Source organism: Hippocampus zosterae, chromosome 20 (assembly GCF_025434085.1).
Source record: "Hippocampus zosterae strain Florida chromosome 20, ASM2543408v3, whole genome shotgun sequence".
NCBI lineage: Eukaryota > Metazoa > Chordata > Actinopteri > Syngnathiformes > Syngnathidae > Hippocampus > Hippocampus zosterae.
The window spans coordinates 3,581,256-3,709,015 of NC_067470.1; the positions used below are offsets into that span (position 1 = coordinate 3,581,256).

The following is a 127,760-nucleotide window of genomic DNA, read 5'->3' on the forward strand; positions in this document are numbered from 1 at the left end:
TTTGGACTGTTTTATAAAATGTCAGTACTCAATATACGCTGTTTATCTAACCATCTAATTTCTGTTAGAAAGACGGCTGCAGTGAAAGGCTTCACATTACTAGACTCGCTGACTTTTTTTTCTTTATACGGAACATTATGATGGGAGAACGTTGGCCTTTCCGGAGGTTTGAACAATGTTCTGTGGGCACTTTGTCATTTTGCACTTTGCGACTTTTAGGAGCTCATGATGGACGGCTTGCCTCCTACCACCCTTTTCCACATTAAAGTGTGAATGGTATCACTCAAAGTGGCCCTGCATTGCACAAATTATCGGCAGGCATTGTACAATAAATGCATGGATGTGGCAGCGGGAATGCCAGACCTTTGGTTGAACTGCGAACAGAGTCTTCTGCTTCCCTTTTATCCAATGCGATCTGTCATATAAAAATACGGGGCCATCACAGCTAACACGTACAGATAATGGTGACTGTTTATGCAAATCACATATCGTCCCGTCAGTTCTTACCACCTTTCACTCAATGAGTTTTTTTTTCTCATTGCCTTTGAATACATCAGTGAAATAAGTAACTAAATTATCTCACATTATAATCAATAATATATCATTAACATACAGTGCATATGATTTCGGAAAATGGGCCAGCATATGGTATATTTCATGCGAATGACAAGGAGAAATTAAAAATACCTACACAGCATGAGTACATTACTACACTCATACAGTGAAACTCCTCTATCACGAAATCGTGTTTGCAGCAAGACATTTTTCACAACAGGGGGTTTTTCAGTGTAGCAAATTTGATCTCAGATGTAAACACACACACACACACACATATTAATGCATGAAGATTTTTTCACACTATGGGGGTATTTTCGCCCATGTAGGTTTCGTTGTAGAGGAGTTTCACTGTATCAATAAAGGCGATGAGAATTTGCAGAGGAATTTGATGGAAAGAAAACGAAAGCCATACCACATTGCATTTCCCATCTCAACGGCTGTCCAGTGTGCTTCCAGCAGTTGTCGGAAGGCCTGCTGTGTTCTAATGGTGAAGAACCCAGGAAACATGTCCTCACATCACTTCAACTTGCACATCTGGCGTGGTGTATCCCCATTTTATAGTCTACTCTTCATCTCAAGTCCCAAAAAGCCTCCAGATGACTCGGGCTCAAAAGGAGCGAGCCCCCTGGGGACATGCGAGATTAGCCCTCAATCGGTCACCTGCTGGAGGATGCGAGATTTGACAGTCAGCAATCGAATAGCTTCTTGTGCCGATCGCATTTGTTTGAAATAAACCTCTCTGTAAAAACAGATGGATCGGATTGATTGGCTTAGTTGGTGGTCTATATTGTGAGGAAAAAATACAAGCCAAAGGCAGAATTCACTATCATCGGTAAACCTCCTCTCGGCATTTCAAATACAAATGCAGCTGGAGAGAATTCGGACATGGAAGGTCAGGAAACTGGAATCCGTTGCCGGCAACCACCTGTAGCCAGCGGCCGTCACAATTTCTCACTGGCCACGTATTTCTGTCCTTTTCCAGCCGGCCTTTCGTAGATCAATGAGCACAAATTAGATGGACAAGCGCAATTTCCTCCCATGTAGCCCGAGCAACGTGTATCAATCACTGAGCAGAGAGCACAGGTACCCAGTTTGTCACATTGCATCCAAAGAGCAGCCCGTTGGCCAATAATAACCTGCAGCAATAATGGCCACTTTCGAACCTTCCAATGGAGACGGATTGAGCGCTTGCGCTGGATTTATGTCGGCTACTTTCAAATTATAAAATGTCCTTCAAGAGCAATGCAGTGGACTGAAATAAATTGTCAAATGCCTTGACATAAGTATCCTGTAAACAAACACAGTGTGGCTCAGTCTCAGGTTTGAGTAGCATGGACAAAACACACCGAGTTCTGGGAATGCGGACTCTGTAGTGTGTAAATATTCCAACACAGAGCTGCTTGAAGTCTACCTCCCATATTATGTAAAAGTGCAATTTTTTTTCATTTCTGACAGGCTAGTTGCTAAATGCAAATGCTCAAATTGCTTTCCAAAGGGGCCTTTCACATCCCATGCAAAATTCAAAGTGGATATTTTGTTCATCCGCTGTGCTCAACATCTATCCAACCGAAAACCCTGACCAGGTCTGCATTCATCGGGAATCATGTGCTTGCCCAGACTTCAAACCCCGTAAGAAACCAAGATGAAGACAAATGCAGACACGTCACGGTGAGTGGGTATTTTGTCTGTCTTTGTCGGTGTCAGCTTCCGATTCGCCGACTGCATTTCAATGCCCCCCCCCCCACCTTGCACGGAGTAAAATGATGCGTCAAATTTGGCGCCGTATCCTGCATAATTGAAAAGAATCCATGGCCTTCTCTCTCACAGAAGATAAATGAGAGCATCGTCAGCGAAGCGCATGGGACAAGCGTCCCAAAACAAATTGTGACAGCGGGGTGGAGGGTGGGGGGGTGTATCGTCCCTTTTGAGAAGACCTTACATGGGATCTTAAGCTCTTACTCAGCCTCGTCGGTCCAGGAGGGTAGTGTGAGTCACATCTGGAAAACGGCAGGCAAACCTTTCTATCACTTTCCTCGCCCCACCTCATCTTTTTTCCACCCACACAATCTCCCTAAAGCTCCCCTGTAGAACAGAGGGAGCAATATTTTGTGACAGCATCTTTCAGACTATTAAGAATCCAGAGGCACCTCTGGGAGTCATTTGTTCCCCCAACTCTCTTCCCCTTCCTATCTTGTTCTCAGTGTCTCTCTCCTGACATCGCAGCTGTTACCTCTTGGAAATGAGCTCTGGCTCGCTCGCTCATATGCACACAAACTCCACACAAAGCCAACGAGAGCTCATGATGGAGAGAAAAAAAAAACAAAACACAGGCAACGGTGTGCAGATTTCTCATTACGGATGCGGGTCATCTTTAAAGCTACGCACTTTCGGCAAATTGACTATGAATGAAAAAAAAATTTAAACAAATTCAGCCGTAGCTGTTGTGTAAAAAATAAAAATGACCCAAAAATTCATTCCTTTTTTTTTTTTTTTAATGTTGCACTGGGATCAAAATGATCTCCTTGGATACTTTGAAGATAAATGTTTTTTGTTGTTGTTTTTTTACCTCCTGTAATCCTGTGAGAAGACTGAGCCCCACTGTTTGATAGAAATGGCAGCAGAGGAAAATAGCATCAGGAATAATGTGATTTCTGTGTGAAATCCCATTACCTTGCACCTGGGTGACTGGAGAAATACAAAGTGTTGCTTCGTTGCCAAAGGTTGACACTTGAACTGGAAAAGCCACGTGATGAGAGTGAAGCATTACGCTGATTTGGCGGCCATGTTGGAATCGGATGAATCAAATTCAGGGCATAAAAAGTTGTCAATCAACTCACCATAGACGGTTGAAGAAATTAGTATACAGTACATGTTCAGTGGCTATTACAATATTTTTACCAATTTTTTTAATTTAATTTTTTTAATGTATGGTTGAATTTAGCTGTTGCAGATTTTAAATCAGGCAGCGCATTGCAGTCTGAAAATTGTATTCATAATAAAGAAATAATAATCATAGTAATAATTAATAATGAGTGAATTATAAGAAAGGACGTTGTTATTTTTCTTTTCCTTGAGACGGAATCATCATAATCTAAGCGATGTTTCAGACAATAGCATGAAAGTTCACTTTCGTTAAAATTGCATACGGGGGTGAATCCATTTGGAGTGAAAAATCGCATCTTGGTTCAAGATATGACGAGAAGCTACGAGATACCGGCACTCATTTCGGAACAAGAGTGGCCGCAAAAGCATGTATGAAGCCGACAGAATAAATCAGTGTCACTGACCTCCAATCAAGTCATCACACCTTCAGGGAAAGGAACGTCACACTCCGGTAATTAAGAATGTCCTTTCCTTATTTATTTATTTTCCCTTGACAAGTCCCTCTCCGGCTCACCTTTTTATGATTAAATTACGCAGACATGCCAGACGGACTCTTCTCTTCGTGGCTTTTGTGCAAAAGATTGTTAATTTATTCAAGCGACACAACGTTGAACTTCAATGCTCCGTCTTTCTTTCGGTTCTGCGAACTCGGCGTTGCGTCTTTCTTTTGTTCAGCCCTTCAGATTGTATTTTCACTTAAACTCATTGAGAGAGAGAAAAAAAAAGAACTGCGGGGCTTGCCATAAATACAATCAAGTACCATTCAGAGGCAATTGCCGATGTTGAATCATTTGCAATTACGATTTCCTCATTTGAATCCCGTCTGCTGATCATGTCAGTGATTCTTGCTCTCAGCCACGGTTTTAATTTCGGGCCCAAATGCTGCTTGTTATTCAATACACAGAGGTGGCTTGATAACACAGTGTCAAAAGCTCCTCTGGGTTTGAACTCATTTTTGCCTGTTTTATTCACCAATTGCGCCCCTTCCCCAGCGGCAGCCAATAAACAGTTTTATTTTGATTTTTAACATGTTTTTAATGTACTTGACATGAATTGGGCGGGAGTCTTATTCTTCCTTCTTTTGAAATCACTATTGCTTAGAAATATATCAGAGCAATGAAATATGATCAACGCATCAACATTCAACGACACCCAGCTCAACTTTGGTATCCATTCATTCTTAAGATATCTTTATTTTTTTTTGTCAAGGGTGAGTTGAGTTGGCCATATTGTTAGCGAGAGACATAAAATATGTAACAAATGGACGATAGGTGATTAAGACGACTCAACGTGACATTCCATAGAAACTCCGGAAACTCCATAAGAGGGTTGCTCATCCGTTACGTGACTGATATTGAAAAAAAAAAAGTCAGAGAGAAATTGAACATTAACCACGGTACTGTTCTGCTAAAATCGCATCTCATACCTGATATGAGACTGTTGCTAAATGGGTACACCGACAGAGTAGCGTCTTGCTCCCCTGCAGGCTGCTAAGATTGATCCAACCTGCTGCTCAATTTCAGCCTCCTCGCCTTTAATATGACACTTCACTTGTGACCTATCCGCTTTAAAAAAAAATTGTTATCACTCCGGCGGCTCTTGTCAAATCTCTTACCCCAAGGATGTCAAACTCGGGTCCTTGACGGCAGCTGTGCTGCATGTTTTCCCCAAGTCTCCCTGTTGCAACACACCTAATTCAAATGAACAGGTTCAATGTCAGGCTTCTGCAGAGCTTGCTGATGATCTGATCAGCAGATCAGGACGGCGGCCCTCCAGGACCGGAGTTCGACACCTGTGCCTTACCCCAAACTGACTGGAAAAACTGATCATGAAGCACTTGGCACAGATTGAGCTAATGTTCAATTATTTTAACGTTCATACTTTGCATGTCCGTGTCCAGCATTAGTTCACCCATCCACCTAAGAACTTCATTTGCATTATCCAGCGCAACCGTGACGCTCGTGTCCCTACTTTAAAGCGCCTCGATGTTGCCCACGAGTGCTCGCGGGTCACGATGCGAAAGGTGGGGGGTCGCATTGTTTCGCTTGTATTTGTGGTTGTGGTTCATCAATCTGTCTCTTTGGTATTTGTGATACATTGCTCGCGCGGTTAACTGAGCACGTGAACGTTTGTGCAACGTGCCTCTCATTGAGGAAAGATCCGCCAGCTCCCTCTCACCATCTGCTCTGCCTTTGTAGAACAACAGATCTTTTCACGGTTTAATCTCGATTACACACAACCACATCATGATAATAAAGGAGCCAAAAAAAAAAAAGAAAAAAAGAAAATCCAAAGCGCGGCTCCGATGCGAGCTGTTTTATACGCAACAGTTCTTTCCTCAATGAGCTTCAGAACTGGCAGTCATGGTCACTGGTGATCGGCTTTAAAGACGCCTTGTTGTCACGGTGAGGTTGCCCCGGCAACCAGCAGATGCAGCAGGTAATAACCGTTCCCGGTGCTGTTTACTTGTTCTTCAATAACCAGATGTTTGCGTTATCGGGAGGGAAAGAAAAAGTCGATTCCCAAAGTGAAATCGTTGATCGATAGATTAGTGCACAGTTGGCACGGATTGTAATCTTTGCGTACAGAACTGTGGAAACGTTGACATGAGATGCCACATTCAAGGCAGCTCCACATCTGGCACCATTATTATTTACTTGATAAAAGCTGTGCGCGTGGCAGTGCGCATTACGGTTAATGAGTGTCGACATTTCCCAAACGGACGTGTGTTTATTTGCAGAGGCATTAACGTGCGCATCTGCAAATGGCTGACGGATTCCTATATTGTTAACCTTTATATATTCATGTACATTACTTAACACATTTATTAGACCGGAGATCGACAACCACTGATCCGCGGCCCGGTACCGGACCGTGCGCCATTCGGTACTGGGCCACGCATGTATAAGTTATTAGCTGCACATTCAAAATGTATTGAGAGCTGCATACTCCTGCTTGGACACACACTCCCATTGCAAAAGCAAATATACCCCCGGGAGTGTAAATGTATTCAATGTGTGCATTTTACGATTTTAATTTTTTTTTCCTTTTTGCTTTGCTCTGATCCTCTTCTCCTCCACACTTCTTTTGAGTGGCCCCCGCCCTTCCTCCCCCCGGTGGACATCTGTCTGCAACTTGTTATCCGTTAGCGTGAGGCGGAGTGTGACAGTGTGATAATCCATGCCGATGTGTGCCACTGACCCTGTGATATGCTGGAAGACCTTAGCTGCCAGTGCATGAGCGCGCGTGTGTGTGTGTGTGGCTAGGAATTTTTCCACGTATTTAATATCTTTTCCTATACACGTTTCCTTTGTGTTTGTATAGATGCACGGATAGTAACACACTAGTGTGCATTGTTATTGACAGCCTTGTCTACCCCCCCCCCCCCCCCCCCCCGACGCCCCACACTCACCACTTACACATTCTAAAGTATTCCTGTTTGCATGTTCCTCCACTGTCAAACAAAAAATAAGAGAATGTCATCTCGCATTACGGTCAGGAAACAAAAAGACTCACTCACACCGTTCTGCAAATAAGAGGTCAAGTGTGCTTGCTTCAAGCTGATTGTTTGACACTCGCGGCTCAAGTTTACTCGAAAAACTGACGCAACAAACTAAATTGAATTAAACATTGGATAGTTGAACACCAAACAAAGCGTACTACAGTATAACAAAAGGATGATACAAAAAAAAAAATCTGGAATACTTTGGAATGACAATAGTTTTAAAACAGACCACATGACTAGCACCCAAGCGTGTTTGGGGATCAGAATCAGAACAACATACTATTGCAAGTTTTTCGTAAATATCAATTGGAAATGTGAATACGTCATGTGTTGAATGTCACTATCCCATTTAAAAAACAAAAACAAAAAAAAAACAGGAAACAAAAGCCCCACACAATGTCTTATTTTATATTGTGGTTGATATGTGAGGGGGGAAAAACATCCCCAAGATATGTTAAGCCTTTAGCAAGTGTCAGTGGATTCCAACTTGATGCAGTTTGATGATTTCCAACACTGGGTTCAAACACAGAAGGTCTCTCTTTTGCACACAATACAACATCCACTCCCCTGCCTGCATCACACAGTGGAGCGAGCAGAAAATTGCACTTTAATGCCCAACTTTATTTGCGCTAATGGGCATAACCTGTAGGAATATACGAACACACGCGGAGAGATCTAAGCGCAATCATGATGGTTATTATCGTCATGGAAACTGGCCAGTATAAAGCAAGCTCTCTCTCACTATACACACACACACACACACACACACACATATTTTTCCACGTCGACATTTCCATACAGTCATGCACGCATGAGCATGCACACACGCATGCTGAAGTAGGCACGGTCGTAGGTTCAGACAATTACATTTGCAGAAACGCACGGCTGGCGCGCCAGCTGTTGCCACAGCCACAGCTCCCTCTGCTGCAGTCGGGTGTAAGTGCTGCAAGAAGATCAAAGAAAAAAAAGAAAATGGAGAATCCCCAGAAATTCGAAACAAATATAAGATGGAAGGTTCTAATGAATCCTGCTCCTGACACGGATTATGGGGTATCAATGCTTGACGTTGGGACTGAAGGTTTGGAGACTTATTGTGCAATAATGACGTGCAGTTTGAAATCTATTGCAGTTATACTGGACCCCCCCGCCCCCCAAAAAAAACTTACAAACAAACAGTTCGTAGAGGTTAAACGCAAACACACTAAACTTAAGTTAAACACGGCGCAAATGCATACCACTAGAGGGAGCACATCTCACCAGCGGTACGTATGCGTAGCATACTGGGAGAATCACGGCTTTCAAAATATTGATTCACAAAAGAAATGTGTATTTATTTCCTCCATCTGGCCCCTAGATTACAAATTTAAACAGCCATTTCCCCACCATAGATTGTCAAACACGGAAAGCGCGAAAGGAAATGGATTTTCAAATCGACGAGTCCGCATGTGTTCCGTCTGACACTGAAGCGATATTGAACATGGGGAAGATTGCGTTGATGTGCATTTTCAGTGTGACGTCAAGTGATCGATTGGAATAGTTTGATTGTCTTTTAATGCATATTCGAGAGTAAAAGTGGCGAATGCAGAAAGGGGGAGGATCACCTGTGACATTCGACGGCGAGAGGTAAAGAACAAGGGAGAGGAGGCAACCGAAAGATCAGTCAGATTAATAGCCGAGAGAAGGTGGGCTTGATAGCTTTTTGACCCGGTGGGCTGCTGAAATCCGCCGAGGAGCCCTTTATGCTCTACGAGAGAAAATGAGACGACTCTCCCGCACCTATCCATCAAAGCCATTTAGTGGTTCATTGTGGCCAGTAATTTGTCCCGTGTGCGTGCGCGCTCTCAGGTGAACATTAGACAATTACAGCCCCCCTGTCTTAATGGGTGCCAATGAGCTTTATCAGGGTGGGTGTCAGGATGTGAGGTGAAAGGTGATGACTCACTGTCAAGGCCGAGCGGGGCGGCCGGTTCCAAGCAGTTCCGCTCAATTAGGATAGTTACGTCGCTGTTAGCGTTTGTGAACCACCGTGTTCGCTGAAAGTATGTGCGGGAGTTGTTTACGGAAAGGCAAAGATAATTATGGGATGGATGTGAGTGAAAAATGTCTTGATGTGTCCTGTAATGGACTGACGACCAGTCCAGGGTGTAGTCTGCATTTCACCCAAAGAGGCTCCAGCACCTGATGACCGTCAATGAGTTAAAAAAAAAAAAAAGTCAACCATGAGGCACGCAAATGGATCCGCCCAAGTGAAATATTTGAGACATTTTTTTTTTGGATTAGGTACCGTATACTGCATGTTACATCTGTTAATTGGTCGTTATGAGAGAAATGGTACGTTCAAGCCTCTTTTCGTGATGACAAGATGAGTAGCGCCACCCCGCCAATTTTCTGGCACGCCATTGTCCTGTCCTTCTAAAGCTAATAATGCAATCAGACTAATCTATCCTTAATGCAATCAAATCTATTAAAATCTAATCCGATCCCATTCTCTTAATTGGATTTGATGGATCGGGTTACACTTTCTAGCAGTTGCCATGACGATGGGCGCAGGATTCTTCCAGGGTTGCCGAAGCTGAGGGACAACCGTATTGATATCGTTGCCGATGAAGACAACATGCCCTACAAGTGTTTTCTAATCAGCCTGAAGACGCGTCTGCTGTGAAATGCAGGACGCTCCTTAGCGGGCTGTCGTTGTTCTCACAGGTCAAAACCCATCAAAATTATTCAACACAACAATGGACCCAAATAGTCTTCACAGTTGAAAATAGACAATCACACAAATGACACTAGGCAACTGATCCTTGCACACCAGCCATCAACAGTATCCGATGTCGTTTCAGAGGCCGGTGTTAAATCGATGCAGATGAACTAACACGGGACATCGTGACCCAGTCAGTCATTTCATACAAATTGGCAGTATGGAAATCATGTCACACTTCTGTAATTAGTGTAAAATTGTGTTTTCTTCATTCTGGATATTCGTGGATTGCTGTCATTTAAATAGGTCCTCCCAGTGCTTGAATAAGGAGAAGAATGTGTTTAAAAAGGGTGGGAGATTCGTTTCAGATATCAAATAAACGACATGGAAAAAAATGAATTTCAAGTGTGGCGCCGGTTATTTGCTCTTTGGCTTCTCGCTGCAGTTTTTGGAACAGACAATGGATTCCTGGTCCAGTGTCCCTAATGATGACTCGCAATATTATAAAAATGAATTTTTCAACATGCAAGTCCACAGTGGTGTACATGCAATGCAATGTGGGTCCCTTAATGACCTGTACAGTTTGGTTAAGATTAAATGTGCCGTAGTTCACCCGACACCCTTGCATTTCTCTCAGTGCATCTCTTTTGGCCCCGATTGTGAAACGACATCCCAAGCCTTGTAAATAATTCAAGTTTCAATATGATGTATTTAATTTTACCCAGTAAGGGATATAAAAATGTAATAACATTTGCATAATTGAGCATTAATTATACATTCAATGTTTTTTAATGAGTTAAGCAGACTTTTGGAGGCACCACATCCTGTCTTCATTGTAAGGTGAGGTCAAGCTAATAGATCAGCTCAAACTGGTGGATGGGTCCTATATGAATCTAAACTGCCAGAGTAGTGCGGGCTAATGAGTCCGCGAGAACCATAAAGTCAGCAACTAGTTCTTTCTGCTGTAATATATTTTCATTAGCGTTAAAAATATTATTCAAAAAAGGGAAGCATTATGGAAAAGTGACTTCTTAATTGCTTGTATAGTGCCTCCCCCATCTATGAAGTGTGGAACACATAACTTGTTTTGTTAGCTGCCTGAGTACGGTCCACATGATAAACAGCTTTTACACATTTTATCGAAAATATGAACGGGCCCACAATTGATCCTTGGGGCATCCCACAAACAAGTTGGACACAGGTTCAGGTGGCATCGCAAATCACAACAGAAAATTGACATTTTCTAAGTATAAGGGAAACCATACTCTGATGCCAACACTGTTCTGTTAGATTTTACTCCATCTCTCATGATTAAGACGTATAAATAGGAAGTGCAATTTGTGTTTGGCACTGACAGCTCACCGGGGAAAGCGGGAATATTAGAGCACGATGTGTATCCTGCGGAAAATGTGAATAAAAGGAAATCCACAGCAGTGAAAGGTAGGGTCTTGATATATGTTGAGTGCTTTGTGTACCTGTGAGCATTGAGCGCAAAGATGTACTGGAGTCAACTTGCCCTCTCTCGTGGGTTGGATAAGTGGCTTCTAGGCACGGTAAACTCATATCAATTTTGTTGTCAAATAATACTGTCATAAATCACAGTAGAGCAAATAACTTTCCTCAGGTTCACACGTTGCCTCGCCATCACAAGGAGGTGAGGAGAAGAGAGAGGCTTTTAAAAAAAATCCACAAGGGTTCGGTAATACCGTCAGGGTGAAGCGAAGGCCATGATAAGACGTATGAACCAATATGTCCTCAAGCACAATTGCGCTTCAATTATTCAGCAACACATTAGCTACATTTCCCTGGGTCTGCATTGTAAAACAGAGTTGGCGGCATAAGAATCACAATTACAATGACATCGTTGCTTCCTCTCCTTTGTTTTGTTTCTTTCAACATTTTTACGCATCTCGCACGCACAGTTTAGTAGGTCACCCACGCTTCGCGGATCTCGGCGATAGTAAACTCATTTACTGCAAGCCAGCCTTTCAAGATCCGCAAAATACATATCTTAGCTGAGCAAAACGATTTCTTTCCAACATGATTTTATAGCATTGTTGATTCGCGGCTGCATGGAGCACAACTCGAAAGGCTTTGGCGTAGGGGCAGATCACGCCAAAGTTTAAATTTATTTGGAAGGAAGACAACGCTAAAAAAACCTTTCTCCCAAGTTGATCGAGGCATTTTTTTCGTTTTCAGGGAACTTGCCGGTTGAAGGTCAAGAGAGGGCGGGTGATGCAACAGGACAGAAGTAAAATCAACAACAGAATGGCTTCAACAGAAGAAAAACAAACCAACTTCAACCCGATGGAGATTCTGTTGCCTCAAGACCTCAAGAGGATGATTCACACCACACGGCCAAAGAATTACGCGCAAGTGATACATCTTTGAAAAGAGGAATGCTCCGAAAATTCCACCGGACCAACGGCCAGGCAAATCCAGGCAACGTTTTGTTGAGGTCATTGCTGCCACAGCGAGTTCAACCAGACATTCAAATCAAAAGGATCACGCAGTCTTTCTACCCGGCACTGTTTACACGCTTTGCGTTCAGTATAAAGAACGCCAACGCCAAGGTCCGTGTGCTCTTACTGTACGAAAACGGTTTTGTCTGTTGATGTCAGAAGATGTCTTCAGAAATCCATGTCATTTCAAAGGTTTGCGTACTGCGCTTGCAACCGTATGAAAAATCTGCATTGCAAACTGGCCGAAGGCTTTTTTGACTGTTCCCAAAACGCCCTCAAATGATAGGATTTGAATTTATTGCTTAAAGCTTAAAGGATAGAAGCTTAAAATCAGCATAGGAGGTCCACACTGTTCCCGCTCACAATCACATCTGATGTAAATGAAATATCTTCAGTTATAGTGCAAAGCAAGCAACAAAAACAACAACAAAAAAACAATTATAAGCGCATAAGTGGTTTGAGTGCTATGTGGTAATTCGAGCATTTTGAAGCGTCAGTTTACAACTACTTTGCCCGGGATTGCGTTCGCATCAATGCTCATCTTTAATTCTTGTACTCAATTTAATGGGTTGCTAAAGCTAACGTGGTTGTCCCCATTATTGTATTTCTACGTTTTTAAACAGCATTTATCTGTATAATAAATGTCGGTCAAAGGGGGCATCGCCCGAAAAACGGGCAACCCCACCCCCACAATAAATCTTCATGAAGAAGCCCCACCGATGTTTGTAGCTAGCCGCTATATCACGGATGTCACAAATGAAAAATATCGTAATTAACATTTCGTTAGCGGCACATCACTTCTTCACTGGGGCACCCAACATTTGGTTTTGGCCCTGCAAAAAGCCTTAATATTCCAAATCCACCACCGTCCTTTAAAAAAAATTAGAATTTCCTTTTCATGAACAATTTACGGGTTGTGTTTTTTTTTTGTTTTTTTGTTCATGGCCTCCATAATTACGGACGGTGTAAGTGTAATGAAACAGCAGGGCCGAGTTACTCTAACTGTGATTGAGTGCAGAGTACTTAAAGGCCACAGGCTAGCAGGTAAGACGTGGCCTTTGCGAAGATTTACACATCTAATCAGCTGTTAATCAGAGTCATCGATCAGAATGACTGTCCTGTTCCATCGGATTCCTCCTTTGCTTTTGCCCGGCCGCACGCACGCGGCGTGACGTTTCCGACAAAAAAAAAATCATCCCAGATCCTCCGCAAAACTCAACGGGAATTTGCTCGAACCGGAATGGCTTGGCACAGCGGCGACACTTTTATCACGCATTTGTCAATTTGTCAAAGCAAATCCATTTGCTGTGTTCTTAGTCCTCCATGTCAAGAGGAGGTGAAACCTTTTACAAATAGAAATGATAGATGCTGTGACCCCAGACCGCCTTTTTCTATTTGGTCAGAGGTGACCGGAAAGCCAACCCCCCCCACCCCCACAGTCAACAGCCTTTGATGGATTTGGCTGGCAAATAGAGTCGAGGGGAATAGTATTTCTCTCCCAATACATATCCTAATGGCGTACTGTACTCGTCATATTTTATTGAAGCCATCGCTGAGGTTGAGTCAACATATTAGAGTCAGTCTACATTATTAATTCCAATTTCTCTTTTCAGTTTGATCACTCCGGGTTCCGGATAACTGGAGGTCGGGGTAAACACCACCGTCTTGTCCTTCATTTCACTTTTGGATAGATGTGTGGTCAGAGAGACAAAGTAGGCCAAGGGTGCGAGAAGGTCAAATTGTCATTTTGAAAAGAATATTCGTGTCCAAAACAGAAAGAAATCTGAAGGGCCACAAGCAGCGTTGTTTGGGACCACATTCCCGGATGTCACTTCCACATATGGACAATTTCGCTTTCCAATGAACCAAACTTGTATTTTTGGAAGGTCACAATCCATGTTTTGGTTTCGCTCTGGAACATACATTTAATTTTTATCTTTAGGTTGATCTGAAAGTAGTTTTCGTTGCCTAGGTGTGCCTCGTTGTCTCCGTTTGTTTGCATTTTGAGTCCTGCTTGCTTCCCATCGCGCGTCCTTGTCGCTAGTCCTGATCCAGCTGCTCAAGTACGTCGTGTTTTGCCTTGTTAATAAATCCCCTTCGGAGGATGCCTGCTTTCATAGTGCCTGCTCGGCTACTCCCCCCCTTGTTTCCGGTATTCGTCATTCTCGAAAGCAGGAACAGTACTATCGCCTCAATAACTCTACATACAACCACGCAACAAAAGTGAGCACACCCCTCAGTGAAAATGCCCTCCATTTATATTTTCAGAGCCTCAGACTGTTCTTTGCCGTAGCTCGTGTCCCAACACTCGCAAGCAGATGCGCCGTAGTTTGCGGCTACCTCCTTCCCCCTCACTGACAATCACACGCCACCCCCACATTCTTTTTATGATGTTAAAGTGTATTTTAAAAAAAAATACGGTCTCTCTCGTACTGATTTTCACCTCTTGCGGTGGAGTCTGGGCCCAATACCTCCTGCAATGAGCAAGGGTTCATTTTACTCCAAAAAGGCTTTCACACCTCGTGAAGTGTCCTGCGCTTGGGAAATTGGCTCGACTGTGTGATGGCTTTCTGTTCACATGTTTTCTCTTTCTTTCTTTCTTTCTTTTTTTCTGTATGCCAACTCTCTGCGGTGAGTCCCAATTGAATCCCTAATAGGTAATTAAGTCCTCCTGCCACCAACCGGGGGTCCGTGTCGAACTGCAGTAGGTCTCGCGTCTTGCGGCAAAGCCGGATCCACTATGTCCTGCTTCGAGGGGGGTGGTGTTTGTTCCTTTTAACCGAGATAACACCCCCCACTCCCACCTAAGCCCAGTCGTTGTACCGCTGTTATGACAAGATAACAGATGATAACATGGCTGATGCACCGGCTAACACCTGCTGGGAATACCTGCTGTTTGACGGACAGATACCAGAGGCATTGAAAAGCCTCCGCGTGTTCCTCTTTTTTCATTTTTTAAATTAGGGTTGGTCTTTGCAACAAATTCCAAAAAAAGAAACAATATGCCTTTTTTTTTAATTATGAGGTTTTGTCGGAAACACTACGTACGAATCCAACACATGAATGTTTTGTCTACTTTAACATACATCAGGAGTGTTGTAAATTTTCACTTTGCTTGTGACGCTTCCTGAGCACAAAAAGGTTCTCCCCAACAGCAACGTTATTGTTATAATGGCGGCGCGCTCATACTTGTCCCGCAATTATGTTGTGTTGCGTTTTTTGGGGGGCGGTGGGGGTTTGATTCCAATTTGTACTTTTGTTCGCTTCCGTTTGTTGCCGTTCAGAGATGACACAAAGCCCCTCAGATTGAGCGAAACGGAGGCATCGTTTGCAGTCGAATACACAGCAAAATTGCCGGGTAATTATTCCGGTGGATGAGCAACAATTTCCCTTCAGTTTAGTCGTACGTTATCAATTTCACATTAAACAGGCTTGTTGTGTGTTCACCTATCTTGGAAAGTAATCACATTTGAAGTTATTGTACACAAGTGAGGTGTTTTTGTTTTTCTTCAGCACATTCCAAATAGTTATTCGGTCGTACGTACTTTGTAACACGAATTCAACAGCTCCACAAAGACGTATTCCAGACACAATAGACGTCGCACCGTGCAAAGCGCTGATAGATGACTCAAGACCGTTCATCAATATAACTCACTGTAGCTTGAGATGACTCTGCGGAGACCGTCGGCTACTTTACTTTCAGAGGTTTGTATTCTTTGTTTTATATACGTCAAGGTGATTTCATGATTGAGGAAAATGGGAAATATCGAGATCAAAATACAGAGGGGCTAGTTATTCCAAAAGGCATTTGCGATTGTGATGCAAGTTAAATTGGCTTCAGCAGCATAATTAAAACAATTCCATCCATTTATTTGAGTAGGACTCAAAGTCATTTGATGAGCAAATTTAGATTTGAATGTGTGCGGTATTCTTGTTCAAGAATGGCTTGACGATTTTAAATCGCAGTCGTCGGCCTCTGACTTGGGTTAGCTTCAACGTGTTAATTAGTATCACAGTGGAGATGTGCCGCATCCTCCCAAACAAATAAGATTCCCATTAAGACTTACTTTAGTGTTTCTGTCTCCCTCTTTGTCTCATCAGTACGTCCCTTCCACCTCCGCAACTGATAATTCTGCCTGCAACTCAAAACACACAAAGGTTATTTATTGCTTGTCGGCGAGTCATTACTTGCTGACGCACTTTGAATGCTTTGCGTGGGTTTAATAAATTCAAGCTCTTTTCTGCCGCCTACTCGAACGTGGCTTCTCACCTCAATGACAAAAAGTGTGCGTGTTCGGAAAAAAGTCTGAATCGAAGCCGTAAAACACAAATCCAGAGGTGCCCCCACCACCACCACCACCACCACCACAATGCCAACACATACATGAGTTCCTGTCTTATGACAAAATCATAAGGACACAAATTTAATTTAAAGGAAAACAAATATCACGAGGATGTATTTCGAAAAATGTACCTTTGTATCACCGTCTATCTGACTAGGATGTTTATTTTCACATGTTTCAGAGAATCATTCCCAACCAAAACTGAGCTGAGTGTTATTCGTCTTCCTATGCCCAGTGCTTGCTAGCTATGTAGCAAAAGGTTTGTACTTGTGTGTATGCATTAAAACCGTGCCTTAACCTACTTCATATGTAAAATACGTTAACATCACCAGCCACCGTTTATCACTAAGGATACATTGATGCATCCTCGTTCACCGAGCAAACGTCTGCTAGCTTAATGCTAATGTACCGTTTCGATATAATCCGAAAAAGACAAATAGACCGCTCATGAATTTTAGTCTTGATGTTACGGGGAACTATAAACCGTCAAACACCAAAGGTGATTACTGAAGTTTGGAGACCACCTCTGCTTTTATTTCTTGCTCATAATAACGCTGCGTCTTTAAAATTCCGCACTATAACGCAAGGCACGAACGATGAAGTACCAAAAATGTGATACATATCAGGCTCATGTGCAATGTATTAGGTTGCGCCGGCGCGATTCAAAAATGGTTTTGTGTTCCCGATGGAGACGCCGTGGAGGAAAATTAGTCATCTTGGGATGTAGCCGCCTTTATATTTGCTCAAATAAGATTGTGGCTGGTCAAATAATGAAGAGACTAACCATGTCAACGAAGTAAGACTTAATTCTGGAGCTCCCCCTCCCCCCGAAGAGATTAGTGTGGGTTTAGCAAATGCAGCACTTTTATTCGAGGTAGACAAAACTTCTTGATTAAAAGAGGAACAGAAATCGGCTGGAAGCTTTTCTAGATGAAATGATGTTTGCACACTTCCACCATTGGACAACACACATTGACATTGGCAAGCGAGTCGTATGTGCTTTACTTAGTCGCTTTCCTATTGATGTGTTTGACTGCTTTGTAATGAGGTGAAAAGGAGGAAAAAAAACCTTCCAAGGTGCAAACTCTCATCTCGCCACATGCATCAGTATGTTCATATTTGGACTCGCTCATGTAATTGTGCTAACCCCAACTACTCGACCTTTTATATTATGATACGTTCAAAGTTGTGACGCTGTTGAACACTCATTCATTTTAGTGAATATATTTTGTGATGGTGCGCGTGGGTGTGAAAGAGGGCGGGATTCGAGTCAGATGGTGTACAGACGGTCAATGGTGGAAGATTATGAATAAAAATTCATCCGCGCTGTTTGAAGCCAGTTAAAGAGACGGATGAGAGGTGGATTAGGTCGTAGTCTGCGAGTATGAGTTGTCTGGATGTATATATGTCTGGATCGGGCTGTTTCCTGCCACTTCGTTTTTCAGGGACTGTGTATTATATCAAAATGACTGATAGCTCACGCGCTAAACCGCTTGTGTATTCACTCAAGAGGTTGGATTAGACAGGCTTTCAATTTCCTTAAGTGAGGCATTACAAACGCTGTCTCAAATTGATTTGGAGTGCTGCGCATTGCCCCCGCACGCTTTTGTTGATGTTTTTTTTGTTTTTGAAAACGGTTCTGCTCGACTCTGTTGACAAGCAGCTTGGATTATTTTGTTATTCGCTCTCTCAGAACCCCCGCGCGTATGCACACGCCTGCAGTTCTTCTGCCCATGCCAAAATGCGCCGCACTGACCTCGTCCGTATTTTACGAAGTCTTCCTTTTCTTGGCAGAGGATTAGCAGTGATAAATGCAAATAAAAAGTCCCTAGCCTGATTTGTGTCTGATATTATTTTAAAGTGCCCCCCACCCCCTGACCCTCCAACACATCTGATTCAAATGATCGTCTCAACAGGTTTGGTGAAAGATTAGATCTTCACAGACTCGGATTACATATTATAAGAATTATGGTGGATTACAGGTATAAACAGCAATATCACAAATTTTTACTGACCAACACTAACCGACTATCTGAGCCTGGAATGAGTGCCTAAACGGTTATTAACTTGAAATATCTTAAAATGAGGGTTGCGCATTAAAAAGGAAGGTTATGCTTTCGGATTCTTTTTGACAATGTTTTTCCTCAAATAAGAATGAGAAAGTGACCACAAAAAAAAACAACCACTGTTCGTGGTTGACTACATTGCAAATGTGATTGAAAAACAGGCAGCTGTCAGCATATTTACCATTCAAGAAGAAGCACGAGGTAAAACATGCAGCGGCAATCAGGACTGCGATACAATGGAGGAAAATGTCAGTGATGTCAAAACTCCCTGAGGGAAATTCAACAAATTAAAAATACAAGTATTTCAACTTTGCAATTAAAACCCTTCTGAATGTGTGCTTTTTTCACCTTTGGCAAAAGTAAGCCTGCCGCAAAAGCTTCGAGAGTGTCAGAAATGTACGAACAGAAACATTTATTTCTTTTTCAGCCCCTAACATCCCAATTAAAGATCAACCTTGATGAAACCTTCCATTTCAGTCACGTTTGGCGTTGAAAAGGAAAAAAAAAAGAAGTCCTTCCACTCAAAGGCAGGTGGTGAATTTGAAATGATGTTGAAGAATGAAGAAGGTGCCATGTCTGCACCTTTGCACAATGATTGAAGAAAATGAAAATGAAGAGAGATGAGGTTCAAGGAGAGGAAGAGCAAAGCGTCACAGGAATGGGGAGACGCCACATATAAGCACTTTCGGGATGCTTGATAAAGATTTCCGAATTGAATGATGTCGTTACCTCGTGTTGATACACGTTGGACGATAATTAAAATAAGAACAGGTTTTTTTTCTGATTTTACACGAGATCACTTAAACCGCTGCTAGGAAAAAGATGAAAACAAGTCTTTTGGGGTTCATTGAGGGAAGGACTACGTAACCAAACGCAGACACGCTCAAATAAAATTATCCAAGATGAAAATTAAATTTGTGTTTCTCTCTAACATCTGTTTTTGGGTTGTTGTTGTTTTTTTTTTTTAAAAAACAGCCTTGGCATAAACCATACACAAACACGTAGACCAAAAAGAAAAACATATATTTTTAATGGAAGAATGCAAATTCATTTGTTTGCACCATCTGCAATGCCTGAATCTCTTCCCTCTCTGCACAAAAACCGAGGGGGTGGAGAAGGGCTACCGACGAGCAGATGGCTCTCATACTTCACATGTTCCAGTTAATCTCTGGATCTCACTGCAACTTTTTGTAACCTGCACTTGCTGGCCCGATCATCAAGCTACACCAGAAGCCATATGGCCGGGACACGCACACAGGTGGCCGCTTTGGCTTACTTCCTCATCGACATGCTTTTGCACAAATCACACACACAAAGACACTCAGGCATGGGATGCTGGTTTTTCTTTTGTTGACATCTTCACTAAACACAAAATATGAGCCCTCTCAATGACAGTTTTAAGTCTCCTCATCTGTCACTGACTGACAATCAGAATGAAAAATACACAGACGACTTGTCCAGCAGCTAATGAGAGACAGGAGTTCGCCAACCTGGATTTCAATCCAAGTGACGGGATTGGAGTGAAAAAGACACACACCTGTTTTGAGTCTGCCTGATGCGAACCGCCAGATGAAGACCCATAATTGAGAATTACGTGAATCTTAGCCTAGATGTTTGTCTGTCCATTGTAAAAGAGGCATTGTCTATAAATGGAGAAAATTCTGCAGGGTTGAACACCTGGCTCTTTAGTGGCTGCACTAAATCTCTGCAGGATAGTTTGGGGCTGCTTTACAACCTCAGGGCCTGGATGGACAAGTGTTATGGACGGCTAAATATATTTCCAAACTTATAAAGCCGTTTTTTTTTTTTTGAGAGAACCAGCTATTTAAGATCAAAGAGGATAGGTGATTCGACAAGACAATAACCCGACGGGAAGTAAATCGAAAATAGACTGGCTTTAACAGAACTTAACTAAAAAAGAAAATACCCTTCCAATAGTAACCGGTTGGAGTCTTGACTTCAACTTGAATACTATGTTCTGGCATGACCCTAAAAAGCGGCATTTCCAACAGACATCCCAAGATTATTTTTGAACAGATAAAGCTGTAAAGATGAATGCTCCAAAATTCTATTTACTCTGATCTGCAGCAACATCTGGTTGAGGTGATTGCGATGTGAACTCTTATCAGACTTCGACTTCCAAAGCAATTAACAAGAGATTTATCCTTTTCCTGATGCCATCAACCTTCATTTGTGAACTATTTTTGGACTTGAATAGTCAACAGACTAACACGCGCACACATAAAAAAAATGGTCTATTGATCATAAAGCATACTTTTGCTCGACTTCAAAAGAAAAAAAATCCAGCTGCGGTACTGACCCAAGGTGTGATTGAGCTCCGTGTTGTTCTGCTGCCCCCACAATTTTTTTTTTACTTTGTTGAGAGTAAATTAATGGCTTTGGCTCCAGCAGGAGTTACAGACAAGGGAAGACAAAGCATCTTGTATTGATTCAACTGCAACATGTCTCTCTTTCGTGAACAAAATCAGTAAACTTGGTGGCGGTCAGGATCTCGGTTGCAAGCTGCCGTTCAAATTCTGGTTCAGTCTTTCAATAAAAATCAAACTTCAAATGTGAACATGAAATCAAAGTGTTTTGGATTCTTTTTATCTTTACCTCAAATTTGCCAACATTGTCCCAAATGACTATTTGCATGAACATTAATTAGAGCGCTCCAAGTATTTCACTTTCCGCAACAAATTTAATGGCCAATAAAATCAGAAAAGGAAACCAAACCACGGGGTTGATTCAACAATCTCGTAGCTAATTCTGAACGGTTTTACCCCCCAAAATAATTGATTTTCTCAACTCGATTCCTCCCCTACTGCGCCACATTCTCATTACCCTTCTGGACAAATGAAGGCTCGTCCATTACGATGTCTTCGGGGATACGGCTCTGTTGAATCCATCCAATGCTCGGTGGGGACATTTATGTAAGGTAACACATCATTACACGAGCGTTTATACATACGGTAATCACCCCACTTAAAAAGACCCCATAGGACAGAACCGCAGCGTATGGGCCATTTACACACCCCATGAGTGTATGCACGTGTCTGTTCTGATGCGAGCGTTTGGGCTCGAGTGTAACCGGCCATCTGTCACGTGCCTTATGGTGATGTTTAGAAATAACGATCAGAAGGAGCTTCTTTTACATGCTACTCGAGTTCTTCCGTCCAGCTACCCGGAAAGCACGCGTGGCCTTCTGGTTTCAGAAAACAATGTCCTATTATAATATCAGGATTAGGTTTCACGATGCCGACAAAATACTATTTTTGAGTGTTGAGAGAGAAAACAGTGTGTCCCCTAGCGGATACTCCAAGAATTGCACCTTATTCAAAATATTAATTCCGTGTCGTTTATGCATTTTTTTCACTTTTAAATGATCCTGCGAGCCCGATTGAACCTCCTTGGGGGCTGGTTCCGGCCCGCGGGCCGTTTGTTTGACACCACTGCTCTCGAGGGAATACATTTGTTGAATGGGTTGCCAAATTTGAATGCTTTGACGACACCTGTCAAGTACACTCAAAGATCTGGTTTTGAAATGCACATGTTGAAAGACCGTAGGACCCATGACCGGAATCCTTGGCTGTTGTTTCGCAATTTGAAAAAAAAAAAAACGCTTCCGGAAACGCATACATCCGTGTGAGACCGACAATATTTTTGAAGCAAAACCAAACTGTCAGAGTGTGATTGATGATGCCTATTTTCAGGCATATTGGTTGCTAGCCCAGGCACAGGCACGGTGAATTTGTTAGCAATAGGTTTGCCGCTAGCCATTAGCTGGCTGCCAGCGCGACTGTGGGAAATACGACGACAGAGTCAGGGAAGCATAAAGCAAAGCACAAATGTGAAGAGAAGCACACGACTTATTATTATTGAATGTCTTGTGCTCACGGAATTTTTTTTCTTTTTGTAATTCAGAGTGATATTGAAATCTGTTCACCTGCCAGCCCCATGCCGTGACTTTTCAAAAGTTTAATCACAACATTATAAATAAATAAATAAATAAAATTCCTTTTTGTATCTGTCGAGGACATGGAATAAAACAACAGTGAGAGCTGAATGAGGACGGTCATCGTCTTTATGGACTGCATCCATTAAAAACACATCAGTCAAGTCCGACGGATAACCTTTTGACACGTAGAGTGATGAGTACATTGCTTGGCAATAAGGTTGTCAGTCAACATGATTGCAGAGACCTTCGTAATGTAGCAAAGGGCCATCGGGCCGCGACGGCGCGCTTTTGTGTGTGTTATGAAGACAGCAGATATTCAAGGTGATAGTGAGTGATGCCCTTATAATATTTCCGTGTTATTCTCTGCTATTATTGGTGTTGGCTACAGAGCCACCCTGCTTTATTACTGTCGGAACACTCGCAGCGCTTCCTCCCTCACTCGCCGATGCCGTTTCCATTGCTCCCTGTCCTCCACTCTGCCAACATTCTCTTGTATATTTTGGTCCCGATGCCAACAAACGTCCTGGAGTACCCTGAGACCTGTTGTTGATTTTATTTATTTATTTATTTTTCTTCTTTATTTGACCATAATCCATTAGCGTCCCAGTGTGGTATGATTGTAATTTATTTGGGGGGGGGGGGGGGAATGCGGGGCTGTTTGTTGGATGGAAGTTGGAATGATTGATGGAAAAAGCATACGAGTGTTTGGCCAGAAAATTCGATGGAGCCCATTGAAGGATGCTTGTAAACAGGGACACTGTTTGGGGGTTTTTTTTGTGTCTCTAATTACAGGTCATGTGTGGTCAGATAATCAAAGCGAGTTGCTGACTGACAATCGCTTTTCCATTCAAACATTTTTAGTCCGTCTTTGGCACCGAAATAGCTTGTGGAATGACGATGTCGTATGGAAATTGTCATGTGACAAAAAAGATCTGGGTGGCAACAAGAAGAAATATTGCGTTGCTCCATTAGTGATTTATGTGTGTGTGTGTGTGTTTTTAAGACAAATATAGATTTTACAAGCGAGTCGTTGAAACTTATTACAGTGTTATTTTTACTTGAATTGTATTCCCAAGTCTATTACCGCAGTGTTCTTTCCAGTTATGAAATAAAGAATGCAAAGTGTACACAAATGACATTCTCATAGTTGGTAGAAGTCAGGCAAACTGCTGGTTATAATACACATTTTTATTATGTTCTACTTTTTTGGACAGGCTGGATGTATATCTTTCTTTTTTTTATTGATAGAAAGGCAGAAAGGACATCAAGAAATGAATAATCATCATTGCAGTTTTGTCTTCCTTTGGATGCAAAGATGTTTTTTTTCCTGTGCCTTTTTTGATGGCAATTAAACTTTGACTGTACAACAAGGTGACACATTTTGGAGCATGGCCTTCTCTGCAGCTAATTTCATGGTGGAACAAATTTGGACAGGTAGTTATTGCAGCAGGAAATTACAAGCTAGCAAAACACTGTCAAAGAAACTATTTTACGACTAGTCACAGAGACCATTAAGTGCCTTGGAAAGACTTTGACAAAATATTTTTTTTTCAAAGACCTTTGTGCGCTCTTCTTGTGCTATTCCAGTGTTGAAAGCAACATTTTCTTTCTGTAAACTTTTGCTTGAACTCCAACTTTGGATCCACCACTACATGAGATATTAAGAATTGCATTGTACATGTACAATAGATTAAATAATAAATTATGGTAATATACAGTAAGGCCCATCACATACGGCCTAACATGATAGAACTGGACACTCACAAAAGACAAAAAAAATTTAGTTGGCAACTCAGACCGGCGCACAGTTTTGTTGTTTTTTTAAATAGTTTTTAATGGAACCATAAACGACATGGCAAGATTGGAAATGATAGCCCGGTCCTTCGACTGCACTTGTGTATTTCGGTAACAGAGACTCTCCACGCTTTGCTTTTTAACCGCAAAATCACCTTTGCAGCAGCCAACTGGAACTCACTTCATACCAAGAAACAATTGTTTTTGTCTTGGAAGCTGATATCATACGACGATGTGACGTTCTTGTTTGGCCTTTATAGGTACAATGTTGTGACACCGATCGCCTGAGATAAAAGTTTCGATTCACAGCTACACCAACATACATTCAGCCAGTAAACTAGGTGAAGAACATCGCACACGGCAAACAGTTCGGTCGCATCACTTAGTGTGAAGTGGGCCTCAGAGTGTGTGTGTGTGTGTGTGTGTTCAAAGTGTTTGGACAGTATAATTAGGATGGGCAAAGGCAAAGTAACCCTACTTACAATGCCTCCCATATGGGCCACTGGGTATTTTGTGCTGTCCGTGTTTGTTTGATTTTCATCTTTGTAGGCTGATATTTTAATGAGTGTTGAAACCCCTATTTGAGCCTTGTCATTCACCTTTATAAAACCTCACCTTTAGTCAACCTAAATAGCTCAATCACATACCTGGTTTGAATTATTCATGTAATTCATTAAAAAAAAAAATGTAACTCATAGCACAAGAACACACATACATTCAAAGGGGGTGGGTGGCATCACAAAACCCAAACACAACAGTCCAAATGAGACTGTAAGTACATCCCGTCTGACAGGAGATTGTGTTTTGGTCGAGGTTCCACTGACTGAGGCAACCACGACTCCCATTCCTCAGATGGATAATTGGAACACAATATGCGACGGATTGAAGCGGTGCACATAAATGCTTACAGAACGGCTCTTTGTCTTAGGTTGTGGCAGACTGCGTGAAAGTTTGTCTTTGCAAAGAGGTCAGTTACAGTACGGTGGACACAAAAGGCAGGGGAGGTTTTATTCCCCCCCATCACTGAATTAGACTTTTTTTTTCAATTAGGTTTACACAATAGAATCTGCTAATGACTTCTGTTGGCTATGCTAGCTAAAGAACAGCGTTGTGAACTATGATTGCAACCCAGAAAGGGTTTGAGGATTCAAATCCTCTTGTGGCACCTTTGATGTGGACGTGCTTGTCGCCCGCTGTGTCCAACCAGACTATGTATTCCTTTAATCGTGGTGCTGTTGCAGATAGTGTGAACCCCCCTGGGGAGTCTGTGGGTTGGCGAGTCGTGTCATCGACCAGGTCATGTCCTCGGTGTTCTAATGAAACGGGTACGAAAATATATTTCTACATGAAGTCCAGTGAAGCAGATATGTTAGAGTGCATACCATCTGGGAAGCAGGATATGGCCACACTGTCTCCTTTTGAAACGTCAGGAAAAAAAAGAGATCAGAACATCTGATCTAAGGGATAAACCCAAAGATCTGTTTGGTTAGCTTTCCGGTGCTGCTCCATATACAGTGCGTAAGAGTAGCCGGATTTTAATTGCCATCAAGTCAATTGCTAATTTCCGTTCCACCATCTTTCCGCATTATCTGTTAGCATTGAGCTATTCTGTTCCGTTAGCATTAGCTTGACCAAGATGAATAATTCTATCAAATAACGCTTCCGAATATTGACATCGCTTGAAAAAAAGTATGGCACCAATAATGTTCCATTCCGGCTTGGTTGTGTTCTGGTGAGTCCACGCCATCCAGTCGCTCTGCGGGAACACACAATTATTGCTGCCACTCCTAACTGCCATGATCCTTCATCTTCTAGCTGCCAGTTTGTCATCGCTTACGCGACGAAACGGAGCGCAGTGTTCGGTACATGGACTCAGATGTCTTGGGATCATCATATTCTTTTTGTATGCCATTGATTGTGGAAGTGGGGGGTAGGGGGGGGGCATATTGAAGCTCTCATTCAGCTCCTGGAGGTTTGTCAATGTTTTCATTTTCCCATCTATCTTTCCATGGAATTCAATTTGGAGCTCAAGCTTGGTGGGTGCAGCATCTTCCACTCGAGGGTAGCGGCTATTGATGCAAGCCACGGCATCCTCTGGCCTCGAGCGAGGAGCCCAATTTTCCGTCTATTTGCGCCACAGTTATGACCCCATTGATTTCAAATAGCTCTGTTGCTATGGTGGCTCTTCTCCAATGTACCCACTGACCACCACTGATCAACGGCACAGGGGCAACACAAAGCCCCGGTGGGCCGGTTAAAAATGGGCAAAACAACGCTGGGGAGCCTCGTCAATTATCGAAAGGGGCATTTATTACCCTGAACGGAAATGTTTATTTTTAGTGTTTGAATGCTAATTCCTGACATCTGAGAGAAGCCAAAAATGAGATCCTTGTGGTGATAGGTTGTATTTGTTTTTCTGATACATATAATCAGGTCCCTCATGTGTCCCCTAGAATATAGCTGGTCAATTATTAAAATGCAGAAAAAAGACAGACACTCGTCACTAAAACACTCCCCTACAAAATACATTTTAGCATGAAATCAGTCTGGAGCATCAAATAATCCTCCTGGTACACTGTGACTCAGAGGCTTTTCCGCCAATCTAAAATGTGGAGAGGTTCAAACCGGGAAGGTCAGCGTTAATGACCGTAAAGCACTCGGAAACATGCTCTCGCCGAATTTAACGAAGGCAAGAAAATGTGAGGCGTCCCTCAATCGGGAACTTGTTTCGCTGCAAACCACTGCAGAGCTCCGTCCAATCAGGCGGAACCGTTTACTGCTCCGTCGTCTTATTGTATCATGCCGCAGTGTTTGTCCACCTTGATTGAGGTCTCGTCTCACTTTACCCACCAATTGACTTCCTTTGCGACTTCGAAATACAACGGGCCACATTTCACATCCCTTATTAGTATTAATTAAATCGAAATCATCCCATCAATTCTTTATTCTTTTGGGTCTCATTCCGTAGAAACGTACACAAGCGCACATTCCGTGAGCTTGAATAATCGCAAGTGTGCTTCATTTTGTCGGCCCAGCTCGAAATCTGCAAGTCAAAAGCCGCTCGGTCGACATCAAACCATCAAAAGGTGCGTCCAACGTAGAAACTGAACAACGCTTGAAAGTTATACTACACCGGTGTAGTATAAAATACGGTGTCGATCCTGAACAGCAGTCAGGTTACTTCATTCCACCTTCTGGGGGGGAGGACAAAAAAAAAAAAGACAGCCCATTTTGAATGTTTTGTCGTCTCGAGGCGTGTTGTTTCCAGTGAAATGGAATGCGTGGCTATTAACGAACCATTCGGCGCCTCGGCTTTTGTGATGTATATGAGCCCCATTATGTATGGGGAAGTAAATGTATCGAGTGGAGGAGGAATAAGGGGTCAGTATGAATAGGGGGTGGGTTTTTAATAATCTTCTTGTGGGTTTGCCAGGGGTTGGGGGTGGGCTATTTCCCCGGAGGATGCTCTTCAGGGACATCATGCACCTCCTCCTTCTCCGGTGTTGCTCTATTATTTCCTGCTTTCTCCACTTGATATTGAGACAACGGGGAGGATTAAGCCCCGTCGTGACAGGAAAACAGCCCAAAAAAAAGCAACGTACCCTTATGGATTTGGCGTGAAGGTGGGGGGGGATTCCAGTTGACATTTTTAAGCTCGTCTCGCCCCGTGTTCGCACTTTTCTACAAACGTGTGTGTGACCTGTAGTAAAACGGACGATAAGAATGCACTTCCTGGTCGTATGTTTATTTTTTTCCACCTTTATAAAAGCCTTGCATACAGTAGGGTGAATGAGATTCATAAATGCCACCCCCCCCCCCCCCCCCGCTATGATCACTCCTTTTTTCCCCAGAATGGCGGCCTAAACAAACCGAGTGGTGGATCAACTTTGAGAATGCACGGGAGCGGCTTGCTCGTTAGTGAGGCTGTGAAAATGTGATGAAGCAGGGGGGGACACGGGGACGGTTATTCCAAAGGGCTTTGATCTCATTAAGAGTCCGTCTTTATTGGCTGGCTTCTGTCCATTCCTGTCAGGTCGATGCCATCAATCAATCCATCCATTTCCGATACGGCTTCCCAAGCGGGTTTGGGAAGGGATCTGAAGCCTAATTCATCTTGACGTCATGGACAGACTGCTAATCAATTTCAGGTGAAGATAAAAAAAAAACCCCACAAAAAACCCGCATGTTCTCTCACTTAAATACAGCAAAGAAAAAAAAGGTACAGAAATATATATATACCTATTTTTCACATTCTGCTGTTGATAACGTTCTCAATCCCAACATTTTCCTGGTACTTGACTGGGGGCCCGAAAATTCCGTTCCAAACGAGCCAACTTGGGCAAGATTCAGACAAATAGCCTCCCCCTAATAAACCAACTTGAAGAACAGCGAATAGGCTGACAGAGAGCCATCGCGTTTGATTGACTGAATGTTGGACTTGATGCCTTCGACCACATCCTTGCCATTTGTCCGTGGTGTCATCTAATGAAAATTCAGCGCCCCAGCCCATTTTCTCCGAGAACGCTAGCCGACAAATGCTGTGAAGCTGATCAATAACCAATGGAAAAGCGGTGGACTCTCTGGGCTTAATGGGAGGTAAATGGGAGTGCAAGTCCAAAGAGCAGAGCTGTCTTTTTTTTTTTTTTTTCCAGGCTCAGACGGTAACACAGCCATGAAAGAACACCTCAGGACGACAAGAAGAGCGTGGGCGGTTGGTGGCGAGAATTGCTCAAATGAAACGAAATGGTGGATAATGTGGCCTCACTGTACCGCAAACGATTTCAGACTGACAGTTTGTCTTGGTCACCACTTAGGTTTTCATTTCTGACATCGCCTGAGAAGTCTTGTCAAGCTCAATTTCCAATGACCTACAATTTTTTTTTTTAATTCCTTATACCACAGGTGTCAAAGTCAAGGCCCGGGGACCAGATCTGGCCCGCCACATCACTTTATGTGGCCCGCGAAAGCAAATCAAGCATGTCAAGTTCCATGATGCTTGCTAAAATCTGAAGCAGAATTTCAAGTTGTCATATGTAATCCACAATATTATCATTATTTTCGACTTCTGATTTCAAAACTAGTTATCCATCAATTTGTTGTGCGCTGTGTATGTAATCTGTGGAGGTGATTAAACATTGATATGGTTTCCCAAAATTCATAACGGCCCTCCAAGGGAAACCTTAACGACAATGTGGCCCGCGACAAAGTTTGACCTCCCTGCCTTATAGACTTGTCCATTACTCCGCCTGAAGATGTTTGGATTTTTGTTACTTTTCAAACCCCCTTCCCGCAAGTCGTGTTTTTAGTTTGCGCCATATGTCAAAATTATTCATCAAAGTCAGCGCCTAATATTTGTATTCTTATCCCTGCGCATGCATTCACAGAATCTTCGTGTTCAGTCACATTTCTCTTTGTTTTCCTGCCGCAATTCGACTCACTTCATTTTTATTCTCATGCTCCCCTGCCGCAACATTTGTGCTACCAATAAATATTTAATTAACGATGAAGCATGTTCCGAGAAACCCCGCGCCGGCACAGTGAGAACATACAAAACTTAAAAATTGAACCCGTATCTCTTTTTACGGCGAAGCGGTCTCACTCGGCAACTATCCGCTTTGCTGCTACGACCATCTGAAGAGTTCATTTGAATGATCGACGCCGGGAAGGCTCCTAAGACGGGAAACATTACCTGTCGTGACCAAAAAAAACATCTTCATAACATAAAGTCGCTGGCGCATTGGGATCATCTTCCCCGTAATACGAGAGTGCCATATAGGAAGAAAATATTAACACCTATGCGGCCCGGGGAAAAGCCATCGGGTGTTTTTGCTTCCATTAACTGGATGTTAGGCACTTGACACCAACAAAATGCCCCTCAGAGTGTAAGGAGCCCTCAAGGAAATAGATTCAGACGACATTAAATCCTTTTCTCCTGCTACTCGGAAAGCCTGAAGCGGGATTAAGAGAAGTCTATCAGTCCTTTTCCATCACAGGTGATAAGTAAGGTGTTGAGTGGGGAGGGGGGGGAAAAAAAGGGTTTTAAACCCAGGAACATGCCACACATCATTCTTTTAATACTGCCGGTATTAAAAAAGAAGGGAGCTAGCTTAGCAGGCAGGAATTGTTTATTTTTTTCTGGAGGATAAATTTAGTATATACACATCTATGTACACAGCTATACTGGATAGATACTCTACATCACAGGTGTCAAAGTCAAGGCCCGGGGGCCAGATTGGGCCCACCATATCATTTTATGTGGCCCGTGAAAGAAAATCCTGCGTGTCAACTTGCATTATCCTTGCTAAAAAATCTGTCCTGAAATGTCAAATTGTCATGTGTAATAAATGACGTTGCCATTTTGCAATAATGTTGTTATCCTGTTGACACTACGGCTCCGATGAAGGCTAAAGTGACAGCCGAAACTGTCAGCCAGGTAAGATTTGAAAAGAAATGTGACCGGAAAAAAAAAGAAACTTTAAAACAAATTGAGTGAAAACTAGAAATAAATTGGTTATGAACAAGTCATGCGAAGAGCTGATTAAACATTTATTCTCGGGGCCGCAGGAAAATTAGCCAATGTACAGTGCAGAGTAACAAAAACGGAACTGTCATCGCGTGACAAAGAATAACAGTCACACTGTCAAGGGTCCGAATAAAATGCACCGCTTGCTTTTAGCGTGTGCGCATTATAAACGCATGCTTATGATTTGAACATGGAAATTGTTTGCTTGGCTGGACGTGCGGCGCTTCAGATTTCCGTATCTCAAACTCGTATCCAAGCAACGCCAGGAGTGTCTTGTTTACATCCCAAAACAAGAGCCTTCAGGGTCTCTCGCCTTTGTCGTTTGCAGGGGGTGGGGTGTTCCCTCGCTTCCTGAGGGGGGGTTGAGACTTTTGCCAAGAAAAATAAATTGCGGCCATCGCATTTGACTTGAGGCTTCTTTTTAACGCAATACACCTGTTAGCTCTCTTTTGTTTTTCCTGCAGCTGGGATCGATGAAACGTGTCCAATGCGAGTCGTTTATGTCCATAAGAAATCTCAAACGGTCCGTTTTCAAACATGCACATTTTTTATTTTGGTGTAACAGAAATGTGGGTTTGCATTGTACAATTGATCGCAAAAGTGGTGCACCCAAATGCAGGAAAAGCGGGGCAACAAGTCATCAATCACCAAATAACATTTTTTTCCATTAAAAAAAAAGAACAACAACGTGGATAAATCAAAACATTAAATTGACAACCAAAAAAAACAATTAAGTAACAAAGAAACAAAACATCAGGCACCGCAAACAACAGGAATATGTTGACACAAGACGACAATGAACCAAAAGAGGCGTGTGAGAAACCTGGGAACTAAATACAAGCAAACTGATGAGACAATGTGCTACACCTGGACACGGCGCGAGCTGATTGGTTGACTCCAGTGCTGACGAGACCTGGTGTGCACATTTTTTAAAAAGTGAAACCTAACTAAAATCAAACCGAGTGAATGGGCAAAAATCAAAATCGATACTGTCATGGCACCGCTTATAGATGCCATAATATGGTGGACATGCAAGCTCCTCAATTAACTTCAGCCCCAAGATGCCACCGGCATTAGCAAGTACGGAAATAAAAGCGGATAGGATCCAAAACACAGTTTGCAGAGTTCATCGTACTACAACGCACACATTCCCATTTTCACTTTCAGAGCGACAACTACTTTAGACCTGATCAAGAATCAAAGGAAAAAAAGATTTCATCTTGAAAAGTGTTGTTCTTAAATTAGCTACGTCACTCCAGCATACACACACAAAAAAAAAAACATTTCCATGCTAAATGAACCACAACAATCGCCATTATCAAGTGCATATGTTGTAAATCGCGTCTACCCACGTGCGCAGCCTCAAAATGTACACGAAGGAACAAATGGCTCGCAACCGGAATGTGCGGAAACATTAAAACGTCCACCCGGTCGGTGCAAAGGGGGCCTCTTTGCAGCTGCAATTAAGGCGACGCCTTTTGTCTGATTAGAGGAAAAGGAAGAGACAGAATTGATCGACCTTAAGCCACCGGTCGTTGCTTCCTAAATGGCAGAAACTGAACACAATATACTTCCAGTCACGCGCGCACGCACACACACACACACACACACAGATGGCCCTGGAGCGAGTCGCCTTTCAAACGTAGCAAATAACACAAGCGGCCTTCTGCGCAAATGATGTGTGGCAAATGCGTAGATATGCCAAAGCAGCAATGCTTGCTTTTGTACCGACTAGAAATCAGAGACGAGCACAAGGTCACATTTATTGTACGTATGAACATTGCCCGTTTTTCAAGCGGATGCGGAAGTTTTTTTACAATTATTTTTTAAAGAGCTCATCTGGAGGCATTGTGATGACAATTAATGTTCCTAATGGCGATTTTTGTTCCGAATTATCGAATGACAAATGTGTGACTGACTGTCGGCGAATCTCAGATTTGACTTGCACGATCCGCCGCTGATCATGTGATTAGCGTTTGAGACTCGATTTGCTAGGCGGATAGCGGCGCCCTTCTCGGTGTGTTCGACGTTATATCCTCGAGGCGCAACGATCGATCGATGATCCAAATTCATCGAGGCATCATTTATGACCTCTTTTAGTTCAAATTTGGAATGTATGCTTCTCGGCTGTAAATATTAGTAAGCGGCACTTAGGAAAAACATCAAGAGTTTAACCCCCCACCCCCACCCCCCACTACTTTTTATATTTCGTCCGTGATATTACAGTATGGTCCTACAACACGTGAGCTCAACAACAAAAAAATGTCAAAGATGATTGCTTATCCCCAAGTTTGATTGAGGGTTTGAGTGAGCGGAGCCCACCGACTGAAAGCTATGCACAAAGCACATCTGTGTGTTTTCCGGTGCTATTTAAAGAAGTCCAATTAAATCCAATGTTCACATAATCTCTCTCGCTCTCTCACTTTCCACTTTCATTAACTTGCGTTTCTATAGAATGTCAGACACACACCGCCCACGCTTGTCACCCTCAGCGGCCAATTACAGCTGCAGAACGGCGCGGCGGCGACCTCTAGTGGTAGGGTTGTATTGTATCGTTGATTTATTTTGTCTCTGAGGTTGCAAGTCACTTTAATTGGCCTGGATTTGGCCTGAGTCGAGGGTCAAACATGTTGGCACCGTGTCAAAAGGCATTTTGAGCTCTGGCCAGAGTGACTCGATCGGACGCTGCGGTGTCAATGAGGGAGGATTTACGCCACAAATAACTTAGGAGTGTCCGAATGTTTATGGAGTGTATCGTGTGCCAGACACGCAGGCGATAGGCGATATCTTGTGAGAGCGTAGCAAAAAGCATTTTCTATGCAGTTTTACTCATCCCATACAATTTAAGCACATTCAACTCATTAAAACGTGCTTTCAAAAGTATTTCACAACCACTGCAAGGCTCGCGATTGCCATCTAACAGCTCATATTCGTTTCCCACCCCTGCTTTCGTGTGCCTTTCATCCAAAATGGATCATTCCTTGTCATGAAATATCTTCAAGCACTAAGGTATGCCTCATTGAAATGTGAAGCGCGCAAGAGAGCAGCAATAAGCCAGCGACACGGCTCGGCAGCAAAATAATATTAATGAAAGCCTGGGAGAGCCGTGTGCGAGCGTGACCCTGCGTCGGTCCACTCTGATTGACCCCACTGGAAGTTGGCTGCGGACCACAAATGCATCCGATTCACAGCATCCTCCACAACAAAGAAGGCAGAGGGATGTGCTTGTCGGCGCATTCAAATGAACTTGCGCTCTTTTGTCTTGTTCACGGCAATTTTAAATCTGTGTGGTGGATGTGCGACGAAAAAAAACGAAGGGAATGGCCTCGAAATTGTATTTCTAGCATCATTCAATTTAGATTCAATGGGTTGAACACAAAATGAAACAAACGCCACAAAGTGTAGTACCGCCTTTCGCCACAACCTGTGTGGCGGCACTGAGTTCTACTGGAAAAGAAGCGGCATAATAAAGAGCAAGAAAAAGAGGCAGCAGGCTCTGTTTGTACGCGTTGCTGTTTTGTGTGTGCTGAAGTCGTTTTAAAGTTTTTATAATGACCATAATATCCGTGCTAATTTTGACGAATTGTATTAAAATTCTAAGGAAACGAAATGCAGAACACACAAAGTTTGGAAAACAAAACAAATCCAAAGTAGCAAACAAAACCATGGCATAAGCAAAAAACAAAGTGATAAACACAAACCAACAGAAACTGTGACAGCAACTAACATGACAGAAACAAGCAAACAATGACCGGCAATCGGGGGGAGTCCTTTTATATTACTAATTACATAACGACCAGCAGGGGGGGGCCTACAGTGCCACCTGTTGGTCACAAACAGAATCATGAAAAGATGATTGACTTTTCTTATGTATAAAAAAAAATGTATTACAAAAAAACTTTTTTTCTTCAGTATTTCAGTGTAATTGCTAGCTGCTGCATGCTTTATGCTCTGCCTTAGGTTCAGATTCAAGAGTCGTTCCAGGATGAAACCGTATGCCTGTTTGCGTCACATACATATTGTGCTATTTCCCTTTCCTGTCACACATTTCCCCCTTTTTTAATAGCCATGTTGTCTTTTCACCCCAAAACAAACAAACAGAACCAAGCAAGAAATCTAATTCCAAATCTAATATTCTACCTTGGTATTTCGCATTTGTGAATTGACTACTTGGAGCATGGTAAAATGGAGATGACATGAGGCAAGGTACCATTTGGAGTTCAAAGTTTTCCAGGGGATTAAAATCGGGGGCCCAATCAGAGTTTCTTTGTGTTATTGTGAACTTAAGAGGGGTTGGGGGGGGGGGGTATAGTGAGCTCCTGGAGAGAATACTAAATAGATCCACTTTGATTAGCATACAGGGCAAGTGCTTTTGCCATTTCCTCTCATGTCCTGAAGCACTTTGGAGGATGTGCTCAGCGGTGAGTCTGTCTTTGTTGGTGTGGGGACTCATCGAATATTTGCAGCATGTAAAATTGAGGTGAATGTTGCTATTGTTGCCAGTCCTTTCTAGACACTTTCAAAAGGTAATGCGGCTTGATTGTGCAGTAGTCTGGTCTGACAAGATAAAAGCCAAGCGGGCTGCATCTAAATAATGGAATGCTACAGTAGATGGACGTATGCCGTGTTTGTGTTGAAAATCTAATTTTGTGCTCAATATTACAGCAATGTTGGTAGGTGCTTTGAAAGATAAAAAAACATTCAAAGATTATGTCTAAAGAATAATTCACATTGTAACATCTGCGCATATAAAATTATATTTATAGACAAAAAAAAAGAAAAGACAAAGCCAACGCCGCGTGAAATATAAAATTAGCGTCTTGCCGCCATCTTGTGGGACCTACGATTCCTCAAGGAACACGTTGGGATTTTGACCTGTTTTAGTGCCCTTTCCCTACCCCCCGCCCACACCTTCCTGCTCAGAAAGGTGCCAAAAATGCAAATGACACTGTTGATTTTGGAAAGAATAACTCTTTGCTATTGAGGATGATGATGAAAACAGAATTTATATTGCATGAGTGGGATGACTTTTGTCAGCGATTCTCAAAAGTTTTCACAGCACGTATCACCTCATTAAATTCTTGCCTCTCCAAGTGCCACCATAATGACCAGCAAGGCGTTAACAATAGCGACTTGCTCATCAAAAACGACACCTGCTTGTAATTCCTTAAAATGATATTCAATATTATTGGAAGCCATTGTAATATTATACGCGAATACTGCACTTCCTATCGTAAAATGACATTTTAAAAAAAACCTACATACATATTCAACTCTTAATAATGATACAAATGCGTCCGATGAATCAAACGTTTATGTATTTTGAGTTGCACTGCATTATATCTTAACAAAACAAGGAGGCCGGAAGCAGTGAAGCTATAACTCTATTTTCATCCGCGTGTTTCCACAACCCATTGTTCTCGCCAATAAAGACCTCCAACCTCATTGAAGACGGTATCAACTGAGATTATGTGACTTTGTAAGTCATCAAGGCACCGTCTTGCGATATTGATCCCTTATACCAGGTGAAATGGGATGATCACTGCAGAAGTAATTATAAAGGGCCTCAACCCTTGATAGTTTATCAACCCCATCGTGAAAAGACGCTAGTAGGTAGATGGGGAATATCTCTCCGTTTGTCAGTGGCCCACACCATAAAAGTCGTCGGTCATTGCTCCCGGTAGAACGATAAGCAGCTTATGCCAAATTGGAGAAGGACTGATTACATCCCCGAGGAGATGTGTGATGAAGCGCCGTGCTCTGATTGAGATGTCTACTTTGTTGTCAAAGCCATTCTCGATCACTGCCAAGAGATGGAGGAGATGCTTTGTAGGGAGCGCCACCGGAAAAAAAAAAAAAAGAATGTTGTTACCGTCTGAAGAAAACCTTTTCGCGCTGCTTTATGAGTGCTTATGTTCTGTATTAGTCAAGGTGTGAACAAAAGACACTTTTGATGCCGTTTTTATAACGAGCCACAAGTTATTTGTTATAATAATAAGAATAAAATTGTTCCATTTGCGGGAATCCTTTGACAGAGCCTTCAAAGTGCCCCTAACGATCCCGGAAATGTAGGAAACCATCTTGACCAACGGTGAATTGGTCATCCTAAAACCTTCTTAATATTCTATCGGCACCATGTTGAAGCAGCAGGTGCAACGTTATGTGATCTTTCTCCTCGGGCAGGAAGTAAAAACAAATTGCCTCCGGGCACTTGAAAAGAAGGCATCAATTAAACAAGAACATATTCTCTTGGCATTTATAGCCATGCTTCAATACGACAGATTAGCCTCACAGCAAAATATGACCACAGGGTGTGAAGTGAAACGCATCTCAGGAGATGGCGCAAATGAAACAGTCTATTGAAATTGTTTTTTTCATTCTGCTTTTCGACTCTTCTCTGTAAACGGTGACCAATCTGTCAGTCTCTACTACATTATCAAGTTTTGGCGATTAAAATACATTTTCGTTTTGTAAAATAACCCCATTAGCACCAAGATGCCACCAGGTGGCGATAGAGCAATTCGTTACGGTACACCCGAGCACAAAAAATATCTTAATGAGTGAATTTTTAATGGCCTGCTGGCGGGTTTGGACATCTCGTGTGTTTTGCAGCTCGATGAACACGGGGGTGGGGGCTCACGCTTCGACTCAAGTGTTGAAACACGGTCGGTTCGTGGGAGGTGAAAGATTGTCGTCGACTGTAGTTTTAGCATCGACATTTGTATTATTATTCAATACGAGGTCTTTTAGATTTCGAAAATAATCATGACCCACCACACCAACAGGACTGCAAACACAGATGCAGTGAAATACGATTCTCCATTGACATAATGCAATGCAAAAGCCCGAAGACATGTTTCGCCTGCTGCCTTAACTGCGGAGCAGATTTTCTCTCTGCCCACCTACGTAAAGAACCCCGAGCTGATCATCAATTCACCATGGCCATATGTGCCTTTTGGCATTCCTTCCACAAAAGCCACTTGAGGATAGCAAAAACATCATGCAGACATAATCAGAGCTTCCGAATGTTTGGGAAATGTGCATCGAGCGGCCTCTCGGCTCAGCGAACAGGCGAGACACGTTGGGTTGGGTGTTTCATTGTATTTGCATCCTGTGCAGTCGTCAACGCTCTGAAAACTAAGTAGGAAGGAATACATCAGTTCCAAGATCGGGACCATGTACAGTGAAGCGTACCCTCTCTTTTTATGACCACAAAGAAAATAACCTTGTTGTTTCGCTTTCGAAAGGAGCTTTTGAAGGACCTTTTTTTTTCCCTGCCTTGTGTCCTGAACAAGTTTCTCCTAAAAGGCGGATTCTATATGTGACGGTGGGTTTGGAAATAAAAAAATTTAGTGATATGTTTGTTGATTGCCTAGTTATTTACTTTTTTTTAAAAATACTGTATGCGTTTATCAACATAACTTGACGCCCATTGGCTGGTTATGCAAAAACTCTCATTTGGGATAACGTTCACAATCGGTAAATGGAGTGTATAACATTTGTTCAGTAACCGCAGCTTGCTTGCTTGGTTCGAGACGTGAAACGTGCCTGCCAGCACCACTGAGGCTCACGAATGAGCACATTACATCGTATTTTGTTGTGGTGTGCACAAAAAAGAAGAAAAAAAAGCGAGTATAACTCAATAGTCACCGCCGCAGGCATCCACGAGCAGGCTTCCCGTGGCCTTGTAAGCAGCTCTGCTGTGAAGGACGCAAAAGCTATAGAAGTACACAACTGCCTGTGGACAAAGGTGATTTGACAGTCAACAACACCAGCAGGGAGCAAAACAGCTTCACTGCAGTTGCGGGCTAAGTTGGTCCAACGTCCTCTTTACACCGTTTGTGTTTTTGGAAGCTTCAAAATGTGTCTTTTACTGTCAAGCAGGAATTACCTTTTTTTCATCTCCAAAGAACATGAATGGATCCGGTTACCTAAATTCATTTGAATATTCTGATTATCATTTGTAATCTGGTTTTGGTATTGTCTTGCGAAAGTCCATTCTCTGCCTGTTGCTCAGATTGGCTCTTCGACAGTGATTTTTTTTTAATTCATTTTTTTAACCTGTGCTACGTTGTGTGCGTGTAGTCATAATGCTTGTCACCAGCCAAGGGCAACTGTTTACGAGCTATGCGCAACTCGTTTGCCATGACTGCAAATCAAGAAATAAACCTTGATGAAACACCTCCCTCTTGTGTTCATATTTGAAACTGCATCCTTAAGGCTGGAGCGTCGCCGTTTCTGAATCACTTGGCGCCGGGCGCTTTCCTAAAACTCTTTAGCATTGACTTCACAATTCAGTATCGAAGATTATTGAGGAAGATATAATTTTTTAAAATACGCTGATCAGTCTCAGTCATTGTTTGGAGATATGAAAACAAGACCTTTCCAAACACGAATGTGAACTCAAGACGTTAAGTCCCGCCAAGGAAAACTTATTAACATAACTTGAGTCATTAACATTGTGTCCAATAGGTTTGTGGATATTTGTATTCAGTTACAGTATAACAGTACATTCATTCATGTAAAACAATGGTCTCCAAACACTGAGAGGTACATTGACATGAATCAATCCATAACTATTTATTACAGAGTATTTGCTGTGGTGTAGTTTATGTGAGCGTTTGAGGTCATTTGTCCACAAATAATATAATTTAAGACACATATCCTGTTGAAAAAAAAACAAAAAACGTTACATAATTAGCTACAGTTGAGTTTCTTACAAGTCATGATTATTTCCAAAAAGCAGATTCTCTTCACACAGCACTACGAAACTTGCAAAGAGCAGAAATGAGCAATGTGTGCGTGTGTGTGTGTTTCAAGTTCATGCAAGAGTTCTTCAGGAGGTCCATCGCCACCAGGCCACTTTCATACGATCCCAGACGGCACCTAAGGAGTCGAAGGCCGGGCGGACATCCAGGATGGAGAACTGGTACGTTTCTTTGTCGATTTCTCCGTCATAATAGTCGATGACGTAGCGCACCTCTTTTCCGCAGCGGTCGACGATCCAGTCATGACGGTCAAAGGGCAGCTCGTAGCTGTGGGAGAGAGAGAGATGAGGCAAATGAGGAATTCCTTTTTTTTTTTTTGGATTGTTTTTGGTAGCGCTCAAGTGTTGTTTCTGATCAAAGGAATCCATCGTTTGTATGATTATTCCAGAAGAAGAGAGCAGAAAAAAAAGTAAATGCTGCTTTTATGTTTGATCGCAATAGACGCTGCTACTCTACTTTGGATCGAAGAAACAAAATACGGTAAAACACAAATATCCGGTAGGCATCCATATTCACATCATGGTAAAGCTCAGCTTACCCCATCCAATGGCGGAAGCGAGCCCTCGGCGAGTACTCTTTGGCTTTACCGCCGAACCGCTTCAGCATTGGACCACATGGGCATTCGCTGCAGGAAGATGTTGCCGTCAACTGATGTAGCTAAAATGTGGCCGGGGGGGGGGTTAATGGACTGTTGCCCATCGACTCACCCTGCATGCAGCGCCTCCCACTTCAGGATCTCCTGCCAGGCTTGTTCATTGTTCTTGTTGTGGATTTTGATGATGTTGCCCATGTCGGCGGCAGCGAGGTCATCTTCGCGCCAGCGCCACCTGGGTGCAACAATAACACAAAACTGTCTGCTGCCCGACGATGCTGCTCTAATCCAGTGGTTTCATTTAGTGCAAAGCTAAAAATGTAAGAAGCTGATGTTCATAGAGGAGGAACATCTTCACTTCACTGACCCCTTCCTCAGCATGGCGTTCCAGAACATCTGTTCGGATGGGTACACCCAGTGCTTTTCGGTGCCATGGCGGGGAATCGTCGATTCTTCTCTGGAGAGGGATAACTCGAAGGGTTGGTCTGGGGCCGGCGTTTGGTTTGGAGGAGGCATCTAAGAACATGGGTGGCGACAGAAATGTTACGAAACAATATACCATTGAGGCTTATAATTGCGATTAACCCTTCCCTTTCATGCACCCTGTAACCTGATCACGTCCTAAACTGTCCACTGTAGTGACCGCTGTTCATCGTTTTGAATATATAACATTTCATTGCTACTTCAACAAACAGAAACAGCATAGAGTATTTCTTGTACCATATTTGCTGGGTCGATGTCATTATTGCCAGCTGCAGCTTTCATGGGACACTCCACAAATTCATAGGCCCGATCCTGGTGAACTGGGCCGGCTTCGGCCTTGTGCATCGGACACTCCGAAGGCGGAGACACTGCAATAAGAGCAGAACACCAGAGCAGAAGGAATGAGCGATTTGACTTCACAAAACAATGTAGACAGTAAGGAAGTTACTGCATATGGGACGAGACCTATCAACCTGTCCCTACCTGTAACTGGCTTAGCTTGATGCATGGGACACTCTGACGGTGGGGAGTCTACTTTTAAGACACATAAGAGATACACAAATTAGATAATGCCACAGTTTCCATGCTATTACATTTATGCATCATCACCTTTAACAGACTGAATTTCTTTGTGCATAGGACAGCCTTGAGGAGGGGAGGCAATCACTGCCTCTGCTTGAACTGTGGGAGCAGCAGGTGTTGAAGTCGAGGCCCCCATCCCGCCTGATCTGATGTGGCAACAAACACACACACAAAGATGAGACTACACTGTACTATAATGCGGAATGTTAACACTATGTTTCACATTTCGGACACAGCACGACTTCCGCATTAGTTTAAAAAAAATACCGCAAGCTTAAAATCAACCCTCATACAAAGACCTGCAAAGTATTCCCCAGTGTAAATTTCCCCCGTGTGGGACGAATAAAGGATATCTTATCTTATTCATACTTCATCACTCACACTGACCGGTCTAAGTTTACGTCACAACCAAAATATGACGGCAAATAAAACACATTGTCTAGCCTCAAGAGTATTAATTACCACGCAAGCATGTGCATCATAATTATCCTCCTATGACATAAAAACATAATGATAATTATGTGATATGATGCATGGACGTAATATTTTTTGGGGGGAAAACCGCACAATAACGTCACTGATTGTTAGCACTTTAGGAGCGCCACTTGAAATTCTAAACAAACATATTTGCGTTGTATTGGCAAATTCAATACAATGTCAAATCAATCAAAGAGCTTATTTAGATGCTTTCAAGTACAGACAAGCTAGCAGCACTGCTAATGTGAACAGAAGTTCCGAACAAAAATCGGTACACCCAGTGAAAGATACACAGTGGACAAAAGATGTCTCTTGGGGTTACTTACATATAACGTGGAGCGTGATAACAAAATATTAAAACAGGCACCAATTGCAGTACTTCTGTCCACGTTCTATTCCAATGTCAACGAGTCAAGTGGCTCGCGACTGGGTTATGGAACGACTGTGAGTACGTATTGAATGACGTCATGACGCAGAAAGACGTACCCATCCTCTTCTTCATTTTACGCGACTCTCATACAGCGTTTAGGTACATTACCGCCACCCTCTGTTGGAGAATAAAACTTGCATTTTTGATTGGAGTTACATCGACAGATATATTTATTTTAATTTTTGAAATCACTTTCCTGATCCGTTTAGTAAGTTATTTTTTTGCTTTTATATTTTTTGAACTTATTTTCATGTAAAACGTTTAATGAAAATTATCACTTTTTAAAATGTTGAATTGTAAATTCATTTGAACAGAAGCAATTTGTTTTTTTTAATTTAAAATGTCTGAACGTATTCAAAAATGTAAAAAAATAAAGAAGACGTAAAACTACATAAAATATATGTTTCGAGGAGTGTCGTTTCAATGTCTGGCTGTCATGACAACAGATCGCATCCAACCCAAGAGAAAAGCACATGGAGCAGAGCAAAGCAAAACAAGGTGGTTGTCCACATGTCGCACACTGCCTCATTTAAAATGCGTCCCAGCTGTTTTGTCCAGTATGGCCGTTCAGTATTTGGTTCAACGTATTAACAAGTCACAGAGCTGCTAACCATGGTCTCAAAAGCCTTTTTTTCCCGCCATGCCTATTTTTCACAGATAATGCAGCACATTATTTAGCTACAACTTACAGGCTGCTTGCTACTTTTGTTTTTAATTTCAACTGAGTTGCCTGATGATACCATATTAGCAAAGTTGCGCTGCAGCATAACTGCCTCAATGACAAACTCTACACAAGCATTCAGGGGGAAAAAAATAAAAAATAACAGCGCGTTTGTATTTTGTATTGATATTGTGACAGTAATTTCAAAATATACAATACATATACAGGAATACAAAATAAGATCATTCACAAGCAGCTGCAGGAAGCCGAAATCACGTGCAGACGGTTATCAACCTCATTACTAACATCACTCAAGTCACAAGTCACAAGTATTTTTAATTCTTAGAAACAAAATAAATAAAATGATGCTCCCGATACATTGCGCATCCAAGATAAGAGCCAATTATACAATTCAGACTCAATAATTTGCATGTTTTCACCAAAAGCGACACAAGGTTCTATTACGTTTAACATACAGGCTATATCAATGTGCCCATGAGAACGTACTTTTATGTCGTTTGTGGTTTGGTCCACATATGGCCTCAAGGTGCACTTCACCCCAACAGCCAAACTCCCCACACAAGAAATAACCCCCAACCATTAAAAGTACCCAGGCATACAAATAAAATTCTATTCACAGCCTAAACATCATCAGAAGCACTGACTTACATTTAGAACGCTATTCCTAATCTTGCAGTATTTCTGTTGGCTGAAGATTTTTTTTTGTGTATGTCCAATCAGATTTCAGGCTTTGTGTGCATCACTTGTCTTTTGTGCTCTGCTCGTAATACAAATAAAGTGCTATATGTTAACTAGTACATTTTTATAATGTCACAGAGGTAGATGGTTATTTATCATCAAGTGCACAATTTAGCCTCCCTCCGACATGCCAAAGTCGCCCTCCTCGTGAGGACAACAGAGGATGCAGATGGAATAAATGCACACACACGCCTTTCCACAGCCGTCTGCATTGTTATAAAAGCAGCACGTTACGTCGGCGAGCCCTGCTCAAGTCTGTGGCTCGTGTCATTTGTTTTTATTCTCCATTCACTAACTTGTGGCGTCCCGTTCTGACCCAATCGTGTCAACCCAATCTCAAGCCAAACACTTGGAAATGAAGCTAACAGCCCCATGCTAAAAGCAAACCATATGTTCCTTTTTGTCATCGATCTTACTCGTCACCGCGGCACTGACAGAGGCCCCTCTTTGTCAGTCTTGCCGCCTCTCTTGTTGTGCGGCAACAAAAAGTAAGACAGCTATGCGAAGTGATTGTGTGAGTGTGTGTAAACCGTGCAGCTCCAAGACATATCAACACGACTGTATAGCTAGTGCGAACATGACGGATGTTTGCTTTGGTTAATGCAGCTTTTCCATTTACCTGCCTTGGCATTCGGACTTGAGTGTGTGTGAGTCCCTCCAACACACACATTCTGACAGATTTTGAAAGGCCATTAATTGCTGCCTGCGGAACATAAACAGAAAGTTGCTGCAATGTCAGAATGGCAACTCGGCGCGCTGACATGTCAGATGCAGCGTCTGTCATGAAAAGCTTGTGAGGAAGGTTTTAAGCAAGCCTTTACTAGCCACCACGAGAGAAGATGCCACTAAGATGTTTTAAAAAAAAAACAAGGACTTTGAGCTGATTAACCCTCGTGAAAATTTTCAATTCCGAAATAAAACAGGGCCGAGTATGTAGTTATTTTTTTACTAATAACTCATGAGTGGATTCAGCAACAGGCCTGATGGGGAAACAAGAAAAAAAAAAACAACAACAACACTGAATCGTTGATGTTGTCGAACGACATCTGCCAGGACAATGAACCTTTATGTTCAATCTGCGGGCCAGAAAAGGAGTAATGCTGCAACTAGCTTCTGGGTTTGCATTGTACATTCAAGTGGAAACAAGAGAGTCTCTCTTCAACAGTTTTTTTTTTTGTTCGACCCTTGATTGTAGTTGGCGGGATGGTGATGTGTTTATTGAAGCTATATTTAATCATTTGGAGGGAAAAAATGGCGACGGACAAAAGTCTTGTTATATACGCGTGAACGTCTTTTTTTTAATATTCTTTTCTTGACATGTTGTCGTCTCCTCACATGGAGCCAATGTCCTGATTCCAGCCCTTGACATCCTCCCCGGGCTGACCTTTGACCCATTACAAAAGGGGGCATCTCATTGGACACAGATTTCCCTGCTGCTAAATTCTATGTGGCACAAAAAAGCCCCCCGGCTCAGCCGACACGGGTATTAACGGGGACAATGAGGCGACACACTTGGAAACTCATGACCCCACCCCACCCTTGTGACCCCCCCCCCCCCCCCCCCTCACTCTCCCTGTCAAATGTTGTGTTCCGTTCATTCCGCTCTCATGATATTGGGATTATTTGAATTTTTGAAATTTTATTTCAGAAAGCACACAAAGGGTGCTCAAAATCACAGGTATAAAATTCACATGCATCACTGGAAGGGCGGGGGGGGGGGGGTGTTCACTGCAAAACATCATCTTGCCCTTTAATGCAAATAAAGTCCCTCTATCTTTCTTGGTTTTAGTTTTGGAAGATAATGTGTACCCTAATTGCAATTTTCCTTCAGTTAAAAAACTTTACGTGCATCTCAGATTGGGAGGGACCCCCCCCCCCCCCCCACCAAAAAATAAAAAAATAAAACATGTTGACCGCTGCTACATCGATTCATTTGATAGGTCAAGCAGCTGATTCATTTATTAATCACTGCACCACTACAGTGCATGTTTGGTTTTCAGTCATTTTCAGGAAGTGTTGGAATGTCTCGGTGATATGAAGTGCTGTCTCCATAAGTGAAAATACAAATGGTACACATGCTGATGCAAATTAACGGCGGCTTGTAGCTACCTATGTACTGATGTGTGCTTACTCCAAGCACATACTGTATCAAAGTCTGTACTTTTTTTAAATGGAAGTAAAGGAGTTGAATTAATACTTGGAACTTCTTCCAGTCTTGTCTTTTTACATACAGTTAGTTATCGGCACCTCTACTTGAGCCCAACTGACGAGTAAGAACTGAAAGTGGAAGACTAGAAAAGGTTTGAGGAGAAGTTTCAGGTTTTCAAGGATGAATTATAATTATTATTTCCTCGTGTGTGTGTGTGTGAAATGGGGTGGGCTAAACCGATTCACCCTTCGATCTGCGCATGTTCCATTCAGGGAGAGAGAAGGAGGGGAGTGGAGGGGGGCAGTTTGGTGGTGGAGGTGGGGGTGCGGGAGGGGGAAGAAAGGCTGTCTAAGAGGGAGAGCGAGAGAAACGGAGGTTCATGGACCATGTCACAGCGTCAGGCTTCCCCGTGTCTTCTCGTCCACGATGCACTTTAGGATTTCAATAAGATGCGTGTGTGTTTGCAGATAATCGGCTTCCTCTTCGCCGCAAACTTTTACCTCCCGCCGCTCCAAGCTCAGGGTGAGTGTTGTTTCAAAATGTTCTCTCGGACTTCTGCTCAGCACGACCGAAGTCATTTGTCAAGTTATTCCCATTCTCCGCCTATTTCCTGACATTCACTAGAAGGGGGGGGGGGGGGGGGGGGGGTTGCAGTTTGAGTGTTCACCCCCCCCCCCCCATTTGTTGTTGTAATTTTTTTGGCAGCTGACATCCTGTTGTCCTGTTCTGTATGTCCCCCGTTTTCAATATTTATCATACAATTTCATCTCCGAGTGTGGTTGGCATATTTAGTAGAATAGAATGGAACATTTGCGGCTATAAAGTTGGAAGAAGACTTCTCGGGAGACTTGAGTTTGAATAACGGAACCGATTCAAGAGCGACATTCGAAGGATTCGTCATATCGTGACGTCATCATTTTAGTCGTTTTTAGCTCCAAAACTGGGCGTTCAATGTTATGCGAATAATGCATTTATTAGCGAATGTAAACTCACGAAAGTACTCGTCTCTCCACCATAATGACTCAAATAAAATGCAGTAGCGTCGTCAAAAAGTGTTCATCAAAAACTCGGCAAGTTTTAGTCCTCAGGAGTATTTTTTTTATTTAAAAAAAAAGTAAGCATTACATGCCAAGTAAAATAAAATGACGTAACGACCCAATGAAAAGGTGTCGTACGTCAGTCAAATTGTCAAAATAAGTGCCCAAAAACAAACAGTTAGAATTAAATACAACTAAACTGTAACCAAGAAAAAAAAACGTTTGAGACATAACACTGCTCAGTTTTGAACATTTAATGTGTGATTTTCATGTGGTAATATCACATTATGAGATTCGCATAAGTGATCGATTGCATGATGTTGAAAAGTGCATTTTTAATCATTATTCATAGCATTCAGTTATGGGACTGCTTTCTGGTTTGGGAAGAATGTGAAAGACGCTTTGATAACTACTTGGCGATTAAAAAAAAAAGAAGATTAGAATTCAATTCATTCACCCCACAAAAATGTGTCGTATCATCACACTCCTCAAACACTGGACTAAGTCTTTTTTTCTTTTTTTTTCTAGAAAATGCCAAAAACGTAACCGAACTCTTATTATATTTCTTAATAATCTAATTTCAGGGTGAGGAATAAATGATGTCTTTCACGAAGGATGCAGCTGATTTTCATGAGATGTCAAAGCCACAAAAATACTTCATTATATGATTTCGGCCTTTATTTTAAGAGGCTGACGGTATGCTAATTTCCATACAAACATTATGAATATCTAATTCCATTGAATTGGTGCTTATACGGCACTTTTAACTTCAGTATGTTAATTTTCTGGTACTTTTCAGGACAGACAAACACTGAGATGTATATTGGGGCTCTGGCTTTAAATTTAATTACATTTATTCCTGTGGGGGGGGGGGGCGTCAGCCATGGCCTCACATTGCCTTTTGAGAAAGGTGTGCTCCTCAACACCTTTTTGCGTCGCCAAATTGCCTGCTAAGGTGCCATCGACATGATTAGTAGACGTACGTCTTTTGGAGTGCAAGTGCACATGGGGTAAGTATGCGGATTTGCTCGATCACTCTGAATCTGTTTTCTTTTCATTCACACATCTGCCCGAAACATGAAAGTAATGCAGCTCTTAGATCCTCATTTGGGGTGCACATTGTCTACTACATAGCGAGGCCCAGGAAGAGTCAATAGAAGGCTCAGAAGCTCTCGGCAAGGCTTTAAAAGGCACAATGAACATCACCATACGGTTAAGTGATCAGCAAGCTTTGCTCCAGGCGAGCCCGTATTGCCGCTCTTCCACATTTTTTACGGCAGAATTCCTCACGTTTTTTGTTTTGTTTTGTTTTTTTGCCTCGCTCGAGTTTGGCCAAACGTTTTCCTCCGTCGTGTCTTTCATGTTGTGATTTTGTTGTGGAGGCAAGCCGTGAGAGAATGCATCTGGAACCAATTTGACTCCTCAAAGCAGAAGGGGTGGAGGAGGAGGTGGAAAAGGAGGGGTGGAAGGAGGGGCGGGGGTGGTGGGGGAGTCGTGAACGGCTGCCCTTTTTCTTTCCGTGTCCACTGTAATCAGGAATGGGCTGCCATCCCGCAAACCAAATTATAGTTTTCACAACATTAGATTGAAGCGGCGTTCTGGTGGGGGAGTTTCTTGGCCGTCTTTCACCGGAGTGACTTGTCGAATTGAGTCTGAAATGTTGTTTTTGCGCCATAGGATGACCTCGCGGTTTGCACGTCTGTCTCCCCGGGCGGGAAGTTCCAATCTCTGCTCAAGCCCCTCCTGTGAGGAGTTTGCACGTTTCTCCCTGTGCTACGTTTTGACCCAATAACAAAGCGGTATAGGAAACGGTTTTTGTTCAGATATTGCTCAACAATAGCGGAAGCTAAATATATGGTGCCGTCGACAACAGCGAGATGCAGCCCGAGAGACGAGAAAAAAAAAAAAATCAACATTACGCTTTCCAAAATGACCTTTCCGCTTCATCTGATGTCATCTGATCGTATGCGACTCTGGGATCAGCGGCAGTTAACGCGGCCTGCCCCTGTCTGCGTTGTTTCTCAAAAAGCGTTTCGATGACGCCATTTTTTTTTCTGTAGTCGATTCTGCCGTTTCTTCATGTCTGTCAAAGTCATTCGGGTCACACAGTACTTCTGGTTTCCCTCGGAATGGGGACGTGGCGTGTGAACCAAGTATCAGATTGACACCACATCATATGGTTGTTATGTACATAACTGCCCATACGATGGATTGTGCATTATTGAGAAGAAATTTGAAATCGGAAGCGGAGGAAAATGGTGGCACTCAAATATTTAAGCTTATTATCGGTCATGCTCAGGAGAGATTGTGGTGTTAAGGGGGTGGGGGGGGGGGGGGCCCAAATGTAATATCTAACTAATTCGAGGGAATTGTTTTCAAAACGTCAACATTTGTGGCGCTTGCGTGTGTTCTGTTGTCTTCACACGTCGACACGAGGCCATTTTTAACCCAGAACAGATTTCGTCGTTCCATGAAAATGGAAAATTGTTTTCGGATTGCCACTGTTGTCTTTCCATTTAAACGACTAATTATTCAACAAAAGAAATTGCTCGTGTGTCGTGCCTTCAAAATGCATGCAGCCAGTCGCAGATGGCGGCGCCGTTGCAACATCGTCTGCCCACAAGCCTTTCGCAAAACTCCAAGAATGTTGGCTCGATTTTTGTGTCGACGAGTATTGCGTGTCAAGCCAGTCATATTTGTCTATTTCATCATTTCAGAGCCATCCTCTGTGCCTGAACGAGAATTTTTCGACGTGGAAGAAGGAACTTTTTTTTAACTTACTTGCCTCACAAGTGTAAAAAGAAGCGAGCCCCTGCATAATATGAAACAGTAAATCAACCACGTGAACTCATCTTCAATTGTTCCTCTGGTTACCCAAATGAAAAGTTGACCTATCAATAGTCAATATTTAAGTGAGTGCCGAGACCTCCCCTAAGACGTACAATCATGTAGGTTTTTATTCAAACTTTATTCAGTTGAGTAACAGCGAACAACAATTTGGAGGTCTTCATTCAACGACTGCAACCGCAATAAGGAGATGGCGGCACTGGCCGTAATTGCATCTTCTGCTCATTTCGAGTAAGCCGCCTGTTGTGATGTTATCAAATATTATCTCAGCATCTTCAAGCAGCTGTTCCGATCGAAAACATGCAGTTGGGTTGTTATTGTGAACAAGTCTCTTCTTCTTTTTTTTTTTTTCTATTGATCTTTAACTATCCACAGCTGGTTGGCTGTTGTGGACTCGACTAGTTGTTACTCATGAAGTCCGGATCTAAACAGAACCGCCGAGAATATAATCCGTATTGAAGTTTTTGTGACGGAAGAGATACTGGAAGTACAATTTAGCCACAATAAAACAAACAAAAAAATATCAACAACACTGACAGTTCAGCTGCTTTGAATTTTTCGAATAATATTTTGGATGTGCGGGGTTTAAAGTTCTTGCTCCATGTCGTCGCCGCTGGCTTCGGTGCCAACGCCGTGGCATGAATGGGCTGTGGTCAGAGGATGACTTTTATTCATGGTGGTGTGATATGTGGCACATCAATCGTGACATTGGGTGCCTGTTGTTACAGTAAACAGAAAACTTGATTCCATGCCGAGTGACTGCTCTCCTCGGCGCTCCTTTCCCGTTTTACCAACGACTTCCCCACCATTTAAAAAAAAATTTTTTTAACAACATCACTATACAACCTCCGTCAAGGCACTTGGACACTGCATTTGTGATTAATGGCGCCATTTTGTCCTCTATAATGATTTTTTTTTAAGACCACAAAACTGCCTTGCTTTTGACACTCTGAAATCACTCTGCCACCTCCCTCCAAACCCCCCCGAGATGACGCAACAATTTGCCGGCCGACTCACATGCAACGTGAGAGGCCCTTTATCGTGTGTTCTTTTCTAACGCGGATGCGACCGCTCTGCTTTTGTCTCATTTGTGTTATTCTTGATCAACAAACGCCATAACGTACCGCTACGATTGACACCTCAACAAAAGCTTGCTAGAGAGTCAAGTAAGAAATCCGCAGAAGGAATTATTTCCCCACTTCCACCAATGGAGTACTTAAGATGGACTTAAGGAGATTTCGCTGATGCGATACAACCAATGCACCAAGATTAGTGATACGAGTGGGAATGAGGCAGCCAAGGCAGGTGTGCATAAGTCTCAAAGTATTAAAAAACGGAAAAAAAAGTCAAATAACTTATGGAATACAATCAAAATCAAATACATAAACCCCCTCTTGGAAAAAACAAAAACAAGCAAGAAACACATCACAAAAGGAGGCGCAACACAAGAAGCTTAACAGTGACTAACAACAACAATGAACTGCCAGGGGACTAACCAAAACCAGGGAACTAAATACAAGCCAACTGACGAGACAACGAGGCACACCTGGGCAAGCTGCGAGTGGCTGGTGGCAGCTGATTGGTCGACACAAGAAACAGAGTTACCGAGAGCAGGTGGGGACAAAAAAAACAAAAAACAAACAGAACACAAACATGGGAACAGGAAAAAACATGTCAAAATGAAATAAAACGGAAACTAATCAAAATGGAGTCAACCAAAACACAGATCATGACAGCAACTTTTAATTGGCTTAATTTGCCACTGCTGCTCCCGTTTTTTAAATTTTATTTGTTTCCAAGAAAACCTGATATCTAAATCAGCATATGTATTAGAAGCACTGCCTGAATTTTGTTAGGTTCTCATATTTTAATGCACACAAGATCTGGTTTGCCCCCCCCCCCCCCTCCCTGGCTCATTCATACTCCACAAAACACATCTGCCATGTATTTTGAATCTGTCGCTGATTCTGGCAAATTCTGTTGACCAGATAATACATGGCCATTCATAATTAATCAATTCACAGGAAGTGACCTTGGACCCCCATCCATTAAAATCCCCCCCACCCACCTCCCTCGAGAGTCTGCTGCGGATCTGAGGAATGCAGGAAGCGGAATGTTAGGAGAGCCTCTCGGGTACTGCTGGCAGTATTGTGTGAACGTGGATGTTTTGGGAGAATCGGTGAAGCCGTTTCGGAACGACACAGAGAACAGCCAGAGCTACCCAAAAACATTCAGTTTAGTTTTTTTTTTGTTTTGTTTTTTTGGTGCTTTCTACATTCGGAAGGAAATTGAAGCTTCGAACGGTCTTTTTGATGCTTTATCAATCCACATTTACATGGGGCATCCCATTTTTGTACAAAAACAAACGTGTCATCAAATGCTACGGTCCCGCCGGATATGTCCTAATTTTCTTTCGCTTGTCACATACGGTCCAAATTTGATGTTTTGTTTTCTTGCGGGGGTCGGGGGGGGGGGGGGGTCGAGAGAACATGGCGTGTAGACGATGCTTCTGCTTGTCCTCAAGTCAACTCAATTGGGGCAGCGATTGCTGTTTGATGAATATCGTCGATGCGACTACCGTGTTGACATTTCAACAAAGACGTTGATTTACAGCGACGGAGGCTTTTGAAATCTTCCGCCATTGTTGTTGCAGCCCCGCCCCGCCCCCTCCCTCCAACTTTGGGAGGGAGGGGGCGGATCCCCAGGGATCCCCAGGGATCCGCCGATTTAAATAAACCCCACGGTCGGACCACATGTTTCACCTTTCCGGAGATGTCAAAGGTCATCCTGATATGACCTTTTCATCTGGGTTGTGAATTACGCGGATATTCATACGGTGAACTCGGCAGCGGCCTGGCCAAGAGCAAAAACCCCGCACGTAATTGACAGCGTTGAGCAAATATTGTGCAAATTCCTCTTTGGCCATAAATTTGTTTCCAACTTGGAAGTTTTGCAACCCTGGACGGCGGCACTAAAAGTTACTGTTTAATAGTTTGTCAAGAAAGTGTTACTTGTCTTTTTTTTTTTTGGGACGGGAGAATGTTGGCACCGACATTCATCGCACTGAGCACCAATGTGACAGCGTTGCTGAAGGGGGGTTCTTGTTCTCACGTATGCTGAATCCAAATGGGGCCGGCGCTCATTAGCAGCAAGCAAGAGATTTTTTTTTTTTTTTTTTTACATGACTGAATGGCCTACATCGTCCCTTCCCCGCCCTCCGATAGTTGTCGCTTGCCATTGTTTGAACAAGCAGTTATGCACACGCTCAGCTGCCGTCTCCGAAATGAATTTTGGTTCACAAACGGCACTGACAGAGTAACAACGTCGAGGTTACCGAAAAAGCAGAAGTTGCTCAACTCCCAAAATGTCCTGGAAAAAAAAAAAGTAATAAAATACGATGCAGTGAAAAAAAGATGTTGGACCAACCTAAAAAAAATGTAGTTGTTCATACCTTGAATTATGGTTTAATTGCAATCAAACGTGTGACTTTTTCCTTTCGTAAGAATTTACAAAGTAAAATGACCAATTTGCTTCTTGTGTTCTTTTGACTTCACTATGAATTTCTTTCTTCAATTCCTTGATTCTTTCCTTCCCTTCTGACCTCCCTTCTCGTCCTTTTCTTTCCTTCCTCTCATACTCCTTTCTTTCATTTCTTTACCGCTTCTGTTCCCTTCCAACAAAAGTTGTTTTCCATCTAACCAGTAACTACAAACCATTTTCACTTTCCTCGTGCAATGGGCATCTTGACCGGCGACGGGAAAGGCTCCGCAATCGACATCGCATGCTCACGTGACATGAAAAAGCTTCTTTAGCTCGAAGCAAAAAATGCCAGCGAATCACCACGACCGCTTTCGATTCTCTTTCAGAGGACTGTAGTTCACGTTTCCAAAGCGAACAGGGTTTGAACCGGTGACCGCTGTTTACCCCCTTGAGTTATCCGATTTATTATGAATCCCCCCGGCTCCGTATCGACAACTCCTCCGACCACATTTTTTTTTTTTTAATCGTACCGCCGTTATCTTGGGAGCAGCTGGGAGCATCTTTGGTGCCAATTCTTCAAGAGGCCTGTTTAGAACGGGGCACCGCGCTCCTCGGTTCGAAATCTCGCACTGTATACACAAATCACATACGGTGGACGGCTGCTCCTCCTTAAAGCATCAAAGACAACTGGACCTGCTGATGGAATCCAGAATTCCCCCCCCCCCCCTCCTCCCCCGTGTCAAGCAGCTGAGGACACACTAACAGTGCCCCCACCCACCCCTTTCTCCAACACACATAAATGGCGCCACAAGTGTCCTTATCCAAGTCCACGCAGACACACTGATAAGTGGGTGTGATGGTTTCTGTCAATGTCTTTACCTGTCAAGTGCACTCGCTTTCTTTTATGTCTTTTAAATGCCTGCCGCAATTGGTCACTTGAAGTGAGAGCGGAACAAAAGAGTTGGGGGGGGGCAGATGATGGTGACCGGAATAAAATAAAGCGCCTTATATGGAAAAGCATGTGTTCGCGTTATAGCCCCTTCGTACGCTCGTGCTCACTTTGTAAACTCTCGGGGATTGGTCGGAAAATACTTTGTCGCAAAGTATTATACAGTGGACATAAAAAGTTGACACAGCCTGGTCAAATGCTTTTTCATTTTTTTTTGTAACAGAAAAATGAGACCAACTGGATAAATCATGGCGGCCCGGTAGTCCAGTGGTTAGCACGTCGGCTTCACAGTGTAGAGGTACCGGGTTCGATTCCAGCTCCGGCCTCCCTGTGTGGAGTTTGCATGTTCTCCCCGGGCCTGCGTGGGTTTTCTCCGGGTGCTCCGGTTTCCTCCCACATTCCAAAAATGTGCATGGCAGGCTGATTGAACACTCTAAAATTGTCCCTAGGTGTGAGTGTCAGTGTGTATGGTTGTTCGTCTCTGTGTGCCCTGCGATTGGCTGGCAACCAATTCAGGGTGTCCCCCGCCTACTGCCCGGAGACAGCTGGGATAGCCTCCAGCACCCCCCCCCCCCCCCCCCGCGACCCTAGTGAGGATCAAGCGGCTCGGAAGATGAATGAATGAATGAATGGATAAATCATTTTTAAAAAAGGCAGCTTTGACCAACGAAAGTTCTGTTGTTCAAGTAGGCTTTTCTTGACATTTTCTTTTGATTTTCTGAAGTTTTTGGGCAAACACTGACTGACACTTGGTACTGTTTGTAATTTGCCTCCGCCAAGACTTAAATCCAAGTTCCAGCTGATACAAAACAGACTCAAAACTTTTTGGTAAGCAGCCTTGCGTTTTTGCGCCAAATGTAGCTTTTTTGGGGGGGGGTTAACCCTGGTTTCACTGGCTTAGAACAAAATTTTCCATGCACATGTGCGAAAATTGCTTCTGGTCCGATCCGTCAAACCTGTGGGATACGATAAAAGTCTCACTTTAAAGAATTTCACACATGGTCATTTATTTGATTCATTGTATGTTTTATACTTCTGGCTTGTTGTGTCATTTTTAAAAATTTCATTTCTAAATACGACGTCCAGCTTCAGGGAACACGCCGTCGTTGTCCGCAATCATTTTGTTCGTTATGAAGGTTGGGTTGTTGGTGGAGCTCCACTTGTCAACATGAGTAACTGCTCAAGAGCGACTAAATGCCCAAGTCTCGTCCAAGATATCACGACTGCGTTCAAAGTGTTTGGCCACATTGAGCAAGCGGGAGAAGTTTGTTGACAGCGAATGGAGCCAAGACATTTACTGGAACCCTGGGCCGTGCTGTGGTTTTTGGACCTCTCTCTCTGCCACAAAACACACCCTATTTTGCTCCCGCTTGTTTGTTTCTCGTCTCTATTTTTTACTTTTTTTTTTTTTATAGACGACGACAACGGCTGCAAGGGGTTATAGGTTCAGCCATTAAACTGAATATTGTTTCGATACATATGGTATAGTGGTTACCTGTATGCTGATAAACTGCTACATCAGCGCTATCTGCATTTTTTTAATCGCGCCAGAGATTAAAAAGATGGATTTCAATTTGACCCCCCCCCCAAAAAATATATATATATATATTATATATATCAAGCGGTACGGAAGATGAATGAATGAATGAATATAATATATATACTGGTACCCAATTATTTCACATTTCCAAAGGGCTAACTGAAAACAACGCAGTATGCACTGAAAAGCTTTTCGATTCACCGTTTTGTGTTTTTTTTTCCCGACAAAGCCTCTTTAAAAATAAATAAAAATCTTTATCCTTCAATCAGTCAAATTGTTTTCCATGTCTTTTTTTCTTTTCAACCCTTTGACGGACAGCTGTTACTACAGTGGACGGCTTACCATGTTATGAGATTACAGGCTGCATAAAAGGCTTAATACTTAATCTATTTGAATAAGATAACATTCCCGAGAGACACTTTTCCGGTGTGGATCTTGAGCTGAGAAAAATCCAAGCAAAAACAAATGACCGTCGGTAAACATCACACAAAGCTGTCAGTAAGTCTGCGTTGTCTGCTTGCAGATCCCTCCTGTTGCCACCATGCTGCCGAGTTCTCCCCTTGCAAAGAAGCTTGTGATCAGGTATGAACTCAAACTCAACACACACACACACACACACACACACACACACACACGAATCCATTCCTCAGCCCGTTTGTTTGGTCATGAATAGATGCTTTTGAAGGTAGGGGGGTGGTGTAAAGTTGTTTTTTTTGTGGGGGGGGGTGTATTTTTTTTTTTACACTTTGAAGTGCAGAGTAAAAAAAAAATCTCTCGCCCTGCTTCAATTAGGTGCAGGTGACACAGTGTCCCACTCTGAAGCCGTCACTTTGCCCTCCTTAACAAAACAGGACATGATGAAATGAAGCACAAAGAAAGCCCCGCCCCCCAAACCAGCAAACGGGCTTAGTTTAATTCATGCTCTTGAAGTGGAAGTGTTGAGGAGGTGGTTTCTTGCATGTTTCTCTTGCACCACAAAAGAGGGAGAAAAAAAAGGAGAAACAAATAGACGAGGATCAAAAAGATGGAGAATGAAGGATGTTGGCCTTTTACAAGCGCAGTTACCACAAAATGTTAGGGAGGTGTGGGCTACTATATGTGTGTTCCCTCCGGGGTGGGGCGAAGTGCCCCGGCACACACATTCTAATCAGCGTTTCTATTTTCCATCGCATGAAAGCTCCCTTTTGTGTTGGTGACACCCATTTTGCTATATTTAGAACAGAATGGCACCAATGAATAAATCAAAGGGTCTGATCCGAGTTTGGTTCCTGTTTTTAATTCGGTAATAGAAGGACTGGACCTGAGGCGGCTTGTTCGGTGTTGCGCTGCTGCAACAGGAGCTGTTCTTGACAAGCCGCTCAGCCAAAGGCCTGCCGCGACCACCGCATATGAAAAGAAAAATAATTCATCAGGCTTTCTATGTTTCACTCATACCGTGTTTGACTCCAAGTGAAACAAAAAGGCGACACTCTATGCATTCTGTCTTTAAACAATGGACATGATGTCCACTACTTCCATTTCTTCAATTTATACAAAACATTCTGCTGAGCAATTCCTGAGGCGCCTGGTGCTGATCCGCACTGCTGTCGGCTTTTTTTTTTTCCGTCCGAGTGTTTTAGAACCCTGAAGAGATTCATCATGACAGTCCATGCTGTGGGTCTCAAGTATGCTTTTGTTTCAGAAGATTGCACATTTGTGTGTGTGTGTGTATGTGTGTGTGCTGAAACGTTAAAAGCCATCCTGGATCGGAATCTCTGAAGTCTTTTTTTTTTTTGCCTAAGATGATATTTTCACAACTCTTTTCTTTTCCCGCAGCTCGCCACAATAAAGAGTGAGTCGCGTTTGAAGCATCTCCTGCAGAGGTTGCCAAGTTACTGTCCAGAGTCAATGGTGAGTCCTCTCACTCACTGTACGCAAACAAAACCCACCAATTGGTCGTGTAATGAACACATCATTGGAAAAAAAAAAAAACTTTTCAAAGCCCATATGGTAAGCAAAGCTGCAGCGTTAGCACCGATTAGTTTACGTTTAGCCTTTAACCAGAACGTGATTGATGACGATGACGGCACGTGTGGCGATGTAGGTCATGACTCAAGAAGAAAGAATGAGTTTGTTTCTACAAGCTGCGATGGCCCCGTTGCACGACGACATGCCGGAACACATCAGATGTCCTTCGACAACCTTGAGCGATATATCAGAATGGACACATTCCGTGCAAAGCTCAGGGTGTGATACTCTTCATCACCTGACGTTACAACGCTAATTATCGCTTTTATTTTTCCCCATTTGTGTTTCCTGTAGAATGAGCTGTGGGTTTGCATCAACTCGACACTTCCAGGTGAGATCAACGTTGCATTCAAAAGACAAATTGTCAATCAAAAATTTGGAAAAATTAAATACTTTCGACACTGAAGTCATTCTGTGGTTTTGATTTGTAGGAGTATCAAGAAAGTCAGACAGCTGGGTAGGGCTCGGTTGCTGCGAGCTCGCTATCTCATCTGAGTGCCGCAGGGAATGCAGACAGGTATTTCAGAATTGTAAATAAATCATGTCGAAAGGTTGTTGTCGTGATATAACGTGACCCCGTGTTGTTGCTTTCTGTCTCGGGATTCTTTTTTTTTTTTTACAGGCGTCATCCAAAAACGACCTAACAAAAGTATGCAAAAAAGTCACTGAGGTAAGTCGAGCGAAATGTATGACGGGGTCGTCGGCATGAAAATGAAAAGTCACGGAATGGAGTCGTGAAGTCTTGCTTGACACATTCGGATGTTTGAAACATTCGGGAGTCGTCATCCATCGTTTTCAAAAAGCATTTTTCTTGTCGCAGAATCCTCTACACAGCTGTATCACCAAAAATGAAAGTAAGTTCCAAATGGCGTCGGTGTTATTTTATTTTTATTGACTTCAATATGTGACCGCTACACGACGTGTGCCCGTGGTTCTCCAGTGGGCTCCACGTGTTGCAGCTATGCGGGGCGTCACACCACCTGTCGGGAGTACTGTCAGGCCATCTTCAGGACAGACTCCACCCCGACCGTGTCTCAAATCAACGCCGTCAAAGAGTACTGTCAGAGCCACAGCGCTCAGCTGCTCAGCTGTGTCAGCAATTTCACCAAGTCCTACCCGATACGCAGCCCTATAGACAGTAAGTCCCGCCCGTTCGTCCCGGAACTTCCTTACACGCCGACAAATTCACTGAAGGTTACGTTGTTCGGATATACTTTGTGGTCCAGGATCCTGGCATGACAATTTCAGCGTCTTGCGATTTATACTTTACTGTCCGTTTTAGTTTTGCAGAGTATATTAGACCATGTGTCCAGATTATTTGATGGCTACTCTCCAGCTAATCAGCCCCCCACCCGCCCCAGGTCTGTACTGCTGTGACCGAGCCGAGGCTACCCACTGTCAAGTGGCTTGCCGGCGAATCCTCCGTACCTTGAGCACGGAGCACGAGATCATGGAGGGCTTGATTGACGAGTGCGGCTCCCAGCCTCTGCCCCAAGACCCCATGTGGCAGTGCTTTCTGGGGAGCGCCCATCCCCCTTCCCCGACCGAAAAAGAAGTCCCGCATCCTGCCAAAATGGACTGTGCCAAACTGCATTGCTGCTCCAAGGCTAACACCTCACTTTGCAGGTACTGCTCAGCACCCGTACGGGCCTTACGTGCTGGGGTGGCCACGTCCTGCTTCAGAAAATTCAATACACCCCCCCCCCCCCCCCCCATTTGGTTCTCGGCTCTTCCTCGCATTGTGCTTTGCTTAATTCTTACCAGACTCTGTCGCATGATTCCAACAGTAGTAATGGCAGGCAGTTAATGGCTGACAAACAGACAAGCCATCTGCGCTTGGGTGGGCAGGCTCTTGCCTAACGCTTTCAGAATCGTTTTTTTGGGGGTCTGAAAATAGGGACAAACCGTATCTCGATATGGTTACGCAATCATCCAAGTCCCTCGTCTCTGCAAGCACGGATCGAACATGGAACCCAACGTTAACCGTGAGCGGCAGTGTAGCGCCACGGGGCATTCGGACTAATTGAAATGACAAAATAGTAAACAGAAGTAAGCTAGGCTAAATTTTAGCTTATCCAGTAACTACATTGCCTATTCGAATGACTTGGTTAACACGTTCTACAAACACGCAGATCAGCCATATTTCTGTTCCACCTGCAAGAGACAAGCCGTTTTCTCAGCTCCCTAACTGCATCGGTCGATCAGGACAGGCAGGTAGTAGCAAAAGTGAGCAATCGATTGACAGAATCGAATTGATTGCTCAATATTTTGTCATATGGACAAGGATGAAAACATGTGTCACTCCCCCGTGTTTTATATTCACATCTCTTCGCTCTCTGACAGGGACATGTGTCAAGAGATCAGCACAAACTGGGGCAGCCAGACGTGGCAAGACTTTGACCAGCTGTGTGAGTACAACCCGGTGGAGACGGAGCTGATCAACTGCCTGGCTGATGTCAGGGAGCCCTGCCAGTTGGGCTGCAAGGAGCTTTCCTATTGCACCAACTTCAACAATAGGTCAGGACTTGCTTCTTTTTGTGCTAGCCAAGTACTCTAACAACTAATCGGCATACAATTGTCACATTTTAATACTTGCCAAATACTGTTGCTGGACCTTGAAAAAAAACAGCAACAACAAACAGCCTTTTCCTGTAAGTCAAACATGCAATTAACTCATTCATTCCCAAAGACGTTTTTAAACGTCTTTTCAGACCTGGTCCAGAATTGGCTGGTACTGAATGAGTTAAGATCACCTTCCGTCGCAAATTTCAAATTGCTGCACCGCTGGTTAAAAGGGAAATGTGGACTATATTTATTTTCAATCGAGCTACGTGTCAACACGCAAACGTACAGGCACGCGCAAACAGTCGCTCAAGATAAACAAAGCCCGATGGAACACACCCAAAAAAGCCAGTTCAGCTTTGAAGCCCCAATTAGCTCACTCTGTGGAGACCGACGGACGCCTCCTATTATCTCCGTCCGCAGGCCGACGGAGCTGTTTCGCAGCTGTAACATGCAGTCGGACCAGGGAGCTATGAACGACATCAAGCTGTGGTCCAACGGAACCATCAAGATGCCTTTTATGAACATTCCTGTGCTCGACATCAGGAAGTGTCTGCCGGATATGTGGAAGGCGGTTGCTTGCTCCCTGCAGATCAAACCCTGTCACAGCAAGTCCAGAGGGAGCGTCATATGCAAGTGAGTCGAATCCAGGATGTTTCGAATTTGGCTCGTTGCTTCCGACGCGTAACACGTAGCACGCCGCTTGTCACTGTGCTTTTTGTTTGAGAAAATGATCATTGCCGTAAAGTGGAGAAGAGATTTTTTTAATCACGGCAATAATACATTAATATACATATATATTACATGCTCAAGCTTTTTTTCGTTTGTTTGTTTAGGTCAGATTGTGTGGAAATCCTGACCCAGTGTGGGGACAGAAAACGTTTCCACGACGGACAAACACCTGAGAGGATATGCGAGCTTCTGTCGCCCATCGATGACCCCGAACGCTGCATTCCACTGCACAGATACCTCAGTGAGTGAAAATTTTATTATCAAATCCGTATTATTATTGTGATTTTTTTTTTTTTTTTGTCTCTTCCATCAGCCCCAAGTTCCCTCGGAAACAGCGTTGTTGAAGAGGTCATCCATCCATGCAACCCGAACCCTTGCCCCAGCAACCACTTATGCCAGGTCAACAGGAAGGGTTGCCTCGATGAGCTCAACTGCCAGCCGTTTCTCTGCGCGCCAGGTCGGACCTCCTCCGCGTCAACGCTGGGCACCGTTCTGCAGAACGGCGCTCTTTTACGAGTTTCTTCTTTCAGGATGTAAACTCGGCGAGGCTTCAGACTTTCTGGTGCAGCAGGACGCTCGCTTACAAGTGCCGACTCGCACCGGCCCGGCCGGGTGCTACGAGGTCTGCACTTGCGGTGCCAGCGGGCGCCTGGAGAATTGCGTGGAGATGCCGTGCGTGGATACCAACAAGGCTTGCGTCGTGGGAGGACAGAAGATGAGTAAGTACTGATGAATCCTTTTTGTCTTTGCAGGGGGTTCTTTTATTTTTTTTTGGAAAGGACTCACTGGCCTAGTGATTGGGGAGTGCTGCTAAAAGCCACAAACGGACCTCCCTCGGTAATTCTAGACGTATTTTTAAGCAAGAATAACTGTTTCGAATGGGCGTCTGTTTTTGAGGCAATTGAGAGAGATTACTGGTAGCTGTTTTATTACGCCGTATATATCACGGTGAAACCCGGTTTTGTTTTGTTTTAAGAGCAGCATGTCTGCGGGACATTTGTGGTTTGCGTTTTTTGGTGTGTGCCAGCCATTGTTTTACGTTTGGTTTAAATTAACGTTGTTTTGCTTTCCTGCACGCCTTGGCTCTTGGGTCTGGGTTGCCTGGTTTTCAAATGTCACACCCTCACGACTTGAGCCGGCATGTACAACAAGCATCTTCTCCCCCCGAGCATCCTCATTGTGCGCGTGTGTTATAAACTTTAACATTGATGCCTTTCCGCTAATACACTGTGTTAAACATACGGCCCGCGGGCCGGAGCCGGCCCCCGAAGAGTTTCGATCTGGCCCGCAGGATAATTTAAAAAAAAATGCTTTAAAGACACACAATGAATATTTTAAATAAAATACAATTCGATTATCCGCTAGGGGCCACACTGTTTTGATCAGAGAAGAAAACAGCAGTCGCAGTTTGTCACTGTGAGCTTCTTCTCTCAATGCACCTCCATCAACTCATATTTATCGTTATTCTTCCATTGTGTTTACCATTGTGGCAATGCCCTGTGCTCTTCAATTTCAAAGTTGTCAGTGTGTGACGTGTGTGTGTGTGTGTGTGTCTTCACCAGATCACGGGGTGTCTTATCGACTAGACTGTGACACCTGCTTCTGCTTTGCTGGCCACCCCATCTGCTCCGACAGAGAATGTCTCAACATTGAGAGCTCAGACGAAGACCGCCTACATTTTACTGGTCCGTCTCCTTGCGCGAGAGGGCGTCTGGATGTTTAAATTTAATCCGACATTGACGTTCCACATCTGTCTGTCATCGTCCTTCTCAATATCATCTATTTGTATGTCACAAATATGATGTGAAATATAGACAAAAGGTATCGGATACCAGGACGAAGATTCGTCGCAAGGCAGGAGACAAAGCGAAGAAGGGAATGAGTTTGAAATCTGTGCGGAGGTTGTTTGTTTCGCAGGTTTACATCGGGTCGTAAAACACGCAGACTATGTTTGGTGTATGTCTCGCCAGTACTCCCCAGAGCACTGACTCAAGATCTGTATCAGGTCTTCCTCATGTTTCTCAATTCACCGGAGACGACATCACGTCGTTATCATTACAAATTTTCACTCACGACAGACGTCGTATCGTAATGTTGAGATCTTTGTCCGTGCCCTGCCAACAATACAAAGCCAAACTGTTCTCATCTATAAAAATATCTTTGCCTTCCGTCCATTATCCTGTCGTGGTCAATGGTATCCCCATCATTCTGTGAATACGCTTTAATCTGGGAAAACAAACCAAGCTTGGCTTGAAATGATCTATTCAGACAGCCTATGAGAACATTCGGTCCATGCATAAATTTAGAATACGAAAAACTTGAACATGCTTTTGCTGTGTGAGGTAGCATGAATCCTTGCAGTTCGAGCCAAGATAGGTCATCCGGTAATAGCATATACCCAGTCTTCAGTTTCTAGTCTTGGCTAACTCACTACTTGCCACCTTACCGCCCTTACCGTCTTTCCTCAGGTCTTCCATGTAACTGTCCAGACCACTTCATCCCAGTGTGCGCTTCCAACGGCCGCACGTACCCAAGTGCCTGTGTGGCTCGCTGTATGGGTTTCATGGACCATCAGTTTGTGTTTGGCCAGTGCCGTTTCACTAATCCCTGCGCCAGTAAACCCTGCCAGAGAAACCAGAGGTTGGTAACAGCTGCCGTCTATTTTTCGAGCTGAAAAAGCACCAACTCGTGACAGTGACAAATAGAATCAACCTGACAGTTCAAGACAAACCTATTATTAAGACATCTATGGCACGGATTCAAGTCATTCCTTTGTAAAGTTCACTTTGGGGTTTACTTTGTTTCTAAATTCTGGCCGCTTTCGAAATTGCCGTATTTAACATCAGTGTGGCAATACGCTTTCCCAACCATAAAATAGCACGTATTTGTTATTCCTTACGAAACCATTTGCGAGGAAACCGTTGATGTCATGAGACTTCTTTGTTGAAAAACTCACATAGGGGTTTTCCAAAAGTTTTCAGACCCAAATTAGAAACGTCAAACTTCACTTTAAAAAAAAATGCATGTATGAGCAAACATAAAGAGGAGTGACATTATCAAGTACAAACCATTTAGTTAACGCAGATTAATAACTACTCCGGTAGTTCCTTGTAGCATTGGAGAGGAATCGGCAAGGGGACCTAAACTCATCCTCATATATACTGTATCTAGATAAGAAAAGAAATGATCTGGAAAGTTAATCAGAAGATTTTCAGTTGAACCATCCATGTGGTCCGGAATACATTCTTCATACAAATTCACACACCCTCATGCAGGTTTACCACTTTTATTCACACCCCATGATTTCTGTGATCCCCAGGGGGGGAAAAAAAAATCCCTAAAGTCTTTTTCCTGGCACACCGATCAAAGGAACATGCACGCAGTCATCACTGCATGATTGGATGGATTTGATTGAAGAAACTCACAAACATACACATTCGCTAGCATGCGCTATTCTTAGCAGTTTGTGGAAACACTACACACACAAAAACGTTATTTACAAATGATCCCAGCATGCAACATTTCTTAAAACCACATAGTTAGTGATTTTATACAATTCAACTTTGTGTTTCAAGGTGCATTCCAAAATATCAAGTTTGCCTGAGCGACTTGTCGGACTGCCCGCAGTACGAATGCGTCGGCCGGCAGTCGGCCTGTGACAAGAACAGCGTGGAGCCAGTCTGCGATACCGACGGTCACATTCACACCAGTCTGTGCCAGCTCCAGCAAGCTGGCAAAACCCTTGCCTACATGGGCCACTGTCAGGTGAGGGAAGGACCAAAGACTTTTCCCCTGTTGTGTTCAAGATGACCAAAAAGAAGTGAAGATTCTGCGTTATCGTTTAACCTTGGGAATTATTTTCTGCAGGGATTCATGCACTGCACCTGCTCCATGGTTTTCTGTTAGACAGCAGATTTCATTATTCCATAAATCACAACAAGTCGTCGAGGTCTTGAAGGAGCAAAGCAGCCCCAGGGCATCACACTGCCACGACCACGAGCGTTGCCTTGATGTACAATGATTTAGAAATAACATGGGTTTACTCTGAAAACACACACATGATTAATTTGTAGTAATTAAACGTTTTAATTGAACAAAACTTTATTTTAATGGCTGTTGTTGACAGTGTAGTGTAATAGAACTGTACTGCTACTGTAATATGAAGTGAAAACTTAAACTGACGATGGGTATTATTAATCAAGCAAAGCCTGAACACTAAATACCCTAAATCTTTTTTTCTCTCGCGCTATGTGATATAATTAGATTAGGTTATACGTAATGTTATGGTCAGTGAGTTAATTTCGAGGTATGTGTTTTTAGGAAGACTGCAAGAGCCGACAGCAAGTTTGTGGCCACAATGGCGAAACCTATAATACGGTGTGTGAGGCCTACTCAGACCGAGTGGCTCCCGACTATGACGGACACTGTCAGGCTGTCGGGGCCATTTCCGGCACGGCAGCGGACACTGCCTGCAGTCTCATTTCCTGTCCACGTCTGTCACCTCCAGGCTGCCAGCCTGTCACGCCCCCAGGTGAGTCATTCAGCTCTTTCGCAAAGTTATAAAAGGCGATAAAGGGAGATTTTTCATCACATCACATCGTTCAGGTATTTAATTGCATCTAAAGACAGTCCACTTGCTTCATGCTAGCATATCAATGCGAAACAACAAACTAACGCTAAATTAATTAGCATATGTCAACATTACAGTAGTTTCAAAACTTTGCACAACAGCTAGAAATGACAAATTAGCGCAAGCTAATTGACCTGGGTTTTTTATTAAAACTGTTGAAGAAGATGCAGATGATTGCATATAGTAACAGTGTGGAGGATGCATCATAAGCCTTAACCTGGCATTTTTCAGGAGCCTGCTGCCCAATCTGTGCCAGTATGCTGCAGGTCCTCTGGAACAAAGAACAAATGAATACGTTCTCAAAGGTTTGGATGCACCTCAGTTTTCGTCATTTTGTGTATTTTTTTTTTGTCCTCCATGTAACACGAGAACATGATCGTGTGCATGCTAGAAGCATGATTTTGTTGCTTTATCATCCTCTGTGTGGGAAGTACTTGGCCCCCATCTTGTGGCATCTACCGGTATGTGAAATTTCAAAACTCCATTGGGGAGTGGGAGTCAATTTTTTAGATTTTTGTTGTTTGCGGCACCTTCGCTGTATAGATTTACACTCACTGGCCTTTCAAAATACACGTGAAGACGTTATTTTCTTTTGGGTGGTTTTGTCTCATTATTCCTGAGTTTGTTCAAATCTTTCTCGATATATTCGCTTAATTTCTGTGTTTTCAGAGAGTGGTTTGAACTCATACTTGTTCCTACAGTTAAATAAGAACCAGCCAGTGTCAGTCCACGATGTCCTGCGAATGCTGCGACTTCACGTGTCCGTCCCACAGTGCGATGTTTTTGGCTACCTCAGTATTGATCACGAGCTGGTGATCCTCATTGCGCCTGTGGATCAGCATCCAACACCTCTGCAGGTAACACACATGCACCCACTCACTCCTGGATTAATAGGGCTGTGCTTGGAAATTAAAACAAAAACAAACAAACACGCGCTATGATTCTCGCCCTGCTGATGTCTGCATGCTGAACGCGAATTTTCCAGATTGAAGCCTGCAGCAAAGAAGCCGAAAAGATCGATTCCCTCATCAACTACGCCAGTCCAACACTCGTTTCCCACATTCCCCTCTCTGCTCTCGTTGCCTCTGAGACCCAGACGTCTTCCGTCAACTCTTCCGGTGGGGTTCGACGATCGCCTCCGCACCCCACGCTGTGCCTTCTCCTGGGTCTCTTCCTGGCTGCAGCCTTGAGTCCCCAACTGCTGTAAATACCCATTATTGCCCTCTCTTTTCCCCTGTTATCATTTCTATGGCCATCTTGCAGAAGGAAACCATGGCGGCACCTTCGGACAATCATAATTAATTGACTTGCCAGCGTGTAAAACAATCAAGGTGGAAAATCTACGAATATGAAAAGCTTTGTACATACAGTATTATGAGTGGATGAGTTCCTCACTTTATGGTATGCACAGGTGGGCCTGTGAGTACAGTGTTACGCTGTGAAAACCTCTTGTGGCATCTTGGTGCCAAAGAACTATGTTGAGGTGCGAGGAGGAGATTCATTTAGATAGGCGATCGCGCTTTCTATTTAAAAAAAAAATAGTGCTTGGCGACTATCGTGTGGCATCTATAGGCAAATGATAAACCTAACGAGGGGGCCGAATGTTTGGTTTATATGTCAGGGGTCAATCCTAATCCCCCACAAATTGTGGTGGAACACTGTATGTTTGAGTGTGTGTGACTATGTGGTTTGTTTGAGAAGCATCCGGCTTCAAATGAACAGTGTTAAATCCCAGCATGAAGCTCTTCTCTGACATTCGTTTGCTCAGAATTGTATTAGCCATTACGGTCAATATAAGACTTTTTTGTATGCGTTTACTCTTAAATTCTCATACACACGTCAGCCTGGTTGTTGTTGAAGAGTCCGTATTTTGCCATACGGCAGTACCAGCGATCGATCCAAACGTGCGGTATACCTCTATTAGCGTTTGAATCACAACGCTCAACAGTGTTTGAGGAGTATCTTACGTTTATGCAGCTGGTGTGGGAATAAATGTGCATTTTCCTTGCAACTAACTGGTGACCCCGTTCTGGCTAAAGTCCAGCTTCCTGGTGACCCAAACGAAAAGGAAACGATCGTATTCATTGTAGTGCTGACATGCTTCACACATTAGTTCACTTTCTTGACCAAAGATAATCTCAGACTTGTATGGATTACAGATCCCTAAATCTGTGAGGAGGGGCTCTAAATGAATATGTCGGATGCATCATCAAGGTGAAGGACAATATGTATTTTGTATGTTGGTTTATAACTATTGCCTATATGTGAAAATCTCCAAATTGCCTTAATCTTTTGGGGGGAGCGGTCCACCATAGTTTCACAGAATATTTACTAAAACGTGTTCTCGTAATTGGAGTTCATTCCAATATGATATATTTCCATGGAAACTGTCCAACATTGAAATGTGGGTGCAATTATACAGCCGTAGTTTTAAGTGTCGCCATTACAGCGTTAAACGTGCCTCGGGTGACTTTTCAGGTGTTTCTAGAATTATTATTTTTTTCGGGCCTTTGTGATGTAAACTCTTTGCGTCATCCAGTTTACAGGGCTGGGTTGAATTTGGCACACTCAAAATGAATGGGAATTCCAAAGAGCACACTTTTTCTTTGTGTACACAGTATTACGTACGTTCAGGTTCAGAACCAACTGAAGAGAGGAACATTAATGTTTCGCGCAACCCGGTTTATCGTTGTGTTCAACCACAGCGTAAAAATAAAATAAATAGTGCATTACACATATATAAATATTTCTCTCTGTCTTCACTGTCTTTAGTATTCTGAACTATTGTTTTCATGGCTGTCTTTTCTTTCTTTTGGGTAGTGGGGCGGGGGGATGTTACCGACTCAGGATATGCACTAAATGTTGCTTTAATACAAGAAAATCGTATTGATTGATTATTATTAGTATTATGGTCCCGGTTGACGCAGACCCAAACCCACAGAACCTGAAACATAAGGACTTGAGGCATGGGATGAGGATACGATGGCTTGAGCCATTTTGTTTGGGTATATGAAGGTTTGCAACATGAACAAGATGCTGGTGGGTTATGGGTTGAGAAATAAAAAACAAAAAGGTGGATGATGTCCTTCTCATGTGCCAGGCAAAGCTGCTCTCAAACCACAGATGATATGATTTAATATAATCGTGGATATACTGGCTAAGGTGTGCTCCTTCCTGATAAAAACCCGGGCATCGCCCCCCCCCCCCCCCCCACCCCTACTCCACTTTTTTTGTGTGTGAGGCCAGTAGCTCTTAAGTTTAAAATATTAAAAGGGATTTCATCCATTTACAGTACAAACTAAAAGCCATCTGATAACAAGACAATCAGCTTCTCACTACCTACACTCCGCCTGGGGTAGAGATTTCCACTGTATGCCTTGCATCATAGTGTCTTACGAAGTATTATTACGAATGCAATATCTTCTCGTTAAGAAATTTCTCTGTATTTGTATAAGTATGAAAATGTTTAAGATATCATGTGTGCCATGTTTTTTTTAATAAATAGATGTTATTTTTTGTGCATGATGATCGTAATGACGTGATTTTAATCCATTTGCGTTGTGTTATTAGCATTATCTAAAGGTGCCCGTGCAGCACTCATGTCCCAGTATTGACCAGTATTACTGTGCTAGGCAGATGAATTCAGGGTACAAAGGAGTATTCGGGCCACAGTGGGAAGAATAAAGTCAAATTTGAGAACAAATGATTTGTATTTGTGAAGATAAAGTTGCATTTTTAGGAGAATTCAGCCAATAGTAATATTTTAGAATAAAGTTGTGTATTTATGGGAATAAAATCTGAATTTTATAGCGTGAATGTAAACATTTCCCATCTTACGACTTTAGTCTTGTAATATTAGGACTTGCTTCTCACACAATTTCGACTTTATTGTTCTAATATTTCAAAATGATTCCAGTTATATTCATTTTGTTCACTCCTTCATAACAAGGAAACCTCACCTGGCTCATATTATTGTATGTATCTATTATTATTCATGTCCAGTTTGTCATAACTGAATGTTTTTGTTTGTTCATGCCAACATTGGTTATGCTGTCTTTAAAAAAAATGTGTATACCATGTTTCCCTTTCAACAGAGGGATGGATCTAAAAGTCTTTCCATACATACTTGGCCGACTTTTCAGGACTGAAATACAAAAAATGTTGCAATTAAGATGTGAAGATTGAAATGAATATAATGTGTCAGAACAGCATGGCAATGGCTAAAGTTTAAAAAAAATTAAAATAAAAAGATGAGAAAAAGTGGTGGTTCATTTACTTGGTGTCTTTTTTTCGCTTTGTTTGCATGCACTACTATTAAAAGCATATTTATGCAGTGGCCATCTTTCTGGCAATATGGGTCATCAACAATACAATTGATATGCGATATATTTGAGGTATATATATACTTCACTGTACGTTGGAAATGCTTTAAAAATGATTTAAAAAATGAAATGAGTACATAATATTGATACGGCCTCCTTTGTTTAATCTGATTGGTGAGTTGACCTGTCACTCCAGTCGTTTCCATAGTTACTGCAAACTCCCAGCCGGAGTCGGGGAACGAACCGCTGACAAATGGAAAGCCAAACACAACGGACTGATAACTTGCGCACGATGAGCTGCGTAGATGCCTATTTTTTTTAACTAAACGTGACGATTTATTTTCATTTCTAACCAACGATGAACCTTTAGGCGAATGTTTCGGTGCCTTTGGTCGTGTATTTTGTTGATTCAACTTCTGGCTGTGCAGTGACTTCACAGCGGTTTCAACGGAACTTCTTTTGAAATATTCAACGTTTTCATTTTCCAAAAGACGCCATGATCCCCGAAAGTCCAAGTGTTGTGGAGACGATCGATAGGACCAAATACCAGAACAGTCCGCCTGCCGAACCGAATCAGATGAGTACCGCCATCGGAGGCTTGTTGAGGCATATTACAACCGTCATCAAAAATGAACCTTTCATCGACCATTACACCATCATACCCGGAAAAGAGCTTGGAAGGTAAGACTGCTTCAACGGATGTCCCGTTGGGCAACAACAACAACGATAAGAAGAATAATAACAATATTTGACTGTGTTAATGCAAACGCAATAACATCTTTCAACCAACACAACATTCCGGCTCTAATTTGTTTTACGATAGTGACAGTTTTGACTCTGGAAGTGACTAATATAATTATTTTGGAATACAAAACAAATCAGTATGTATTTTGTTGAATTTAAGCATTGCATCATTAAAAGAAAAAACTACATCTGTATTATTTGCGGAATCAGTAGTTCATTTTTTGCCACATCACTGCAAGATTTGAATCAGTGTCAACACGTTTGGGTGTTTTTTTTCTTTCAATATTTGCTAGAAATGTATTTTTTTTTTCAGAGCCAGCCTCATTTGGTGATGTGTGCATGCGTATCTTCTTCCCACTAGCGCAACAGCTGCACACGCACTGGAAAACAACGCTCACGCCAAACCTAACCGCATTTCAGCCTTCACTGAAAGCAACATATTTATCTGATCTTTATGCATCTTGCATGTATTTATTTTTCCACCCGCTTTTTCCGCCCCCTCCTGAAATCACATGATGATCCGTTGCCATGCAATGGCTTGAGTGAGAATGTAAAAGAATGAATGTGTTGAAGCACACGTGACCCTTTGGAGGCCCAGTGGCATCTCCAAGGCTTGCAACAGGTTGGCATCAGTCATGACTTCACCCCCACCCCCTGCCCCCGCCCCCTTCTGCCCTTGAACTGCGCGCTTTGGTCAGCGAATGTGCTCAAAGCACTTCAAAACAGGTTAAATCCTGGAAGTATTGACTTCGGAATGTTTCCATTGTTCACTCTGGGTGGTCTGTCCTGATCTCAATTGTTGTATTACAGTTTAGTGAGGCTGCTGAGAAGCGAAAAGAATTTCTGTACATGTTTCAGTTCCTCTGGGTGATGATCATTCATAAAGTCACGAGGCCTCTCCAGTTTTTGCACTGAATATCCTTTGAGAAGGAATGATCAGCCACACTGGCTGATGTTAATCGACTCTTATGCCAGCAGTGTCTGTTAACCTCAATGTAACCCCCTCAAATAAGATTTGTTGGCTGAATCCAAGTTAATTCGGTCTCCTCCTTGAAGAGCTGCATGACTTGAGTGCATGCGCGTGTCCGGCTTTGTATGGCCTGACATTGTGACTCAGCTTAGCGACCAGATCAACATCAAAATGGCTCCCTTGATCTGCAGTGGCCATACCACTCTGCATACTACAGCATTGTCGCCCCCAAGTCATCTGACACAATTTCCCTTGAGCCCTCGAAGACCGCTCGATCAACAAATTGCACTGGAAATTTATTATGATTTTTTGCATGCGTTCTAAATGAAAAAAAAAATAAGAAATGAAATTAATTCAACAAATCAGGGTCCAGTTGCCTTGATTTGACCTTTGCAGATTGTTTTGAGACTCTACATACAGATAAAAAAAACACACACAAGCACATTAGATTTGTTCTTATTAGCATGGTGACAGTGAGTTAAACATTCATGAAAGGAAATGATTAGCCCTTTTTTCTGTTTCGAAACCTGATTTGCATTGCATGCCGCGACCCCAGGGAGGATAAGTGGATCAGAAAAAAAAAGAGACAAAAGAACATTTGGTCTCTTTTAACGTTTGAGTGAGAAAAGCAATCAACGTGTTTGGTGAATAGCTTCCTGAATGGACATCCCTCAGCTCACGGCATTGCCGTTTTGTTGGAAACCGGCTGTGCTTATGGACTGAACTGGAACTTTTTTTTTGCACATTCGGTCTCATAGCTGTACTGATTTAAAAAAAAAAAAAATCAGTATTTATCTCCTTGGCTTGTATGTTGTAAAGTGAATTTTGGACTCCGAAGTTAACAAAGTGGAGTTGTTGGAGCGAGTTGTCAAATGTGTAACACCTCCTGCCCGGATAAATCTTTAACTTTGTGGATTGAAGCTAAATTCAAGCTTGAGCACTGAATTGACGGACACCAGGCTCATTTTCAATACCGTAAATTCAGATACGTTCCGATAGAGTCATTAACGGGCTCCTGCGCAGCTAACGAAGTCAATCATTTGCTCACATTTTCATTAGAGCACAGCCATATGAAAATAATGACAACGCCTATTTATGATACTTCCCTGTATTGACTCTCCCTGAATGCTTCCGCCAATAGAACTCACTAGTTTGCATGCATCAGTCAACCTTCCGTATGACCCCCTCACCAGATGGCTACCGAGCTGGGCTTGAGGATGTAGTTTAAGATAATACTCTCAATATGCCCCCGCCGCGGAGTCCCAGATGGCCCCGTGGCCAAGCTCATTCCGTAGAGTCTGCAAATGTGAGCCTACAATGGAATTCCATATGGTTAAGACACAAAAGCTGCGTGACAGGAGGGCTACGCTCGTATTAGCTCATGCGGTACTCGACTAAGCTTTTGAGTGATTGCGCCCGCCACTTGCCCGCAGCAAGCAGAGCGCATTTCCTCGCAAGGGGAAAAACTTATCAAAGTTGCCGTTTCCTCTTCATCAGCGCCGACTGAAACTTATTTCATATCGCACAAAAGGCATCAGGGTGTAGCCCGTTAAGCGAGGCTGCCGGCTTTTGAAATGTGCTGACACGGCTTGGGAACAGGCTGCGGTCATTCAGTATGGTTTCTAAAGAGTTGGCCTGGTCTCCCAAACCACTCAGCAAACAGCGCGACGGCCGTTTCCAGTTATCGCCACACCAAAAACATACCCGCTGCCCACCGTTTTTAGCAGGAGTTGACTTTAATTGCGTGCGTGTCACAGTCCAGTGCCGCGACCACATGCGGAACCAAACAACATGCATAAAAAGCACATTTTGATTTTATTTTTTTTAATGTGGGGGGGGGGAGGGTCAAAGCTATGGTCCTCGGAAAACCCAACTTTTAACTCGGAGGCAAGCAAACAAAACTGACCTGGATCTTCAGTTTAACTGAAAGCGAAACGGGCGACATGAATTCAAATTGAAAGGCTTGCATTAAGATACAGATTGAACTTGAAACGCCAAACAGAGCCGAGCCTGAAGAATTCGAAGGCTCATGTGATCGTCACGGGGGCTATTTGGGGTTATCCTCCTACAAGTCACATTTGATTTAAAAATAAGAGATGCAACTGGAAACACAATTTCACATTGAAGTAGATTTACACCGCTTTATTTATAGACACTCAAGAAACGTGACCCTTCCCAAATGACACCAGAGGGGCGGGGGGGGGGGGGGGGGCAGCTAGAAGTCACCATCTCTCCGCATGACCAAAGTTTAACATTTAAATAGATTAGAATTAGAAAAGCGAGACTACAAAATTCAAGGGATAGAGCTTCTACTGGGGGGTGAGAATGGCAGGATGGCAATATTTTGTCACGACAACACTGTAACGGCATCGTATTAAAAGAGAGAAAAAAACAAGCACATCTTGACAGTGAAAAGAATGCAATGTTGATTCACATCATATGAGAGAGGGAAAAAAAATATTCACCAAAATATTGACACATTTGTCTTTTTGTCGACAGGGGCAAATTTGCTGTGGTCCGAAAGTGTGTGAAGAAATGTACAGGTCAAGAATACGCCGCAAAGTTCATGAAGAAGAGGCGAAAAGGGCGAGACTGCCGCATGGAGATCATCCACGAGATTGCCGTGCTCGAGCTGGCGACAGACAGTCAGCGGGTGGTCAGTCTTCACCAGGTCTATGAAATGGCCTCTGAGATGGTGCTCGTTCTGGAGTTGTAAGTATCTCGTTTTCTCGGATTGGAAACTCCTACAACGCGTGTATCGTTTGAGGTTTGCGTAGTTGAGTGAAGATGACCCAAGGGGAGCAAAGGAAAGGAGGCGGGAGTGCAAGGCATTCGCTCAAAATCGTATTTATTTAAAATACGCACACAAAAAATGTTAAATCAACAGAACTTCAAAAAAACACAAGATAAAATACAACAAACCGAAATCAACTCATCACGGTAAGGAACAAGACAGAAGTGACAACATCGACAATGAAACAGACTCTGACTGAACTAAATACAAGCAAACTGACGAGACAACAAGTTCCACCTGGAAGAGACAGCTGGCTGAGAACAGGTGCAAACGAAAACCTAACGAGCAGGTTAACGACCAAAAATAAAAATAAAAAAGGACACACAACGCAGAACATTTATTTTGAAAGCGTGAATTTGTTCCTCACCAGGATTATTTTCACCCCAACAGCCGGACGACGGCACAACACACGTCACGCGATACTCAAAGACTGAAGAAATAATCCATCTTCAAAAATGTAGCATTCAAACAGGAACTACTCATTTATGTCCAGCACTTTCGCTTGAGTGTTTTGCTCTTTTTTTTTTTCAATTTAAACACAACGAACTGGGCTCGATTTGAATGGTCCAGCTAACACGAACTATTTGAACAATGTGGCTAGCCTGCATCCAGCCAACAGCTCACACACACGCGCACACACACACACACACACACACACACACACACACACAGGGCATCTTTCTGAGTGTAGTTGTCAATGATCTCATCCCCACTGGTCACGTCGGGGCCATGCTTGACCTGGTTCCCACAGAAGAAGGTCTCTCCGTCTCAACTTTTGTTTTAACTCTCCGTTTTCATGTTGTCACTTACTAGCGTGACTCTTCCCAATACACACACACACACATACACGAATTGGGGTCAAAGTTGCGTTCGGCTACTAAATTAGACGGTATTGACCGGCAATGGATCTTTCTTTTCTGACCTCTACGTATGCATGACACCACCCCACCGGCATTCGCAGGCGTGCACTTGGATGTAGCTTCAAGATTACTTGCCTGTTTGTCAATGCCATCGCCCTACTATTCGCCATTAACTCATTCACTCCCAAAGACGTGTTTAAACGTCTTTTCAGACTTGGTCCAGAATTGGCTGGTACTGAATGAGTTAAATGAACATCAATCAATATCGGCATTATTCTCCCCACGAAAGGGACCCAAAGGAGAGTGTCGGCCCGAGCATTTAATTGTTACGCCGGTCACTATACGTCTGCTAGCGTAGATAGATGAACGGGTACGGTGGACGGAATCGCCGGTGTAAAAAAAAAAATTTTAATCCGGGGGTAGACTTGCATGTCGAAAAGATTGAAATTGAGATCCATGCTGGCTGAACTCCAGTTCTCGTTCTAACAGTTGAGGCGGACAAGCGCACGTGACATGCCAAAGCGTGGCCCCTCGCCCAGAGAAAGAGAGAGGTCACGTGAGGCCAAAAAAAAAAAAAAACAGTGGGCTGACAGTTCGAATGAACTTGTCAATATTCTCCACAGCAGAGTTTCCAGGCTGACTAATGTTCAGCGATATCTTTCTCACGTCTGCATTGACCTACAAAAACAGATCGGGATCACCCGTCTGTCCGCTGACCACCAATCCCAAAATATCAGAAGAAAAAAAAATCTCACCGAAATTATGGTTGACCTTCACTCACCCTCAAATGTGCTAGTGCGACATTTACACATACTTTATAGCACATTTACTGGAATTATAGTTATTTTTAAGGCCGGGTTTTATGATTTAAAAAAAAAAAGAAAAAATTCTGGGGTACAAAATAATATCAGGATAAGCCTACTAGACCAAAGTGATCAAAGTCCAATCGATCCATTTCCACCACGTTGTAATGCCGCATCATTTCATTTCCATCGATTTAGCAACTCCCCAATCCAACTTAGCGGGGGCTCGTGAGTTGATGAACGTGACCTGGCACGAGGTTTCGAAGCCTCATTTGAAGCATCGGCGCAGTGGGCCAGTCGGCTTTTTGTTCCTGTCGGCTAACCGCAAAAAAAAAAAAAAACTCAACGATTGTTCATTCAACGTATAATCATTTTAATTGAGTAATTCATAGTTGGGCGTTTTGCTTCTGGTGAAAAAGTGAGCACGTTTGGAGTAATTGGAACGCTTTGATTCTGCTTGATTGGAAAAATTCCTTCCAGTTGAGGAATTAATGAGGTCTGCGTCCTATTTAAAAGTGCGGCGGCGAGGTGGCGGGGTTGATGAGAGAGGAGTCCCACATTGCACGGTTACTCTCGGGCTGCCCCGGCGTCGGGTTTTTCCATTCCAGAAACGTGCCCGCTAGTAGCAACCGGGGACAAGTATTTTCCAGTTTTCGGAGTCGATATTTGAAACATCACAGTCATTTGTGACCCACTGATGTATCGGATTTTAGGCCGGTAACTCATACTTGTCAACCGCCCCACCCCCCACCCCCAACACAACTCAATTACACGCGTGAGCGGACAGTGAGTACAACGGGATATTCCGATCTCAGCAGGCGACGTACAAATCACGTATTTCAACAGCCGCCGAAGGCGATGCTACACTCTAATCCTGACCCCCCCCCCCTTGCTGGACATTACTATGTCTAATATGATACGTGTATTTTTGCACGTTTCCACGGCCAGCGCTGCGGGGGGAGAAATCTTCAACCAATGCGTGTCGGATCAGGAGGACGAGGCCTTCAGCGAGAATGATGTCAAGAGGCTCATGAGGCAGATCCTGCAAGGAGTCGCCTTCTTACATCAGAGGAACGTCGTCCATCTGGACCTGAAGGTCTGCGGAATCGAGTCGTACGCAATTCACTTGTGCCGACCAAATGTATTGAGAACTCTTGCGCAAGACAAGCGTTCGATATGCGACTCTTTAGAACCAACGGGCTCTAACATTCAATCTTGTCCGGGTGTTCCGTCAGCCTCAGAACATCCTTCTGACCAGCAACTCTCCTCTGGGCGACATTAAGATTGTGGACTTTGGTCTGTCCCGTATCGTCAGCAGCCAGCAGGAGCTTCGAGAGATTATGGGAACTCCCGAGTACGTTGGTGAGTGGACGTTCCTCCCTTCTACTGCCTCGATCTGTTTATTCATGGTCATTATATCACTGTCGTTATTGGATTGTCCACGTCATGTAGTTTTTCTTTTCCTCCTCTTACAGCTCCGGAGATTCTAAATTATGAGCCCATAAGCACGGCAACAGATATGTGGTAAGAAGGGGAAAAAAAATGAAATGAAAACATCCTCGCTTATGAAATCGCAATTGCAATATTGAGAAGAAGGGAAAAAAAGTCTCCTCTTTGAATGAACGGTGTCCCTCATTCTTCTTGTCACGCTTTTAGGAGCATCGGTGTTTTGACCTACGTGATGCTAACAGGCCTGTCGCCCTTCCTGGGCAAAGACAAGCAGGAGACCTTTCTCAACATTTCCCAGATGAACGTCAGCTACGACGAGGAGGAACTGCAGGAGCTGGACCAGGCCGTGTCCTTCATCCAGACTCTGCTTTGTAAACAGCCACAGTCAGTCCAAATATTTTTGGTTTCTCAACTGAGTCATGCGAATGCTTTCAATTCTTCGCTTTTTTTTTAGTTTTTAATGGTGTCGATGCATGACATGTTTTCCGTATTAACTTAGGGTTCGAGCCACGGCCGAGCAATGTCTCCAGCACCCGTGGCTTCATTCCGAAGATCCTCAGGAAACGGAGACACGCGCTAAACGGCCCCCACTGGGAGTCCATGACGCGTCCAACGAAAGCGACGGTCCTACCGGTAGCCCGGAAACTCCCACCACCACCTCGACTGCTTGCACAAACAGTGTTGAGGAGGAAGATGAAGGCCCGGTGACTGAGGACCTGATCGTCGTGGCCGCCTACACCCTGGGCCAGTGCCGCCAGTCGTCCACCGCCGAGAAGGACGCCCGGGTTGCCGACAAGAAGGCCAACTCCAAGCGCTTCAAGTTTGAGGAGCCCTTCACTGTCTTGCAGGAGGTCCCTGGGGAGTTCATCTACTGAAGAACCCCCCCACCCTCCGGGAGCCAGAGCGAAAAGAATCATCGTGAAAAAAAAGGGATGCAACAATGTCTTCATGGCACGTACGTAAACAATGTGATTCTAAAATGTTTACGGATATCACATAGGGGGGAAACGGTGTTAGCACCCTCTATTGGCCAAACTAGGTATTTTCATCTATAGCTTCAAAAAAAAATCTAATGATAAATGCATAAATTATAGAAAATGTCGTTCAAATGAAAAAAATACTTGCATAAAAAGAACTATACCACAAGTTAACAGTGTAAATATACGCTAAATGCGTGTTCTCTTTTCATCTCATTGAGGGGGGAATCGCACCTAACATAGCACTTATGTAAATACACTGTACAGTACATGTCTGATTTGCTTATACAGGCGAAAACATTTTTTTTCCATCATTTGGTTGGTCTAATATACTTCTGTCTTGATTTCTTCACATATTTTTTTTTCTTTAAGCTGCTCTTCCTAACTCTGCAACTCTGCTCTCACATTCACACGCATGGTGTAATTTTTTTGGGTGTTTGTTTCTGGTGCTGATTGAGGGGTTTTGTGTTTTGCATTTGCCTTCTAACATCCATTTTTATTGTTTTTTTTTTTGGTGAAAATGATGGTTTTGTTCATTTGTACTGTTAAATATACTGTACATGTCACGTATCGGTATTTGTGCAACCTTCAGTATAGGAGACAACCTTCAAGGGCTAAGGCCTGTCAACCCAATAAATGTTTGTTTGAGTTGTACATGTTGACTGTGAGCGTTCTAGATTTCCACGTTGGAATTACGTGTTTGAAACAATGGGAAAATATTTGTACATGAATGTCTTGTACCGTAAATAAATATGTTGGGAGTTACACTTGTGATTTTCGAAAATATAGATTTATATTTTTGGGGATACGATGCAGCATCTGTAGCTCTCGTATATATTTTAAGCTTTTGCAACATATAAAATGAATATCATGTCTTTGACAATGTTCAACTATGTTGGATGAAGAATTTGGTTCTTTTCTGCTCAGTAGGGTCAAAATAGTTTCATTTGAAACGCTAAAAACAAACATTGCATTTAAGGCTGCATGTTGTACCTATAATGTAGTTCTACTGACAGCGTTGTACACAATACAGTGCTGCCGCCTTGTGGCGGAGCTTAAAATTACACTCCAAAATAATGAACAAAATTGAGTTAAATTTGGACCCCAAAAAACTGCGTATTAATGTAATTGTGTCTATAATCATAAATGTGATGATGGAACTGTTGAAAAAATGTTCGTTAGGGCAAATTTAATACAATAATGTACCAATAAAGTTTTGGTAACAAGACAGTTATGAATGGAAGCGACCTGTACACCCGTCCTTCAAAACGAGATAAGAGCAACTTTCCTCTTGTCTTGGGGATAACAGATGATAAAATACTGTCTCTTGTTATTGTTTTGACTATCTTCTGGTATTTGGAGACTGCGTCTTTTTTTTTTTTTTTTGCTTTTAGCAAACAAATTATTAGTGTGTGAAGGCCTCAAGAAAGCAGCATGCTAGTTTCTCACTTAAGGGCAATTGTTCACACTGTGGTACAGAAATAGAAAATGCTGATGATGTGTTCTGTTCTGCATGATACACCCAGTCTTTCTTAATTAGCCTTCACACAGGCATTTTTATCACTGGACCAAACATTGCCCAGTATGGGATCATGTTTTCAATGTCATACAAAGTGCACTGTATGATATATATTCAGAATTGCCCTTGGTCTGATTCAAGTCCTTGTTTTACTGCACATGAGGTTGTGTCTTATTTGATTAAAACAGTTACCGATTCGATTTCTCAAGAACTATTTTGGGAAGTGAACATACATGTGGACTGAGCCAAAATCAAATGTAACAAATGGGGACCACTGTTTAATAATAACAACAACAACACTAATAATAATAATAATAATAATAATAATAATAATAATAATAATAATGTGTGCACCACGTGTTCATTTTTATGTGTTCAAGATTATTTTTAAAATAGTTCTTTGTAGGCCAATGTTATTTTGCATCCTTGGTGGCACCATCTGCTATCCCCATGCAAAATTCAAAACAGCATGGAAAAAGAAGACCAAGTCCATCTGTGCTGTGATCTGATTGCTCTAGTTAAATGTAACAAAATAAAAAAAAGATTGCAGGATTGTGGCTGGTGTAGCACATGACGATGGGGCTTAAGAAACTTGGTGCCCACCACCACAACTTGTGGGGTGGCGGGCCCTCGTTGCCGCCCAAGTTGAGTTCATCGTCCATTTTGAAGAACGTAATTTGCAGTTGTCGAACAAAGTGTCATCATCTGTGTTTATCTGATCTCCACATGGGTGGTTTCACCTGCTTGGAAGGAATTTGTTGGGCTGGTAAAGTGGTATCGGTGTAGTAGTATTGAAGCATATTTTCTCTCAGATGACAAATCGTATTTTAAGTCTAGTGTCACTGACCTCAGATGCAACACGCACGCAGTTGTTGTAACTGAGTAATTACACTCACACAAAAAAAATCGTTCTTAATATTGTCTTGTGTTGTGTTTTACACAATACAGTATCATTTTCTATGTAAGTGTATTTTTCCCCCTCGGTTTTGTGTAATAATTCATTCTTTACGGGATTATTGCATTATTCGCTACCGTCTTACGGATAAAAGATTAAAGGACGGATGGCGAATTGAAATCTTCTGGTAATATTTTGTATTTGGCTCCGGACCAGGCATTTCCATTCATTTCAATGAGGAGTTTAGTCATGATGCCGCTCTGAAGTCACGTCTGTAAACGAGACGCGTGAGCTTGGTGGGTGACGAAGGGTGCGAAAGGGGCGTGCTGGAAGCAAACATCACAGGCTACCCGATCCTTTTGCTACGGTTCCTGCCTCGCCATTAATCCTACGTCTGAACGAAGCGAGGCTGTCCTGTCTTACCGCCCCCCCCCCTCCCTCGCTCCTTTACCGGGCGCCAGATGCACTCCGGTGGCTGCGGTTGGATCGTCCGGATGTGATCTCCGCGGATCCCCGGGAGCAGAAATGAAAGCCGCACTGCCATAAAGGAGCGTCGAGTCTCCGCGTCGGCCCCTTTTCAGTGGAGCGCTGACTTTGACCGGCGGAGAGATGAGGATTCCTCGGACCGATTTAGCCTTGACATTCTGGCTATTCATAGAGGTGAGTGAAGCTCGGCGTTGTTATCCACCCCCCACCCCCACCGCCACCCCAGGTTTGGATAGACAATCGTCACGACAATCGGCAGTTTTGGTTGTTGAAAAAAAAAATAATCCTTAAAAAAAATGTATCACATCAAGCTTCAGTCACGTGTGCTGTGTTAGATGCAGAGCGATGCCAGCTGGAGTCCGTGTCAGAATGACAGCAATTTTAACATCAGCTCCCGAGGAATATACATGATACGATCCGGAGAGATCGGATTAGGGCATCATTGGGATATACAAAATGTTTTTGTCAAATCAGCTTTCTAAAAAAAAAACAAAAAAACAACAACAATGCTTGGAACATTAGACTTGAAACAAATCCTGACTTTGAAGAAGACAAGGAAGTCGGCTTGTTTCCACCGTCGTGTAAGGTGAGAGCGAGAATCTCACGAAAAATCGGTGCTGAAAAGTGAGAGGTTACATGTGCAATATGCAAAGATGATTATTTTTCGATTGTCTCTGACGATTCTCATTTTATGTTTTGTCTCCAGTCCCCGTCGCCCCACATTAGGTTGTTGGGCCTATGCATGGCTCAATGTTATCCGGTATTTCATTATTTTGGGACGTCAGCAATGTTCACCCTGACCTTTCAGATTTCAAATGAATCACGGTATCCAACGAACCTCAGATACGAGTTTATTCACAATTTTTATTTGTGTAAAAAAATGCGACAAAGTTGAATTGAGGTTGAGGAGGTGCGGTATCCACCCTGGAGTGGTCAATAGCCCACTGCTTTTTTGTTTTGTTTTTTTGTTGATCAGGCCAAAGTAATAACGGTGTCGCACCATTTGGTGGTAGCTTGGTGTTAGGCATCTTTTGAAGTGAGTTGAGGAGCTTTATTCAGATAGTTAGTTATAAGCGGGAACAGAAAATGAATAAATGTTTAGAAGGTCTTCCCTGCATGACAATGGGGCAACACAATGGGCCATATATGGTTTGCTCTAGAGGAAATGGTAACGATCCCCATTTCCCCTGAAACCTCTCCCCCGACACTGGTGCACATTTATTATTCACTTGTATCATTATTATTTTATCGTCACTCAGCTCATCCATTTTAAATGTACACAAGGCAGTGTGGTCCGAATCAAGCCCTCCGACACCATTTGTTCACTTTGATCGGTGGTGAAACCAGAGGTGGCTTGACTTGAGTCAGACTTAGCTCGTCAGTTTCGGCACGAGGACTCACTTGGCTAAAAGTTTTTTTTTTAAAAAGCCAGATCCTCATTCCGCCGTTATAGACTCGAAATGAATAAAAAGTGGCTCTCCTGTCTCCCTTCCCGTGCCTATTTTTAGAACTTGATGACATTATTGTGTGACCATATGGCCAGCGTTGTTTGTCTTCTATTTGTACTGCGTTTACGCTGATCACTCATCAACAAACAAATGCTCAACATGAGAGCTGTTGAGGAGCATTCTGGCTTCACCAAGTGAACATAAGATTCAGTTTTGATTGACACCTCAAGGGTGTAGAAATGTAACGCGTGATACTGAGAGCGCTAACATTTTGGCTAGCTCGATTAGTTGCTAAAAGCCGACGTCAAGTGGTCATAATGTGATGTCTGGCTGCTGTAACTATTCCGCATACATTCTCTGTCGTTATTTTCTATGAATCCGAAAATAGAAAATGTTTCATGTATTATGTACGTCTCATCTCAGGCGCTGTCATGCTTTGCGCAGCTTTAGCGGGCAAGAACTACATTTTTTTTGTCTTAAGTATCGGTGCCTGGTATCGGCATCCTATATGAGGACTTGAAATAAGGCCTGAGAGTGCAAGGTAGGGAGCCGCGTAGTATCAGAGCAATGTCTGTGAGAGGGAGCTTCATTATCGACCGCTCGCCTTTCACAAGTAGCGACTACAAAGGCGAAGCAGCCGAATCTCGCACACACACTCACACACTTGCGCTTCCAAGGGCTTAATGTTCAGTGTAGAACCATTTGAACTATTCAACTCCCATCCAATGTCCTCTGGCTAAAACCTCCGACCAGCTTTTAAAGCAGCAGAGCACATTTGCTGGTTGTGTAAGAGTAATTTTTTTTGGTCCCACGGGAGCAGGGGGGGGGGGGGTGATTTTCTTCCCCTGTCGGTTCTTTCGCTCTGTCTAATTGGAACAAGACAATGAACAGAGCGGAATGATGGCCATTGCTGGTAAATGGATAACAATTAGGTCCAATCATGGAAAATGAACAGTGGTTAAGTCCGGAAATGTGCCACTAAAACATTCTGGTCTGAGCTGTTTGTGTTTAGCAGGCGGGGAGGGGGCAGGAGGGGGGGTTGTTGTTTATTTTTTTTAAATTATGACTTGGAAAAAGAAAAAAAATAATTTTTAGGGCACAATTCATTAGTCGACACACATTAGCTGTTTTGTAATCATCCGTTTTTTTTGGGGGGGGGGCACAATATTTTCAATTTCCACACGTTGTCAGATTACAACATCAAACAAAAATAATGGCATTCAAACATTCCGTCCTTCCACAATTAGCCAATTGATCTCTCAATTGTAAAGTTACATAAGTACAATAGGACAAAGTGTTTTTGTTGAAAACATTAAGAGACACACAAAAAAAAGTTATGTATTTTTAAAATTAATTGGTCACTTGATTGGTTATCGGAATTTTACATTGGAATCGGCCTAAAAAAATCTATACTATTTATAAAATTTTTTCTAAATGGTAGGTTTACACCTATCGAGGGTCTGGGGGTACACTGTATTGCTCAAGAGTGTCTATGTCATGTCAGGCTACAGTATATTTTGCATTGTGGACTACCGGTGACCTTGAAAACACCAAGCTGCAGCATGTAAATTACTCCTCAAGGTCATGGCATTTTCTTGTTATTGTGTGATCTCATACTGGGTGTGGATGAGCCTGCTGCTTGACAGAGTTGAGACCGCATTATTTTCCACATACCAGCATTTTTTTCCCCTTGCAAAATAACCCCAATGAAGGTCACAAGTTTGGGTCATACTTTGCCCGCGTCGTCTTCTGCGGGCCCCTCTGTACTCTCGTCTTCTTTGTGTGCAAATCTGATCGAGCCGGCAGTTTAACGCACATACGGGGAGGTCGTTTCAAAGGCAGTTAATTAAGCAGACAGCCGGCAGCGACACACGGCACGCTCCCGATGGGCAAAATGGAGCACTCGCGGGTTGCAGGGAGATTGTTGTTCTGTTTGGAGGCATTCTGAGATTCATCACAGAGGAGACAATTGTATACGGAAGGGCGTTATGATGTACAGTCAACGGACACTTCATTGGGAACACCTGCAGAAGATACGATATATATGAGCGGTATGACATTTAGATTCGTAATTGGCACTCCACAATCTTCCATATTGGGTACTGTACAAGCACTAAAGTATACGACAAAGTTCATAAATATATGAAGTCATTAAAAAACATACATAAAATAATATTCCAATGAGATCAAAATGTTGCCAACCAAATGATGCAATTTCATCGTACGAAAGTCTGCTAGCTTCATGCTAACAACCTGAAACGATACATGGGCTAAATTGGCTTTAAAGCTCAAGTAAGCGGATGTCATTTAAGTGCTTTGAACGAAAAAAAATGTCGGTCTCTGCTGTGACGTGTAAGTAAATGGTAAATTAATTTGATGTGGTTTTTTTTGGGGGGGGGGGGCGGTCTCTCTCTTTTTGACAGGCTATAGAGGCCAAAAAGTACTGCTGGTATTTTGAAGGTGGCTACCCCATATACTTCATGTAAGTACCATCGTGATGTGACTCATTGAACTGGAAAACTGATGAGGAAGCCACTTTGGCGACATCATTTTAGCCAAAATCAATTTTTTTCTGCCAAAACGTTATCTTTGATCGATCCAGATGTCGCTCATACGAGGACTGCTGCGGGACTCGCTGCTGTGTGAGAGCTCTGTCCATCCAGAGACTCTGGTATTTCTGGTGAGCGCTCTGCCTTCAGAACCGCATCCCAAACATGTATTTCCCAATTCTCCATCTGCTCTTTTCGTGGTTTCATCACAGGGTGCTGCTGATGATGGGCGTGCTGTTCTGCTGCGGCGCCGGCTTCTTGATCCGTCGAAGGATGTACCCGTCGTCTCTGAGAGATGAGCCTGCCTTCAACGTGTCCTTCACCAGACACGCCGTCACCACGCCGGGTAAACAGACCAAATTGATGCACACCACTCAAAATAATCAATCATTGTATATTAAAACGGCAAGTTCACCCAAACCACATCAGCTCGGCGAACAAAACCCACCAGCTCAATGCCAACATCAAAAGGCAGAACGCTGTCGCTAATGGAAATTAGCATGTAATCGATCAATATCTTTTTTTCTGTTCCGTGTAGTTTCCCAGCAGCCAGGAAGCGTGCAGGGCTTCAGCGTGAACGGGATGACGGCCGGTGACCCAGCGCTCGCCATGACGCACCCCGCGTACCCGCCGCAGCCCGGCTCCGCCCACATGATGCTGGCCTCTTACCCGCCACCGCCATCTTACTGCAACCACCCACCACCGTCCTATGAACAAATTTTCCACAACGGGGACAAGAAGTAACAATCGCACAAAAAAAAAAAAAAGGGAAGAAGGAAGGCCCGCTGTTTGTTGGACCTTAACTGTTTGTCTGAGAACACCGGCACCCCGCCGTTTGTTGCCCTGAAGAAAGGACTAAAAATAAATAAATAAATAAAAACGCAACAGGCACAGCAATCTAGATGCATGGTCACAGCTTCATTTGCATTCACCACTTATTTTCTCTTCGTTCAAGTGGATCAAGTGGATTCACACTCACCAGCTTCCTTTTGCCTCCCAGCTGCACAATGTATAATGCCAACAAAACGGGATGCCATTTGATTCAATGAAAACTTTTTTTTTGTTTATTTTTTAGTATTTTCAAATGATCTGTCGCAAAGATAAATAACGAGAGAAGTTTTGTTGAAGGCCGATGTACAGATACGATTCGACTTCAGCTACTTCCATGACGGCTTTAATATTTTGAGGAGTATTTAGATTTTTTTTTTTTTTCACGAATTCAAAAAGTGTGAAAAGTAAATTCTGACAAGGGATTAGCACTTGCAGTAAGTTCACTACGTTGTGTTTGGGACAAATGGACCTGCCACCAAACAGCAATACCCCACGACCGTCTCGACAACTTGACCAATTAAGTATGTACTGTTAATCAGAAGCTAATGCATTTAGCTAACGCTAATCTTCACGTCCAACAAAACCTTTTGTCTTAGAGGTGACAACAATGGCATTATATGTGGGGTAGATTGGAATGTTTACAAATGAGAGTTTCACTGTACTGCAGTCTGGCCATTGCTTGAAAGTAGCTTTGGATCTTCCTCCAGATGAGCAAGTTATGACATGTGCTGAGAAACTGGTGTTGACACACTTGGTTTGTGCAGGAACTCTATTGACCAAACAATACACGGTCAAGTGTCCATAATACGTCCCTTTTTCAGTTACCAAATATGGTTCACTTCCCAATACATTTATTACATTGTCGTTAAGACCGGCTCATGTTTGTTCCCATTTCCCCTGTTTGGAGAAAATGTAATCCTGAAATGATTGCCTTCCCTTTTTATAGTCCATTCAGACTGGACAAAAAGCCTGAACACTGACAAACGCCACATCAATTAGGTGTGTCACAGGGACGTGGTTAAGTTCCTCATTTGTTTTCTTTCAAAACTGGACTAACATTCATTGATTCTTCTTGTCCCATTTACAAAACACAATAAACAGACTTGAACCACAATGGCTTTTTGGGGGGTAAAATTTATTGCAAAACAAATGTTACATTTTTTTTCAGCTTATACAATATTATTACATACCGGCTGGTCAAACACGACACGTTTTGGATAAAAACACAGTGAGGGACAACATTTCATGAGAATGAGGCATTTGTGTGCATTCATACGCTGTCGGCCTCAACGACTTTTGTGTTAGGAGCAGAATATAGTTTATAGTATCTCTTCTTTTTTTAAAAAATTCATTTGCATGTGACTTTTCGGAACTATTTGTTTGCAAACCTTTTATTTGGGTGCAATATTTTACTGGGCAAAACATTTTAATTGAATCATCGCTGAAATAGTTTTCTTTTGTCTACATCTAAGTACTAAGTTTCTGTATTTATTTCTTTTTTTAAAAAACGCTATTGTCGGTACTTTGAGAGCCGAGTGTTGTTTGAGGGTGTACTTTTGTAAAAACTTTGTGAACCACTACTTCTGCTGAATAACAACGCTGGATGAATAATTCACGAGCCAGTTTGTGTTTTTGCCACCATTTCAGAGGCTAATTATTTCATTTCTGGGTTGTTAGCAAACACGCATTCATGTGTATGGCTTCTTACTAAACACACACCCCCCCCCAAAAAAACCCCACCTCCAGTTTGAGACAAAAGACAGTTAAAAAAAAAAGAAACAAACATTTCACATACAGAATGGAAAAAGAAAAATCACATCACTGGCAGGACATGAAGAACCACTTGAGCATGCACGTGAATACAAATAGCACATGTTCACGACACATCCAGTTCATGTATGACAGTCATTTATAGTTGACCTATAACATGTACTTTGGTCAAAAAATAGGTTCTGAACACTTTGGCGGCTTGAAACGACGTGAAACAAATGGGATCTGCTCAAAACTTTAGCCGCTTCTTGGCTCCGGCAGATCAATGTTCAAAGGCGGGGAAACAGGAAGCTTCGGGCGCGGCCATTTCGGACAGGTAGTGGATAGTCCCCGCCATACCTGATGGGTAAAACGGGGAATCGTTCCTCTCAGAGAAACATTGAGCGCAAAATGAATCAATTGTCAAGTGATTTTTCGATACCTTCAAAAAGTGAATAGGGTCTGTCGGGGATGCGGCAGCCGTGAGTCCCGTAGTCCAAACACCACTCAGCAAACTGAGTAAACAAGAACGAAGCAGAAGGTCATGGCTCAAAATGTCCGCTTCGCCATATAAGGCCGTTTTGGATGCTCAAGTGTGCGTTTGATTATCTTCACAAAGCGTTTTTGTTTGGGGGGTTTTCCAATGTGTATTTATAGTACACAGACAAGTCCAAATTTGAAAAGGTTAGCTTGGATCCGTTTATTACCTTGCAGGCACGGTACAGGTACTTCTTCTCTTGGGTGAGTTTGTACAGGGACAGGAAGGCGTAGCCGTTGCCGGCGGTGCCGTGGCAGATGCCGTAGCCTTTTCGGAGAAGACCCCTCTGCCAAATCACCTCGCCACATTCGACCGCTTCCTTCAGGTACTTCTCCTCTTTAAAAACCTGGGGGGCGGGGGGAGAAGGACACACACCCAAGTCGACAGTCTGCTATGTTGCTGTTCAATACATCTGAAGGTCAAATTATGTACTGTACATTTTTTTCAAATTTGCACGTCACATTTATTTCGATCATTTCTGTAATGCTGGGACAGAAATACGAGACGGACGTTGTTCATAATAGATTCCCCTTTAAGGTTGAGCTTCATGCGTCTCTCACCGACTGCAGCGAAGAGCGCTAACGGCACATTTTGTGCCGAGCGACTCCCCGAGAAAGCGGGGAGGGAATTTGCTCGTAATTTATAACTAAACCGCGCGCGCGTGGGTGATGTGTCAAGTCAGGCTGTTAAAAAAAAAATGAAATATCGTGCGCGTGGCACAAATCCTTTGCACGGATTCTTGCTCAGTCTTCTCGTCTCTTTCGGCCTGACTGTGTTTTATATACTGATGAATTACAGTTTGACTGTGGAGGGGGTGGGGGAGGGGCTACTCCGTGTTCAATGAGGCTTGCAAAAGGCGTATCGCGTGCCAACTTTTTTCAGAGTCAGAAGCAGAGGGCCATCCAAAACAAGACAATTGATGAGCATGACATTGAAGCGGCTTCGTTTGTCGTACCTTATAAGCCATTATGAGCACGTGGATGACGCCGGGCGCCCCGTGGCACCAGTGAACCAGTCGGTCGCTCTCATTGCTCAGCGACGAGGGGAAGTTACCCGAACGGAATCTCTTGTGGCGGATGTAGTCGATACTGGGCCGAACCAACTCGGACAGCACGTCTGGGTGGACCCTCGCCCCCGGCTGACCGAAGAGACATTTTACACAAGGTATGCACACTTTTGAATCGTCACTTGCTGGATTGGCTTGTAAAGAATTGAAAAAGAAAGTGGACTTGGTCAAGCCTGCTTTTACCTGCATAAGCATGTAAAAGATTCCGGCCAGGCCATGGGCAGCGCCAACATATTGCTTCTTGTGCCATTCATAGAGCAGAGGGCAGCGCTCCGTCTTCTTCAGCTCTGCTGACAGATTCTTCCCTGACTCAATGATGGCCGTCACTACCTGGGTCGAAAAGGAACCGGTGTCAGGAAGAGCCCCAAAACGCAATTTCATTCCCAATTGTGATGCACATTTCAACCGACATACGCTTATGCGTAAAAAAAAACCAACAAACCGTATTTTCAGCATATAGTATAAGGCGCACCTTCAATGAATGGCCTTTTTAAAAACTGTGTTTCATATATAGGGCGCAATGCATTATAAGGCGCATAGAATAGATGCTACAACAGTGGCTGCAGTTGCATTATACATCCACTAGACGGAGCTACACTAAAGCAATACAATACAATACAGCTTTATTTATATAGCGCTTTCACAACTGCTGCAGCTGTAACAAAGCGCTTTATGGAACATTTGAAATACTACATCCAAGAAATCAGAATATTGATCCATACATATATATATATATATATATATATACACATAGGGCGCATTGGATTATACTGTTGGTTTTTGAGAAAATGGAATGCTTTTAAATGCGCCTTATAGTGCGGAAAATACGGTAATAATAAATGAAGAAACATTTGCTTCCAAATCAAAATTTTCACTAGGCCATAAAGTGAAATGCTCGCAGCCGGCCAATGAAGCGACGATCAAATGTAAAAGCAAGAAAAATACAACGGGAAAAACACTCGCTAACTGCACCCCGAGGCAACCGTTTGATAAAGAAAATGAGCCGTGGTGGCCGGGCCGGATTTATGAGCACAAATAATGGTCACCTGGCACTGCAGTGCTTTGGGAACCTGCTACTCCAAAACAAAATGTTAGTTTCACCTCAGATACTACTGGCATCTCCTCCTAAAAATAAATCATGGGAATTGGATGCTCATTTAAAAGCACAAAACACGTCTCACTTTTGAAATGGTGGCTTCGTCCACAGTGTCGCCTCCTATTTCCTTATTAACATACAGCAGAGCGTACAGGTAACCGGCTCGCCCATACAGCAATTCATCCGGCATCTCCGAATCTGCACTGAGCACTGATCGCTGCAGCTGGAGGAGCCTGAGGAGGGTGGGGAAAAAAAACTCAATGTACAATGGACAAGTATCTGCAAAACTGTATCTTAACTCAGGAACACTCGCTTGGAAAGACAATCGCTGCTGTCGGTGGCGTTGCCCAGTTTGTGGTGGACCACTGCGCCCACCGCCAGCGGTCCGGCGTCACCACAGAGGAAAGTCACTTTGCGGCCATTCAGAATCCTCATTGATCTCTTGACATAGTCCAAGGCCCTTTGCAGGTGCGCCACGTCATTGGACCCACGATACAGCTGCACGTACAGTAAAGCAATGCCTGGATAGGAGAGAGGGAATTATGCGGGGACCGATTCATTTAAGAGTAGCGTTGATTATTAACCAGACATTAGATTGTGATGCGCTGCATATATCTCCACAGGTGACAGACCTGTCCAGCCAGTGTACGTCGAGAAGTCATGGGGGTCAGCAGTCTTCAAGCCCTCCTCCATTTGCTGAAGCAGATCTTTTATCTTACTTTGAACCTTCCTTTGGAAGGAGGAGCTCACCTGAACGGAGGCACAATACAGTAAATACTTGTTACATTTAATTCGGTGCATTCCCTCGACTGGTACGCAACTGACAGTTATAAATGCGCCATAACTTCGTCATAAGAATTCGTGCATTATTGCATTGAATTAAAAAAAAACAGACATGACCTAGATGCGATTGAAGACCGACTTAAGTAAGTATTCAAACAAAGGGGGTCTTTAAATTGAAAATGTCCAAGTTAGACAGCCCTTGTTTATGTTTGCGTACATTCTGCAAAACAACAAAGGAGCTCACTTTTCCTTCCCCATCAAACGGTTCATTGTAATCCACTTGTGCTCCAGAACTGGACGTGAGGACTCCTTGGTCCCAGTCGGTGTAAGGGTTTGGGAAAGAACGCTCCTCCATTTCAGCTTCCGTCACCGAGATGAGCTTGAGACGTTTTGACATGTTATCTCCCATTCCTACGGCAACACCAGAGGGTCAAAATTCACCAACACACAGGAACAATTTAAAAAAAGAAACGCGTTCGTGAAGAGATAAATCCATGTCCTTATTTTAATTATTTTGGGGTTACGTGTATAAATGAGTAATTAACTGGCACAGCATAAGTGACTAATTTTGCTTCTGGATGATTCAACTATGCTAAAGAGTGTTTTATCGCTAAACTGCTACTTATTCATTCCAGCCGTGGGCCTCACATATTAGTAATCTGATAGTAGTAGTGGTTGTCAAACTTTTTAAACCGAGTACAACAATCATCATCGATTTTTAAAATGCGGTGTTCATTGAAAATGTGATCTTTTAATTCTAAAAAGTACATTTTCCATTAAATTCAACTGCATTCAACTCAAGTTAAACACAACAGAACTTTACTTTTACTTTATTCAAATACATTATTTGAAAACGACTTAATCCACCAATTTATTGTGTACATGCAATAACGTGATGAAGGCAATTAAACATTACATTTATATGCTTTCACAGCCATAATCTCTCTGAGGTAAACCATCACATGCGGTTTGACACCGGTGTGCCATCCTCAGCAGGCCTACATTTACTTTTCAAAGGCAAACGCTTAAAAAGACATTTTGAGGCAAAATTGTCAATTACCGATTTGTGATGAACAGGCTATGGTGTCTCCAGATTTTGTATAGATGAGAATGATCCTATATTGGCAGCCAGTAGAGTCTCCCTTATCCCCAGCCTGCAGTATCCCTTCCACAGTGAGTGAAAATTGGAAGCCGCAATCAGGGCGATAGAGCGGGACAAGAAGCCTCCGTCAGCTGCAGTCCCCCAGCATCCTCAAACCCTGCAGCGGCTGCCGCTCGACAAATAAAAAGCCAACGCTCCAACACACACACACACACACACGAATAACACACACACACACTGCGGGTGAAGATCTAACCCCCTTTCCCCCGTGCCCGCCACTCAAGTCATCCCCATAACAGTCAGTACTCGCCAGTGCACGCAGCCGACTCCGACCGTGAATGGTGGCAGATGGTGTATGATGCTTTGCTGTCGGGGATTAGACATCATTGCAAATAAATCCACACATGCCGCCACCCATCCTTACGTAGTACACTTGCACCCCACCCCTCTCCCTTTCACCAGCATGGACCATTTTGATTCTGCAGTCCAAGGGTCACGAGTATCAGATGATGCAGCATCACTTGCCAAATCATTCGGTATACATGTCAATCAATGTAACAAAGCCTTATTCAGTATCCATAATTAAACTGTTTAAATGAACTCCTCCTCTCAAAATGTGGCGTTCGCCTGCATGTGGCTGAGAAAATAATTAGACACATATTTCCTTAGATCTAATTGTAATATATATACATATATTTTTTTTTTTTTGCTTGATGCAGTGTTTAATTCCACATGTGATTTGTCAAACGTGCAGTGAATCATGTTATTGGTGTTTTTTTGTTTCTGTAAACAGTGCAGGTACTACAAAGCACTTGTTTTGCCTTATCAACCTACTTCAGCACTATATTCCCAAAGTGTAGGCTTGCTTGTACCAATTATCCGCCAAAATTAATTCCCAACTGCTCAAGGCAGATTGCTACCCGACACTGAATCTTTGTTGTGTTTGAGGTTTCTTCCATTGAGAGGGAGGATTTGAGTGCCTCGATCGGAAAGTGCTTGCTTGGTGTTCACTTAGTTTTCTAAAACGGATGAGGGGCATGCCTGTATGTTGAGCAGCTCCACATCTACAGCGTCTTGAATTTATCTGGGAATTGCCACGATAAATAAAAATGTATCTTACAGTTCTTTGGCTTCATTCATCACATTTTTTAAAGGCCATTTTACTCAAGTCACACATCACAACAACAAAGAAAATAAGATAAGCTGCACAACCAAACTACACACAAAAAAACAATCAATCAAACAAACAAACACAGGGAATAAACTCACAATAAAATGAACCATAACATGACTAGAGCAACATAGCAGCAACAATGAGCCATCAAGGACTGAGCAAAACCTGGGAACTAAATACAAGCAAAGTGATGAGACAACTCGGTGCACCTGGGCAACGCCCGAGTGACTGACGAAGCTGATTGGTTGACACAAAGAACAGGTTAACAAGAACAGGTGGACAAAAAAACCTGACGAGCAAGACAAGAAAACAAGTCATGTGAATTCAAACCAAGCATAATCCAAACGAGAAAAAAACACATCATAAAATCACAAATAAAACATACTTGCCATTTGTCCATGTCTGCATATTGCTCCAGTTATATAAAGGAAGTAGAAGAGCAATGTTTTGAACTGCTGTATTGTTGAAGTGAGGAATGATCTCTTGAGCTGCAGTACCCTCTATTGGCGAGGAACCGTAACTGCAAAGAGACGGTTTCTCACTCTCGTCATTCATGAACAATCAAGTCAAGTCGGTGAAAATGACAAAAAGGAGTCTGGATTTTTGGTAGCCTTTCTTTGATGAATCCGTTTTCAATTTTCCTCTGAGAAAGCTTGCTAAACACAGAGACAGAAAACAGCAGAAGCCACAGTAAAACCTTATTATGAAATTTGAACACAAGCGTGTGATCCTCTCATATACCACTAGAGGGAACCTGCGTAATACTTTGGGAATCACGGATTTTTGTCAAACCACAAATCACACTTCAACTAACTAAACTCGGATGCCTTTGTGGAATTTGCTTTGTGTACTGGCACAGACATAGTGGAACAGAATGAGTTTCATAATCTGTTCCCACAAAGTTCGAACTAAACAGCTGGCTATTTACTACTTCATCATTCATTGACTGTTTTTTTTTGCCTCACAAAATAATGTGACAAAGATCATCCAATATCAAGAGTACTTTTTTGTGCAGATCGTGCTTTCCGTTGCCCTTCGTTCTTGTCACTTGCCTCATCTCGGCTTTGGTGAAGAATAACAGATGCCGCGGAATTGCAAGTCGATCGCGAATGAGGCAAATGGATGCAGTGGATCATTCGGGAGGCTATTTGCACACTGCAGCGCTTGCTTACTGCTGCATTACCCTGCAAGAGGGGCCGCGGAGTTTCATCGCCTTCTAATGTCTTTGGTCTAAGACGCCGCACACATTTATTTATTCGGTGTCTTATTGTGCTGCGGTGGGTGGACAGATTTCCCCTGGGAAAAGTCGAACTAGAGCTGAACCAAGTTTCTTGACATACATTTGCACTTCCGATTAAGAATATGGCGTTCGGTTTCCTCCGCTTGCAAGGCCAAACATTTTGAGTTCTGCCCTTGTGTTTTGTGGGTAATGACGATATTGCACCACGACACAAACTACGCATTTGGGAGCAAATGGAAGATTGTGCAATGTTAGTTGCGAGGCAAGGAGAGGGACGGTTTGTCCTGAAGTGACGAATTGCTTGTCAATGCTGCAGACAGTATGCCGGTGATGGATGGCGGCGTATGGATGTTGGCTCCGATGCGGCTGTGCTCTGCCGAGGGCCACCCAGAGCAAGTGGAGCACACAAATGCTCATTTATCTGCATGACTCTAAAGCAGGGGTGTCAAACTCAGTTCCTGGAGGGCCGCTTGCTGTCCTGCATGTTTTCCATCTCTCCCTGTTGCAACGCACCTGATTCAAATGAACAGGTTCAATGTCAGGCTTTGCTTGCCGATGAACTGAGTTTGACGCCCCTGCTCTAAAGCTTAAAAAGGGGACATCGCATGGGAAAACGACTTAAGTGAACACGCATATATATTTGTTGTTTTTAAAGCATTTCACGACATCAACCGCTACTGCACAAACTGTATAACGGAGCGTCACTGTTTCCTCAAATGTTATTCTACTTTGCAAAAATATTGGTGTACTTCCAGGCTGGTCCGAGCCATGATAGCCACTGGCTGCCATCCGCCCCCCAACCGCATGTTGACACTCACGACGGCCTGTCGACGACAAATTTTCAGCGAATGACCGCTGCACCTGATGAGACAAATTGGCATTTATAGTTCACAATGTTAGAAAAGCTCGAAATGTATGAAAGAAAACAGACCCATGACAGGTGGTCGACTGAAATGTTGTAAACACTGATCTTAGCGATGCTAATACACCGTTGTGACAAATAAAAACACCAATGATGTAGTGAAACATTCTTTATTCACGCCATTTTCTACTCCAGCTATGTTAAAAGTTAACATGTTTCAGTCCTCTAGTTCCTATGAACTCTCATTCATCTGTGTACACACTATATAAAAAAAAAAGTCAAGATAATATGTTTAGAAATCCAAGAGGGGTCAATGTGGCGAGGAGAGCTTCTCAAATACCACATTGACTTCTTTTTTCCCCTCCACCTTCCGTTTTTTTTTTTTTTTTTAAGACAAAGAGCATATCGAACAAGGCATTTGTAGCAGAGCTCAGAAATGGGGCTTCACATCTGTAAAGCACTTTTAAACTGTACAGCTCACGTCGAACAACACTACCGAGATGGGTCACACACAGAGCATGAGTGGCAACGTGGAAACGTTCCGTCAATGTTTGGACTCACAAAACACAATGCCACGCGATGAAAAAAAAAAAAAAAAGCCGTAGAAGAAAGAAAACAAAACTTCTCTTTAATTTCTTAAGCATTTCATAGAAATAAAAACAAATCGGAGTAAACAAATAAGAGACTATATTTACAGTGAGGTAAAACACATTGGTCTTTAAAATGGAGGTATTTTCTTTTTTCAAATATTTTTTTTTTTTTTTTCGGTTATGATGATGATGTTCAGTTTCAGGATGACTTCTACAAAGCGAATGGACAATCGCGTGCAGTCTTGGCATTCGAAAAGTTAATGACAAAAAACAAACAAAGTAACACTGCTAATCAAGCTAGCTTCCTGCTACTTTTCACGCCACAAGAGCTTCACTGCAGCCTTTCCGAGCACTTTTGGACCCCAAGTAACATTGAAATCCCTGTAGGTGAGCGGGTGGGCTACAACTTGCTCGTTTCCTAAACCGTTTTCCGAGCAACTCGTCCTGTTCACAGTGTGGATCACGTAAGCATTGAAACTAAATCGACGAACCTGTGCGGACGATGCCCTGACGGTTGTTTTGCATAAATAAAACAAAGAGAGTGACAGAGAGGACGACCAGTGTTGCGGATATTTGCGCGCTCGCACGCTGCCGCCGTGACCTTTACGTCGTGATGCGGCTTGTGCTCCCATTGGTCGTTCATGCTCGGATGCTGGCTCGATACATTCACAGCTGTTTATGGTCTGAGGTGGTAGAGCTGCTGGCATAGTTTTCGGTGTCCCTCTTTTTAGAGCAGGAAAACGGCTACTCGCCAAGAAAAGGCATACAGTACACGTGCGGTATACCTGACAGGCTTGGGAGACACCAAGTCGCGCAGACAAGGCAGCTCGCGCCCACTGATTGCTAAATCGGAATCACAAACAGATTTTTTTTTCATCAAAGAGACAGGAATTGGTTTAATCACAGCTCACTGAACCAGATAGAAAAGTGGACCGTGATGTTAAAAAGTGACTTTTAATTTAGTACAAATTAACCCACGTCGATTCCAATATATGGCAGAATAATATTCCGTTTGCAGATTAATCGCAGATTAAAATTAATTGCAGATTAAAAATAGTTAGAAATAAATAAGTAATGAATAAAATGACTTCTTTTTTTGGTCTATTAACGCTTACAACGATACTAATGCAGATTTGACTCTTTCACAATATTTTGGCCATTAGTATTTTGTTTAATTTTTATAACGGAGCAAAAAAAGCCGATCTTAAAAGCGCTTATATTGGCCGATCAAAGCGATGAGCGTTTGAGTATCCATCCAAGTGTTTCGAAACATACTATCCCCGTTTACGCATGTGCGTTTGTCTCAAGCGTAATTTAAGAATTAAATCCAAATGAATAATTCTAGTCGAGTGAATCCTGAGCTGAGCTGCAAGCTGCAGTGAAGTGTGGCCCTTGGTAGCGATGAGATTAGAGCTCACGGAATGGACAAGAGAGGCGACAAAGCATCAAGGACGTCAAAAAAATTGCCGAATGAAGACAAGGAGCATGAATGTTGTGTTTTTGTACAGTCGGGTCACCTTGGGCTTTGAAAAGAAAAAGTACAAGGCTGCTGGTGACTTTTTAAGACAAGAATGACAGAAATCAGAGTTGAGACATACCAGAGGTGCTGCAGTTTCTGTCTTTTTTGTGTGTGTTTTGTTTTAAGTAATAATCCCAGAGAAATGACATTGCTAATGAAACAAACAAGCCGCACAGCTACAGTCCCGCTTTAAGTTTTGCGATTATTTCACCGACACCACCGATCGCTCTGTTTTGCAGAGGCGAGAGCAGATCGGGCCACAGAACAAAAATGAGTCCGACCAACAGCGAAACCAGGTGCTATATGTGATTTGGGCTGTACGGTTTACCGGCATCCCCTCGCAAAATTGGACCGGTCGCCCGCTAATTTTAACCAGAGATGGCTTTGTGTCCCTTCACGTATTTGAGGTGCAGATTAAAAACATACTTCGTTTTTTCACATCAGGTTTGTCATCAATATTTCTATATTCCATACGTTTTTCTGAAAACGTGCTAAAAAACAAACAACAAAACGAGGGCAGAGGTAGAATTAGCGCAATCATGAATCTTATTTCAACCGCTTGACTTTTGGAGTTTTAAAAGCCATTTCAGCATTTAGTCCATATTCTTGACATGAACGTATGAGTCTGCATATGGACCCGAAATTAATTTCCATTGGAGCCCGATTTTTGAAAGTTGTGAAGGGACGATTTTGATGGCAACAGTGAACAACTTTTATCAGGTGTTCTTCTTGCGGTTAGTTTTCATGACTTGTCGCATATGTACATAAAAGATCCTGTCATTGGTCCCTAAACTTTTAGCTCACAAGGATGACACACACACACACACAACATTGAGCTATGGCTTAGTCTACTTTGAAACTTAAATGTGGTTGGGCAATGTTTTGAATGCAACTGCTGCACAAACAGAAGTTGAGCATGGAATTTAGATTCTCTGCTCAGGGTAACGTCCATCATTCTTTGAAGCGTTTGAAAAAGTTTTTGTGATATGCTGATTGTCCCTGGACAAAAAAAATGATCAATAGGGAGGACGAGCTGTTCGTAGAGTTATTGGCCGAGGCGAGGGCAGGTCATGAAATGGCACCAGAGGGTTGAGGCTGGGTTGTTGTTAGCGCTGTGACGTGATCTTTCCTTTCCCTTCGGGACTTTTTTTTTGGGTGTGCATAGTACGAGCGACTGTATGCTCGGCGTCTTCTGTCACGCAAACATACACAGCTGCATACATGGCAGACACGAATGCTTTGCGGAGCAGCTGGCATGCATCAAGGATTTTTTTTTTTTAAAGCACTGGCACTTTCCGGTAACAGCTGGACTGGAAGGCATGGCGGCAGCTGATTGTTGTTGTTGTTTGTGACTTGAGTATAGAAAATACACATTTTAAATTGCATATGATGCAGCATGTTTGCCACGAGTGAATGAGGTCATCACGTCCAAGTTTTGAGTGTTCAAAAGAAGAAAACCATGCCCTGCCACTCCAAAGAAAAGAAACCACAATAAATTAAACTGACCTTCACATCTCCGTGATAATACAAAGGGGGAGACGGGGATATAATACAACAGTAAGAAAATCAAAACCAGGTGCAAGATCAGAGTAGCCATGAGAAATGTTGCTGAAAATTCTGACCGGACTGCACAGAGGGTGTCTGAAAACTCGGGTCCATACTTTAGTCCTTGGTGCTACTCACCCCGACATCCATGATGAATAATAATGACACTCAAATACTATTCATCATGGCTGAGCTTCAAAGCCATTTTTTTTTAAATCATCCATGGCAGACAGTGATTTATTTTGCTGCTCCCAGTACAAGGAAAATGCTTTCTAAAGAATCGCATAGGACTTCTTTCCTCATAATTTAGCTTGAGCATACGAGTTTCCACGAACTAGGGCAGCCACAAACAACTATCCGCGCTGTGCATTTCTCCACGGTCGAGTCAAACCGACGCTTTTCAATCCCGAGACGAGAACGCATTCGTCTTGCGGGAGCACTTTTGTCTAATGATATTCGTTAAAGAACGCGCCGTTTGTGTTGGTAAATTGTCCCCGCGGATTGGGCTAATGTGACATATCATCACATTAGAAGAAAAAAAACGTACATTGGATGAACGCGATTCGCTCACAGCCCAGCCAAGTGAATCATGAAACGCAAATACACAAATGAGGCGGGCGAGGATGAACATGTAAGGCGGCTCTGCGGTCTCTCAGGGCGATACCAACCGACTGTCTGCTGCTGGATCTACCTGAGGATGTCCGAGCAATGAAGGCCCGTCTGGATGGACTCCCGTTGTCCAAAAGGGTCTTGAAGAGGGTCTTCCTTTCATGAGTGAAGGAACAAGGAGGAAAAACAGGTGAAGGTTTCCTTTTACGTCCACTTTTACTGCCCTCCTCGGGCACCGCCGTCCCTTCATCACATTCAACCGTTGACCCGCCCGTCCGTGGATTCGGGTGTGCAACGCGCCGACAATGTCTTCGGTTCTAAATGCAAAACTCACCGTTTGGCGAGTGAAGGGCGAGAAAGAGAGAAATCATGTCTGCGTTTCCCTCCCGATCCGGAGGAGAGGAAAACCGAATGTCGATGAGAACGAATGTAATGCTAATGATACGGATGCCAGTCCGAAATGCGTCTGCGTGCCTGTTTGCGTTCTACATCTTGATTCCCTCCTGTTGACTGAGCTGGGAGAGGGTCTTCTTGATCCGCAGCGCCGTGAGTCGGGCGGCGCCGTTGGCGTACCAGCACTCTCTCATGATCTTAGCCATGACACGTAACGCCTGCGGAGAGGACAGAGAACAGACTTTCATCACTTCATTGCAACTCTCCGACGGAGTAGCCAGAAATGCCGTCGTATTCCTCCTCGACTGACCGTTCAAAAAAAATTACGCGGGGGTTCCAGGACCCCAAAAGGCTGAATGTGAACCACCGCTTGAAGCAACAGAGAAGTCAACACTAACGGTGCAGCAACACAGAGAGATAACAATACTCATTCTCTACGAAAACCGTCTAACATAACTAAATCATTTTCAGCATTCGAGGTTGCACTCACAGCTTCATGCTGAAAATATTAAAATTGAGAAGAAGACAGAAATCAAGTAAAACGTCCTCAAATATTTTGATGAATTTCATCCGCTATCTGAAAATTATGTCGGGTGGGAATGCACTCATTCGTACTACCTCGCAGCTCTGCCAGCGATTGGGAATGTTCGGCCGAAGCTTCTGCTCGCAAACCACCTTCCTCATCTCCTCCACCGATGGATCGGACTGAACCAGGTCATAGTATGGTAGCTGGTAGTCCTCATGGATTCCTTGAAAAAAAAAGATGTTTTGGGTTTTGTTTTTTTGTGGTAAATACAGGTCAAATTGCATGCTGCCCCCCCCCAAGCCCCCACTCCCACCCCCGACCCCCACTCTTGTGGTTTGCCTGCTACGCTTTTTTGGCCCTGTACCTAATAATGCAGGCATCAATAATTCAACAAATAACTGCACTCTTTTGTTCCATTTATCCAGCATTCAGCCAGGCAATTTGTCAATCTTCCAGTCACTTGAGTGAATCCCGCGCCGCAATCGCACCTCCCATGGAGCAGCGACTGGCAATCTCCCAGAAGACCAATCCCATGGCGTAGATGTCGGCTCGCTTGAAGGATTCAAAGTGTTTCATGTTTATGGAGTCATCCAGTACTTCTGGGGCCATATACCTGGGAAAAAAAAAAAGGATCAATCGGCTGAAAACAATACATGGCACCATTCGCAGTTCATTCAATGAAAAGAATCCAGTCGTATCCAAACTAAGAACCGGCCAACCGGAAAGAAAAAGCTGAACACCAAGCATCCAATACGCCTGCTTCAACATAGAAACGGGACAAATAGGACCAGAGACTCCAATCAAAATTGCTCAATTTGCACAATGCCCTAACTGATAAGGCGCAGTATAATCAATCAGCCTGTGCGTCTTCATTTTTTTAAAATCTGTCATGGCCTTGTTTGTCTGGTGTGCTTTTTTTGTACGCCGTATTCAAAGTGAGAGCGAGTCCGCCTCAGGTACGAATGGATCGACGAACGTGCCAGCACTCATCCGACCTCGCGAGGTGCCCGCCTATGCGGCTCCGACTTACCTTTTGGTTCCCACCCTGTGATTCGGAGCGATGTCAATGGTATCGGTGGCCGAGTCATGCCGGACAGCGAGACCTAAATCTGCAATGCAGCAGGTTCCGTTCTTCTTCACCAGAATGTTCTTTGACTTCAGGTCTCGGTGAGCGATCGCTGGCTTGCCTGCAGGGGAGAGTCCAAAGCGTCACGCTCGCGATCGATTCGGAAATACGGCTCTTTACGTCTCCGCTTATTTTCACGTTTACAATCATGAAAGTGGTTTTGTCTCTACCGGTTCGTAAGACCCGACAAAGTGTTTTCACGTGTGCAAAGGAACGTTATAAAACCCCGTTGTTTTCCGCGCTACTTCCTTTTGACCCTGGGGTTGTTTTCCACAGGCTGTTATCGCTAATGTAAGAGATACTCCCGGCAAATGCGTGCGGTGTTTAACATTCGGAGTCCCGACGTGTAGCTTTTAATTGAAGTGCTTTGCCTAGCGTCGCAAAGTACGACCTTGGAGTGAAATCAAAACGCCAGGACATCCTCCACCGGAAAGATTGGCGAGTGTCGTGAATGTTTTTCCGATCAAATAGTTTCGAATGCTTTGTGTTTGGAACGCTGAGAAATGATTTTCCTTTTCATGTGGTTGTGATTTTTGGATATTGAGTCTTTACCACTGCGCCCAAGAATACTTGCTGTGGCAAAGTACAAAACAGGTCTTTTGACAGCTGGAGAGGCTCTTCGGTTTGCAGCTTTTAGCCTCAGGCAAGTTCAAGTTTGCCTTCCCGATTTGTGCGTGCGGTAGCGGAGGCAATTTTCCGTCCTAGGTAATGGGTACAAACTGATGCTATTTTGAGTCATTTTCATTTTCTTTCTCTCCGGGCTCGAATAGAAAGTGTACAAAAGCATGAGACAGCCTTCCTTTTGTTAAAAGGATTAGTCGGCATTGTGATATGTTTGTTTTGCCATCCATTTGAAGGAGAAGGTTTGATCCGGGGTCATTTGAAGAGTTTCGACACTTTTCTTGCTATTCTTCGCCACTCTCACCTTGCGTTCCAACAATTTCCATGTGGAGGTGGGCCAGGCCACTCGCGGTGGACAGAGACAGCTTGATCATGCCTTCGACGGTGACCGTGTAGCGGTTCAGGTAGTCAAACAGAGAGCCGTGCTCATGATAGTCCGACACCAGCCACAGTTGTGTCCAGGTCCCATTATCTACAGAGAGGGATAAAAACGTACGAGATTTATCGAATCGCGTACAAACACAGATGTCCAGAATCCCCCAAATTTACAGTGATACCGCAAAATATCTTAAAACCAGGGGCCCCGTCACATAGGGGGACGCCGACTAAACATTCAATACCCTTGTGGCATATGAATGACTATTAAAAAAATAAATACAAGTAAAAACATTTCAACCTCAGTTTGAGAACCACTGACAATTTGGAACCGGTTACGTTTTCGGGAAAATGCCTCGAATATTTGCCCAACGCTGTGTAGCAGACACTAATCCACACCAAAGGTTGTTTTCCGACTGCCAATGTACGTTCGGAGATGAAAGAGGAAGAAGGAGACGAGTTCACACTGTGCTAATGGCGCATTTCAATGCCATCCAAAGATTCGAATAAGGTGAGCCACGGGTTGAAAAGACTGCATTTTGTGCCATTCAAAATCGACATTGAATATTGTACTGTGTCATAATAATGCAATTGTATTATTTTATGACAACATATGTTGTGCGGACGGGCGGATAAAAAGGGAATAAACTGGAGGTCAATCGGTTTTCCATAACAGATGTGCGGCGCTTTGTATGCTCACTATGCTGGCTCTGCAAAAAAAACCCCAAAAAAAAACCATTGGAATTCATAATTGATGGGATTAAACAACAAGAACCCGATAGCTGGCGCGTATCCTAAGGCCATCTTGCGACTTGGCTCCCCAGGGGGAAAGAAAATTACGCCTGTAGAATTTGACAGGGAATATGTAACAGCATGCACGTTTATTATATTTCATTCATTCATTCATTCATCTTCCGAGCCGCTTGATCCTCACTAGGGTCGCGGGGCGTGCTGGAGCCTATCCCAGCTGTCTACGGGCAGCAGGCGGGGGACACCCTGAATTGGTTGCCAGCCAATCACAGGGCACACAGAGACGAACAACCATCCACGCCCACACTCACACCTAGGACAATTTAGAGTGTTCAATCAGCCTGCTACGCATGTTTTTGGAATGTGGGAGGAAACCGGAGCACCCGGAGAAAACCCACGCAGGCCCGGGGAGAACATGCAAACTCCACACAGGGAGGCCGGAGCTGGAATCGAACCCGGTACCTCTGCACTGTGAAGCCGGCGTGCTAACCACTGGACTACCGGGCCGCCCGTTTATTATATTTATTCATTCATTCATTCATTCATTCATTCATTCATTCATCTTCCGTACCGCTTGATCCTCACTAGGGTCGCGGGGGGTGCTGGAGCCCATCCCAGCTGTCTCCGGGCAGTAGGCGGGGGATACCCTGAATCGGTTGCCAGCCAATTGCAGGGCACACAGAGACGAACAACCATCCACCCTCACAATCACACCTAGGGACAATTTAGAGCGTCCAATCAGCCTACCATGCATGTTTTTGGGAACGTGAGAGGAAACCGGAGTACCCGGAGAAAACCCACGCTGGCATGGGGAGAACATGCAAACTCCACACAGGGAGGCCGGAGCTGGAATCGAACCCGGTACCTCTGCACTGTGAAGCCGGCGTGCTAACCACTGGACTACCGGGCCGCCCGTTTATTATATTTATTCATTCATTCATTCATTCATCTTCCGTACCGCTTGATCCTCACTAGGGTCGCGGGGGGTGCTGGAGCCCATCCCAGCCGTCTCCGGGCAGTAGGCGGGGGACACCCTGAATCGGTTGCCAGCCAATCGCAGGGCACACAGAGACGGACAACCATTCGCACTCACACTCACACCTAGGGACAATTTAGAGTGTTCAATCAGCCTGCCACGCATGTTTTTGGAATGTGGGAGGAAACCGGAGCACCCGGAGAAAACCCACGCAGGCCCGGGGAGAACATGCAAACTCCACACAGGGAGGCCGGAGCTGGAATCGAACCCGGTACCTCTGCACTGTGAAGCCGGCGTGCTAACCACTGGACTACCGGGCCGCCCGTTTATTATATTTATTTTATTATAAAATTAATCAATGAAAAAGAACGGGATCGAACGCGCAAGCAGTGCCTTGTGCGCAGGCGTAAATGTTTTTCTGAGGTCGGGTTGAACAAAAGACTCAGCCTTGAAGACACACAACATTTTCTCTTTTCTTTCATTGTCTCAACAGGCCCATTTACACGGGCGGTCAGTGGAGGGAATAATAAGCCACGATTACATTTGCACTGCACTGCGACAGTTTCTTCTCGACGGCAGGCCGCTCGGTGTTTGTGTGTTGCCTCTCGTCTTTGTTTTCGAAATTCCGTATTCAGAAAACGACGCGCGGCCGAAGACGCGTATTGTTGCATCCGATGTCTGCCGCGTCTCCACTGGGGAGTTTTACTCCTCCACACTGTCTAGCGAGTCTGCCCGTTCCCACCGAACAACCGCCTGCGCGGCTTCACCTGGAGCAACAATTTCCCTTTGTAGACAGAAATCTCAAGGCTCACCTGTATTCGAGCTGCCAACGCATACATTTGCAGATGATCGCATTGTCAGAAGGAACTCTTTTGAACGCGGCTTGAATTTATTGCGACACTTTATGGGACCCTATCAAACATTCCAACATTTTTATTCCTCTCTAAAATAGTGATATTGTTCTTGAACATCCATCATCCACCTAAGCGTCTCAGACGAGCAGGCGAGCCGACACTCTTGGGAGTAGCTCACCTTTGTTGTCTGCGGCGATGAAGCCCAAAATGTTCTCATGTCGCAGCATCACGGTTTGGTAGATCTCAGCTTCTCGGAACCAAGACCGCTCCTCCCGGGAGGAGAAAATCTTCACAGCCACTTCCTCGCCACGCCATTTACCTCGCCACACCTCCCCAAAACGCCCCTTCCCTATGCTTTCCTGGAGGATGATGGTCCTGGCAATTGTTCTCTGGACAAGAAGAGGCAGGCCTGTAGATAAAGCAGATTTTAAAATTTAAAAAAATGCTAACATCAATGGTAACATAAGTGAAGGTTAAAAAAATATATAAATACAAATAAAAAATAGAGAAAAAGTGAAAAATGTCGTTTCTGGGCTCGCAAATTAAACCTCAGAAACGTTTATCCAGCTCACATGCTTCAATAATAAATTTGGCAAACTGCTGAGAAGGAAGCAAAACACCAGAATTCATTTCAAATCCTCAGCTGATACCGAGACCCCACGCAAACAGACATAAAACACACAGTCTGACTGTGAAAAGTAATTAGAGGAAACAAAAAAAAAGCCCACACCTCACATTGACACATTGCACCAGTGGCATGCACAATTGCACATTGTGCAATATGGTGTAAAATAGCTGGAAGGACTGGAAGCAAGCGCGCTCTTGGCAGCCTGCGCGAGGTGCCACACTCTCCACAGAGAGACGACTGAAGCCAGAACAGACAAGTGTGTATGGCGAGAAAGTGTAAATACTGCATCTATGCTCTGAATTAGCTTATAGCCGATCATCTGCTCAGGTGTGAGTGCATGCATATCATACACACAGAGGCATATTAACATTATATAACGGTAGGCCACAAAGAACAACCAATAAAAATAAAAAGTGAGTGTTTCACTCCGAATGCCCCTTTTCTCGATTTTGCGTCGGCTCTTTGCATTCCCGACAATGAGGGCAGGTTGTGGTTATGCAATGACAGACAATGAAGAATGAAAGTTGAAATCACATTCCTCTGCATCATTTGACGGCAATTGTGGCTGGCGCTGCAATTTAAATGTCAGACATTTGCTTGATTAAGTGACAAAAAAAAAAAAGCCAACTCAACCTCGCGTGTGGCATTAACTGCAATGAATCAATTATATTTTCTTGATTTAATGTGACATTAGGGCGGCCCGGTAGCCCAGTGGTTAGCACGTCGGCTTCACAGTGCAGAGGTACCGGGTTCGATTCCAGCTCCGGCCTCCCTGTGTGGAGTTTGCATGTTCTCCCCGGGCCTGCGTGGGTTTTCTCCGGGTGCTCCGGTTTCCTCCCACATTCCAAAAACATGCGTGGCAGGCTGATTGAACACTCTAAATTGTCCCTAGGTGTGAGTGTGAGTGCGAATGGTTGTTTGTTTCTGTGTGCCCTGCGATTGGCTGGCAACCGATTCAGGGTGTCCCCCGCCTACTGCCCGGAGACGGCTGGGATGGGCTCCAGCACCCCCCGCGACCCTAGTGAGGATCAAGCGGTACGGAAGATGAATGAATGTGACATTAAAGCAGAACTCCAATCGTACGAATCAATCCAATACGCTGATTCAGGGTTGGAGCATCACACTCTTGACCAGTGTCTGATTTCGGAGAAAACAAGAATTACAGATGCTGCAAAGAGATATCATTTTAACACTTGGTCTTAACTGAACCAAACTGCATCCAATTACTCTTCCAAGCAGAGCAGTCGCTTGTTTGGTGCACAATAATCACTCTTGTTTTGTTGTTGTTGTTGTTTTTCCCCCCCACAAACAAACAAAATGAGTAGGTCAGTAGCAGCATACCCGATCCTGAACCTGAGGTGGTCATATCATAGATGAGGTCCTTCAGCGTCGTTCCAACGGTGATAAAAGGGTGGTCCATGGAGGGATCCTCCTCGTTGGGCACGCGGTGGTGGTGGTGGTGATGGTGGGGCCCTGCCCCGCCGGCCCCCAGCCCCCGGTGGCTGTGGCAGACGTAGAATGCCAAAACCAGCAGCAAGCAGAAGATACACACCGGCCCGGCAATCACTGCGGCAAGAGCCACGGGTCCCAGAGATGGAGTCTTTGCAGTAGGGACTGCAAGAAAACACGCGGAAAAAAAGTCTTTGAATGCTCTGTCCAAGCCCTCTGGGAAGACACTGACAAGTGCGAGCGCAAGTTCCTTTTGAAAATATTCAAAGAATTACGTGCGGTCTCACCAGGGAAAACGGTGAGGTCAGGGTCCTTGTTGCAATAATCGGTGGTACAGCAAATGGGATAAAGGCCCGTGTCGTGCTTGAAGGATGGGGCGCAGATGAAGGGTCGATCCCGCGGGAACAGCTCTTTTTCGGGAACGCACTGGCGCAGCTCCGTCGTCAAGGTGTTGCCCGTCTTGCGGATGTTGACGAAACAGACGCCATCTGTTGTGCAGCTCGAGTTGGCACTGCAGCGCTCGCAGTGACACTGGAGGGCTGGAGGGGAAAAAAATCAGGGCGAAATGAGTTTACAAATGAGGTAAAAGTGTCTGTTGCCAATATTAGGGAATGGAAAGTCCCTGACGGAATGAGACGACACGTCAGTAAAATTGCACTTGTACCACAGCACGCTCCTTCGGGATGTTTGATGTTACTCGGAGTCTTGCGGTCAGACGGACCCTACACTCAGTTACAGAACAGCTACTGTAAGGGGAGCACCGAATTTTTTTTTTTGGTTGATCTAATAGGATGTGCTTTGCCGTTAATCACATCGTGAGGGGTGCGATACTCCCACCCGTAGCTACCGGTCTGCGTTGGGAGCGGCCACGCAGCAACCAACTCCAATCTGGGACGAAACTCCCGAGACGGAGCCGAGACCACCCCCACGAGGCACTCCCAGAACGTGGGAGTGGAGAAGATGGAATGTTTTGATGCGAGTCCAGACCTCCGTACCAAACGGACCCTTGTGGGATCCGTTTGGACATGCTTCATGTGATTGAGTGACCGACACAACCGCGCTTGGTTTAAGTGCAGCTTTTCAGATTTGTCACCGCGGGCGACTTAATGATACGAGTGCGTGGCAGAAATAAGCGCAGGTTAAGACGAGCTCCCGCTGTCACACGGCGGAATGATACTCCGCATTCTAGATTGTGCATCAGCAGTCAGTGTCTTCCTGCTCTCAGTCTCCTCTCAAATAAAAATGTAACATCCTAAGACAAAGTATAACACAGCTGTTCTAAAATGCACTACACCCGACCTCCCCCCCCCCGTTTTCCTTTCCGGTATCATTGGAACAGACGCGAGGCCATCAGCGATTGACAGCTTCGCCTTTGCAGTTTTTGCAGGCACGTCATAACCTTGCCCACGGCTCATGAATTGACACTGGGACGCTGCATTGCAAAATTGCTGACTGGCAAGAACGTTTCATGTCCCCGATTGCGGTTCGGCTCCAGTTTCTGAAGTTTTACGGCCTTCAAACTGCTCCGTAGTCCAATAAACATGACCGGTTTCTCGAAACAGAGTCTGTTCTTGATACACCAGGTAGTGGAAGCTTGCTACTACTGCCACTGATGAAAAAAAAAAAGAATAAAAATGCTGGCGCAGGTGCTCGCACAAAGCCAGGGGAAAGAGTATGAAACCCAGCGGACATTCTTAAAGCTAAACGAGAGTCTCCGACGCTGATGGTTTATTGCGTCGTCTCCATTGCTGGGTTGATTGGACCCTTCTTCTTCCATGATGTAACCGGTCACACAATCATTAACGTTTTTGAGGTCATTTTGATGAAACTTTCAAATTGGAACTGAACTGCATGCAGGGACAGAAATAGAAAAAAAATATATTTTGCAACACTACTCCAAAGCCAATTGGGAAGCCGCGGGCATGCGCAGGCAGGTACTTTGTGATGCACTCGACACGTACGGATCTCTTATTGCCAAGACTGGATTCATGTCGACATGGCCTCATTTATTCATTATCCTTAAAGTGTCCTTCCCCCGAGCACAGACTAGACAGTAGCTCATTGATATATCGGTCGTGGCTGACTAGGTTAAGACAAAAACAACGCACCTAGTAGGACAAGATCTTTAAATAATTAACCCGGCAGACCATGCATAGTCTGTGATGTTTGGTCGCTGAGAGGAATAGTATGAAAATGACACCAGCGGGATTCTGATGAGACATCTGCAAAGTGGCGCTACAAGAAAATGCGAAGGAAAAAAATGTTGGCAGTCGAGGAATGATTTCATCTACCAGCAGACTTCCTCGTCCTGGAAATGAGCTTGCGTTGAGGGTGAAAAGTCCAGACTGACGTTTTTTTTTTTTTAACAAGTATTTGTGTGCCCGTGTGCTGCATGTGATGGGCGGGTCACTGGAAAAAGAAAAAAAAACTAACCTCAAGACAGCAGACAGCTAAATAAAAGCCAGATGACACTGATCTACCCTGACTCAACCTCAGGACAAGAGAATTCTGTCCGTCGCATCAAAAGACGAACATGCGCAGACAGCAGTCTAGACAACAAAATAACTTCCGGCAAAACACCTGGGAATGCTCGCGGTTTACGCGGTTTCTGCGTCAAGCAAACACAGCGGCACACGGGTGCGAGCGTTTTTCTCAAAACGGAGACTCTCCAGTTCAAATGTGCAAGCCCTTCGAAAAATATGAAAGGGCAGACGGGCAAGGTCAGTCTCAGTTCCGATGCAGTTCACTTAATCTAAGACAAAAGCTTTGAACGACACCAGTGAGGGAGGCAGACGAAACAAACAAAACATGGAGCAAAAAGTTTGCTCCGTTGCGCCTAAGGCTTTTTTTTTCCCCGGCTTCTGAGAAATTGTGCGTTCAATTTTCTCTTCTTATAGTCCCTTTTCAATCACCCGTAAATTGATGCTAATGAAGCTTCGCATTGACGGCCAATTGTTTCACTTCAGTGCGACATCATTAATAAAAGTGATGTCAAATGTAGGGCAGCCCGGTAGTCCAGTGGTTAGCACGTCGGCTTCACAGTGCAGAGGTACCGGGTTCGATTCCAGCTCCGGCCTCCCTGTGTGGAGTTTGCATGTTCTCCCCGGGCCTGCGTGGGTTTTCTCCGGGTGCTCCGGTTTCCTCCCACATTCCAAAAACATGCGTAGCAGGCTGATTGAACACTCTGAATTGTCCCTAGGTGTGAGTGTGAGTGCGAATGGTTGTTCGTTTCTGTGTGCCCTGCGATTGGCTGGCAACCGATTCAGGGTGTCCCCCGCCTACTGCCCGAAGACAGCTGGGATAGGCTCCGACCCTAGTGAGGATCAAGCGGCTCAGAAGATGAATGAATGTCAAATGTATTCTATTGTGTGGGGAATTACACCAATCGTTGACTCATGTTAATGATGAATAATAATCCAGATCGTAAGAAGCAGCGTGCACCCTCCAGGTGGCCAACAATTTGGGATTTTTTTTCAGACGATGAAAATGCAGTTGTGAAGAAAAAGGGAGGGCTAAGATGACAGCTTTATTCATTCTTAGCAGAGGAAGATGGCTTTAACAGCCTGTGGAAAATAACAACCCTCTTAACCTGAACATAAATCACAATTAGGATAGCGATAAGATTTCGTCACTGTCGTCCCAACAGTTGAATACACATTAATGGGAAAGCTGTAGAGACCACAAAACTGAACTCTATCTGTGGATGTAGAATGGGCTCCGAAAGTCGTATTGTCCGAGAGCAATACGGGAAAAACTCTCTCTTCCCTGTCCACACAATTGTCGGACAATGCATGGCGACATCCGCGCGGTATCAGCGGGCAGCGACGTTTGAGCGTTGGACAGAAAAGAAGTGACGTGAGCAGGGGAAGGGAGCGAGCGGGACACAAACGCTACAGTCACCGAGCAGGGCTCGCCAGAGGGGAGATGGATGCTACGAAGCGGTTCCGTCATCAAGATTGGAATTTATTACCGCGTTATTCACTTTGATTTCAAAACTCAAGAGTAAATATCCGGTGTTGTGGACGGCGGCAGTTCGATGGCATCCATGTAAAGCGAATTTAGTTTTATGATGAAGGTGGGAAAACCCGAAGAGAAAGCAGCTTTCACAAGTCGTAAAAAAAAAAAACACATCACGAGAAGACTCCACGACTGCATTTTCAATTTACGCACACTTTTACGACATGAAGTACAGCAATAATGTGACCGCTCACACTTGCTCGTGGGCCTCCCCTACTACTATTTTGTCTTTTCCGCGTGAACAATTTGACAGCGGTAGCTAGGCAACAATGGAACCTAAAGCTATCGTCAGCAGCTGAACCGCGTTTTATCTCAACATCCTCGAGCAGTAAAAGCCAAAGTGGGGCTTCGCCTAAAATCTCTCCCTTCTGTCATATCAAGCTTTCGCCCGCCTGTCTTAAGTGGCTCATGCTATATCGCCTTTTCCCAAAAATGGAGACGGTGTGGGGCAAAAATGATTACTAACGGAGGCTTCACTGTAGACCACCGGCGGGGGGGGGAATGTAAATCTTCGGTGTGAATGTTGAGAGTTTCATACTGAAAAGTGAAATAACACCCCAGGCTTGAAAGTTGGAAGGCCCCGAGGATGTTGTAACTCCACATGAGAACCACGTTGCCGGCATAAAGTCAACCACCTGACTAAAAAACTTCACTTACGATCACTTGATGTGATGAAACAATCTCATGCTAGTCACTCGGTGTCAAAACCGGAGCTCTGAGCACTTTGCTCTTTTTCACAAAACGCACATTACAGTAAGTCGGTCAACCACATCAAGCGGTGCACAACCGCTAACTGCTACTAATCCGTAGCATTGTTAATGCGGCGCTTCTGTTACCGTAGCGGCTAGCGCTAATGCAATACCGGTAATGGCTTGCGTATGTCGTCTCTGTGTTATGCTAAGGACTGTCCGTGTTTTATGTGTTGTGTTGTGTTTATTATTTTACTTTATGTTAACTGTTTTGTTAAGCGCTTTCACACCAGCTGCCGCTGTTGTGAAAGCGCTATATAAATCAGCATGTATTGTATTGTAAGGTAGTGCAAGGTGGCAACGGAAATCAACACACACAAAGAAAAAAGTTGTTTTGACAACGTGTACATCAAATGCCATTGTCAAGAGTTACCAAGATTAGAATTTTGTGGATATTTTTAAGATAAGATAAGAAAACCTTTATTAGTCTCACAATGGAGAAATTCCCAATTCACAGCAGCAAAGTTATGAAAGTAAGAAGTAGAACAACAAAATAAAGGAGCTGCTGGAAAGGCAGCCACTCTCGCGGCGCCATTTTGAAGTCAAAAATAACAAAAATAACACAAGACAACACATAGGACACAGACAGTCGTTCAATCTTCACCAATTTTCTGCATACACTTTGTTGTCTGAAGCGGGGCAAACTAATCTTGCTTCCTCTCTAGTGACTCAGTTAGTGACTCGTGGGACTTGCATTTGGCAAGAAATGATTCCGGTTCAGATTTCCTGCGGCAATTTCTTCTCCGCCCAGCAAAGCTCACCCATCTTCCCTGACGATACACATAGTTTCTAAAAAACGGATTTATTTACTTTCCTGTCCAGTTCCAAACTCGCCATCCTGTACATCATGTAAAAGGTTTTTCGACTTGCTTTATTCATCGTGGCCCGCAGCAACTTGAATTTGGGACCAGAGCAGCAAAATAAATTTGCTGTTCCAATGAAATGACAACTTTTAGAGATTAATTCTTGCTAATATTCATTGTAGTATATGAATGATAGTCATGACACATTTGGGTCACTTTGATAGGAACATTTTTACCTGTAATCAACTTCCAGGCAAACCTAAGTTGCTTATGTTTCATATTTCATGGGCTGATATGAATTTAATTCCACCAATGCGATGCAGTACGAGGGCCAAGATCATTCCGGTCGCTGTTCAAAAAGTCACAAGAGTTTATCTTGAAATTTGGTTAGATAATTAAGAGCGATTACAACACTGTAGATTGCACAAAGTACATGGCAAGGGAAGGACTCGGGTCCTCGGTTCATTGTAACCTTACATAATTTATTTATTTTTCCTCGATTTTTGCACGTTAATTAACTCTTGAAATGTAGAGGCACTATCTTTTCAAATAAGAGCGTGATTTGTTTTGCAGAAAAAAATAAGTTCCCAAAAGACTGGCAAGGGGAGACGCATCAAAGTCCTCTTTCAAGCTTTCTTTCGGAAAAAAACTTAAAAGCCCAATTTTTGACAGGAGGCGCTTAAAAAGATTTCTAAATGTTCAAAGCTATCGCTTCCCTGAGCGCCGCGAGAAGTGCAGCGTATGACATTTCAAACACCTCTCCTAAATTTAACACCATTCCCTGCTGTACTCTCGCCCAACTCACGTGGCAGCCGCCAAAGTCTTTGACTTGGAAACCAATGCACCCCGTTTCCCGGAGAACAGAAAACATATACAGATAATTAGTGTCCTGGCGCTCAAAACAACGGCGATCTCAGTACGGCTGAGAATAATTGTGATCGTTACAGCAGCGGACAACGTCTGAATACTGAATGAATACTGGTTTTACAGAACTCAAACGTCATCTTTTCCCCCCATTGTTGCACCGAAGAACTTCCTGCATCCAGTTTGTGTATTTTAGTCGTTCCTGCGTGCTTGTTGCCCTGCCCCCCGCCCCAATCTCATTCCTGAGATCACTCACGGGAGTCGTGTGTGAGCGAGCTAATGCATTGGCCCTCTTTTCTTCCAGCAAGATCTTTCACCTTTGACAGTCATTTCCATAGGTCAAGGCCCCACAAACCGTATCCTGCCCCCCCCCCCCCCCCCCGTCCCCCATTTCGCCGTTCCACTCCGGCCGGCTCTTTGTCGACACCAGATGTGCTCTTGCAAAATCTGTACGCGGGGGCAAGAAGAGGAGAGCGGCTACGTGCCCTTTGAATTGTTTGTCCTTGCGAGAGCAAAAGCTGAGCGGTGCGGTGTCAACTAAATTTTGGCTCACGCTAGAACTGGTTCAGAGGGCCAGATACTGTCCTTGACACCGGGTAACTGGAAATCAATTTCAGGTTCGGATCATGGGGGGGCGGGGGGGCGGACTTCACTCCCAGTTGTTCCTGTTGGTGACATCATCGTTAGTCTAAATGAGATGACAGCGTCAAAAGGTAGAAACACATTTAGTTAGTCACCCTCGTTAGTCACCCTACATTATTTCATGATTTTGACACAATCTCCGTTGTTCGAATGAATCGGAATACATCAACACCACCTTTTGAGACTGCCCACCCCCCCAAAAAAAGAATTTGCAATTTTGTTGCAGTTATTGGCACCAACAAGACAATTATAAGATTAACACAGTGAAGAAACGTAACAGATGTGCGTTTTACTCAAATGAAATGTGTGCGCTGATGCTCCACTGACAAGCGACAACCACTAAAAAAAATCCCCAAAATGCATTGACAAAACAACGTTTACAGCACACTTACATTTCTAAGCAGTGTTTGCTTGCGGTGACAGATTTTGCCACACGCGCTTCGGAAAACAGCTGCACCTGCTTTATACCATGACAGATGAAACTACGTCAGCTTTATGTGAGTTTTTTTTCTAAAGCAACAAAGAAAAGGATAAGGACAGCCATAGAAATTGAGAATGGGAGGGGAATCAGACCGTACATCTGTCTGGCGCGCTCTTCTGATGAATATGGAGCAGTTTGATTAAAAGGTTAAATGGCCTGACAGCTGCGTGAGCCTACACATGTAGACACAAGTAAAAAAAAAAACTCCACAAACTGCAAATATTCTTTGCCTCCTCACCCCTTTTTAGAACAGGTGAGTGCACACATCAGAGCCGACATCCACCATGCTGACCATACACACCAAAAGACGGGGGCAACTGAGGCTACGCCGCGTCAGCCACAATTTAAATGTATGCCTAAACCTCTTCGTCGTATGACAAAGAGTGGGGCTTGATTTAAGACTTTGTTGTGACTTCATGGGGGATGGGATCGGGGAGGGTGCAATATACTTTTTTTGAAACAGTCCTCTGGGTCAGTCGAGTCGGAAAATGTTAACAAGAACAAAGGACCCTTAGTAGCCACTGTGTCCTAATTAGCCGCAAGCTGAATCATCCACTTAAGACAAATAAACGCTTCCCTGAAAATAGACGGCACCTTCCCAAGGAAAAGACAATAAAAAAAAGGCTGTAACTGTAATTACAGTTATCACACACTCGGGGTGGAACGGCTCTGGAAAATTGTTGAGGCGGTTCGGTAGGGCTGTTTCAGTTCAGTTCGTATATGCACAGTTAGCCGGACAACAACCTTTGTTGAGCCAAGGTCCCTATTTGACATGAGAAAAAGCTCACGGGGAAACGAACATGAACACCGAAATAATGACATTGTCTCTACGTTGTCACAAAATTCCATAATTTCTGACGCTGACGACATCCCAGTCATGTCGCGTGGCGTGTAGCATTTTAAAATGTCGTTGCAAAGATTCCCTTTCTTTGCCAACTACACTTTGGCCTGTTTGACTGCCGCGTCTTCTCTTTGCACCTGCCCTCTCCTCGGGGCGAGGTCAGTGATGACCGAATGGGATGGATGGATTTTGCACCGACTGATCTGAACCAGATCTGAGATGGACCAACTCCTCAGAGATTTGAGTGACCAACCTAGAACTACTCCTCCGAATACAGAACCAATCTAGTCATAAGAACACGATGTAACAAAACAATGTGTGGTCGACATGCGTGTTCAGACAGAACAGAGTTACAAATGAGCCTTTGACGAGCGTCTGCCAATGAGATACGTTGAATCATCAGTCTGGGCAAATGCCTTTTTACAGGCAGGCTTTGTGGTGTCTGTGAGCTTGTCTGCAAGCTGTGGACAATCGGCAAAATGACAACAAACAACCCTGGTTTTGTTACTTGGGGAAGGGGGGGAGGGATGAATTTATTTTAAAAATCAATTTGTCTTCAATAACAACTTGATCTCGAATAGTACACCACTCCAAGGCAGATTTGCCGTTTGTTGGATACATCACAGTGGTCCAAATTCATTTGAACTGTTGTTTGTCATTTCGATTGTACGGAGCTGCAATATCTCTCATTCCGTATCCAATCTGCCAGAAAAAACACTCGCCCTTTACAATTGGAGCTTGCGATTCGCCGTTGCCTCCATAAAAAGAGCAGAGTGGAGGGTGTTACTCATTAACGCTTTGGTGCCTCTGAATCGACTGGCTGGTGGCACAGCTACAACCTCCCAAATTAGTTGTGGTTCCTTGGGCCGGGACAACGGACATCCAGGGTCACAGGAATGCTTTGCATTGCTCTTCTACTCGTACCGTTCGGTGGCAGCCCGCAGAGCAATCAACAGGCGGGCAAGAGGAAGGAACGCTACACAGTGTTGACGAAAGTCAACTCTAAATAGCGATTAAGAAGAAGCAGCTGAAATTTTGGAGTGTCCCATTCTTGCATGTCAAACGTGGAGGCGGCCACCCGAGCCCCAAGAAGCTCTGAAATTCTGACAACCGTGAGCTGACAGAGTTATCACTTTTAAACTGCCAGAATGGCAGTGGATCAGAAACGGTGATGCAAGTGTGACAAGTCCATTGCCTCAGCGTTTGTTTCCATGCTGGAAGAGGAGAGTCACATTTGGATCAGTAACTGGTTGAACACCATCACTTCAACCCATGTCATTTTCTTGATACGGGTACCAGATTTTGCAAGAACAGACTCCCGAACCCACCAAAATGGACTTGGCGGGTCGAAATCAGAGAAATTATCTTTTTAGAATGAGATCAACTCAACATTTCACACAGAAACATTTGGCACCAAGCTTTATAGCTGTAGTAAAAATGTGCATCGCCTTAAGTCCCCATCTTATGCATCTTGTGTGATTTCACAAATATACATCGAGACAAAAAAAACTCCACTCAAGCAACCCCAAAATGCACCACTGATGTAGAATAGTGACTACTCTGTCACACTTGGACTGCAATTCATTTGTTTTTACTGTTAGCAGTCCTTTGTGTCGGTCGTAACAGCGGGAACATGACAAACCATCTCAGCGCGATAATTAGATTGGTAAAATGGCCATCTGTTTGTTTTTAGGTCACTCATCCAATTCGCAGAATAAAGATAAAACATTACTGCCAGAGCTCAAATTATGAAACCCACAATGTGACTACTATGCATGCATTAACAGGTTCACTATTTTGCAAGCAAATGACCGTGGAAATGTCATGCCGGTATCCCCGCAACTCTTTTTTTAAAGTGTCGAAATTTAAACTTCAACCGGATTCATCCAAAGAATTTGGTTCAAATTTGGAGGTCCCGCGCCCCTACATGGAGTCTCACGAACAGTGGCGACTCTCAAGCGCAGATAAACCTCCCAAACGGATCTCCCGACATCCTCGCCCGTCATGGACCGTTATTTATTTTTCTGAAAAGGGGGCGCGGGGAGGATCATGTGATGTTGAACAGACAAATGAGCCTGAGGGGTGGGAGGCTGAGGGAGAAGAGGGTAACCGAGAACAAGGACACAGTCTATTAGATGGGTACTACTAGGATGTTATTCGCAATCGTGACACCACCTAATTTAGCTCGGTGCCAGCGTGTGGATGTGTGTGGCTGTTTTGCGTGTGTGCATGCGTAAAAACCACACACAGAAGCATAAAAGACAAGCATAAGCCTTTATGTTGCGCTTAACAGGCGTGGGATCTGCAGGGGCACATTTCATTCTTTTTAGGAGCACTAAAGGGCATGGAAATGTTTCAGTGTTCTGATAAAATATACAGCTATTGATTTAATATATATGTTTAAAATGGGGTGGAGGGTAGTAGATTCCTGACTAATGTAAAGAATGCAACCCCCCCCCCCCCCCCCCCTTTACAATGGACTCACGCCGTGACAATCCAATTGCAGGACAAAGAATGTGGAATTTGCTCCCTCTTCCATGTGTCCTAAAGCCAACATATCAATTCGATCACCGCCCCTAATTCTGAGGCAGCGGGGTGTTATGTGAGGACACCGCTCTGCTTTTAGCATGGGGAGGATGTGATCATCCCCCATTGATGCTGTGTGTGAAAAGCATGCGCCCTTCCACTCATGATAAGGCTCCCCAAGCTACACAAAGGGAAGACGCACAAAGAAAACGCTTGAGTCAGAAAAGCTCACTATAGGATGTTCCCCTAAGATAGGACCTCTTTTTTTTTCTCGGGATGCACATTAACTAATGAACTAGCCAAGCAGCAACACGCTGCAAATGGGTGTGTTACATGGCAACAATAGTGGATGCGGATAAATCAATGATGGGTGGCATTTAAAACTGTTGAGTATTAATTGCATGGTAGTTACCACCGCAACTAAGCACCACTCGGGCTTCTTCCACGCGTTTTCTTTTTTAATTCTCTGTACGGTGCATTATGCGTGCAACCGCAACCCGTTTTCATTCAAAAGACACGCGGAGCAACACAAGCGCCGAAAACGCCAAATTCCACAGCAGCAAAAGGTGACAAGGGTGGTTTGAGTAATAAGCACATTATTAAGCAGATGCATGTCAACCGAGCGGATTAAGTCACGTTAATGCGGAAATGATGACATTATTTGACGCAATCGCCCGCAAGGGTCTTCCACATAATAAATCCGAATGAGAACAACGTAAATTAATTCAATCTACATTCTCACTGGTACGCTGCTTGGTTATCACTCAAACCACTTCCGCTCAAATTTCCAAGTGTTTAAACAAATGTGATTCGTGAGTCTAAATTAAAATACGATTCATTGTCAACAAGTGTATTTCCACTAAATGTGAACTCCAGCAATGTCGCATCGAACTATAACGGTAAACTTAGGGTGGGTGAGGAGGAGGCGATGACATTCATACCGGCTAATAATTTGTTCAAATATTTGCCAGAGGCACTTCCAAAGAACGCGTTCCTCCACAAAGTAAATGAGCAACCAAAGCTTGACAAATAAGCAAACAAATCACCCAGCACTGGGATGCAGCCAACTTTGCGTTTGAGGAACTGGACACACTCCGGACGTACTTCTTTGCACAGCCGAAACCCAAAAGAGGCAGCAAGAAAACGCTTACAACTTCCACCATGAGCTTTTCTAGTCGCCCCTAAAGCCAAGGGTGACTTTTCGTTTCTTTTTTTCCGACCCGGACAAGAAACATTCCACAGTCAAGCAGTAGAAGGCTAGTCAGCGACCCTGCGCCATCTTAGTTTGACACACTCCGCTTCTTGGGGTTTCTTAAACAAAAGAGATTTTCCGCACTACCTCGGAGCCGGCAACAGTCTAACTGAGTGGAAACATGTGGAAAACAGCGAGAACAACTGCTTGTAGTGTGTTAAGAGTAGTTACCGTTATTTTCCTGTATCCTTGTTAAGGAAAACAAGACGATCAAAAGGCATGGTATTGTATCCATCGTGGCTCCCGACCAGACTGGCACCCGAGTGCTAACTTCTCCACGCGCTGAGAATGGTAAGCCCTGATTGGTTGGAGGATCGGCAGGTTCCGCCTACAAAATTAAAAGACTGCAGTTGATTGGTAGAAAGACCCGAACGCCGCACCCATTAAAAAAAATCACTCTTCATCCACTGTAAACAAAAACTGTTACTACTGTATTCAGTATTGTACTAATTAAAAAATACTTCAAATTCGAAAACAAATATATCAAATGTAATTACCTTGTTATTACAATGGCTCACTTTTACTTTCACTACTATTACAACTAACTTGTTACAATGAACCAGCGATATGCTCCTCAAGCAAACTGCTTAACCTGTTTGAGACCATACAATCCATTTATAAATGTTTTATCACTCTAACACGCTTTTAACACACTCAAGTATTAAAAGTATTTCTGAGCACCCCTTCTCAATCTGTCTCTTGCACAGTTTGCCAAATAAGAGCAAAGCAGAGCTGTCTTCTACAACCTAACAAAATTAAACATTACACCAAAACGTTTAACCAAACCATTACATTTAATGTTGGCGAAAAGCTGCCTCACAAAATGAGCTCATAAACATCAGACAGCCTCTATTTTAAGAGACACAGACCAGCAACACATACGAGCAGAGCATATAGCATTCACAGGAATATTTTTAGTGTGCTCTAAGGGAACAACAACTATTACTGCAGCTCGGTTGGGGACCTTCTCTGCCTCTACTCGCTTTTGTCACACTGAATCATTTCTACAGATATAAGTGCTGCCTGACAAGTTGTGGCCCAAAGTGATAGTCTAAATGTGGTTATCTCCCCTTAATAACTGTTGAATTATTGGACAAAACATTGCTTGGTCTAGCAAACGTGGGAAGAAACCAGAGCACCCAAAGAAAACAGGCACGGAGAGAACATGCAAACTCCATACAGGAAGAGCGGAGCCGGAATCGAACTCTGCGCCTCTAAAAAAAAAAAAAAAATTCAGCAAAACTGAAACAACAACAAAAGCTTGCACGAAATTGACATTGAGGAGATAGGAGGCAACATTCACGTCATTGTGAAGACAGTGTCACAGTGGCTTTGAATTACGGCTCATATCGTAACGATAATATCAACAAACATGGATAATATATTCTTCCTGCTGCTCACTTTTGATTAGATTTCGTCAATGACATGCTGCTTCTACACCCGTGTGAGTCGCCCATAAGTCTCTGAAAAAATGCACCCACACACACTTCATAGCTGATAGTATCCTCAAACAAAGACATCCCTCGTATTGTCCCAAAGGTTGTAACCCCTCCCTTTGTTCACTCACATCTACTCCCATCCCATCTGTAGTCTGAGGCTGTCACAGAACCCCTTCACCCATCCCCCACATCACCACCTTCGCACACTCTCTGTGCACAATGTGACAGAGATTGATGGTGAACCATTATTTGATGTCCAGCTGAACCTTGCGCAGCAAACTGTGCTACACATGTTCACAAACTAATGGAGGCTTGCTCGCGTTTACCCGGGTTCACTGCATCCACAGAGGTTCAAATAGAAAACAGAAAAGAAAGAAAAGAGCAATGTAATATAAAAGGTACAATGTATTAATTGTTCTCTTCTAAAAATTATTGGACATTTTGAAGTGGGACGCCATCAGTGTAGTACCACGTCTTGCCACAACACTGCCCGGCAGCACTGAGCTATCCTTAAACAGGTGGAGTGTTATTGACAGTAAAAAGAAGAAGGAGAAAGGACTCTGAACTGTATTATAATAATAAAAAGAATAATACATTTTACTTATTGGCGCCTTTCAAAACACTCCAGGACACTTTACAATCAGGAACAAGAATTATACTGGATTGTGTTGAAATATGCAATATTTAATTATCTTTTGTTATGCTAGTTTTAATAGTTTCACCCCTCCTACATGCTTTAAAACCAGTTAACACACACATGTGCTAATCATGCTAGCTTCAAGCTGCTTACTTGTCTCTCCCAATTGAAGTTTACTCTAAAACACAATGAACAAAAGAGCTCAATTCCGCTATCTTATGATGCAAAAACCATAGCTGTACGAACCAAAATTAGCATTGATATTACAGTTGTTACAAACTGTTACCGGAGCATCGACATATACAAACAGAGAATACAATGATGCAGAAATATATTCTCTCTGCCCTGTGCAAAAAACAAATTAAAGTGGCAAAACTTGCTTCTGTAACACGTGGGGTGTTCTATCATGCGTGCAAAGGAAAAAGGGACTTTCCTAGAGAAAGAATCACTATCATGCCACATTTTCACTCCAAAAAGGCAACAAAGACAATGATGGTAGTCTTCACAGCTTCCCAGTGATAAGAAGAGGAGAAAGCAGTGGGAAAATGCTTGAGGACAGAAACAACTGTTTGGCATAGGCAGTGAGGATTTGGCACGTTACATGGCTGGTCACATGTTCAGCTGGGCTGCTCATCCCCATACGCATGTTCCTGACAAATGTGGCATGACTGAACCCATAAATACTGCTCGATTTCCATTGTGGAGAAAAATTGATATTTTCTATTTGCAGTCAAGCGCAAAAGAACATTTCATTGCTTTAGATTATTACGTGTCTCATTTTGCCAATGTTTTTTTTTTATTTTTTCTATGTCATATAGTTGGTCAATAAAGAAAGGAATGATTGCTTATAGCAGATTTACAGGTGTATCTAGCTAGGGGGAACGTGCTTTGTGACCTGAACTGTATGAAAACTGATTTGAGATAACTCTCCTCTAACTTGTTATTTAGCCATGGAAGTCAGTAGTGGGCAAAAAAAAACCTAGTAACTTGAGTGCAGTGGACACTGAACCTTCAGTGAACCAAGCACAGGTATAGTATGCCCAATGTATTGCTGCCAGCATGCTTTTATGCAAAAGGCATGACGCTTGAGGCAAAATAATTTACCCAACATACAAAACGTTTATAATTCTCCCGCTCCTTCTTTTTCTGCATGCCCTTGCTTGTGGAAGAGTAGGAGGAGAGAAAATGGCAGGTTTAATGGTGTGGAGGATGTTGGACTCAATTGAATGAACCTTGGACTGAAGAGCTGGAAGATAAACTGAAAGTAAAGGTAAACAACTGATAAACTAAGCCACAGACGTCAGAGGAATAATATTAGCATTGCATCAGGCACCACATTTCTGAAGATTGTGTGTTTGTTTATTTTACAAACTTTTTCAGATTTTTTTTTTCCACTTGCATTACTCGTCAGGTTTTCCTCTGTCTTGTTGCTCCTCCATGTCCAGGACTTGGGACTCATTTACATTCCAGTAAAATGATCCGTCCATTTTCCTGTGAGTCCCAAGGTTTTAGGAGCTTAACCCAACTGACTCTGTGCTGTACAGTGACATTGGTCTGTAAACATGCAAGGTAAAATGTTTTGGCAGAATTACAAATTAACCGTGAAAAAACATTTCATTGAACCAAAGCTTGGCAGTTCTGAGGTTGAGGGTTCCAATCTTGGCTTCGGCCTTTTTGTGTGGTGTTTGCATGCTTGTTTGTTTGTTTTTTCTCCTCTATTTTTTAATTTAATGTCATGAATCTGTTGCAGTCCAGTAACAGAAATCATTCTTTTGAGACAAACTGTCTCGGAAATCTACAGATAATTCCTTTATCCTTCATGCTCGACGTTCAATTATTATTATTTTTTTAATCCATGGTGAAATAAGGCTGTGACCCAACAAAATGGCAATGAATCCTTTTCCGGATGCTCTGTATAACCACAGAGAACGTAAGGTGACAGACAATCTTGTCAAAATGTACTCGTCTCAAGGATCATTCTCCACCCCGCTATCTGGTGGTGTGGCTGGAGCTTTGTCAATTATCACGTTTTCATTGTCACGATTTAATTTTGTGACCTTGGCTTTTGAGAGAGCACATGCTTTATATAAACATGGCAATAAAACTTGATAAATCGCTCTCTTGATAAAGTCACAGACAATGTGACACTGTGCAACTGACTTTGTCGCGTGTCGTTTGGTCCTCATTTTCCAGCCACGAGATTCTTATAGCTCCGAAGCCCTGGAAAATGGCATGACAGTGGTTCATTAATTGATAATTCATCGCAAATGTCTGCTGAGCTGAAGCTGGGGGGGGGGGGGGGGGTATTAACAGAACCTGCAAAGACAGAGCCGAGCAAATGAAAAAAAGCCGACTTGTGTGGCAGTGGATTGGAGGTTCCATTAAGCAACGTGCTGAATGATGAGGGTGAACGTAGAATGACAAGAAAAATGGCCAATTTTCTACCCTGGTTGAATTAATTTCCAAAGTCATCCTGACAGTGACATCTACTTTTTGGACAATATTTTTTTTGCTCGCTCAATAAAATGTCTGGTTCTCAGGTTGTAGAGCGGCTGCGTGTCTATCAACCAGAAGATGGTTAAATGTGTGGCTGACTGAGGTAATAATGTAAAAGTGCTTTGCGTGCTTCAGGGTGGGTGGGTGGAGGGGGCGGGGGGATGCAAGCACAATATAAAATATTATTTGGAGAAGGCTTGAAACACTGCTTTATGTTGCAGCCACCGTATACACTGACAAATATTGCCGACTTCAACGTGTTGCAGGCATCAAAATGAGTGAATATTGTATTTGTGTTGAGTAATATTGTGGGAAGCATTGGGGGTGCAGCCGCCATACACTCAGCAGCGCCCCCCCCCCCCCCAACCCTTTCATATGGTACAGCATCAATTCCCTGGCAAGCACAAGATCGTTTTCAAGGTATGGTGGTTCTGCACTTATTTGGAGAGAAACTTATAAGGAATCATCCAAATAACATGTTTGAAGACAAAAGCAATTCCTTGGCCCGAGAGTGAGAAAAAAAACAACAACAACACGATGAGATGATATGCCGAATTCAGAAATTAATTTCGATAGGAATTGAGGTCAAGGGGACAGAAGAATGACGGGGCCCGATCGCTTCGAGATGTAATTCTCCTCGAAAACCAAAAGTGGCTTCATGCCATGAGATGATGGTGGGAAAAAGAAAATCAGTCGGCCTTCATTGGAAAATCTCATTAATGTTTCGATGAGTTTGGTGTGGAATGAGAGGACGTTTTGTATCCATGTACTGGATTTATTAATACAAATAGATGTGGATATTTAGCGGAGCTATTTTATTTACAGTGCTTAACCGGGTCATCATCTGCATATGCTCGAGTGTTCTTCAGAAGCCTTTTTTTTTAAACATACGAATAATAAATCCGCCGGATCTCAGCGCAATGATAAATAAGTAAAAAAAAAATTGTGAGGGAGCTCCTAGAGGAAGGCAATCGTTTTTTTCTTGATCTAAATCACTTGCTTTTGACTTGAGCGTCTTTATGGAAGATATTAATGATCCTCAGAGGGAATTCCTTGGATTGCTCATTTTTACTGCCTTCATCGCGCTGGATCAAGCACTTATTTATGTTCCGAGAGTTGGAAAGTGGACCAGTTTGTTCTGCTTCATAAGCTCTGAATGATTTATAAGGTGTGATTCGGTTGAGTTGGAGCCAGCTTTCTTCTTTTTTTTTTTAAAATGCTCCCAAAGGGAGATTTTATCTCGAACGTGACATTTGTACGCGTGGACGAATGAATGCTTGTATACAAATGGAGCACCTGTACAAGAGAATGACATTTGAATTATTATCCTTTATGTGTACTTCGGCACCGCCTCGGGTCAAGTCATTATTTCTGTCAAATGTGACCTTAGCAGTATGGAAGGATGAAAGCAAACAATTTGTTCATGTCGATATAAATACCTGAGTATGTTGTCAGATAAAGCCAATGGGGCCACAATCTGGTGGGGGGCTTTGACTAGAGCAGAATTCAATGAGGTTCGTATTGAATACAGTTTCCTCTTTGACTGCTGAGCGTGACACCCGTCATTGACTTTCACGCCGTTCCGCCATCTGACGAGCCAGACTCGGCCTGAAAGAGCGAGTCTTGCACAAATGCTGTACAGGAAGGGCAGCGTGTTCAGTCCCAACAATATGTAAAATGAATGTATAACCTTGGACCGCGGCATTCAAGAATTTTTCAATTATAGAAAAGTCGACCAAAAATGTAAATATGACGACGGTACACGATTGTGCGACTGCATCTCAACGGCTACATCAATTTGGAATCAAGATGAATCCTGAAGGCCTTGGACAGATCAGACCGACATGTCGATACGTCAAGGCTAAAATTTCATTGGGCAACTTATACAGGAAGCAGTTAAAAGAAATAAATCACAGATGTCGGGGGGGGGGGGGGGACAATTCTCCTCTTATACAGGCTTTAAAAGTTGCACTTTTCCAACTTTTTTTTTTGTTCAGAGCGGCTGTTCTGTACAACCAACACTATTATCTGAGAGTCAAAGGGAAATGCTGATAGTTATGGCTCTGATGTGAAAATTTCACTGCATTCAGGTGTTAAAAGAGGCGATACACTTCAACCCTTTCGGGGACAGCGGTTACTACGGTGGACAGCTAATCATGTTATCAGGTTACAGGGTGCATGAAAGGGTTAAGGGGTCTGCTACTACACAATACTGCTGTTTAATCCCCTTCAGGGGGTAAAAAAAGGTGGTGGCCATGGGTGGCTGTAATTATCAATGACATCGATTATTTTCTGACGATGACAAGAAATGGTTGAGTTGCAAAAATGGATTTGGTCTTTTTTTAACTTTTTGAAACAACACCTGGCAGGAGAAGTGATGATGATTTCTGATATGGTACATTATCTCCACCTAGTGGTAATAAATGGCAATCGGACAAACCGTGTTGCAGCATAAAATAAAATGTGTAGACAAAGATTAAGATTTAAAACGGTATAATTCCGCAAACATCCATCCATTTCTATAGTGCTTACTCAATTCAGGGTCAAGGAGAGTAGGAGCCTCTCCCACCGCACCGCAGTTACTTAATTCTTACTGCTAATAAAGAAAAGCATTGTTTCTCGATACATCTTTTTTTTAATCATTAAAAGAAACATACTTCAACCTCTTAAGTGACAGCGGGGGGGGGGGGGGGCACATATCCTTCGAACTCCATTTTCAAGCACCCAGCAGCATCTCCCGAACATCATCAGCGGATGCTCTGTTGTCATGGCGACTGCTTCATTGTCATGTGTCCTGTGTCGAACTTGAGTCACACTGCCAAGGTGAGGGTGCCTGACTGTTTCCCTCCCTTGAATGACAGCTGTGTTCCCTATAATCATGAGCAGTCGTCTAAATGGAGTTCCCGGTTTTGTTTGCGTGAACCAATTATGAGATTCGGTATCATGAGTCTCCAGCTCTTCTTTCGACGTGACAAATGACATTGATGCAGCAAGTCATTAAATGCGCTAAGTAATGAATAGCGCTGTCGAGTGACTGGAAGTTTTATACGTCGCGTTTATTATTTTCACAAACAGCGCAAGATTAGTTTTTTTTTTTTATCAGTTCAAACAAGGTACTGTGGCTCCTGCGATGTTTGGCTACCATGGCAACTGGAGGAGGAAACTGGAACGTGAACAATTTGACAAAAAGTACTCCGTTTACGGAGGAAATTACAGAAATGGAAAGACGAGTCAGGAACATGTTTATGTGTTTGTGATCATCGGGCTTCATAAAAGGACTTAATGTAAATTTATTTTTAAAAAAGTCAAAAATATTTGCA

At 43.4% G+C, this 127,760-nt stretch overlaps 6 protein-coding genes across 7 annotated transcripts; 3 read left to right on the plus strand and 3 right to left on the minus strand.

Annotated features, from left to right (window-relative positions):
- Positions 1-39,259: 39,259 nt before the first annotated feature.
- Positions 39,260-42,177, minus strand: LOC127592829 (holocytochrome c-type synthase). 2 transcript variants are annotated; one of them, XM_052053781.1, is made up of 8 exons: positions 42,019-42,177; positions 41,243-41,361; positions 41,117-41,164; positions 40,871-41,001; positions 40,518-40,666; positions 40,266-40,385; positions 40,097-40,183; positions 39,260-39,825 (listed from the first exon to the last, which is right to left on the minus strand). In XM_052053781.1, exons 2-8 carry the CDS (start codon positions 41,349-41,351, stop codon positions 39,627-39,629), a joined length of 843 nt encoding a protein of 280 aa, XP_051909741.1. In that variant the 5' UTR covers positions 41,352-41,361; positions 42,019-42,177; the 3' UTR covers positions 39,260-39,626. The 2 variants fall into 2 exon arrangements, with proteins under 2 accessions (XP_051909741.1, XP_051909740.1); XM_052053780.1 differs by having other exon boundaries at positions 41,117-41,167.
- A 3,820-nt stretch (positions 42,178-45,997) lies between these two features.
- On the plus strand, positions 45,998-69,735 carry reck (reversion-inducing-cysteine-rich protein with kazal motifs). Its single transcript, XM_052053664.1, has 21 exons — positions 45,998-46,213; positions 56,068-56,126; positions 57,360-57,434; positions 57,846-57,882; positions 57,983-58,068; positions 58,174-58,221; positions 58,372-58,405; positions 58,492-58,689; positions 58,913-59,177; positions 59,895-60,068; positions 60,537-60,749; positions 60,950-61,086; positions 61,159-61,302; positions 61,376-61,564; positions 62,408-62,530; positions 63,314-63,485; positions 64,421-64,610; positions 65,166-65,376; positions 65,707-65,780; positions 66,177-66,332; positions 66,461-69,735. Exons 1-21 carry the CDS (start codon positions 46,141-46,143, stop codon positions 66,680-66,682), a joined length of 2,880 nt encoding a protein of 959 aa, XP_051909624.1. The 5' UTR covers positions 45,998-46,140; the 3' UTR covers positions 66,683-69,735.
- Positions 69,736-70,009: 274 nt separating this feature from the next.
- stk17a (serine/threonine kinase 17a) lies at positions 70,010-79,159 on the plus strand. Its single transcript, XM_052053665.1, has 7 exons — positions 70,010-70,478; positions 74,011-74,223; positions 76,917-77,064; positions 77,204-77,330; positions 77,444-77,492; positions 77,625-77,801; positions 77,917-79,159. Exons 1-7 carry the CDS (start codon positions 70,294-70,296, stop codon positions 78,290-78,292), a joined length of 1,275 nt encoding a protein of 424 aa, XP_051909625.1. The 5' UTR covers positions 70,010-70,293; the 3' UTR covers positions 78,293-79,159.
- Positions 79,160-81,009: 1,850 nt separating this feature from the next.
- Positions 81,010-87,844, plus strand: vopp1b (VOPP1 WW domain binding protein b). The gene is made up of 5 exons (XM_052053667.1): positions 81,010-81,468; positions 85,166-85,224; positions 85,345-85,422; positions 85,504-85,637; positions 85,830-87,844. Exons 1-5 carry the CDS (start codon positions 81,418-81,420, stop codon positions 86,033-86,035), a joined length of 528 nt encoding a protein of 175 aa, XP_051909627.1. The 5' UTR covers positions 81,010-81,417; the 3' UTR covers positions 86,036-87,844.
- On the minus strand, positions 87,467-92,745 carry lancl2 (LanC lantibiotic synthetase component C-like 2 (bacterial)). The gene is made up of 10 exons (XM_052053666.1): positions 92,415-92,745; positions 91,599-91,765; positions 91,204-91,321; positions 90,885-91,092; positions 90,657-90,804; positions 89,659-89,805; positions 89,365-89,547; positions 88,579-88,755; positions 88,314-88,386; positions 87,467-88,231 (listed from the first exon to the last, which is right to left on the minus strand). The coding sequence occupies exons 2-10, from the start codon at positions 91,761-91,763 to the stop codon at positions 88,155-88,157; spliced, it is 1,296 nt and encodes a 431-aa protein (XP_051909626.1). The 5' UTR covers positions 91,764-91,765; positions 92,415-92,745; the 3' UTR covers positions 87,467-88,154.
- Positions 92,746-95,886: 3,141 nt separating this feature from the next.
- Positions 95,887-120,178, minus strand: tgfbr1b (transforming growth factor, beta receptor 1 b). Its single transcript, XM_052054820.1, has 9 exons — positions 120,040-120,178; positions 107,981-108,232; positions 107,586-107,858; positions 105,795-106,025; positions 102,966-103,133; positions 101,945-102,101; positions 101,403-101,527; positions 101,007-101,137; positions 95,887-100,606 (listed from the first exon to the last, which is right to left on the minus strand). Exons 1-9 carry the CDS (start codon positions 120,101-120,103, stop codon positions 100,481-100,483), a joined length of 1,527 nt encoding a protein of 508 aa, XP_051910780.1. The 5' UTR covers positions 120,104-120,178; the 3' UTR covers positions 95,887-100,480.
- Positions 120,179-127,760: the final 7,582 nt, after the last annotated feature.

What these genes read in the sequence shown, in the direction of transcription:
- LOC127592829 (XM_052053780.1), bottom strand. Translation starts at nt 41,351, where the DNA reads ATGGGGGCCTCGACTTCAACACCTGCTGCTCCCACAGTTCAAGCAGAG. An exon ending in AGAAATTCAGTCTGTTAAAG is followed by an intron (nt 41,168 to 41,242) that starts GTGATGATGCAT and finishes GTGTCTTAAAAG; the next exon opens with TAGACTCCCCACCGTCAGAG. An exon ending in ACATCGACCCAGCAAATATG is followed by an intron (nt 40,667 to 40,870) that starts GTACAAGAAATA and finishes CCATGTTCTTAG; the next exon opens with ATGCCTCCTCCAAACCAAAC.
- reck (XM_052053664.1), top strand. Translation starts at nt 46,141, where the DNA reads ATGCGTGTGTGTTTGCAGATAATCGGCTTCCTCTTCGCCGCAAACTTT. An exon ending in GTTACTGTCCAGAGTCAATG is followed by an intron (nt 57,435 to 57,845) that starts GTGAGTCCTCTC and finishes TGTTTCCTGTAG; the next exon opens with AATGAGCTGTGGGTTTGCAT. An exon ending in GATACGCAGCCCTATAGACA is followed by an intron (nt 58,690 to 58,912) that starts GTAAGTCCCGCC and finishes CACCCGCCCCAG; the next exon opens with GTCTGTACTGCTGTGACCGA.
- stk17a (XM_052053665.1), top strand. Translation starts at nt 70,294, where the DNA reads ATGATCCCCGAAAGTCCAAGTGTTGTGGAGACGATCGATAGGACCAAA. An exon ending in AGCACGGCAACAGATATGTG is followed by an intron (nt 77,493 to 77,624) that starts GTAAGAAGGGGA and finishes TCACGCTTTTAG; the next exon opens with GAGCATCGGTGTTTTGACCT. An exon ending in CTGCTTTGTAAACAGCCACA is followed by an intron (nt 77,802 to 77,916) that starts GTCAGTCCAAAT and finishes GTATTAACTTAG; the next exon opens with GGTTCGAGCCACGGCCGAGC.
- vopp1b (XM_052053667.1), top strand. Translation starts at nt 81,418, where the DNA reads ATGAGGATTCCTCGGACCGATTTAGCCTTGACATTCTGGCTATTCATA. An exon ending in GGCTACCCCATATACTTCAT is followed by an intron (nt 85,225 to 85,344) that starts GTAAGTACCATC and finishes TGATCGATCCAG; the next exon opens with ATGTCGCTCATACGAGGACT. An exon ending in ACACGCCGTCACCACGCCGG is followed by an intron (nt 85,638 to 85,829) that starts GTAAACAGACCA and finishes TGTTCCGTGTAG; the next exon opens with TTTCCCAGCAGCCAGGAAGC.
- lancl2 (XM_052053666.1), bottom strand. Translation starts at nt 91,763, where the DNA reads ATGGGAGATAACATGTCAAAACGTCTCAAGCTCATCTCGGTGACGGAA. An exon ending in ACGAAGCCACCATTTCAAAA is followed by an intron (nt 89,806 to 90,656) that starts GTGAGACGTGTT and finishes TTTTCGACCCAG; the next exon opens with GTAGTGACGGCCATCATTGA. An exon ending in ACCTGTACCGTGCCTGCAAG is followed by an intron (nt 88,387 to 88,578) that starts GTAATAAACGGA and finishes TTGTTTACTCAG; the next exon opens with TTTGCTGAGTGGTGTTTGGA.
- tgfbr1b (XM_052054820.1), bottom strand. Translation starts at nt 120,103, where the DNA reads ATGGATACAATACCATGCCTTTTGATCGTCTTGTTTTCCTTAACAAGG. An exon ending in CATCGCCGCAGACAACAAAG is followed by an intron (nt 103,134 to 105,794) that starts GTGAGCTACTCC and finishes CCCTCTCTGTAG; the next exon opens with ATAATGGGACCTGGACACAA. An exon ending in CACAGGGTGGGAACCAAAAG is followed by an intron (nt 101,528 to 101,944) that starts GTAAGTCGGAGC and finishes TTTTTTTCCCAG; the next exon opens with GTATATGGCCCCAGAAGTAC.